Here is a 144,179-nt window from a genome sequence, read left to right as displayed (position 1 = left end):
TTGGTGTTTATCTTCTTCAGTGTTTTGAAGTTGTCCAACATCACAAGTATAAAAGTTAACACCATTGTTGTCTTCGGGTCCCCTATTTGCACTGTTTCAAAAAAGTTTGATTTCCAGGGCAGGTGCAGTTTCTGTAAAATCATGTTTCAAAAAATCATCTAAAATTAAGCACCCAAAAGAAATAAGTGTTAAAAAGAAAACCCAAACCAGATGATTTGCCTTTTGATGTGTTTGGTTTTTTATTTAAAACAATCAAAACAAAAGGGTTTTCTTTTACTCATCACAGATAAACTATTTGCAGGGAAAAATGCTACGCCCTTTGAAGGAAGATTGTAGGGAGTTGTTGTTGTCACTGGTTTGCTAAGTATTCTATGGAGAGCTTTCCATATAACAGCACAATATGCATCATACTTGGTTTTGTTCTAGAGTAGGAGGATATTTGTGTCTTTTCAAAAAAAGTGCCTGTCTTGCAGGAAAAAAAGAAATTTTTTAGAGGATTTGCTTATTCTGTAAAAAGATATTGATTCAATTATTGTTTAGATTTGTTTGGTGCTTTTTTTTTTTCCCAAATCACTAGTAGTTTATTTACTGTTTAATATGACTTGTAGGCACTGTCAGATTCTTAAAGATTTGGCAAAAATCCCAGAACTCCTAGAATCCTTTCTGAACTCAGGTTAACATAGAACAAAACTCATTCTCAGATTTTTTTCTCCTTTATTCCCTTTTTTTTTTTTTTTAAAGATGTAACAATAAAGATGTAACAATAACCAGAACAACAATGATCCGTGATGTGATTAGCCTGGCACTGAACCTGGGTGAGTCTATGCTACTGAGAGGCAGCATTAACTGCCCTGAGCATGGTGCCATGCTGACAATATTCACATAAATTTAAGTCAACTCTTGAGTTCCGGCAGGACTAGCAACACTACTTGGGAACAGATTTTCCTGGAGATGCCAATCAGCTCAGAGGGAGGACAGGACTTCCACCCTTCACATGACATCTGGGCAGGTTGGAGGGCAGAGACATCCATGTCTTATCATTGTGTTCCGTGTAGACATACTCCTATCCATGTAGCACATCCCAAAGAAGTTGTAAACATCTCTTATTCCACCTACATTATTCTCATTCTTTATGATCCTAGCTCCTTGCATCATTCCCAGGCGTCCAAAATGCTTCTGCACAGGCCTTCCCTCACCTATGGAATTGTCCATTTCACTCTTTCAACACTTACTTGCATGTCCAGAGTCAACGCCAGTCTTTAGGTAAAGACAACCCTATATAATGTCAGCTTTACAAAAGCTCACATCTTATAAGCAGTGATTTTGCTCCCAGGACTAGTCCTGTTGGGCTACCTGTTTTTTGTGTATTGCCTGTTTGATTAAATGTGTGTGGGTTTGGAGCTTTCTTAGGTGCTTCCTTTTCTGGAGTAACAAAAAAAAAAAAAAATAGAGCTTCCCAGAATGCCCAGGTCTGATGCAGGGTAAGAGCTGAAGTATTTGCTTGCAGCTAAGTCTGATAGAGAATCGAATGAATATAGCCTTATATAGCATCTCTGAAACACTCCACAGAACTATTCCTGTTGGCTTTCCAAAACTGTTTTTCAGGGACCAAATTCTTCTCCCTGATGGAAAATTCTCATTAATGTCCATGTAGACCTGAACTAAGATAATGCTGAGTGATTTTACTGAGATTATGTAACAACATTTAAGAATAATACATTTATAAAAAAGAGATGTGGTTTTTTAATGTATTTTAAGTGTATTTTTTTAATATTACTGCATTTTGCAAGCTCTGCTACAATGTGTCTGTCTTGTCTTGTTTGTTCATTAAGGCTGCAAACACAATGGACTCGAGGCTGTTTGTTCTGTCCAGTAGTCTGTAAATAACAATAGCCGAAAAGAAACTCTTCCCTTACCTCAGAAAATATTCCCTGCAGACACGCTGCTACTCTGAAGGAGTCTCTGAAGATTTTTCACGTCCTACTGTTTATCTTTATGGCCTGCAGCTGCACCACCTTCATCTGTGATCTTATCACACCCCACAAATAAAGCAGGATACAGTCAGTCCTGGGATGGATGATCTCCAGAACCACCCCAGGGCTGCTAGACCCTGGTGCTGATGATTCATTACATGTTTTTGTTCCCCATCAACCCATTCTGAAGCCAGTGCCCCACTGTGGGATCTAGAAGGAGATCTTTCAATATAGAAAGGGTAGAGCTTGACCAGCAAAAGCAACTTTAATCCTAAGGCTTTGCTTAAAAATGTGTGCAAGTTAACGTGACAACTCACTTTTCCAGGAGAAGGTTGGAGCACATTCCAGCAGAATCAGCTGTCAGGTTTGCATGGTCAAATTCATGTGAACACATTGCATTCGAAAACGCTGTCTTGTTATGATATTGCTATCAAAAATGAATTGACCTGAAGACATGAAGATAGAAGATGGACAGTTGCCACTTTGGTTCATACCAAAGATTGTTGTCAGTGGCAGCCTGGGCTGCTTCATGTTTTGGTGATTTGTGTCTACAGAAGCAGTCTGGTTTTATTTGTAAGAAACTGGAATAGGATGTAGGACATCTGGGTTCAAATTCCATGTGTGACCTTGGGCATACCCCTTCCCTCTGTGAAGCTCATTTTCTCCCATGAAAAGTACCGGTACTGATATTTCTTGCATCTGTCATATCCAATCTGACTGTAAGTTCTGGTTTTTAGAGTGAGTCAATCCACCACCTTGCTCTGTGGGGCCATCTTCACAGCTGGGATCTGTTGGTACTCCTATAACCCCTGGAATAATAATAGTTCTCATTAAGGACTCTTGTTAAAAATGTGCCTTATCATGGCTAAAGAAATCCTCTTTCAGATTATTAATTAAAATGAAATCCAATTGCCTTCACCTATGGACCATGACATTTGCAGTGGGAACGTTAAGGGCAGATAAATGTAAAACAGCTATCTTGAAAGTTTGCTATTTGAAGGCTTGAAGCTGCATTTGTCCCCTCCTCTCCCCTCCCCTTATGCACTATTTCAGATCCATTGCTTATTGACTGATAGACTTATTGATGAATTATACAGCAGTGATCCAGCCCTGGGAGGTCAGTAGGGTGCAATTACTAGCAGAGCAGGCTTGGGTGTGCTTCTGAACTACTCCTCCCTGCACAGCTCTTTCAGTATGCATATCACATCTCCCTGCTTGTAGCAGGCTGATGAGTGTGTGCAGTTAGTGCAGGCACACACATACTTCTGCGCTTTCCCTGAAAGTGGAGCATTAGCAACTGCAGTCAAAAAGCACCCTTGCTTCTTCAGCTCTGATCCTAGCAGCAACTGTCTAATTCTGTCTGGAGGAACTAGGAGACAGCACTGGAGGCAAGTTTAAAAAGGACCTAGTGACACCCTGCTGTCACATCTGGTTTCATGAATCTACTTATTAGTAGTCCATTTACAATTACTTTCCTAGTCCCATCAGCAGTGTACATCCTTGAGAACTGGCTGGCTGGGAAGGAAGGAGCACACTGCCGAAGGTATGTTGCAGTCTTCTTTACATTGCGTCTTGTGCTGAATGTTTCTATCTGTGCATCTCACTTGCAGACATTCCTGGTCTATGCAGTTTTCCACTGAGAACTGCTAGAGCAGGGCTTTGGCAAATCATAGCAATAGAAAGAAATGGACAGGTACCTTTCCCCCCCCCCCTCAGTTAGCCATGCAGATTGTTTGTTAAGGGGTAAAATTATATGACTGGATTAAACTTTCTGGGAAGATGACAACTCTGACTGCATTTTGTGTCACAAGCAAATAGACGGCTGTTATTCTATCAGGGCAAAATTTCTGTTCATCGGCTGTTTAACTGTGGACATGGAACATTGCTTTCAAATTGATGTGTTTATTAAATACGCTCTGTGCACGCGCTGCCAGCTGAAATTTGCATACACGTTTTGAAATTTGAAAAAAGACTCTTTCATTAACTTTCCAAATGCTCTGGACTGCAGCACACTTCTTTAGAAAAGAGGAGTGAGCCAGGCTTTTCATTTCACTTAAGTTCTTTTACTGGCATGTATTCATCTGGTAAAAAGTCTTTGCCAAATCCAGGAAGTTTGCTGTTATTGCATTTCCATAAATGTAACAGCTGTGAAGAGAATGAATATTCATAATGTTTGGATTTTTGCTGCAAAGATTTTTATGATAATTCTGACTTTTCAAGGGGATAGGATCTTAGATCAAAGAATTCTGCAGGTTGAGATATTGTGATAAGCAATGTATAAGTGTTTCCTCAAATAAACGTAATACAGATAAGCATGTGCTGCAGTAAATAGCTGACTGTACCTCTTATTTGCCCACAGCCAACTCGATCTGTTGCTTATACTTGTGGATTCTTTTGCTAACAGGTCATCAGCAATGAAAATGAAGTACAGTTCAGATACTGCTCTCTCATGGGACGTTATTTCCCTAATGCTATACATTTTCTTCTGAGCTTATCCAAGACATTGCTAATGTTACGATGATCAAATTTTAACTTGGTACACCCTGTATTTGCACTGACTGAAAACTTATTTTGGGATGTTGCTAAGGACAGAGAAGCCCACTGAAAGCTCAGTGTACGTTAAGGAGGCAAAGTGATTTGACTCATCTCCCCTAGGAAAATTCCCCTGTTTGTAATTTATCACAATTGTACAAGCAGCAGAGATGGTTCTCCCCTGCAGGTAAAAGTAGAATGCTCTTGAAAACAGAGAGGCAGCATGTGTGCATATGTATGTGTCTCTAGAGATAATTTATCTAAAAAACTTAAATAATCCTAGCTGCCTGTAGATCTCAATGACTTCTGTCTTACTAAAAAATAGCCTACTAATGGGTCATACTGCAGATGTGCATAACTACACAGCAGAATAAAGCTTCCAGACAGGAATTCTGTCGTATAAAAACACCTCCGAAACCCTCTTGAGGCTGGTTGTGATTTTTTTCTTTAAAAATCCTCCCAGTACCTGGGAAGTGCCAGGAGCTGTGAAGTACCTGCCCCTCAAAAGTGTGACAAGTGGAGCTATCCGTGTGTGCCCAAAGTGAATTTAAGCTTCCTACTGTCCAGGGGCACCTCTTTGGCAGTCTGTCCTCACTCGGACTGGACCCTGCTCCTCACCGGTGCCAAGGTCAGCCTGGCCGGTGAGCTGTGCCTCCCGGCTGCTCCAGCCCTCAGCCTGCGGTGGGCTGTCACTCCCTGTCTCCTCCTCGGGGGACGGGGAAAAAGGGTTTGTCCCTTTCATCTGTCCTCATTTTTAATGACATCGGAAGCAGCCTGGTGCTTAGGTGCAAACTTTCTCTTGTTCCCTGCCCTCCCCATAGTCATAGTGTGCTGTGGCTCGTGACATGCAGGGACTGCAGGCATAAAATACGTTTAAATACATATGAGAAAAACAATTTGGTGGGTCAGATTCCGTCTCCAGGGAGAGGAAATCAGTCTACCTGCCTGAAATCAGTAGGAAGCTGTTTACGTGAACAGAAGTTGTTTACACGGGTGCAAACTGGTGTAAAATCTCACTTTCCCTTGGTGCTGTTTGAATTTCTGTGACCCGAGGACGTGGCTCCGTTCCTTTAAAGCTTGGGTTCATTCCAGGAAAAGTAGCCAAAATGGAGAATTTGTCTTTTCACTCACTAGGAATGAAAACCTGCCTGTGTGCGGTGACAAATGCAGGTATCTGAGAGCAAACACCTTTTATCTTTCCCCTCACCAAAACCTACGAGAAAAAAAAAACGCACAAAAAACCCCCAACAAAAAACCCCACCCTTCCAAACCTCTCTGTTTAATTCCCTTTAAGACATATAAGGTCTCCTCTTCTGCTTTAATATGTGCCACGGCTCCTTCCCGACCTCCGCCACCGCGTCGGAGGAGGCGAGAGGTAATTCATTTAGCCCTCTCAGCCACCTCACCCGTGCGCCTCTTCAAAGCAGATTTGTCGATCATATAAAATGCAATTGCTGGTGCGTTTCTCTTCTGCCTTGCTAGTCGAAGCTGGCATCCGGAGCCTCAGACGCGTTACGTTAAGTTACAGTCTCTCAGCCTCAGCACTACGCTTACTAAGCCAACCGGCCCTCTAGTGTTTTGAGGTATTTTATGCAAAGACATCCCTTTAGCTGTTGCCTGTGATACCAGAGGTAAAGTGGGGGATTTAAAACAGCTCAGAAAAGCTTAGTGGGGTTATTCGAATCTGGAGTGATTGGCAAAGGCGACGCAGCACCCACCCCTCTGCCTGGGAAAAGCGCGAGCCTGTTTTTCCGTACTTTTGGAGAGCGCCGACACTTCTACGATTACCACTGCTCCACGGTTGTGAGGCTATCAGAGGCTACCGGCATACAAACAGCTGCGGAGTTGTTGTAGAAGACAGTTATCTCTTTACACACTTTAACAGGGATCTCTGAAAGCATCTTATATCACACACACGCTGCCGCGCTGGAGTGCTGCACAGGCTTTTCAGCTCTCTCATGAATGATAGTTGAAAATGAAGATGAAGGGAAGAAAATGCCATGAAGCTTCAATATTGTAGCAAGCTAGGATCCAGATGGCAAGCCTTTTTACAGCAATACGCTGGATTAATTTTAAGACTCCCCTGGCTACTACTCTCCTGTTTAATTTGTCTTTTCTTAATGCTATTTCAGTGTGATGCTTTTTTGCAAGGTAATGCCATAAAAATGTGTGGTTTCAGGCATAGTCTGCTTTCAGAAGAACTTTCCTCCACCTCCATTAACCCCTTCCGAGCTAATTAACTGATTGCATGATCAGTAGCATCAATTTGAACGCTAAGTTGAACAGGGAATATTCCACATGCATTCACAGTGCCACGCAAAGCATGAAACCAAGACGATTTACATACAAAGGAAGAGAATTAACCCACTGGGGGGAGAACAGGCTTTCACTGTTCTGGGATGTATCTCTAGTCAGCAATCATTTTTGGTAACGCAGCTGCAATAATGGCTGAAATTCTCCGCAGGGAAGTTTCATACCTCGGGTTGGTGTTGCCCACGTGAAGACCTTTTCTGAGGCTGGAGGTCGGGTAGTTGTGTTTCTCCCTGTAACTTGCAGATCCAGTCCTATCTCCTCGTAAGCTGCCACTGGTGCTTGAATTTGTTCTTCCATCCTTGTGCAGCCACAGCAAGGATCATCACTGTCCTCATCTTCTTCAAAAAGCTGGTGGGTGAGACACCCAGTGGTGACAGTGAGCGCCTGTCAGCCGGCCAGCGGGACCTCCTGGGTGCCTTCCTGCAAACTGGGGGGATAAATAAGAGTGCCATCCCGTGAACTTAATAATTTAGCAGGAACCTTCACCTCCTGTCTACCCTAGATAGCAAAAGCGCTGCCATCCTTTGGCAATGGGCGCACCTCCCAGTCTGCACTCATCCTTCTTGTGCCTCTGCGAGATGGAGACTTGTATTCATGGAGAAACACATCTACTGCAGTCTAAAGAAACACTCCAGCAGCCGCTAGCAGTATTAAGTTCATATCATATCCAGAGACTAGCCACATACTGTCCTTTGGCAAGTAAAGGTCTGCTTCTTTCTCGTCAGGTCTTGTCAGAAAGTCCACCTCAGACAACACGCTTATGACTCCTGCCTTTTACTCTCAAATTCTGTCGCTACCTGATACAGATCGAACGCAAATTATTAAAAAGAAATATTATTTAAGTAAAGTGTCTCCAGAACATCTCTTGATCATTTTGGCGTAGATTATACCACTTTGCAAGTGGGTTTATAACCTGTACACATATGGGAATGAACAGCGAGTCCCACTCAATCTTCTTTATCTCACCTGATGGGTATATCCAGAACCTGCTGAAATGGGAATTAAAAAACCACATCCAACTCCCAGACACAGTTCATCTGCCACATAGCACTGCCTAAGTTGACGACTAAACTCATGTCTCCCTGCTTAGCCTGAAAGTTCCTTTGGGCTACCTTTATGATAGTGTAACTTACAACCAGAAGCCAAAAGTGGGATTCAGCTCCAGATCAATCCTAAAAATAAACAGCTGCCTAGTCAGCTAAATAGTTTTCTAGCCTCTTCTGACTGTATTGACCGATTGTTATTGGCTAGAATGGAGCTTAGTCTTCTAGAGCAAGGTAGACATGGGGACAATATAATGCAGCACCTATGGGACATGTGGGTCCTTCTGCAGTGGAAACTTGAAGGCACAGAGAGCATCTTGCAGCATCTTAGATAACACTGAATTCTACATTAAGCAACAGAAATGAGCCCTAATGCTTGAACACATAAAAATAGAGAGAGTAGCTGCTGTCACGAGCTGCTTCTTGCTAAGATCCAGCCCTTCTCTGTTAGGCATGAAGGCCAGCTTAGGCTGAATGCATCTTCCCTTTGACCCTAAATAAATATACTGTTTATAAAACAATAAGCAGCCCCATATGACATAATAATGTGAAATTCTGTCTCCCATCAGCTGATAATTTGACACCGGGATGGTGAGTACTTTCCTCTTTGTCTCCTGTGCTCTGGACTATCAGCTTGTGCAAACCAATAATTAACTGTAGTGGATGTTGCTGGGGGTGAGGAGGAGTAATTCATTGCTGTAAAATACTGTTTTTCTCTGTAAAGTTACTAAGCAGAGCTATGGTAGTGTGAATAATGCATGAGGTGATTTCCTTTCAGGAAGGCTACTAGCAAACGTTTCCACTAGTTGGAGATTTGGACTTGGCAAGAGAGTGGTATTTACATTATTTTGGTAATACAGAAAGCAGTTAGGGAACAATTATGTGATTCTCTCATATTCTAAGACTCTGGAGAAATGCGAGTATCCAATTAAATAAAAAGAATTAAATAAATAATGAGAAAATGTAGAATTAATCTAGTTTCAGACGCATGGGTAAGTCATCGCATAAATTTAAAAGACCTAATATAAAATGTCGTTCAATTTTATTTTGCAGGATGAATGTTGCTATGGTTTCTTTAAATCCAGGTGATGATAAAAATTAATTTCTAAATGCTTTCAATTAAATATTTTAATTTACTGTTTATAAATAAGACTACAGTGCTGACTGTTTTTGTCTTTAATAGTACCCAAATCCTGGTGTCTGTAAAAGGGGATGGAAGATGTAGCTGGGCATATCAAAGATTAATAAAGAAAGTTCTGTAATGATTTTTTCATTGTATTAGATTTTTCTAAACAAAATCTCTTATCCCAGAAAACCATCGAGTTCTCACAAGTTGAGGAACATAAATCATAGCAGAATAGACAGCCTCCTGTTTCATTCACTGAGCTCCATATGCTTATCTACCTCATGCTCCCGCATCCCAGGCTCCTAAAACGCTTCAGTCAACATTCCTTCTGAATTGCGATACGTCATGTTAATCAGCTTCTACAGTGTCCCCAAAATGTATGTAAATTAGACTTTTGATGAACCAGAATATTTTGACAGATTTTTTGCATAAATCACACATGCAAGCATGCACACACACACACACACACAGACAACCTGTTTAGAGAGGAGGGTATTTTTGGACCTCATTTGTTTGTGAAGTAGGTTGTGGCCAGCATGCTGATGCTGCTTGTGAGCAGGAACATGTATGTGGCACTATGCCAGGTCCCATAGGAAGAAGCAACTCAAGTTTAAGTCCATTCTTGGCAAGAAAAAAAGTACCAAAGAGAATGAAATGTAACAGTTTCCTCTTTCTTTGTCCTCCTTTCCCCCCATTCCCTTTTCTGGTACCCTGTTGGTTCTCTGGGTTGTTTGGTGTTAGTAGTGATGTGAGCATTTTTAGGGTTATCATAGGAGAACACTGTCATGTTACAGCAGATTAATGTTTCTGCTTAATCTGCTCTTCTAGCAGGAACAAAATTCAAAAATCAAAATAATTTATTTGAGTTTAAAGTAAAATTTAAGTCAATTGACTGACTTTCACATTGCTTATCAACCAACCAGTTCCACTGAATATATAGAAAGCCGCTGTTGAGGCATGTTAGGATGAGTCTTGTAACTACTAGCACTGCCTGGCTGCAAATCTTTCAATTTTTGTTCTCGTCTTCTCACCTGTTTTGCTATATTTTATGTTCAAGCTTGTCCTTCAGGGCTGTATTCAGACTGCTTACAAGGGATGTCTGTCTCATCTGTTCCTCTTGCTGAAATGTGTGAGACTGAGAGAGCAACACAAGAATGAAGTAGGCAGGGCTTTCTGTCACCCTCAGTACAAAAACTTAGTCCAGCTCTTAGGCTGCAGATGTATAGGCAGGGACCATAAATTGCTATACGCTTGTACAACTGGGGCCCTGGCTGACATGCTCTGAGGTGTGTCCATGAATTCACTCCACCTTCTACATCTTAGGCCACCCAGGAGGAAAAACTGTTTCTGTGACTCTATTTTTGCATACTTAAAGTCCTTTCTGACATATCTCCCCATGAAGCTGCACACCCCTGAAAGCACGTCAGACCTCACCAAGAAAGCATCGGATCATTTCTACTTACCTTTTCCAGTGCATTGCAGCCTAAAGACCTTATCGCTCTAGCTTCTCCACAGATCATCACCTTTTTCTTTTTTTAAAAGTTACCAGGCTTTCATGAGGCGGATGTGGGCTACCTATATGGCATCAATTGCAGAGCAGGGGCTTGAAAAACTCCTCTGATGTATACAGTATATGCTTTATGCACACCGTATGTGCAGTGTGAATCCACTGTTTATAATATATGCTGTGCATCAACTAAAAAAAAGGTACTATAACTCTGTTGTCTATATATAGATATTGCAAGAGAGTATAGTATAATACTTCCACTGTGTCTGAGGGAATACACACACACACATAGAGTAACGTATATACATATATACAATTCATGATTCACAAAACACACATAACCCACAGTGAAAAGTCAGAAAAAGGGAGCGATTTGTCATCTAGGGCAAATCCCACAAAGCTTTTTGGGTATCAGGTTAAAATACCCCATGACTACAGAGACAGGCAGATTGGCTGCTGCCTTTTTAAAGAGGTATCAGAGCTTTTAAGTAAGTGCAATTTTATGGCTAAATATAAACAGAAGAATCCTTCAATAATCAAAAATACAGCTGTGGACCCAAATTCTCCTAATGATGCAACAGCAATATATATAGTTGCACATATATATTCTAACTCACAGTTTGAAATTCTTAATTTGCAACACCCAAGTCTTAGTTTCCTGACAATTTTATAGTTTTTCCTGTTGTCAATTGCTTTCTAAAATAAGTTTGAATGAGGTGGAATTAAGTTTTAACTTTTAAAAATTAGAAACAGGTGCAATGTCTATATCTGCTGCCATATCCTTTTCTTTGTGTCTTGTATCATTGCTTTCTGGAACAAGCTGTTGGATCTTGTTTATCGTTAATTTTGTACTGCCTGCTGATGGAAGCTGTGGGAGTGGGGGAAAGTTGCTAAATATTGGGACAGTGAGAGAGTTGAAGACATCAAAAAATAAGGAAGCTCTGCAAACTGAGTAGAAATAGAATAGTATTACTGGTGGGAGCTTTAATAACAGCCGTGCCATCACTGGCTGAAATGTGTGTTGGTTTTGGGTGCTTTTAATGGCAATAATTAGGTAATCAATATTGTTTCAGAAAGGAAAAATATCCTGCTTAACAACAGAATAACATTGATTAGCTAAGCTAGTACCATTTTAAGGAACATTAAGTAATCAAGACTGTTTCCATGATGACATCCCAAAGAGAGAGAAAAATCAGGCAAATCTGGTATTGGATGAAGCTGGAGCTGCTTTTAAACTGTTGCTGAGGAAATAACGGCTGCTGCATTTGCCTGTGCAGTGGTAGTACAAATGTCTGAGGGAGGCACTGGGCCCCTGTCTCTTCATTTCAAGGGACTTGGATCTTATCCCAGATATAAACTAGACGTTTTCTGAAGATACGGATTCCACTCCATTATTTTCATTACCCTTACCTTATACACATGTCAATTTAAATGGGAATGTTTACTTTTGTGTAGATAAAATAATTAATGAATATATAGAACTTCTGCTTTGATATTTACCGAGAGGTCTCAGGGTGCTTTGCAGGAGATGCTACTCTTTGATAGCTCCACTTTACATTAGACCAAGGTGAATGGTGGGGTGGGAGATTTTGCAAAGAAACCCTTTCTGCTTGCGGCACGAGGAGGAGGAGGGTCCGTAAGAGCTGGATGTTAATTAGCTGCTATATCTACTCAGGCACCTTGACCTTTTTTAATTAAGTATCCAGATTGATCCAAAAGTACCTAAAGTTTTATATATTTGAGCAACTACAGCAACAGCTGCAGCTTTTCAAACACTGGAAAGCAAGTGTATGTAGACGACCACATTTAATCATTCTGATCAGGATTCTCAGCAAGAGCAGCATTTCTCGGAGGTATGATGCTGAGTCCTTATCTGTGTGTTATTGCAGGAAATGACACTGCAGCACTGCTTTTGCTAAACCTGGGGGTGGCATGAGGAGCAAAGCTTAATTTGACCTATACATGACTTTGCACGAGTGGAAGACAGTGAGCTTTTGGTAAAGAGTAAAAAATCTGTGAGGACTGATCCTGGGCACTAAAAAATAACAATAATGTTCAGAAATAGCTAAAATGTGTGAGTGAAGAACTGGTGGGTGTTGAGAATTCTCCAAGCTGCTTGAAACCAAGTGGGGATGCCATTAAGCTCATTTCTAGGCATAAGAACAGTCAACATCCCTTCTCCCAAGAGCTAACTGATCAGACGCTCCATGTTTCATGATATATGAGCATGTACTTAAAGCAATCACTCCTGGAGGCAAGTCATTACACATGAATAACAAGTTTCATTGGGGAAAAATGCTTGCAGCCTTCAGAGCATTGAGGCCAAGCTCGAAAATATGATTCTTCTATAAGGTGAAAACTCAAAATTGGAAAGTAAAATATCAGATTCAGAATCCTCTTCCTCAAAAGAGACCACCAAGCAAATAAAAAATAGTTCCATTCAGAACTGGTCGTGTGATAATCAGAGCAAAATGATATATATATTTTTAAATGTTCAAGTTTAACCTTACTGTAATTAGAGAAGAATTTTTGGACAGTTAAGAATTCCTGTTAGTTTTGAGGGTATCAGGAAGTTTGCTGCCCCGAGGATAAGTTTGATAATCATTTTATATAGAGAGGAACAGACTTTTGTAGCAGCCAAGTTTAGTCAAGAGGTGGTACACAGCTTTTATTCATAAGGGCTTTGAATTTGTTTTTAGCTGTATGAGGCCATGAAATGAAATATAACATTAGTCCATTATAATCTGGAGGAGGAACAAAAGGGAGAAGCTCTGTATGCATGTGTAGAAAGACTAGGAAGAATCTCAAGAATCTCTGTCTTGATTTTCAAACTCTGATGCAGATTATTTTCATGGTGGTTTTGTTTTCTATCATATGCCATACATGCTGTAATAATTAAGTGAGATGCCATCTTTCTACCTGGTATCTTCTCAGCCAAGTGGTGTTTTGTGTGGGCTGACGGTATATATAGTTTCAGATTCACAAAGGTTGTAATAGATGCAGTAGATGATTACAGTATATTGCTGGTTCAAGTGGATGAATCTGACTGATAGGGCAACATGTAAGATGTTTCAGCATGTACCTGTTCTTACATTTTTTCTTGATAATATTTTATCCAAAAACGTTTTCCTGGATTCAGTACTCTAAAGGATTTGACTTGATGTTGCCCATCAGAGTCCTTCTGACAGGTGCTATATTCATCTTCCTTCTTTTGTAGATCAGGAAACTGAAATTAACTGGAAATGACTTTCTAATCTGCAGTTCTGCACTGCTGGGTTCACTTTCTAGAAGACTGAAAGCAAAATAATGACCAGAATAGACTTTGCCTTTTGCACAAGTGGAATACCCTACAAATTTAGTTTACCTTAAGTAAACATCAGAAAACAGGCCTTATTAGCCAAGTAGAAATTATCAATACTCACTTTCTGACATAGTCTGTCTGGTGGACTTGATAGTGTTAAATATTCTGATAAGTTACACGAAGTTGTATGAATTCAAATAGAAGATTTCTATTTTTTTCAATATATATAATTTTTTGCATGGACGGGTATGCCAAACTGTCTCACTCTATATATTATAGCACCTTGTAAAATCCTCAGAGTCAGTGAGTTGTGGGAATGACAATTTTCCTCAGAATTACTTTATTTTGATCATACTGATAAGTTCTGCAACAATCATAAGGGCAACAGATAGGAAAAGATGTCCTTGTTCAGGTCAGGTAAGTGTGGCTGGATAACTTTGTGTATTCATGATGAGACAAACTGTTTACATACAGAAGAGCATAAAAAGGATAAAATAGGGATCTACGTTAAAAACTCCTTTCATAAAGAATGGTAAGGGGCAGTTCCAGGAGTCTTTGCAGGCCCTGAAGTTTACAAATTGCTGTCACGCAGTGCATAAATTAATACTCCTGGAAGTTATGCTGTTCGGAGACTTTCATTTTCCAGGTACAGAGTGCTGTTAACAGTAACAGTCCCCATCTTTCTAGATGCAATGCCAGCAATGTTTTTATTAAAAAGTCACAGAATAAGCACTGCAATTGTAATTGGTTTTAATGACAATGAACACCCAATCTCTATGTCTTGTTAAAGTTTTTTAATTTATTTCTATTCTGAGTTTATCTATTTTCCAAGTGACCTTTTTATTATATTTACCTTCTAGACTGAAGATCTATTGTCATAGTTCTGTTTCTCTTATGGGTGCTTATGGCATGTGATCGAGTCTCTCCCTTGTGGTCTGTATGATAAGCTAACCGGATAGATCTCATCCATTTTTTCACTCTTACGCATATTTTCCAGTCCATCAGTCATTCAGTGGTTCTTTTCTGAATCCATTCCAAAGGTGTTAGTACCCTTCTTAACATATGGAGACCAGACCTGGGACCAGAATTACAACAGGAGTTATAACTTTCACAAACGTAGGGTTTGGGTTTTTTATCCAGCAGAATATTTCCAAGTTTATAATCCTAGGATCATATTAACCCTTTTGGTTACAAATTTGTATTGGGAAGTTACTCTTAATTTATTACCCTTTGTCAGCCTAAGACCATTTCAGAATCAGAGCGTTCAAGATAGAATCTTAGAATCCTAGAATAGTTTGGGTTGGAAGGGACCTTTAAAGGTCGTCTAGTCCAATGCCCCTGCAATGAGCAGGGAAATCTTCAACTAATCTGCCATTGCATTGCCATGGCCTATATTCTTGCCTTTGATGTGTGTTTTTAGATTTGAAACACATATTTTTGCCATCACGAGTGAAACATTTATTTGAACAGTTTAGAGTACCAATGAAGTGTGTGGCTTTTTTCTATTTTTATAACATTTAATAACAACGTATGACTGAAAGATTTGCTTTCCATTTTCTTCAATGCTAAACAAAGATATTTTTTCAGAATAAATGTTGTTATTCCTGAAAACCCCTGCCTGTCTTTCTCTCCTCTTCTCTTTAGAACATTTGCTTGGATCCTTCTTTAACATCTTGCTCCACTTTCCACAGGAAAAAAGAAGAACAAAAAAAGGAAGCTTAGCAATGTAAGAACATATAGTGCAAAACAGTTCATGAGACAATTAAAGATCCACTCTGGATCTTTAGACCCACTCTGGATCTGGACAATTAAAGATCTACTGATTTGAATTTTAATCTTTGCATAAACTCAAGAAGACATCTTAACATTTGAACATCTAGAAGTTTTTGTAGGAAAAATATCCAGTTTTACTGAGATTGACATCTGCTCTGTGCTTATGTAGTTCATATAATAATTTTCATCCCCCAAAAATTCTGAACGTATTCTAGGTGAGAAGCAAAAATTCATGGGGTTTTACTCCTGCATTTTATTGCAGTTTTGAAGTTTGAAAAAGAATTTGTGGCACTGCAAATAAAAACCCCTAACTTGTGGTACAGATACTAACTAGGCCCAGCAAATACTTGAAGCTAAATGACATAGTGTCAAAGAGCAGAGGAATTTTTCAGATAAAAGGCATGAGCTAGGGGAAGCAAAGGCACTATCTGGTGAAGTCCTACCATTGTGGCTTAATTCTCTATTTATGATGAGGAGAATCAGGCACACAGAAAGGGCTTTCTGGATGAGATCCTATTGACCTAAACTTGGGTATCTACAGTAGGCAGACAAGATCTTTCACGGATTTTCAAAGTTTCTGCACATCTGTTGGCAATTTGGATAACATAAGCATTTGCTTTAGACTTATTTACTAGATACCTCAAATGTAGGAGAAAGATATGTGTCTGAACTTGCTCTGAATCCTAGATAGGATTGCTGGGACTTCCATGGACACTGTAATAATGATACAGAACAACACTTAAGTTACGTTAAATAACAGAGAAGGCTGATACGTTGTTAGAGACAAATGTGATATACGGAGAGGCCTGACACTGTATCTGGAAACTTGCAATGCCTTAATATTTTCCTTTTGGCTTCCCTCCCTTACACATGCATATCTTATGCATAATCTTGGCTTGTTTGCTGACATTTTTTTCTTCCTAACGAATGGTATACCATGCCTCAGACTAATGGAAAAAGACAACTTAGCAATAAAAACTGTTCATTACTAGGAGGTACTTATTTTTACTTTATACTTTGTCCAAACAAGATGATTCTCTAAAGAACTACAGAAATTAATGACTATACTATGCCACTGCCTGCCAAATTCAAGCAGATACTGGGCCAAGTGTAAAGAGAAGAAACTTTTTTTATGCTTGTCCAGCTTAATCTGTGATTTCAAAAAATCCAGTGACATCCTTCTACAGTTTAGATAGATGTGTCTTGTTTTCATCTGAATAATCACTTCCCTTCCAGTTTTTCAAGAGAAATTCAGTCAGCCAGGGACATAGGGGAAGCAATTCTCTTGTGTGAGCTCAGGTCAGTTTGGGGTGGGAAATCCTTCGGAGGATGGCACTCAGAAACTTGCACAGGCACCCAGGTTGGGAGGTAAGCTGACAGGTTTTAAAGGCAGCCACAGGATTCTCCAAGGACACGTCTCCTCTCCTCACCTTTCCTCAACTCATCTCTTCTCCATACAGATCTAAAAATACTAAAATAAGACAAAATTTCTTTTAAGACTTGCCATCAGTCTTTGTATGTAAGGTCTCATGCTCTTATCATAAGGTCTTATGGTCTTACCAAATGACTCAAATAATTCAACCACTGCCTCGTCACCTTTGCCCCACTTATGGAAAACTATCCTACTCATTTCACATCTATCCAGCTTCCTTTACCATGCAGGTCTGTAGTATCCGAGGATCTTCCAGGAGAGCAGTGTTTCTATAACTAGAGGATATGACTTCAACTGAGGCAACATCAGCCTCAAGTGAGGGGTTTCAGACCACTAAAAATGCGTTTTCATATAATATATTAATATTTAAAGTGTGCATTGCAGATCATTACTGCAAAATATTTTGAGATAGCTACAATAACTGGGAGGCGGATTAATTTATTTCACAGAATCACAGAATCACTAAGGTTGGAAAAGACCTGTAAGATCATCAAGTCCAATCATCAACTAACACCACCATGCCCACTAAACCATGTCCCACAGTGCCTCGTCCACACGTTCCTTGAACACCTCCAGGGATGGTGACTCCACCACCTCCCTGGGCAGCTTATTCCAGTGTTTCACCACTCTCTCAGTAAAGACATTTTTCCTAATATCCAGCCTGAACCTCCCCTGGTGCAGCTTGACACCATTTCCTCTCTTGTCCTATGACTTGTCACTTGGGAGAAGAGACCAACACCCACCTCTCTGCAACCCGCTATGAGGTCTCCCCTCAGCCTCCTCTTCTCCAGACTGAACAACCCCAGCTCCCTCAGCCGCTCCTCATCAGACTTGTGCTCCAGACCCCTCACCAGCTTCGTCGCCCTTCTCTGGACACGCTCCAGCACCTCAAGGTCCTTCTTGTAGGGAGGGGCCCAAAACTGAACACAGCATTCGAGGTGCGGCCTCACCAGCGCCGAGTACAGGGGCACGATCCCCTCCCTGCTCCTGCTGGCCACACTGTTTCTGATACAAGCCAGGATGGCGTTGGCCTTCTTGGCCACCTGGGCACACTGCTGGCTCATCTTCAGCCGGCTGTCAACCAACACCCCCAGGTCCTTTTCTGCGGGGCAGTTTTCCAGCCACTCGTCCCCAAGCCTGTAACTTTGCATTCATCCCACCTCTATTTGGAAAATGTTCTGCATGCAGTATTTTGCCTTTGTAGGTATTTCTTGCCTCTTTTATCACACTCACAGGAGAACTTACAGGGTTTCCCTGAATTGCTGTGATTTTTTCTACTCATTTAAAACCACACCCAAAAAAAGGCATACCTATTTCACTGGCTGTTCAAAACCACTTCCTTTGTCTAGATTCCTGTTGCTGTTGGGTGAGGTGTGGCATTCTTGATTCCTTCACATCTCCTACATGTGCAAGGACACACACTCCAGTGCATGCATTTTACTCTAGCCTGTAACTCTGACCAGAACTACAACTTTGGCTTTCAATTTGCCTTAGGATATGTCCTTAGGAATCAGGAGACGAATTCCTGACTTTCCACTAGAAAAAGAGAATATGAGAATTAACCCAGTTTATCAGATCAATAGTCCATCTAGCCTAGCAGCCTGTCTTTGATAGTGGTAGTAGGAGACACCGTTTAGGAAAAGCAGATGAAGCCCATTATCTTCATCCTGGACCAATCACTGGTATAGTGATAGTAGAAGGGAAATCCCTTTAACAACTGTTTATGGACCTGCAGTTCATTAATGTCTCTATTTTATTTTTGAACCTGCTGACAGTGCCTGCCTCACAATCTTCTGTAGAAACAGATTCCAGAAGTTCACTAATTACTGTGTAAAAAAGGACTACTTTTATCTGTTTTAAGCCAGTTTCACCAAGTGCCCCCTAAGTGTATGCAGTACGATGTGGGTGGCAATTAACGGTTCTGCACTCATTTTATATTTTATATTTTATTTGTATTTAATATTTTATTTATTTTTTACATCACCTTCAGGACGTAAACCTTGAACACATCTCCCCCAGCTTTCTTCTTAAACTGAAGAGTCCAAACCTCTTTAGTCTCTCCTCATAGAGCCACGGTTCTGTCCCCTTTGCCATTTTAGAAGCTCTGCTCTGTACCGTCTTTAATATGCCACTCCTACTCTGCGTGGTAGCCAAGATTTTATGCAGTTGCAAATGGTACCTTCTTTGTTCTCAGTGCCCTTCCTGACGATGCTCACCTGTGTTGCCATTTTTAGCTGTTGCTTCACAGGGAGCCACAATACTTCCAAAGCAGCTTTATTTTCCTCTTTCACTCTTATAGCAAGAGACAGCAACAAGAGGACTTACAATCTTGATGGAAACTCATTGCTTGTAATTAAGAATGAAACCTTTTCCATGTTTCATATGCTTTATTGGACAAAAAAAAGAAAAAAATATTCTAAATTTAAAGTACACAACAAATTGTCCCTCTGTTTTTCCAAGAGTTTTGATGCACTACAACTTTTTCTCCTTACAAGTTTTAAAAGACCATTTACATAACTCATTCACCTCATAAACCCTTTTTATTTGAAAGATAATTTTCTTTTCTAGCTTAGATACTCTGTAATCCCAACCCACTGCTGTGCACCCAAATTTCTCCACCACTGTTAACTCCCAGAACTCACTGCCAGGGGCTAAAGCCATGCATTATATAGTACTGAAGTTGATCTTTGTCTTACTGAGAAGGTTTTATTTTATTTATTTGATGCAATAATACTTATTAACTTCAAAGTTCCTCACGGCACATATAATACTTGAAAAATTGCTCCTACAGCACAGGGGAAGGGGCTTTGTTTTGAAGGAGGTTGGACCAAATCCTGGCCTGATCTTTAGAAATCCACACTCTGTGCTTTTGTATCTCTAGCAAAGCTATCTGCTGTCTGAATATCAGTCAGGACATGCAAGAAAAATGGGTGTTGAGTTGTACAGAGGGATAAAACTGATTGCAACAGATACTTACAGGCTATGTTACTGGTAGTTGCTCTACACAATCTGGTTTTGGTTCTCATATGGCTAAATGATTTAGTGATCTTTAGAAACATTTCTAGACTTCTAAAACCAGCATTTCCCTTAGTTACAGACTGAATTTTAGTTCAGTTTTGAGATCTAACGAAGGAAATGGCTCTGTGGATGTCAGTTATGGGGGGGACGGGGTCAGTCCCAGGGGGACGGGGACAGGTGTGATATGATATTTTACTCAGACAAACCTTGATTTTTATTTTTTTCAATTTTATGTTTTAAAGCGGTTAGTTTCTTCATCAAGAGTTCCTAGCCATTACTTTACTGGAATGAAGAAAAAAGAATGATTGAGAGACTGAAGTAATTGTTTTCAAATTTGAGGGTCCTGGATTAAATACTTTATTGGCCAGATTCTTCCTACATGACCTTCACTTCACTGGAAGTCTATCTGGATTTCCATCTTTCTATGAAACAGAGATGACTGCTCTCCCCTACTTTACAGAGTTACTATAAAATGTTGTGGTGAATGGGGTAAGGTAATTTAAATAAGCAGAATACAGAAAAGTTTGGGCTGGAAAGGACAGCTGCTTTAAGAAACTGTGTAAATGAGATTTTGTAAAATGTTTCTGCACTTTCCATGCTTTCCCAGCAACATGTTCATCATCAATATTCCCAAAGTTAATTGGACTCTTAGAAGTTACAGTACTCTGCCAGAGTCATCAAACATTTTGTTTGCCCAAAATTTGCTGGAGCATATCCCATGACACATTCTGTTTTAAAATGCACCATTACCATCTCAAAGTACAATGTAAAAACAGCTTCATTGTGTTCTGTAATTTTGCAAGCACACACACACAAGAAACAACAAAAAAGCCCCCACAAACCTTTGCGTTTTTGCCATTATGCTCTTTGTAAAACATTTTCTATATGTCTTTTCATGTCTCATAATTAATATTTATTGAAGTGACTGGGCTAAAAAGGCATTTAATAAGACTTTAGCTAATTAAATTCCCATATGATTTCCAGCTAAGAAACCATTTTCCTTAGAGAGAAAAAGAAAACAAAAACTTTTAAATCAAATCCATATTGATTTTTTTCTTCATTTTACAAATATCTACTGCCATGTCTAGAAGCTTCTCACATGTTGCTATTCAAACACAGTGTATTAACATTTCTGTTTGGAAGTGGTCTCATTAAAACCCCACCACTTTCCTCAAGAAAAATTAAGGCAAACCTTTCCTGTTCTGTAAGGACAATACTCCAAGAAATCTAGGAAACAATTTCAGGAATAAGTAAGTACCTTTAGACAGGTGAAGAGAAGAAGTGGAGTTGATTAAAACAAAATAATTTTCTTCTATCTAATTTTTTTCAGTAGCTGTTATATAAAATACAGGGCATTCTGAACTGAAGGATTGGATTTCAAAATCACAGGCTGTAGCTTGGTGTTTCTCAGCAGATATAGCTCTATCAAAGGTGAGTGATACCTTTTTTCTTCTGACCTGTACTCAAAACTGAGTTAGGGCAAAAAAGTCTTAAGCTCTCCAAAAAATCTTTCTAGAGGCTGAGTCTGAGCCATTTGTTTGAGCTTAGAGGACAGAGGGATGTACAAACTGCCTGTTCACCAGAGCTAAAATGGGTTGTGGCAGTGGTATTAATCATCTTGGTCAGAGTTTCAACACTGATTTCATGGGCAGCAGGATTAAGTGGTACAGTCCACACTCTGCTACTTTTAATAGGATCAGCAGACAATTTTTCCTTTTTTAATGTAAACTCATTGAGAAGGACCTCTACTTCTCAAGGGAGCTCACTGTGGTGACCAGTAATAATCAGTTTTCTTAAGGGAACAAGACTAACATTTGAAATCCACATGTTCTCAGATTGTTCATGTATTTCACTGTTTTCCAGTAACTACAAGTGTGCAGAACCCCATAATGCCAGTCATTGTCCCATACAAGTAAGAAAGTCTACCCTAAAAAATTTACAGTCCTGATCCTGAAAATACTAGGGAATTTATTTAATTGTGTGTGTACATACGTGCAAACATGTTTATATCCAGGGCTTACAGGATAAGACAAAACTGTGGAAATAAGAGAAAAATAAAGCTGATGGTGGTGGCAAGCAGGGAATAAAAGTCGTAGGAAAAGATAGTGTACCAGATAGCTTAAGTATAATTTACAAATGTTTTGTCAAGTGCTGCTCAGATATAGATTTGGAGAGCCTAAAAAGTGTGTGAGCTTTAATTGGGGAACTTCATGTTTATGTGCCAAGAATAAAACATTTCTCAGAAAAATCTATTTTATTTTTATATGATAAGATATGAATACATATTTTTTATGTAAAACAACACAAAGCAAAATAGAGTAACAGCATTTCTCTCTCTGCAACTAATGAAGAGTGGCAACGTCTCTGATATTTTTAACAATGTAATTAGCATGAACCCAAATGCCAGTTGGTGCTCAGCACTCTGCAAGTTGTGGGCCTCTCAGGACTTGTCCCGAGAACAAAACCAAATTTATATTTTCAATGTATTACAGTGAATAATAAGTATCTGCCATATGGAAGCACCAGCTTTAGGAATGAGTTGTGATTTATAAAAAGTGCTAGATGATGCTCTAAATATTTGATAGTCACCTGGAGAATATTTTGTGGAACTATTGTACTCTATAAGAGCCTATTTTAAAATAAAAATTAAACTTAGACCTGTTCAGCAGAAGAGTTAATTTAATACACTCCTTGGTTGTACTGAATCAGAAATATTTATGTGGAGTTATTCTCCTCCTTTTAATTTAATCCCAGATACATGTTTATGTGGCAGAACAACACAGGCTAAAATATAGCTGAACTCCGTGTAATAGAAGACACTTTCAGGACTCATTCCTTGGTACCACTATGAGTACCATTATGGTACCACTAGATTCCACCTCCTGGTGCTTTTGAAAATGGAGGTGGAGGAGAAATTCAATAGTGTGTTATGTAATCTTACTAGTAGGCCACATTACATCTTTACCTATTTTGGGTTCCAGTTCAGTTTGGAGAGCAGAGCCTCTTCTCAGTTTACTCCAGTGACCAGAAAGTGGCAAGCCAAACAAGAGTGAAGGTGGGAGGATGTTTTCATGGATTTGCTTCCCTAATACTCAGGGTGATACTACATTCCCATTGAGGAAAGTAGCAATTCCCCAGTGCCAAGAAGATCAGGCACAGATTTTAACTTCAGAAGGTATTTCTTGGAGCTACAATACCTTTCAGGACTAATCCCAGGTTGGAGTAACTCCTACAGACTCTATTCCTATGATCAATCTAGTTCTTAGTCAGACAAGACTACACTGTGCCCTATACACCTACAGCATCTTCAGTTCAGCTTAACCCTTCCTTAAATGCCAGATGACTCCTGTAAATATAGTAGCATAGCAAACACAACAAATACTCCTACTATTCATGCAGCTTGACTGTTCTCTGAGTAGTGCATTTAACAGCTTAGCTTGTCAAAATGTGCACTATCTGTTCAACCTGACTACGGTTACCTACATATTTACTCCTCCCTGCTATTTGTTCCTACCTGCATGCCGTTTCAATCTCAGCTGCAGTCCTTGCGGCAGGACATATTCTGAATATGACAGTGTTTGGATCCTTGGTCCTATTGCAGGTTAGACAGGAATAGGAGAATCTGTGGTCTTTGGTTAATTACGGTAATTCTGTAAAATCAAATGAAAGTTGCTGATGGAGGCTGGAAATGTTCTTCATTCTCATTAGATGTCTTTTAAATCTCTCGAGAAAACAGCACTATTAACTGGAAATTGTTTATAAAAATTTGCCTGCGTACAACTGCATCTTGATCCCATGTGTCTTGCCAGGGAAATGAAAAAGCTGTCTCTGCAAAGTAAGAAGTGCACCACAGTGGTTGGTCCAGAGTGATCCTGAAACAGGAACAGCAGCATATGACAGGTCTCTAGTCACACTGAGTGACATGTCACATGACATCCTTAGCCAAATGATAGAGACATTTTTGATACTGCTCAATATGCATTGATCAGACTTTGCCAAATGTATGGTTTGTGATTGTGGCATCAGTTGCAAGTGATATTAAAGAATCTGAAACATATGAAATGATTAGATTTCTCACTGTAGAAACATGACTTTTTCAGAGCAGGAATACTGTAGATGTGTGTGGATAGGGTAAAATTCTGGTTTCGGTTTTAGTGAAGTAAAGTAGGTTATGACTGTTGTACGATCTATTGCCTTTGTTATGCCTGCATTAATACGAACAGGCTAACACATTTCACTTTCCATTTTTATGCTGTTACCTAACTGTCCAGCACCAGTCAGAGTTGATTATGTGCTCCAAGCCTATCTTTCTAATTCACCCACTGATTTGCAGATCGCCAAATCACCTTTAGACTGGCATACATGCTGCGTCAGAGCACTGGAGGGTATCTGCATGCTTCTAGTAGGCTCATAGCCATTGCTGAAAGATTAAGCTTGTGTTAGACACCTACCTTTGGTCAGCTGAACCCTTCCTTAGGTTCCTGTTGCTGTGTTGACCAGGGCTATGATTCAGTACAGAGGTGTCTGGTGTCAGAGATCCTTCGGACTGAGAGAGCTACTCAGTGCCTGACAGATAGGGCACACCACCTCCAGGAGGGAGAGGTTGGAACCTGGAGGCCCCAAGGGTATTGGGCACATCTCAGATGTCACTGGATACCTGTGCCGGTAAAAAAACCCCAATAAAGTCATAGATGTCTATTGAGGCACATCTCCTTGGACACCCACCTATACATTCAACTGTGTTTTTATATACCTGATATTTCTTTTAAAATGTTCTCCCCTGTCTCCACTTTTTTTTTAATTCATTTGGTTTGGGGTTGTAGATGATTTTCTTTAAAATAGTACAAGCTCTGATTTATTGCCAGGTGCTCTTTCCTTTATGTCTTGATTGCACAAGTGTGTGCACATAAATACTTGATTCATTTATTCTACCGTGTCTCCTACTGAGGTCTCTTTGTGGTTTGCAAAAAAAAACCCAATTCCCATAAATGCCAGAAATTGCAAACCAAAAACTATTTCTAAGTGGAAATTTTCAAACAAAACTGTTTGCTATTATTTTGGGAAATGGAAGTAGAAATTTAACAGGGATGAATTAAGACATATCAACAAGCTGTAGGTGAGTAAGACTGGCTCAGTACAATGGTTCCCATTGCCCCAGGTTACCTGGTTTTCCCTGTCTTAAATCACTTTCCTTAGGAAAAATGCTTACTAAGAATGAAAAGATCTGCAGATTTCTGCATCCAGGACACTTCAGAATATAATTTTAAGATGCTCAGATACCCAGAAGATTAATCTCTTGCTGTCAGTGTAAGTTATGCTCAGTCTTGTTTAGTGAAATATAAATGAAAAGCATTAATTTAATAAAAGCATGCGGTCATGTGGAAATATTATGTATTTGTCTTTCCAGTATGTCTTCCCCCTCAAAAAATGTAAAATCGTCTTTGCCCCAAAGTGTCCTTGTCTCACCTCTGGTATGAATTTCAATTTACAATATCAACACTAAAGGAAAATAGTCAACATGTGCCTTATGATAGGAGCAAAATGTATTAACATTGTTTCCGGATATGAACATATACTATGAAATTGGTTCCTTCATCAAAGACTTTTCATTGTACATTTAAGATAATGATAACAGGTGGATTCAAACAGATGGGAAGAGCATGAGTTACTAGTATTGGAACAGTACGCTAGAGAAAATGTGTTGTTGTTTAAGCACTGTCTAATTAACAACTCATTTAAATAGTCTTGGTGCATATGTTTCAAACACAATATCCTGCAAAAGCCAGAATACCTATGGATAAGGTTTACAGGTAGAGGAAAGATCCTGCCTAATGTAGACTTTGGATCAGGCATTTGGAAAGGAGTTTGGAGATATATTTCCCTTGAGAAAGTAGGAATAAAAACCTCTTTAAGAGAATGAAATGCTACTTAGTGCATATAGACTCCTGTTCTACATGAGACCTGTAATGACAATTCTTCCTTGTATGCCTGACAATTCCCATCAGTGTGCACCCAGATTAGATGCTACTCATTTTTGATTCCAACCTAGTAGTACTTCAATGTACTTAGATTCATCTCACCTACTTAGGTATCTAAAGATCTTAAATTAGGAGCCTGGTCACTGATGACAACATTTGTGGAAATGCTTAGGAAGATTTTAAGATCACTTTTTGCTCGGAAGGAAATTTAAACAACACTGTGTGCTAAAAGATCCATTCATAAATGAAACACTGGCCATGAGGATTAAAGCAAGCAGAAAGGGAGCAAGTTACAAGGGAATTTTCCCAGGTGCAATGACTAGCTCTTCCCTGTTACATAAATTAGCTACAGAGCATCACTGCTAAATATCACCCATGAGTGAAATCAATTAATATCCCCCCAAAATAAACTTATGTCACATAAGCTAGGAGAGTTAGCTGAATAGAAAAGATGACTTTTTAATAATGAATTTTGCAAGCTGGTGTTCTTTACTGCGTGAAAATAAGAGCAGCCTGACATGAATACACACTACAAGATCACACGGTCCTACCTTTTATCAGTCTCATGTATCACTCCTAGGAATATAAATACAATGACTCTTCTTCCTTAGATATTCCTGATGGTTCCCACAAGGCAAACCTTAATGAAATGCTATTTGTTCTTCATTCCCATTGCATTTAATATAATACTTAAGTGCACTTAAATGTTAGTTTATCTACTTTAGTGTTTTAAATTAGGTGTGGCCATTCTGGATAATATCAGATTCATCCCCGGACATGTTTAATTCCTTCATAAAACTTTAGAGGAGCTTTAAGGGGAAAACAGGAACTAAGTGTCCTTCTGCAGACATCTCAAGCTTTATCTTGGAAGAATCAGACCTTAACGCAATGAAGGAATACTAGCTTAGGTAGAAAATCTTACATAAACTGGGACATAAAACACAGCAAACTGTAGTTTTAGGAGTGTTGGATTATCCCCAGGCAATTTTGTATTCGTATATTTATACACACGTATGTTCTCTTCTTACTAATTGCTGTTGACAAATAGGAGTTCTGGCTCTGTTGTAGGAAATAGCTTTTTTCAGCAGGCTGGAGGGCAGAGATGACAACATGAGAAGCAGAACATGAGCTAATGTTCCCCGAAAGAGCAATGATGAGGCTATGTGGCAATGCTACTTCTATTGACGGCAGCGTTACCTTATTATGATGGTAGTATTTGTACAAGAAATTGATAACAAATGTTCCTGAATGATCGGACAATGCTACCAGCTCAATAGGATGCTAGAGAAGCATCACTCCTGTGAAACATGGTCATTCCAATACTTGTAGCAGAACTCTCATTTACTTGATTTCTCAAGGAGAAAATTAATTGTTGCTGGAGAAAATCTTAATTGCATTGCTTATAGCTAAGTTGGTCTATCACATCTCAATTTAAATGCATGTTTTTAGTGGTTATATGCAGCCTTTTAATTGTGGCTGATACTGTAACTGAGAGATTGATCCAGATTATTTTGTAGTGTTTTCTCAAAAATTGTACAGCCATTTCTCTAAACAAAATTATGAAGAACTACATATAGTTATTCAGCTTAAAGGTACATTTCTATTGCAAACTGTCTGATGAGACAGGAAAATGTAGACAATAATGTGTAACAGTAATTTCTTAAAATGTAGTCATACCACTCCATTTTACTGCACACAGTCCTTCACATCTGCCCCTCATCCCTTGCTGACCTAATCTATAAATTGCATTTACTCCCAGGCTTCTGAAGATTTGACGAGAAAGAGTTCTATGGAAGACTTACTCTCTAGTATTATCTAAGTTAACGGGTAATGAAAGGAGCTGTGTTACAGGACAGCCCAGAGCGATAGGTTTAGCTTACTCAAACACAATGCTTCTTTCTGAGGTGTGTGATAAAAGCTTCATTTCTCTTTTCATAGATGAGGAAAGATCACATTGTCAGCGTATCTTACACATCAACACAAAGCAAAAAATCAAATCAGCACGAAAATAAACAGCATATTTCCCCATCTGCTTCACTTGCAGCCCTGTCAAGTTCTCTCCCAGTATTAAAGACAGTTGAAAGCCAAGGAAAGTTTTTTTATCATTCTCTTACTGACTGGCCTTAGGCTGGAAACTGGTCTATACAGAACTGTGTCTTTCCTTCTGGCACTCCAGTAGATGTTGGATCAGTTAGGGTCTGTCTCTCTGGGCTAATTACTGATATGGTGTCCCCCCCCCAAAAAATATCTTGATGAACTCATCCTCCTTAATGGGAAAAGTCATACCTATCCCATTACAGCCCCAGAAGAAGATGCCTTGCAATTATCTCCATTCTTCTGTTGACTGATTTCTTCAACAATGAACTCTGGGAGATGATTTGTGGCAGGATGGATGCCCAACCCATTTACAATACTGGCAAATTCCTCATGTCTCAGCAAGGCATAAATAGGTAAAGAGAAATCAAGAATAGGTGTTCTCTTTCTTTACCACATTCCCTCCACACACATGCACTATATAAGCCATCTGATTCTATAGACACAAAATGGGATCAGTACTCACCACCCACCACCCTTGGGCAGAGTTTTGGCTCTTAAAGCTGGATATATTTAGGCTGCCATATTATGTTCATCACAAAGATCCTCTTTCACAAATACCTGTGGGGATAGTGTTACATAGCCACTTAGACATGCCAAAGCTCTGAGACTCTGTGTCCTTATTATATTTACTCTGAAGCCATAAACTAAGAGAGGACAATGTAAACAAGAAGGTGTCTCAGTGGCTGAAAGGGAATTTTATGTTCAAGGAAAGCCCTGGAAAGCTATCTTTGAAGTACAGAGCAGAGAGTTTTTGAAATAGATCCAACTAAGATGCAAGTATTGAAAAAACTGCACATATAAATTTTTATTGATGGTTTCTCTCTGGTTCCTTGAGAGTATCAGCCATTCCCTGGGCTGAGCAGTGTCTCTCTCTCTGCAGGAGATAGCTGTGCAGGGAAATTCAGGCTCAGAGAGGCATAGTTAGCTGAACAGATGAGAAACCCAAAAGCAGACAGCAATTTAGTTAAAAAGGAGCTCCTGGTCAATGCCAGACTGGAGGACCCACGAAATGGAGTCTCAATGGCTTCATACCAGTGAATTCAAGGTGAGGGAAGTGGGTTTTGCAAGTTGTACTAAGGTTAGAGATAGTCAAGTCAGCTCTAGAGAATATAGACACCACATAAGAAGCTGTTAGAGGAAGCGGAAGGAATGAGGAAGCGATTATTATTTTTATGGACAAATGAATTAAATCAGGCTGGTCCTGGCTCTGGAATCCTGGTGCTGATTCTGTTCCATTACTCCAATGGTCCCTTGGATGGCACTGAGCTATGCCAAATAGACCTTTTCCAAACAATCCTCAGGACAAGGATTTGGGATTTAGCAAGGACCAGGGAAACTTTTCAAATAGGCATCTTTTCTACAGCTCCTCTGTTCGAGTGGGAGGGTGAGAGGGTTAAATGCCATGGCTGCTCCATCCAAGAGGGGCTTTGCAGCAGACACTGGCCCCAGGCACACTGGATGAACTGTGGCGCAGCTGATATTTCCTCCCCGCTCGGGAGCGTGCAGAAGAGCCTGGCAGCTGTTATCAGCTCGGACAGATTGCTGCCTACAAGCTCTGGTCACTCTCCCAACTCAGATGTTTCACACAGCTGTTAAGGACAGAATGGTTGCTTGTGTTGTTTCTATACGCACTTGCTGAGAGAACTCCAGCTGGGAGGGTTGTGCTGGTTTTGGCTGGGGTAGAGTTAATTTTCTTCATAGTAGCTAGTATGGGGCTGTGTTTTGGGTCAGGTAGGCCTGTATTTGTGGTTTCTAAGGAAAATCTGCCTTTCAGTTTGCATACATCATCTGACATGTTTAAATACCTTCTTCACTTTGCAAGTGCATATGACAGCCTCTAAGGGCAGCTTCGGGATGTTGGTCCTAGAGGTAAATATGTGTTTAATATGTTTCAGCGGAGCTTTCCAAATTTCTTTTCTCTCCATTTCAGCTGTTTCTCCCCTTCCTTCTTGACATTGCCTGTAAAGACTTTGTGAAACTCTTAGAGCTAACTCTGAAAGGAGCACAGAATGAAATATTCCGGTACATCTCCGCTCAGGCAGAGGATGGCCTCTCCTGTGCTGCAGAATTTGCTTTGTGCTGCTCAGATGCCTAAAGTCCAAGAAAAGAGACACCATAAAAAATCTACCACACACAAGAACAGAATAAACCCCACAGAAGTACTTAATTTTTATCAAAGAGATAATGAAGCATTTCTTTCTCAATGTTTTTATTCTTACACAGTTTATCTCCCCCTCTCCCTGAAACCTTTTCTAGAGTCCTTTCAAAAAATGAGTCACACTCTCACAGGCATCAACTTTCAGATACTTTTAAAATAATGTGCCCTTTTTGGTTTTTTAAACTGGGAACTTCTTCAAATAAATGTTTTCTCCTTGAAGGATTTTAAATACCTAATAATCCCAAGATGGTTTTAAATATGAGGACTGTCTATTTTTTTAATTTTTTTAAAATTCCTCTGCCTTTCTCAAGGATTATAAAAAATATCCATTAACAATGCACTGAGGTGGAAAAGTCATCACAGCTGAAAGAGGCACTTCAGTGGAAAAGAGAAAGACTTTAAAATTTTTCTCCCCTTAATAATTTCCCATAGACAGTCTGATCACTCTGTGAAGCTGCTGTTTGACATTGAGGAATAGTGAAACACTGAGTGCTGAATGAATTACTATTACAATAAAAATGCTGGAGCTTGATGTTTAAATATCCTCACCCTGCATCTTGCTTAGTGGAAAGGTGTCACAGAGCATCTCAGAGCAGCACTTGTGGATTCCTCTTGGGTGGCTGTATTTTTACCAGTGCCAGGCATGTTGGTTTACCTGTGCTTATGGTTAAATATGGAGACGTTTATCATGTGATTATTCGCGTCCTGCTCTTTAACTCCAAAAATGCCTGTCCTCACTTCTTCCTGCTCCAGTTCAGCTTGAATTTCTGTTACATGCTTTGCTGATTACTCTGGGGTACTTTGGACGGTGCACAGGACACATCTGATAATCACAAACAGCACATTGTGTCAGCGCAGCGTTGCAGCTGGGGTAGTTAGGAAAGGGATACTGAACAACAGACCATAGGTTGAGTGGTCCGTGAAGTTATTTAACATCCCTTGCAGGCATCTCCAGATGATGCTAGTGTCAAATATGAAAATCCCTGTATTCCTTTGCTTCCCCTTCTTTCAAGCTAAAGCATCCTTCAAACTGTATGATTTCAACGTGCTTCTAGCTTGAAACTGTTTATCATTTCTGCACACACTGGAAGGTTCAACAGTTGCCTAAAAATGTAAAAACTTTTACTTATTCTGTCTTTCAACTTGCATAATACTCAGAATTCCTCTAACCTCCTTCGTCCCATGTGGAATTTGAAATGTTCTGGGAAAAAAGAAGGGAGAGAGGAAGGAAAGAGAGGGAGAGAGAAGGAAAGGAAGGAAGGAAGGAAAAGAAAGAAAGAAAGAGAAGGAAAACGAGGAGGACAAAGTGAAAGAAAAAGAAGTGAAAGTGAAAGCAAAAGTGAAGGAGCAAAAGCAAAAGTTAAAAAGAAAGCAAAAGTGAAAGAGAAGGAGAAGGAGAAGGAGACAGAGGAAGGTGGCTCTTAAACCTTTGTTAATACAACCTAAATTTGGCCTCCAAGACATCTTTTGTAGCAGAAAAGCCACTAGATTGTTCTCATGGTCTTCACAGGATCGGTCCTCGGTTAATGATCCACCAAAAAGCTTTGTTTATCCAACTGCATTCTGCTGGATGCAGTCCACATGTGGTAGTGCTGGCAAAAATAAATGTGTCTGTTTCCTGTCAGAATGGCCAATACGTTTTCATATAGTTTCTGGGGAACAAATTCTGAGATTTATAAGCCAGTTTTATATATAGAGAAATAGTTAAATAAGCTGCAATATGTCTAGACTTAATGCTTGAGCCTGGAAAACATACCCAGAATTGCAGGATTATTTTGAACATTGAATTATCAGGGTCAGAGCTACTTAAGCTTTTGAAAATATAAAATTATACTGAATATTATGAAAGTACAGGCTTTCATATCAGACTTCTGGTGCTTCATCCTTACAGTTGGGCAATAGTACAAGAACAGCCTTTCTTTCAAGACACAGAATTGCTTATCCAGTACCTACCAGAGTCCAGATAAGGAAATGTTTACAAGACTGGCATGATTATGTTTATATTGAACTTTCCAGTGTATCTCATGTAAAATTTGGAACAGGTTTGTACTATTTTCTATTTCTTGCAAATGCTTGGAATGAATCTTGTTTTGTATGGATTAGATCACTTATTGACATAAATAAAAAGATTAAATACATGAACAGCATTTGCAATTAAATGTCCATCATGCCAAGGTTCATTAAATCAATGCATTGGAAAGTATAACTAGTTATAGAAGTACAATAGAGAAATGGCAAATATACTCCACATCAAGTATGTGATTAAATACATGCTTAACGTCATCCTTCAATGCGTTGATGAATAGGGCCTTTCACGAGGGGCTGTAGAGGTTTGTAGAGGACAAGTTTGGCTTAGCATAGGTGATAAGGTGAAAAGGGTACTGATAAATCTGTATTGCACAAATCATCACCACAACCTGAGAGAAGACAAGAGGAAAGAAAAATTGGAGACAACAGACATGTCTGTATGTGCTGTCAGAATGAGGAAAGGGTGTAAAAATGCCATGTTCCATGCAATGAAGAGACAAGTTCAATAGTTCCTTATCATCTCTGTCATCCCTAGTAATCAAATAGGGACAAAAGGAAAGAAGAGGCTAAAAGGGCAATTGATGAGTCTTTAGGAACTGTAAATTAAGGAAAAAACCATGACTTTTGTCTAGGTAATTCTGAAGAAACTCTCTGAAATGCAGAGATGAAATCTATTGATTTGCCCAACAGGAAACTAGCTAAACCAGAAACAGCAACAGCATCAGTCAGTGGTAACTTTACTGCTTCACAACAGCACTGCAGAGGTAACATTCCCTGATTTTACATATAAAGAATTTGAAGTAGACAATGTCTACTGATTCAGCTGCTGGCACATTCCCACTGCCCTACATAAGAGCTGGATTAGTCCTAAATGACAAAGGTGTCCAGGTGTGAGATTTTGGCCTAAAGGCTCAAAATAGCAATTAATTCCTTGATCCATACTGCATGTTAATGAGCAGAACTATCATTTTCTACCTTTAGAATTCTTTCCCCATTAATAAGCTGTCCCATGCTGTTCATGTTTAGTACTCCAATGACAACAGTATCCCTTATATGCTTTCATGAATTATGGGTGTATTTCTAAATAGTTTAAAAGGTCATGAGAGATACCCAAACTTACCAATTTCGTTGAAAGTGGTCCATTGACATTGAAGTCCTTGGATGAAATTCATGTACTTTAGGCTACAGAACTTGTTGATGGAAGAGTGTGTGTACTTGTGGATATATTTGTTCAAAAACCACATCTTTGAGGTGGCTATATTTAATGCTCAGGGGATATATTTAGCAGTCACCTTCACATACAATAACTTGTCAACTCATTTTCTGTTGAAGTTTTGCTCTAATGAGTTGGTAAAGCCTCAGCTATAAATTGCAAGATGCATTCAAGTTAGCTTTTAAAATATTTTTTGGAGATAAAATTGGCATTATTTATGTGCTTCACTTAACATGAATAATGTATCAGTTTAGCTTAAGCTAAATAATTCAAATCAAATGTTGGTAAACTGTAAAAGCCTTTTTATATGGAGATTCAGAAAGACTCATACCTCCTTTGAGACTTATACTGAATGTGTTTATTGTGGATCTTTTAACATTTTTTAAAAGATCTTTGTTGATATTATGCATGTTTTTTTCTTTCTGCCGGGGGAAAAAACCACTTTTGTTGCTGCATGACAGATGGCAACCACAAAAGACATCATATTAGATACGTTTCAAACAGATCATATGAATTTAAATTTTATGTGCAGATGTTTCACAACAAGCAGTGTTTTCCAGAGAAATGTGGGGAGCAGACAGAACAAAGTATTTGAGTTTGCGCATGCACACGCGTACATATATATTTATATTTATATATATACATAAATATGTATGTGATGATGCATTAGACTTTCCATCAGAGTAGCAATAGGAGATTATAAAACACAGTAGTTGGAAAGCAAAAACTCTTCAGTTCATGTTTTGAAGTCTGTTTTATACACACAGCAGAGCAAGAAGACAGGAAGAATACATTTAATAGAAAACACTATTGATTTAGAACTTGAGTCTGACTTTGTTTTCATCAGTATGCATGTGGCTCACACCAGTGTGTCTGAAAGTAAAATGAAGCTTGAAATATAGCTGGTGGATTTTTCCAGCTAGAGACCTTTCTAAAGAAAAAAAAAAGCTAGTAAATAGGAAATACATCAGACAAAACTGCAAACTTTTTTGACTGGGCCAATATTGCCACAGAATTAAGAAGATCTCTTGATTTAACTTGATTTAACTTGATTTAAGCACAAGTGTGACATGTCTTGAGCAATAGAAAACTGAAATTAATAACAAAATATTCTGGATAGAGCAAATTAATAGAAGAAAATATTAAAAGAAACTATTATCCCCCTAAATTACACCCTTCCAAAATATAAATGAAGTATAATGATGTCTGCCATAGGTCTAATAATATTTTTAGGATTGCTTCACATCTTTTTAATATCAACAGACACAAAAGGACATGTAATTAACATCTTTCCTTTCTCTTTTGAATGAAACCAGAAGCATCCTGACACACTTCGGGAACACAAAACCAAATGATCTGTTCAGACTTGTTTGGGTTCAGCAAGGCGTATTTTGAAGCTCAGTTTCTAATTAATGTGACAGTTGCATATCACACTTCAAGGCACTGTCCCAGTGGGTTTCAGTTCTCTGTGGATCTGGATAAAGAAAAAAAAAAAAAAAGATTGATATTCAGGTGTTGAAAAGTGTTATATATTCTTTCATTACAACTGACTTATTTCTATCTACACCTGCTGAGGCTTTCATAATAATTTAAAATAGAGCTCATTAAACTATCAAGAACATGGACAATGAAGGTTAGATGGCCTTACAACATAATTAGCTAAAGTTATAGAGGTGGTTACATTGTGTGAAAACAAATAGTTAAGTCTACAGTTATGTTGTTACTATTGTCCATCAAAAAATACAGGTGGACAGAGCCCCAGAACATTCCTCCCATTCTGGACACATTGATTTATTACCGGACTGAACACAAAATAAAAAGCATATGTCACAGGCAGTATTGCTGGCCAAATCTCCAATCGTAAAGGAGGATTTCTGTAATTTTCAGCATGGTTCACCAGTCTTCATTTCCCATCTTGAGCAACCTGCTCTATTTGACCCTGCTTTGATCAAGTGTTTTGGACTAGATGATCACCACAGGTTCCTGTCAACCTCAAGTGTTCTATGATACTGTGGTACTTCTGCTCAATGCTTCTTTTAATGGGTTTTTACTTCCAAATTACAATAGCATTAACAGCCAGCTGACTCAATATAAATGTCTTTATCATGAAGGAGCTCAAGCAAAACTAAGTAAAAAAACTTATTTTTTAAAAAAAACTTTATTTAAAGTGATTATTTGTAACTCTGAAGCCTTCTCCCTTGTTAGTCATGTTATCACTCATGGTCTGGTTTCACATTAGATAGTTGCTCTTCGTTTACAGTATCTCAGCTACCGTAATTAGTGGACTGGTATGTTTTGTAATATCTTTGCATTGATGTTACATTGCTATTGTATGAAGTGGAAATATGATAAATGAAGAGGAAAAGCCTTTGGTATACAAATCTACATTTAATTTCAAGCTCCCTTCCTGAAATAGAGGTTGTATATATGTTTAAAAAGAACAAGCCAGTGTCATTCCTGCAACTTCAGCATTTTTCATGAAGAGTTGAATGCCATCTTGGAGATATCTGGAAACTTCAGCTACCACAGAAGTCCATAAAGGATATGGCATCCCATTAGTGTGAGCCAACAAGCTATTCGTTAATTTTGTAATTCAGAAAGTTAAGCTTCCAGTTGCCATTTGTAATTGAGAACTGGATACCTTGCTCCTATGAGCTGCTTTAAAACTCCTAAACTTCAAGTGGCCTTAGGTAACTGTCATTAGGCATTCATGCCATTTGGTTAGAATGTGCTGGATTACTGAGTTTCTCAAACCGTTGATTTTATATTGGACAAAAAAACCCAAAAAAATCCCCAAAACCCACAAACATTAGAAAATATAGGCAGACGAACTGGATACACTCTTTAGTGATGCTGATATCTAAGGGCTTCCACCATGACCTAGAGAAGTCATTTCTATTTCAGACTGATATATTACCTAAATAAGACTATCAAGCTGTGGTTATCTACTTTCTGGGTGTAAGACCAGTATCTTCTTTGTACTAAACCTGAGAAATAACCTGTGATTCAAAGAAAATTTCATCTCAATTTTTAATGTGATTTAATAAATTGTGATGGGATAGGTGCGAGGGCGGTGCAGGGCCACCCTGCAGCGGCAGCAGCAGGGGAGCTCTTGGCCCCAGCGCTCAGTGGGCAGACACCCTGTGTTGTCTTTTCTCGCTCCGGCTCAGGGGTGTGTGAGTAAATCTGCTGGCCAGAGCAACGGGGCACCTAACACCAACAGAGTCATAAAGCACTGATGAAACCATAAAGGCAGGAACAGGCATGATTTTGTCCCCCTTTCTTTGGGAAGTACAGTGTAAAAGGGGTCATTCCTGGCACAGGAGAGAGAATCCATACTGGTAGCAACTAGGGTATCACTTTGGCTCCTTCTCAGCAACTGTGATACCCTCAAAGCACTGCAAGTTTACAGAGATGTGTAGTGCCCCTTTACCAGGCTGTAGGGCTCAACAGGGAGCTCACGGGGAGCTGTGATGTAGTCCTTTCCAAAAGCCATGTAGCAGCATCCCTCCCTGTCCCTTGCTAATAACCCAGGCTTGCAGGCAGAACACACTCCCCTGGGCAGAGCCACTGAGCCGGCCAGGACTGCGCTGCGTCCAGGGCTCAGCCCCTTGTTCTGCAAAACACCATGCTGAGCTGTCCTGGGCCATCCTGGACTGCTTTGCTCTCTGGCAGGCAATGCAGGTGAAAAAATGTGAAGGCATCAGGCTAGATCCCTTCTGTGCAGGACCTAGATGGTTTTGTCCTTTTTTTTGTTCCATTGTGGGGGTTTTTTTTGTTTGTTTGTTTTCATTTTTTTCCTCAATTATCTCAGATGAAATACAAGCTTTTGAAGAAGTGCCAACGTCTTAGTGTCTAAAGCTACTCAGAACAAATCCTTGCTATGTATTTGGGATTCAGACAATGCCAGCCAGCATTACGATTGCCAGGATGTTTGCTTAGCCTTGCACAAACAGAACTTCAACAAGTGCAAAATGAAACCTGTCGACATTGGAGTGGTATTTTTCTCCTGACATACATGTTCTTCCAAAGGCAGGTGCATGCTTCCTGTTTGGGACCATCTCTGTGTACCATGGAAATGTTTCTTATACTCAGAGCAGTGTTTTGAAAGATGGACAGCAGTCTGCTACACACCTGGGCTCCTTCTTCTCACCCTGCTTGAGTTTTCTCAGTTGCCCATCCCTTACACCTCTGTTTCCAGCTTGCTCCTTTTCTTGCCTAGATGGCCTTCACTCCCCTCTTCACAGCTTGGTTTTCTCTTTCTGTTTGTTTGTTCTTCCTTTTCCTTTGAAGAGCCTGGAAGCCTTTCCATTCATTGTCCATTAATGGTTGGACTTGATGATCTTACAGGTCTTTTCCAACCTTAGTGATTCAGTGATTCTGTGATTCTGTGAGAAAGGTAAAGCCATGATAAACTTGAATCAATTATTCTCTTAATCAAAGCTAACTCATTTTATCTTCTTTCCTTGGCCAAGCTCTTCAGTTGTTCACTGTCTGGAGTGACTGGAGGCACCTATAATGGAAATGTAGAAGTTAACAGGTGGCAAGGGCCTGCCTGGAGCAGGAAGGGACGGTTTGCCCAATTGCTACCTTAGCTTTTAAAGACAGATCCCTCAGATGGGTTTGCTCAGCTCAGCTGAGCCAGGTCTGATGGGATGATCACACAAAGTGTGATGGCCAACCTGCATCAGCCTTACTCAGCACTTTTGCAGAGATGCAGGCTGGTGGATGACCTTGTTTATCTGTGCAGCAGCAGTCCCAACTTCTGAGGTGGGACACTTGTTGTCATGGTGTCTGTGGACCTTGCATACCTCTGCTGTTTCTGCTTCTGATAAATACCTTCCCAGTCACCTGCACCAGGACTTCCAGGGGGAGCATAGGCTCCACCATCTGGCTCAGAAGGTTTGGCCCCACACAGATGACCGGCTTGCCAGCAGTCATCCTGGTGCTGCCAATATTTTTGCTGATGTTGAGGAGCAAGGACAACGAGCACTTGAGCAGCAAGAGGTTGTTATTGGAGAACTTGTTGACCACCCTGAGGGAACAGGAACAAAATGTTAATAAAGTAGATGTTGTCAACAAAGTAGAGGTCACCCAGGCTGATCTCACCCAAGCCCACCAGAGGGAAGGCTCCCTGGCTACACCTGGTCTACAGCAGAAGGACTACCTTCGTTGAGATACTGCCACCTCCCTCCCTGCCCATCTAGCAAGACTCTGTTTGTGGAGCAACCTCCAGTGCCTTCAAGAAGTGCTCCAAGGAGAGAAATGCTTTTCTGTGCCACTTACCCCAAAATCCGACCCCACGGCAGCAAAAAACGGCTGGCAGAAAACAGAGCTTTTTCAAGGAGGCTGTGGCATTGCAGGCAAGTCCCTGGCCTCTGCCGGTCCCTGCAGAGCAGACAGGCTGATTGTCACACTTATTCTTTCAGTCCTGCCACCTCCTCCTGCCTGCTGGTCTTCTGCAGGGCGCTCATCCACTCCTCGTAGAGGTCAACACCGAGGAGCTTGGAGGGGATGTTTCAGAGGAAGTCCTGCAATGCCAAGGGCTCTGGGTGAGGCTTTGAACAGTCCCACCAGGAGCACAGGCAACATCCCTGGCACTCTGGCTTATGCTGAATTGGTTGGATTTTGGCTCCTTCTCTCACAGGTACCCATCAGCACTGACAGAACTGGGAGCTAAGGGCTTCAGGTCAGCAGGTTCACCTTCAAGATGATGGCCAGCAGGTGCACGGGAAGGCTTTCCAGGTGGACCTCCACTCTACTATCAAGGGCCTCCTGAAGATCTTGGGAGGCATGCTTACTGGCTGCAAGCCGGAATATCCCTGCAGTGGATGGTCCTTGCTCTTGCAGAAGGCCAGCAGGTCCTGCAGGGGACAGAGGAGGACAGTTGCTGTGCTGAAGACAGACCCTGGGGCAGGTGAACCTTCCTCATAGAAAGAAACAAGTGTGGACAGCTCTGTTTTCACTGGGGAAGGATGGAGGTGTGGCTGCAGGTGGGTGACGTGGGGAGGAGCTAGCTTTTTCTTTGAGCTCCATCCAGGATCCCTCTGCTGGAGACACCACCTCTCTGGAGAAACCAGAGGGATGGGGACCCCTTGGCCAGTCTTGCTCACCTGGATGAGCTGGGGCTACATGCTGTCCTCACTGCAGAGAGCTGCCAGGGGATGACTGAAGAGAGCCCCCCTGCTCCCAAAGCCTGACTGCCCAGGCAGCAGGAGCTTGTCGGAGGGCAGCTCGGTCACACGGGCTTTCTCTGCTCCTTCTGGTTGCCTGTGCACAGGGAAGGGGTAGAGAAAGAGCTGTGAGACCCAAGCCACATTTTTTTCTCTCCTGCCACCCCAGGGAGCACTTCCAAGTGGCCCTGAAATACTTGGATACTGCCCAGCAGTTGAGCAGAGAGCAGCAGCAGTGGTGAAGGAAGGGCTGGACACAGCTGGGTGAAGCTCCTCCGCCAGCTCTGCCCGAGAGCTGCCCACAGCTCTCCCCACCTCAGGAGCAGTGTTTCCTCATACAGTAGCATATAGAGCATGCCACCCAGCGTGAGCATGGGCCCCCCAGATTGAACTGCCAGGCAGGGCTTACCCAAGGAGTGTGCTGCCCCAGAGCTCCTTTACTGCCTGGGAGCAGCAGAAAGAGATGAGAAACAGCCTGAGTCCCCACTGCTCCCCAGCCTGCGGGCAGACACTGGTGCCAGCACAGCCCATATGTGGGATGGCCATAGAGGCAGGACAAAGCCCTGTGAGGCAGGACAGAAATGCTGCCCAGCCCTGCCATGAGAGGCGGCACCGAGCCTGACCACAAAGTGACAATGCAGGAGCCGCAGGGCCAGGCAAACACAAGGGAGTTGGTGTGCTTGCCTTCCTCCCCCTCCTCTCTCCATCCCTGGCTGCCCCCTTCCTGCTGCTCACCACCTGCAGCTGGCCCAGGGCAGGCAGAGCTGTGGGCACAGGCCAGTGCCACGTCTCCAGAAAGGAGTGGAAGGGAGTGACCTTGAGGTGGCCGAGCCCGGTGGCTCCCCTGTAGTGTACGCCTGCCATGAGCGTGGACATGAGTGCATCCAGCATCAGGATCCCAGGGGCCACAGGCTGCTCCTTGGGTGTCTCTGCCCCGGTGCCAGGGCCAGGACTTGGGAAGAAAGGCAGTTGGGGTCTGCGAGTCTTACTTGAGCTTGGTGAAGACCAAGGCATTGCTGAAGAGGAGGAAATCCCTCTTCCTCGTCGCGCTACCCTGGGTCACACACACATGCTCGTGGAGCAGCGGCTTAGGTGATGCTGGCACAGGTGTGCACTGCTGCACGAAGTCAGGGTCGTCCCTGCAGAGCAGACAGCATTGGGCATGCGAAAGGCAGCTGCAGGGCTGGGCTGTGCCGGTGTGACCCTGAGCCGTGGGGGGAGCCCACCTGGAGCCATGGCAGCAGTTCACCAGGCCCATCCCACCGAGGTCAGGAGAAGCGTTGCAGGGGACATGCTGGCAGGGTTCAGGGCAGTGCTCAGCCGGCCCAAGCGAGGCTGCGAAAAGGGGTCCCGGCAGCGGGCAGTGCTGCTCAGCCAGAGCCTGCCTCTCTCCATTGCCTCTCCGTCCCGGCACAGTGCCATCCTTGCAGGCGCTGGGGCCATTGCCGGGCCAGCACTGGGTCAACAGCGAATCCTGTTCTGACCGCAGCAGCCACACTGGAGGAGGCACTGGGGGGCTCTCTCCAGTATGACCTGGTCAACTTGGTGTCCAGCAGGACCCCCCGAGGCCTTTTCTGCCAAGCTGCTTGTCAGCAGCTATGCCAAGCTGCTTTTGGTCACGAGTATGTGTGGATGTTTCCCTGGATGCTTCGTGCCCATACTAGTGGCATCCACAGTCAGTCCCACCCTCTTTCTGCAGGTCTCCCTGTGCCACTGCTGTGAGAGTTAGAAGGGCATGTTTCCTCCAGCCAAAGCAGTGGTCCCAATGGAAAGGCCCTCTCTTGTTACGGGACAAGGAGAAAGAGGATGAACATTGGTGACAGAGTCCCGAGATGGAGTTTCTGCAGAACCTTCATCTTTATCTTTTTTTCTGAACTCCAACTTTTTAACACCAACTTTAGTCTTCTTTGACAATTCTCAGCACCTTTAGCTTGAAGTTGAACCAGAAACTGAAGGCCCTGCAGCTCAATAGTTATGACAGCATTCTTACAGCTCAGGGCTAAAGTATAGTTTCTCCATTTCTGCTTAACTGTTGCTGAAAGATGACACAAAGCTGTGGTCCATTGCTAAGTTTTCCTTATCAGAAAGCAAAAGTGGATGCTCCTCTAATCTGAGACACCTGAGAGTTTGGTGTCCAGCCTACATTCTGCATTTTTCCCACTCCATAGCTAGCGGACAGAGTTAGGCAACTTCAGAAGGTGCTTTATCATCAGATAAGTAATTAAGAAAAGTTGGAAGAATAACTTTAAAAAAAAATCTCTTTCCCTTTCTCCATTGACAATGAAATCCTAGACAACAAGCCTGGATTTTGGACAGTCAACCTTGGGTTAAAAAGGTGAAGTTTACCCAGCTAGGGGTGGATTCAATTCACCCAACTTTGTATATCTGTAGTATACATATTGGGCTAGTCATTCTGGACTGTCTTTCCGCTCAATGGAGGAAAAACTAGGAAATTTAGGTAGAAGCCATCTCATCTTAAAGTAGACAACTAAGATAACTCAAATGAGTCATTCCTATTTCACTCCAGTGGTTCAAATTAAGGTAAATAACTCTGTTGCAGATATCTACAGTGTAGATTTCTAAAGATAGAGGTTAAAGATAAATTTTGACCAGATGAATCTCACTCTGATGTTATAGAGCAAGGAGTCTTTGTAATTTCCGTAGATAAACCTGGCACAAACTATGCTTCATTTTTTTGAAGAACTATTGATTGCTAAACGGCTCTTTTCATTAGAAAAATAAAAAAACCCTTACATTTTCTCTGCGTCACAACTGGTTTTGATTTTTCTGTTTGAGTTTGTGGCTCTTTCACATGCATAGTGGCTGCCTTGGTTTGTTTTCTTTGATCAATCTAAATAAATACTTATAGACTTTCCCATTTCTTTCTTTTTTTTTTCCCCTTGATACTTACCGCAAAACAGAACTCTTACAACTCAGCAGCATCCTTTTACTCCAGGAACACAATGAGTGGAATACAGTGGGAGCTGTGTATGACATCAGAGTTGATCCCATGGTGATAAGGCCAATATCAATCCCCAACTGTGATCCATCTGAATGAGTTTTGTAGAGAGAGCATGTTCAGAAAGAAAGTTTTTATTTACACATTTATCTTGCTAATCAAGTTTGATAGGAATTAGGGGGAAGAAAAGCACATGACAGTGTAAGGGGAACAGTGATGAAATATTACGTTCGTTTGGTTGGTTTTTATCTGGTGCAATGTAGTGGTGATTCTATCAGGAACAGAACTGCTCTGCTGCAAGGTGTTTCTGAGTGGGATCTGGCTTTTTTCCCAGACCTCTGGATTGCCCAGAGTAGAGAACACAGTATTACTTCCATGAACCAAACTGAGAAGTTTTGGTTGTTTTTCTTTTGTCTTGACAGAAGTATTTATGGCATCTAACCCACAGGACACATTTCTATTGGTACAATACGCAGTATATTGTAGGAATGGACTATTTGCGTGTGGATGTGGCATTGTGGGATGTAGCTTGATGGACATGGTGCTGTGTGGTGTTGGGTGGGTTGTGGCTTGTTATTGTTGTTGTGTGGCGTGGGTTTTGTGGTTGTGGTTTTTTTTTTGTTTTTTTTTTTTTTTGTGGGTTCCCCCCCCCCAGGTTGGACTCGATGATCTTACAGGTCTTTTCCAACCGTACTGATTCTGTGATTCTGTGATTCTGTGATTTTGCTGAGCAGCACATTTATTGTCTATACCATACTTATCTGTAAACTGATCAGATAGTGTTTGAATCAAGCTACAACTGGAAGAAAAAAAATAGCTTTTCTGATACTAATTGTTCTGGTTCCACCATTTATAATGTGTGCTCATTTTTATTTTTATGTGCATTTACAGATATTGAACCAAATTTACTTTTGGTGTAATTTTACAAAACCCAGGGAAACTGAGAGCACAAAAGCTAACACAGAATTTGTCTCAGAAGTCACGTAAGTGGGTAATTGTCAGTTTTAACTTTCTGGCAATAGGGGATATATTAAGCAACAGCTTAGGAACTCACGGAAGATACGTGACATTAGAAGGATTAAAAATCAGAAGTGCGTAGTGAGTAACCCTCTAAACAATCCATTTTAACACATGATTTTTGTTCTGAAATTTTAAACATATTAACAACTGATTATAATCCCATATTATATAGAAGCCTCTAATCAACCAGCACATATTTTTCCAAAGCAGAATCTGCCATAGGTGATGTTTGTGACTCTCTCACCTTTTCTCAACATATGCTTTTCTGTTAATTTTTTTTTTTCCTTTTTCAGTTTTGAAGAAACCTGAAACAGATGGTTGTAGCTAACTCCATAATCATGATGCAGAATCTGTGTGTGTGGCTAGTGAGTCTCTGTGGAATGTTACTATAGATACTGTATTTCCATGCATATAACCTACAGGTCATCTTTAAAAACAAAACAAAAATGAGATGTAGCAGAGGCATGAGCTACACCCAAAGGAAAATTGTATACACTAGCCCCAGATCCCACAGCATCTTTTCTACTACTAACTCCCTATAGATTGCTCCACTTCTCTCAGTAACCCTCTTTTGCTGTTCCTCCCTCCTCTTTATTGTATGTCTGCTTTTGTACAGGTTTTCAGACAACGTTTTTTCAAGGTAGAGTGCCTTTACAGGATTATGAGCTACCAAAGTGGAACTTAAATAGATTAAAACATGAGCAACACCTGATAAAATACTCAAGGACATTTTATAGTTGTGGAATGTCGTTCTTTTCACTCTTCTCCCCTCCTCATACCAATCTCTAAAAACTGCTCCACAATAGTATTATATTAAGAAGTTTCTTCAGTTGGAAAAATGGATATTTAATCAGTCTTTTAAATTCACATTTAGACACACAGAAAGAATAGGAAGAAAATCAAGCTGTGAATGTGTCTAAGTTTGATTATGAAAAACCCTACTGTTGGATCTATTGCCCCTCCGTTTTTTTTAAATCCTGACTACGATACATTTTTCAAACAAAATTAGCTTTCACCTACAGTCTTCAAAGCATGGAAATACAAAGGTAAGGGGAAGATATGTTCCTTTTTTGCCTTCGGATTAACTACAACACTCTGTAAAATATGCCAATACACACCTTTCCCTTCTGTGTTCAACAGATCCAAATATATACTTTTTAATATAGCTGTGATGGACTTGGTGAATTGAATTGTGAGTAAATGGCATTCATATCTTTACCTTTAACTCTCACACCATTACCAAATCTTCTGAATGACATAATATTCTGTATCAGTTCTACACCTATACGAAAAGCCTGGAGACATGAAAATCTAATATTCTCATATATTTAGGATGATTTCTGCATTAGTATGGCTGAAATAATTGTAAAGTTCATGTTTGTCATTATAAAATTTATGTTTTAGAGTCTGCCATCAAGCCAAAAAAGCTAAATCACAGAGTCACAGAATAGTTGAGGTTGGAGGGGACTGCTGGAGATCATCTAGTCCAACCCTCCTGCTCAGAGCAGTGTCAGCTACAGAAGGTTGCCCAGCATTGTGTACTGTTCTACAAACACATTCTATAATATTTTAAAATCAGAAATTTAATGCTACTCTTGAAATCTTATGCTGAAGATAACATTGTTCCCCCCCCAAAACCAACAACAAACCATGAAGCTATAGCAGGATCTGAAAATTAAACTTCTCAGTGCAACAGATGTTGTATTTTTACATCATGCTTGAAAAGCTGCCTTTAGTCTTTAACATCTCATTTTGCAAGTTCAGCTTGATATCTAAAAATTTAGTTAACACTCCTTCCAATTTCTGGCCTGGTCTCATATTGGCCACTCACAGGGACTGTCCAATGTGCTGACGACCAAGTGAGCTCGAGTCATTCTATCGTCTTCTCCCATCTTCTGTTAATTACGCTATGTGGGTGAGGTTGTTTTGATCAGGTACAACAGATGAAAATGCACTTGAACCAGCAAAATTCTGAGGTTTTGGTAGCTTCCCCCCCCCCCCCCCCCCCCGTTGTTACCCACAGGTTCTGAGGTTTCTGTTGATATTTTTGTTATTAATGCTTGATTGCAAAACAACAGTCCACAAATTAGCTTTTCATAAAGAGTATTATGATCATTTTGTCTATACACAATATGCCTGAGGTACCTGCCTCCTTCCTGGCATTTCCTTTTAGCTCCCTGCCACAGAATTGTTGATGAAGAAGCTGAAGCATAATGTTTATGAGACATGAAATTTCCACAATAAAAGATTCCCTCTCCTCTTTATTGCAAAGCAGTAGAAGTTCTATGCTATTTCTCTCAATTTACACAGCAAAAGCTGGTATCACTGTATGTTGAGTGCAGCACATGTTCCTGTTCAGGTCCTTTGACAAACCAGCCAATACTGTTTTATTTACCTTGAGAGTTGATATATTTCATTAAATATATTGTGCATCATTCTCTTCCATGAAGAATCTGTATTTCATTTCCATGAGCATGAACTAAAAATACAGTAAATCTATCAAAAGACTTTGATATCAGCATAGTTACATCATAATATTGTCAGATAAGGCAAGAAATGTAGTCTAAAAATGTGGCAGAGAAGAGTCTTAACAGTTTAAGCAGAGTACTTTTGAAAACAATCAACACATGCTTGCTGTTGAGTTTGCCTATTACAATGGCTTTAGTGGTGTTTTGCTGGGGGACCTCAAATTGTGGAAGTATTTAAGGTCAGATTTCCAAAAGTACGACTCAGCTTCTGAGCTAAAAAGGAGATCAGTTATCAGAGCTGATCTCTCTCTCTCCCATATTCTTCAAATTTCTGAAAATTTGGCCTTGGATTTCTTATGGCAGCTTATGATTTAATTTAGAACAACCTCTGAATAGCTGCGCACAAAGACGCAAGAGCGAGGGATTCCCTATTGAGAACTGCTGGAGTACAGAAAACTCTGTTACTATTCTTACTCTTCTGCAATATATATATATTTTTTTTTTTGAGGTGTGTCCAGAGGATGCTACAAATTAAGCTGTATTTACTGCTATGTGGGAAATGCCAGGAGAACCTCAGATTGGTGCTTACAGAAGCTTGCAAATATTTGTGGCCTGTTAAATACCTATCAGTACAGACAGATAAATTGCACCAAAATCTCCAAGCTGTTGAATGGGAAAGCATAAAGACTTTAGACAATGAGCGGGAAGCTATACTAAGCACCTGTCCATAAGAAAAATTGAGTACAGGAGTTTAAAAGGAAGTTTAGGCCATTGGTACATGTCCCTTTTCAGTCATAGAAGAAGACAGGGTCTAATTCAATATTGGCTATGTTTTATTAATGACAAATTTTGAATGAGCATTTTCCAAATAAGGTCAAACAAAAATTCTGGATCAAGTGATTCTTTTGATTTGAAAGAGGTTCATGATGGGCTATATGTGCAAGGACTTTTATTTGTAAAGCAGAGTGAAGTAAAATTGAATGCTAAACAGTGCCAAAGAGATAATACACTGGTATAGATCTAGAACATCAGCACTTTTAGAGCAATAAAATCATACCTATCCACAAAGCGGAAACATCTGTTGCCTTTGAAAGTTGTCAGACACTAACTGTGCTCTCAAACTTTCTCTCCCTGAGGACAGATTAGCCAATTCATAACTTTTTACCATTAATTCTTCTTGACAGAGAACAACCAGGTGCATAGAATAATTGCAGATATTCACCACACTGTCGTTACCCAGCAGTTTACTCTGCAATAATACTCACTTCCTATACAGTACCATTCATCAGCATCTGTAGATCATAAAATAGCTGAAAAGGAAGACAAACGTTACCAAAGCTATTATAAAGCTGGAGAAAAGAGGTGTGGTAGATTAGAAGCTACCTCATAACTGGGAAATACAACTGTAGTCGTCTGAATTCTGCCTGCTAGAAAACACTATGAAGTAAAAGCCAATCAACCGTCCAAACAAACAAACAAACCAAAACAGTGACAGAAAAGCTTCTTTTAGTTGCTAAAGAAATTTTCTGCACTAGGCCTTATCTCATCTGACATAAAGATCACCCCTTGTGCTGGAGGATCTGGTTATGTATTTCATGAAACTGCCAGAAAGAGATTATTAACTCAAGATAATAAAAAATAAATTACATTGCAGGTTTAGTAACACATCTGTCTGATAAATCCATAGAAATTTTGCTGTCAGACAAAGAAAATGGGTGCTACTTTTAAAATAAGTTCAGGAGAACTTTACCTGTCATATGATATTTTAGATATCTGATTTGGAAAAAAGTCTTTGTTTTGTTCAATGAATTAAATTAGAGCTTCCACCTCCCACTTCTCAGAGAAAGTTCCTTTTCATCAAGCCTGCTCCATTGTGTTGCCACCTACATGAAATGTATTCGGAGAGTTTAATATAAGACTGCATGCCTGCTGGCAAATACATATACTGCATGCAATATTCTTTTGCGTTTCATTATGTTTTTTCACAAGTCCAATAAAATATCTTCAAGCTATTTTCTCTAATTGTAATCTTTTCTTTTCAAAATTTAGAAGTGCCTATTTTTGATCGGAAAACAGAAGGTACAAAACTTACCAGTAGACTGTGCTTCATATGAGAAATTTGATACATAGAGTCCAAAATGTACCATAGGTTTTTGCTCCTTGGCAAAAAAAAAAAAAAAAAAGGAGACACTGCATTTCTTTTTGGGGGGAGCAATCACTACTGATTTAATTTGCCTTTTGTTTAAATTAATAAGAAACATCCTGCTGACACTGAATCACAGAATCACAGAATCACTAAGGTTGGAAAAGACCTGTAAGATCAAGTCCAACCACCAACAAACACCACCATGCCCATTAAACCATGTCCCACAATGCCACATCCACACGTTCCTTGAACACCTCCAGTGATGGTGACTCCACCACCTCCCTGGGCAGCCTGTTCCAGTGTCTCACCACTCTCTCAGGAAAGACATTTTTCCTAATATCCAGCCTGAACCTCCCCTGGCACAACTTGAGACCATTTCCTCTTTGTCTTGTCACTTGGGAGAAGAGACCAACACCCACCTCTCTGCAACCCCCTTTCAGGTAATTGTAGAAAGCGATAAGGTCTCCCCTCAGCCTCCTCTTCTCCAGACTGAACAACCCCAGTTCCCTCAGCCGCTCCTCATCAGACTTGTGCTCCAGACTCCTCACCAGCTTCGTTGCCCTTCTCTGGACATGCTCCAGCACCTCAACGTCCTTCTTGTCGTGAGGGGCCCAAAACTGAACTAGACTAGTTCTTGGCTCTTTTGAAAATCACAGCTTCTGGTATTTACTCTCTTACTCATATTTTCAATACCAAAAATGTGAACATAAAGACAAGACTTTCAATGAAGATAAATTTATATGAATTTCAAATATAGTGTTGGCCAAAATACAGTGCTATGATGTTCCACTGAAGTGTGTAGTATGTATATAAAAAGCATGAGTGATGCTTTTTCTGTGTGTGCTATACTTGGACCATGAAAGCAATAAAAGGTGATTTTACACCATACTTTGAGGTCTTCCGGGGGTTAGAGGTTTAAATAAGAAAGAAATAATCCAAGAACATGCCCAACCTTACTAGAAATTACTGATTATTACTCAGTTGTTAATAAAATAAATTGAAATAAATTTCTGCTGGTGCGTAACTATACCAAAACAAGGGCAATCGAAAGGATAAAACTTGTCTGTTTTCCAAGTCTCACTTAGTCAGATAAACAGTAGTTATTACAACATGTTAGTTGGTTTTGTTTGAAATCTGTAGACAAATTCTGTAAGTTCCAGTAAGGTCACACTGTTTTGACTAGCAAAATAAAAAAAATAAAAAAAAATAAATTTGACATCTGCAGAAATCAATAAGAGACATGCAGCAATTGCTGCCTTAGTAAGTGTTTCCATGTTAAGTGACACTGAATACGGTGGGGGGAAACAGAACTCGGTAGTAACAGTATATCCCAGTTCTGGATAGGAAACAGTTTGGGGGAATTTTATAAATTATTTTTAAGAAGAAAGCAATTCATTTTTTGTAGAGCTCTGTGTGCAGTTGCATTTTTTTAGCCAAAACTGTCTTGACTGATTTTAGAAGCTAAGTAGGAACTAGTTGTGTTCCATATTTCAGTGGGACTACCAGAAATTCACAGATTTGGTAGGCATAGCACAAACAGTAGTCATAGCATGGCAAAACCATTGGTGAGTTTAGTGAGTGATCTAGAAAACTTCATTAATTCTTGTTTTCATCACTAAGCTGATTGATTAGAAATAAAGCATGGATTTATGCTTAAGTATGTAAATGGCCTGATTTTGCACATTAAAAGAATCCCAGTTAAACATGTCATAAGAACTGTATGTTCATCTGTAAAATGTCAAATATAAGTCAAGAAGGTGAGGTACATTGGGAGAAGAAGGGAAAAGGGTCTGCTGGACTTCAGACGGTATCATTGCATAGTGATACATCTTTCAGAAATCATGGCATCAAAGGTGCTAGAAGTTAGAAAAAGCTGATCCTTTTTCTAAAATACGTGGCACAAAATGGCACAAAATCCATTATGACATTTCCATGGGAAGTTATGGAATTGTGGGCTATGATCATACAAAACTCAAATCTGCTTATCGCTAGTACTTTTCAAAATACAAGGTCCTATTACTTTATGTAAAGACAACAAAGTAATAATATATAATGACACATAACCTCCTCAGTGATGACTTCAATCTTAAAACATTGGTTTATCAAAAGTGGATTTTGAAAACATTCAAGCATAGTTCTAACACAAAGCCATTGCTGAATTCTTGCATATGTTACTTTACCATTTCTTAATCTTAAGAATTTTTACAGTGACGTAAACAAACAGCCCTCCGTAAAAGTCTTTGTAAAATGTGCTATACACCTGTAATTTGTTCTTCATGAAAGAATACACGTTATCATCTTTTTATATTATTATATTTTCCTTTAATCTTGAAGAATGAGTAGAGTAACTGGCTGGATTCATCTGCCTAACAGCACAAATGGGAAGCGGTCCTTGTTTCATGTCTCTTTTGATAATAAGTGCTGTGTTACTGCAGAGAAAAGAAATCTTTGATATGCCATCCACTCTTCAGAAACCTCCTGCCTGCTCATGCATCACTCATAGGAACACTGTCAAGCCCTCCAGGCAAGGATTGCTCATTCTCCTTGCTGTTTTCACTCTCTAAATGATTTGCAATGTAAAAAAAGCAGAACAGATTAGTAGATTGTGAGGGACAGAGAGGAGTAAGAGGAGGGAAGAGAGATATTTGGACTTGGTATGTAATTTTGCATTTACAGCAAAGATTTTTACATCCTAGATTATTGAGTAATAACTGGAAAGAAATCCAGAAGACAAAGACAAAGCTCCCTACCTGCATTCACAGATTTGTGAAGCTCTGCATTCATGAATCGGAATTGTGCAGCATATGATGATTTGCATTGGCTACTTCTTTTAGTCATAGTTTAAATGCATCACAATTAATAAATATGTTGTGTAATCACCAACAGAATATAGAGTAGAAGGGATCATTTTGTTCTTCCTGGCACTTTTTTGCTCTGTAGATAGAATAAAAATGGGCAATTTGCAAATTTTGAGACAATGTTGTGAACACTCCTTATTCATGACATCACAGGTAGTGATACTTCACATACAATGAAATGGAAACACTCCAAAATATTTCACTAATGATGGGTTTGGGGTTCAGTTCTGATTAAGCTCTGTTAAACAAAACATGACCTCACTAGGAACAGAGCCTTACTATTGAGTAAGGTCTGATTCTAGAGGATTTTGCTATCTCGGTGTTGGTTTCCTCATAAACCCTCATTTTCTTTATTTGTTTGCTAGGAAAACTAAAATATATATATATATATATATTTATAAAGAGTACGAGATTATGGGTAAGGTCAAGGGAGCAAAGAAACGTGAAGTTGAAACTGTTTCAGATGCAGCTGGAGAAGAGAAACAGTAGCATTTATCCGTGTGAATGGTGCAGGATCATGATACCATTCCGATTTGAAGGCACCTCAGGAGGTATTTAGCCAAGCCTCCTGGTCAAAGAAGGGTCATCTAGACCAGGATGCTCAAAGCTTTGCCTGACTGGGACTTGAAAATATCCAAGGGTAGAGATCACAAAACTTCTCTAGGCAACTATTCCACTGCTTAATTATCCTTATAGTAAAAATTCTTTTCCTTATATCCCACTAGAACTCCCCATTTTAATGTAGGGTTATTATTTCTCTTCTCCTGGAACTTAGTGCAGAGGTTGGCTTTGCCTTTTCAGTAACCTTCTCTTTGGTACTGGAGGATTGTTATTAGGTTCCCTCTAACCCTGTCTTCTCCAGGTTAAACAAGTCCAGTATATTGGGCCCAGATGTGTTAGTGCTAAAGCCTGATGCTTCTGGTAAAGGATTTCCTCCTCACTATGAATGCTGGGTAGTTTCAGAAAATTTGTCATTTGAAGAATTCCACCATTCCAAGAAATCAGTAAGGAAGTAGTCAAGACAAATATATAGGTAAAGGATTCATCACCCAGATTATGTCCACTAATGGGTACTAATGGCCCTTACTGGCCTTGATCAGCTTCACTGGGGGCCTCCACCCACACATGTTGTCCATGGTCCCAGAAGCCCCATAACAGCTCTGCCAGTCCCTGCCAGAAATGTGTTGTAGGTATGCCTGTGTCCAGATCCCTCACAGCGTGCCCATGCCTAGCCATGGACCCAGCTGATCTGGTCTCTGACTCATGGATTGACTTCATGGCCTGATCTTGGACATGCCTCATCAGCATGAACTTGCCTGGGCTCTTGGTTGGACCTGGTAGCATCTGCCCTACTCACTTGCTGGGTGCTGGGATGGGCCCTGGCTGGTGAGATCCATGCCCTGCCAGCCCTTGGTAAACCCTGACATGGACAAACGAACTTATTTCGCATAGCATCATTAATCTAGGTGGAAGTAAGGTCTAGTGTAAAAGGAAGTACAATTGAAAGCAGAATTTGAAAAATAATTACAATTCAGTAAAGCTGAATCTCTTGTTTGACCCATCGATAAAAATGAATTTCCCTTTTCTTGGAGGCCAGCAGAAATCTGCCCATTTTCTCTGAGGAAGTCAAAGAATTTCCAGTAGAGGAGACTGTGACAGCACATGTCCATGGTTTAGGGTGTCTTGTGCAACAGCTCTTACACTGACTCAACATGCGTGGGAGTCAACCAGGTGACAACACAAAATTAGTAATTGGTTGTCTGGGTAACAGATAAAAGCTGGAATAATGAGATGTTAGGTATGTGACACTTGACAGGATATTGTCTATAGAAACTGGCCTGGCCTAACCATTTATGGCCAATGAGATTTGTGCAGACCCTTGATTATAACCATGAAGCTTTAAAAAAATTGAACAAAGTTGTTCAGGGGCCTATCTCAACTGCACAAGGCATGGTGAAAGTTTGTATAGCAGGGACAAAGTGACCAGACAGCAAAGAGAATTCCTGTTTTCATGGCATTAACGAGCCACCACATCAGTTATGTCAGAATCTGCATAAAGATTTGGAAACAGAACTAAATTATGGAGAGGAAGACAGCCACAAGTGTGAGACACGAGTAGGAAAAATGTCAGTGCTCCAGCAGTTGAACGATCTGCTGTTTTGATATAAATAGTTGTGACTATTTTGTGGGAAAGGAATCCATTAGTTGTATTTTTTCCAAGGAGTACAACTTTCTACTACTTCAAGAGCATTAACCTTATATTTGGTGACTAGTAGAAAGCTCACAAAGGACCTTCTTTAAATTGAGTGTTATTATTTATACATACAGCAAGCAAGCATAAGTGGCTTTTGAGGCTTTGGTCTGGTGGAAACAGCAGCTATTATCCATTGTTCTGACTGGGAACATGAAGAGAAGCAGTTTCTAAAAAAGCTATCTTTTACTTTCAAATGCAACCAGCTGGAATGAAATCAACTTGCATTAGAGGACATGGAGACTGCTGGTTTTAAGCAGCAGAGGAAAATGCCAAAGCAGCTTAAATCAAGAAAGAAACCGCCTTTATTGCCAATGAATTCAGTACATTGAGACTAATGGGGGAGGGCAGACATTTTCAGAGAAAACCGCCTCCTTGAGTTTTGTTGAAAAGGACAAATTTTTGACCTCTATTAAAGGAGAAATTCAGTAGTGAAGAACGAAAGTGAAAAAACCCCACTTCATCTAACTAATTTATTTTAGAAACGTATCATCTTCAGAGATCTTATTTATGATTCTTTGCTCCACCAGTCTAGTCTATAAGCAGTTGAGGATAAAATTGTCTGACACAGGAAAAGAGTTCTTTAAAGACCTGGTTAAAAATAATTTTAATTTATAAGCTAATTAAGATTTGTATTTTTAAATTCTCAGGAGGCCCATCCAGTGTTCAGAGAACACACACTGTGATTTTAGTGTGGATATTCTCTATATTTGTGTGTAGTGAAGTAGGTGAATCTTTGTGTGAAGAACTAAATCCACGTATGTTATCATGATCACAGCTGACACTAGGTTCTGCCAGCTCATACACAAGAACACATCTAATCCAATGTCTTCCCTACTAATCACTAATGGTCTCTTAAGTGACCTTTTATCTGTTTTTATCTGTTTAATGGCATTGTGGTCATACAAAAAGATATGTTACTTAAATCCAGCAGAGAAATCTGAATATATTATATCACTACGATTATGTTTATCAATCTCATTGCCAAAAGCCCTGTGAAGTTTGCTTGATGACTTATTTTCCAGCATATTATGCAGACTGACATTGACTAGACAAGATTTCTGTTCCAGTGACTTCTTTTTTTAGAAAGCATTTTAGGCTAGTCAGCCTGTAATTGCTCAAATCAACTCACCTGATCTTTTAAAAATATATAGAAAGTCGCTTTTCTTTCAATTCACCTTAATAAATTAGCATTACAGTTCCAAACACTTTAAAAAAATTATTGGTTTCTAGCTACCTGCAAAGCCAGTTTTACAATGTATGAGAGTAGTAGGTATCTTTTAGCATTTTCTTTAGCTAATGCTGGAACAAAATTAAGTCATTCAGCTTGCATGAAATCCTTATCCACCCTCCCGCTGAATAGGTTAAGTGTCAAACACACAATGAAAAGAATGTTTTTACCTTCTCATTGTCTTATCCCCCTCAATGAATGTAATGAATGTAAGCCATTGCTAGGATTAATTTTGCTCCTGTTATGGTTAAAAGATAGACATTTTATTCTTTATCACATGATTCATCATGGACCTTTTCAGAGATATTATTCATATTCTGTATAACTTCCTTGGATTGCTTAACTTTTCATATATAATTGGGTGTGATCAACTCCCATCTTTTCCCCCTATTTCAACATGATTTCAGTAATTCCCTCTGAAGGGTAGGTAACACCTCAAACAGCATAGCCTTTTCTGTAACGGTTTCATTAGAGCATTTATTAAAGCATTTTTTAGTGCCTACATTCACATAAATTAGTCTATTAAAAGAGAGTAGGACCCTCTTAGAGTGGGATAGCCACGCATAAATACATCTTTACTTCGATTCTTACCAAGAGACTGTTTAACAAGGACATCCTACATCCCCTTGCTTTTATATGCTTCTTAGATGGAAACTGCATTTAGAACAAGAAGAAAAGTAACATTTCCACTTCCACGTGCTGCAGTTTGAAAGTTTATGAATGGCATTCATTTTGCCAAACACAGACTCAACCAGAAGATCTAGAGATACCAGGCTGTGTAGCAGTCGTTTCCGCTAGGTCACGATTCATCTCATCCTGATGTTGGCTTCTGAATTAGGCCACATGAATGGTGTCTTAATTTGCTTATTTATTCTGCATTGATTGTAAAGGGAGACCAAGATGGCTGACAACATTGTATTTCATGTGAATCTTATGCTTTTTGTACATTCATCTACCACAAATCATCAGAGGAAAAAAATTAGCTTATTTTAAAATCTAAAAATTTAGTGCAGATAGATATTCTAATCTCTAGGAGGCCATGACTGATCATGGTAAGGTGCACTTAAAACATGAGTAGAATGAATATGCATATACTTAATATAATCACTTTCATTGTACTCTGCAAAGTCAGTGTTTAAACACGAAGTATTGGTAGGCTGATTTGTGCAAAGTTGGCAATAAGAAAGAAAAATAATTACTTATTTACACTGAGAGAAGTGAATTTACTGCTGGTGCAAGTAGGCAGAGTTTTGTTTGAGTCAGTGAACAGGATTGTTCTAAAAAAAGAAAACCTCTGGAAAGCTCTAATAATTTTTGTCCTGTAGTTCTCAGGGAAGGATTAAGCTATAAATTCAATTTAATTTTAATTGCTTTAGGTCTCTAAGGAACCAGTACATAACAAATGGAGTCCCAGAGGTGAAAGTACTGAATTGGTCCTAGCATTATGTTTAAATGAAACACACAAAAAACTCGCTAATTAGCAGGGGCAGAAACTGAAATTATTTAGGATTTTATTTAATCTGAGGCAAATAGCTTTGAATATAACAATTATCTAATGATACTGTTTTAATATTGGGGAGATTTTCATACTCTTATATGAAGAGGAGCTGAATGCTTAGAACAAGGAGTAAATTCTTTTTTTCCACTAGAGCAAATACATTATCATCTGCTTGACCTATGGCACAGCAATTAAGGATGCAGAGCTCAATTGTCTAGAGACATTATACAGAATTCATTCACTGAGCTGGAAATGTTTAATTAACACACGAATCATAAAAAGAAAATACATTGTTATGGTTTTGTGGAGTCCTATAGAACCTTAAGAGAATATACTCATTCAAAACAACTAAATAATAGCTCACACTTGGAGAGGTTGCCTTGGCAAATCCATCTGCCGCCTGGGCAATCTTCAAAGCTCTCCTGTATATGGGATTGGGTGAAGTTTACCAGTGAGCAGAAATTTAGGAATTCTCCTTTGAGATCCAGATTTTCAGTGATTTGTGATTTTATTGGGGGTTAAGTATTACTGAGCATCTGATCCCACAATCAGTACTAGGAAATAAGAAAGGGAGGAGACTGAAGAATCATGTAAGAAGTGGAATTATGTATGTTCATGTTAATGGATCACTTTAAGTATCACCTTGTAGTACCCTTCCTGCCAAGCAGAAGTAATTTGATGGCTACTTACCAACACTCACTCTCATGCTGTATGCAGCTACCTTTCCTTCCCATCCTTTGGTTCTTCACATTGACTTCAGGTTCACATGTGGAGGCCTGTTACACATTTACAGTGCACTTTGACAATTACAAGCCAAAGTATTTTTAGTGGTAAATATTGAAAGAGGACATGGTCGATGATAGAGAAATTACAGGCTGAAAGACATACTGAACCAGGTCAGGTTTTTAGCATAAATCTATAGGCACATGATGTTGTCAGTTCTCACAATTCTATCACAGATTTCATGGCTGAAAATGCTCAAGGACTAACAGTTGGAACATAGGCATTTTTAAAAAGTGGGAAGGGGGGAGAAAAACATGACAGCATCAGTGTAGGGAGGAGAGAGAGAGGTATCAGAAATGACACCAGAACTGTGTGTCTGTTGAAAGAGAGAGGTGGATGGAGTTATAGAAACAGTGGAAATGGAAAAAAAAAAAGGAACTCACTTTGAAAGACTGTCAAGAAAAGAAGCGTGAGAAGTTGAAGAGATTTAGCCAGAAAGAATAGTACTTAAAACTGTGTTATCAGAAGAGAGTGCCAGTGCACCTGTGGACAGTATTTCAGAAAACAAGGTGTTTGAGCAAGGGATGAGTCCTGAGGGCTAGTGATAAAAATCAAAAGGTGATATAGGCAGAAAGAAGGTCTAACAAGCCTGGCACGCAAGTGAAGAATCACAGTTTTGGGCTAATCTGGCCAGTGGCTGAGGAACATCTGGTTTCACTGTTTTGCTTTGCCTCTCCCTTTCCCCTGCCACCTCAGCTGAGATTATTTATACTCCTAGGGAAGTACATAGACATGTAAAGTGATTTTCAAAGTCTTATAGACTATAATTTTTATTGACTGTTTGACCATCCCATTTTCCCAATCATAAGCAATGTAAAAGTGACACCAGAGTCACAAAGAAGTACATTCCGCGAGGAGGTCACTCAGCGTGACTGTAGGAGATCCCATCAGTTTACTTCAGGAGAAAATCTGACCAGAATATTAAGGGCTTTAAATCAACTGAGGGAAGACAGAAAGAGTCAAGTATGTGTTTTGATCCAGATCTTCTCTGTGTAAGCCACAGTTCTTTAAGGCCATCAATTACTTGACTCACTTTTATTTCAGTAGCAGTTAGGCCTTGAGATGTTTAAGAAAATACTATTAAACCCATTGTAATTAATGTGAATTTTTTGTTTAGGTCTCTCAAGGGGGTGAAAAGGCAGATAAATCTGGAGAGCTTGCCAACAGAAGGCAGGATGTTGGATAACAACGAGGCAGTAGAAAGGAGACTCCAGAATGCTGGGTCCAAGAATACTTTCATTTAAAAGACAAAAATGTTTTGGGAAACGTTAGCATGACTAAACAGTACTGCAGACTGAGACAGGAGGTACAGGTTGGAGGCATTAAAAATTTACTGTTGGCTACCCTCCAGAGGAGTTTCATGACTGTCGCTAAGGGTAGAATTTGGCTTAGTGTCTGTACAATGTGAACTTTTCCTAATTACACTGCATATGCCACTTGCTACTTTTTCTTTTATCTTTTCTATGTTTCATAGTGATTTGTCACTGTGTAAAGGACTTTTTTTTCCCTCCTGTTAAAAAGCATAAGCAAAGATAGCATGTCTGCTACACCTACTTAGTCACAGGAGCGACTGACTTGCTTCAGTAGCATGAATATGTTTTCATCTCTCTTAAGTAATTACTTGCCAATAAAGCTGTTCCTTCATTACTTTGGAAACCTTTCTGGTGTCTTCTGAGCATTGCCTGCGTCTCAGGCATATGGCCTTTTCTCTGTAGATGCCCCAGCTTCATCCATTATTGTTACTTTAGGAGACATTGGTTCTTAATCAAGAGAATGCTGGGTAAGGCCGTGTGGGTTTGTACTTTTTCAGTCAATCCCAACAGCTGCATGCACAAACATAAATTAAATTATTAAGAATCTAAGGAGATTATAATGACTGCAATTAACTTCCAACTTATTTAATAAAATGTGTGTTTCCAAAAAAGGGTCATTTAAAAGGAACAGATTGCATGCAGTTAAAAAAAAGAAAGTACTTTATATATATCCAAAGGGTGGCAAAAGAAAAGTTTGCTTTGACATGATTCCAAGGAGACCACAGGAAAAGTAGAGAGCAGTTTGGTTTATCTTGGGCTATGTTTTCACTCTGTGTCAAAACTGGTAAATAATCTGGTGGAATTGATACAAAGACACCCTCGGATTTCTGTTTACTGCATGGAAGCAACCTTAATCAGGTGAAATATTCTTTGATATCATTAGCATATTCTATCTTATCTTAAAGCTTTTTGAAATGCATAATCTCATCCCAGTTCTTTCTCTCTTCTCACAAAGATTTCTGGTCTTAAACTTATGAAGAAAGAATTTTGCATTTATATTTCTCTAATGGTTTCAATCATCTCTTACGCATACAGGTAATTCTGCATTTATAGACCACGTTCCAGCATGAATGTAAATCCACACCTTTATTGGGCAATTGACTGGTGAAATCTGTTTGAATACTGACTTATTTGATCTCACACTATTGAGTTCATAATATTTGTAGAGATGCTAAGCATAAAATACTGTACCTATCACAGTCCAGGAGTCAGATAATTAAAGCTTGGAGAAACCAGCAGAGGTTTTAAGGGGATAAACTGTAAATGCTTAACTGTGCTAATGCCAGAGACCTACATAAAATGAGCTGGAGTCAATGAAAACCAGACTGCCTAGCCAGACTCAGTGAGAGCTAAATGCATAGCCAGATTCTCTGATGGCAGGATTTGATGGAATTCCAATAAACTCAGTGAAACTATACTCATATATATAGGAAGAGGCTAGCTGACCCAAAACAGAGAAACTTGGAAAGAAAGAAAACGCAGAAGTATTTTATAGAAAAAGACATAATGGGATTTATGGTTACAGAGTCATGTGGTTAGTTAGGAGGGTTACAGACATCATTAATACTTAGCAATAAAACAGTGCTTTGACAGTGTCAGTTCTATACAGCATCAGCACTACTGTTCTTTAGCTAGTGGGGGTAGCACCAAAGAGAGCAGTATAGGTTATCTATTGCAAAGATAGCAAGAACTAAACGTTCTCACCTTGCTAGTATGTGTTGGAAAATACAGACACACACAAAAAATCATAACCTTATAAAAGAGTTTGTAACATCCCTTTTTATGTTCAGCCAAGCTGCCGCCCAGCCACCTCTGTGTGCTTGAGGATAGCAAGTGAAATCCTCACTGACCACCACTGCATAGGTACATTAATGCACAAGACCTCTGCAACACATTCACTGAACATGTTTTTCCAGCACAGAAATCTGTTTCAAACAACTCCAATGTAAAAAGAAGAGTTGGAGCACATAGTTTCACAGTAATTTCTCACCACTCATCTCCTGAATGAAATCACAGAGAAGCTGAATGTCAGGACTCCTGTGTGCTGCTTTTTGTGTTCAGCTTGAATTGCTGCATGCCTCTCTCCAACTTTGGAGATAACTGGGGAAACCCCTGTTGAGGACTGCTCTGCAAATGCAGCTTAAGTTCTTCTGCTCTAGTGTATTCTTCCTGCACTGGTATGTTGTGGTGCTGGGCTTGATGCTAGTAGTCGTGCTGCTTCTGCTTAGTGCAGGAGGGGAATAAGACTCATAAAGATTTTACCAAGGGCTGTAAAGTTCTGGTGGGAATGAACAGGGCACCAAGAAGTTAAAGCCAATGTTTTCAATGGTATTCACTAGACTCTGATGCTTGAGTTTTCTTAAGTTCTATATTTCATAAATCGGCTCTCAGACTAAGACCCCAGCTCCTCCGAAAATAATTAACTCCCAACAATGAGTGTAAAATCTGAGCTACAGTTTGCCATATTTTGTTTGCTGGTAACTGAGATGTGATTTAACTATTTGTTGGACTTTCCTTTTGCTTCAGCTTTCTTGTGGTTGGGTGGGTTACAACCATTCTGCTGTTTCTGCATCCTCCCCTTGTAAAAGGAAAAAGGAGTACACAACTTTCTGTGTCCTGGGTCCTACTACTATCCATAAACACAATGCTTTCCAACTCAATAACAATTCATATTTATTTCCATGCATTGATTTTCTTATATTGTTTTACCAAGAACTACTGCTGTGACAGAATTCTCCAGGATTAATGCCATCTCTCCATCATCTTAGTACAGTATCTCAACACTAAATCTTGCATGTTTTACTGAAAAATCCCCTGATGTTTGACCAAGGGATGTTTACCATAGGAATCAGTGTGTGGAATAGCTCTAACTTTGATCATTCACCAGGTAGCTGAGCAAAAACGTATTTTGACCTCAGTGTGCAAAGGAAAAGAAGAATTATTTTATCAAATTAGAATACTTCTTTGAAGAGCTTGGTTGGCAAAGTTTCCTTTGATATTACTGATTCCTACAATAAAACATCTTTGTGTCACATCCTGTTCATATTTCCAAGAAATGCATTAGCCCTGATTGTTACAGCAGTGCAGAAGGAAACCATATTAGTTTCTTAGATACCAGTCATTGCCTTCCACAACATAATTACATTTTTGGCAAAGATGGCTTGTGTATCTTCTTAGCACTAGGACTTTCTTCAATTCAGATAGATTAAAATAGTGGCATTTGATTTAGCAAATCATCCCAATTCCTCCACACAGTTGTTCTGGGTTTAATATTTGAAAATTCTGATTAAAATTATTCTCTAGTTCTTTTCCAGATCACCACTAAAAATATTGATCATTATTCTGAACATGCTGTCTATCTTCTCTGTCCTTAAATAAAAATAGACCTGGGTACATGCAATAATGTATCAGTGCTTAGGTCTGTGCCCTGATTTTGTTTAATGTACCAGTGCAGACAGCCTGTGAGTGCCCTACAAAAATGGTCTCCCTGAAAGATTTCTCTTTAGCTATTCACATTTTAAACTGCAGTTATCTCTGGTCCCTGGAGCTGCTTGTTTCCATTCTGATTTACACATTTCCTAATCCCTGACAGCACTTTATTCTCTGCTGCGGTAACTCAGCTACAAATACCGTCTATTGGTGTCTGAAAGACTGTCTCTTTGCTTCAGACAACTTCTCTTGATCTTGATATTCTTCAGAAGAACCTGCCCTTTCTCTCTTCCCTACCCCACTGTATTTCTTTCTATGAACACTCCCGTACTATTTAAAATTGCTCAGGCTATGGGACAGACAGGTTTCAGTTCTCTCCCTTGGAAGGTACAGTCATACATTTTGTTCTGATTCTGACCAATTTCCTTGAAACACTTTGTTCAACCCCATCCTAATGACTGCAAGAGGGCTATGAATAGTCTCACAGGTTCCAGGCTGCGGGTGCACTAACCCGCCAGCATACTTTATCCCATTCTTGATTTCTTTCCTCTTACCTACAGCTACGGTCAAACAGCAATGATGAAAAAGACTAAAGCTGCTGACATTTGGTTACAAATTTAGTTTTTCCTCAGCTTCCAACTCCCCAAACACTTCAGGCGAATATCTCCAGGGTCCAAGTGCAAAACATGAAATACACGAATAGCTTTAAATGATTAAAAACTTAAGAGAGGTTCACAAAGCTTTAACTGTCATGTTAGTTTTCTACAATGACACATGTAAGTATGGCAGTTATCAATCTGAGCACTCTCTAAAGAACAAATAAAAACAATAGTTAACCACCCCTTGAGGCTTTTGAGATTTTAAAGAGAAAATAAAATTGAAATATATGTGCTCTTTTCAGTTGTCATTTGAATTATCATGCTGCCAGTAGTCTCACAGAAGTATCACCCAAACATGCATAATGGAAGGGCTATAAAGGACTACAGCCTGCCGAAAAGGATTTACAGTGTAAATGGAGTGCAAGCAAAAATTTTGAGAATTGAGGCACCTTCCCTGAGGTTACGTGATGTTCCAGTGGCAAGAGAGGAACCCAGGTTTTGTGAAGCTTGGTCCTGCTCTGTTTCTCCCAAACCAAACTTCCTTCTGGAGACTTGAGCATGGGGACCTCTTCCTCCACACGGGTCATTGCTAATATGTAGCTCAGGTCAGACTAGGCAGCTGGACTTCTGACTGTAAAGAAATCAGCCTTGGGACAAATGTCTCTCCTCTCAGTGGTGTCAGAATGATATCTTACTAAAGCTTTTCCTTCTTTGCATTTTTATAAGGGGAAAGAGACGGGGCATGAAAGAGAAGGAGAGAATTCTTTAAACTGTATCATCAGCAATATTAATCTGTCACATATTTCATTACACATGGCTTCCTAAAGAACTAGAAATGCGTATAATTGAACGACAGTACATCTTTACATAAGCTGTTAATGCACACCTGTAATCCAGCTCTTTATAAAGGTCAGCGGTGCAATCATGAGCAAACATAGAAATGGAGAAGCATCTGAAAAGGTAGGGGGGAACAGTTGTCATGTCATGGAAAAACTTGACAAAATTATTAAAGGTTAAAAGTTAGTAACAAAAAGAGGCTTATTTAGAACCTTGAACCTGTTCAGTCACATTTACAATGCTCTTTAAAAACCTTATTTTAGTTAATGGCCTAGAAAATAGGCAAGAGACCTAGGGGTTTTTTCAGCTTCCCACTCTCCCCTGCAACAGACACACTGATATGATTTTTTTTTTTTTTTTTTTTTTGCTGCCAGTCTCTACGCCTCTGTTTTCCTGGTATGTGTGTAACTTCTGTAGAATACTATATTTTACAAGCTCTATATTGCACCAGCACAACACAGCCTTCTTCTAATCAGTGGATTCTGATAGAAGCTCTTGTCCCCAAGTGCTTCACCCAGCAGAACGAGACAGACGGCAGCATGAAACAAAACAGTGTGTAAACACAATGTACCCAGAATTAATTAAGTATTTAGTCATAAGGTAAATAATAGAGAAAAATTAAGAGGGAGAAGCAAGGGGGGAAAAGCATATGGTTTTGGATGACATTTTAATAGAGATGAGGAAAAGTGACATCAGAAGCTGTTTTATTATTTTGGCATTTGTCTTAGAATAAGGCCTGGGGAACTAACCATACCTGAAGCTGCACCCTATTAATGCTACAGGAAGAAAATGATCAAAGAAGACATGGCAAGTCATTCAACTCCTTACAAGAGACTCTGGCTACAGAAGAGACTTTTGATCCGGGAGGCTGCACAAAACTTACCTGCCGCCAGAACAAAGTATCCTGTAACAGCAAAACTGAGTAAAGAAACATAGGACCCTTGTTAAAGTAAACTCAAGAAATAGTAATTATAAACAAAAATATATACTATTCCCCAAGACATGGCCAGATTAAGGGCACTGAAGTTGTTATTAGTTGAAAATTCAGAGGAACAGAGACCCCCACATTGAGCAAAAATGGTGCTACAAATTACAGGGCAGAAAGTTTGGAGGGGAAATACAGGGGCAAAGCAACTTGCTAAAGGGAAAACTAAGAAAATATGGTAGGTTTGGGATTTATATTACAAAGTTGTGACTATATCTGAGTTAGCCTCTGTTGCCTGTTCTTATAGGTTTCCACGGTCAATGAAGAGATTTTTAAAAATCTGCTTTAGAGAGATAAGGTTGATTTTACCACAGAATTGCCCACTTCTCTCTGGGGACTATAAAGAGGTGGTAACCCAGATGTATAATTCCCTACCTGATTAGCTAAATCCCATCAGATATCTCCTGAATATTGGGCTGATGTTATGCCAGATGGCCAAACAGCCTTTCAAAGCATCTGGAGCAAAATCAAAACCACTCCAGCATGAGAATTTTCCTGCAAGACCACGAGGAAGAGTAGGGTCTTGTACTTAAATCCTTTACAACCATCATGATGAATATCTTTGTACTTTTCCTTTGGAAGAGATAAGTATTAGGGATGGTGAATAGGAGGATCCTTGACTTCCAGATATAAGAGCAATAACTTAGGCTCATCATTTGGTCAGAAAAAAAATTAATTCTGAGCAAGGATATGTGAAACAAATACAGAAGAAAAAGAAATCATCAATAATTCTTTGAGCTGTAGTTGCCTCCTGGGAAAGCTACTAAGAAATGGTGAAGTAGGAGGTAGATCTACAAGACAGTCTCGCTCCTAGAACTGCAGAAAGCAGTTCAGCTACAACTGGAGATTTAGTTATTCGGTACATGCCTTTAGGGAAGGCATGTTCTATATAACTGTATCTGTTTTCTCAGCTAAGTGCAAAAGAAATAAAATATTCAGAAGGAGTATGTTCATAAACAAAACATGGTTATACTGTTGAACAGATAGTTGCCTTTCAAATTAGCATTGGTCCTTACTGCACAGCAAAAGGTTTTCTTGCTGAGCAGGTCCTAAGAATCAGAAAAAAATAATCTTAGCATGCTGTAAAATGACTCTAGTGCAACACAGATCTTCAAACACTAAGTTTACTTTTAAATGCATTTCCACAATGTGTCTGTGGCATGAGTTGATTGAAGTGAGGGAACAGATTTGTGGGAGAGTGGAAGAGCTAAGAGGGAACAATATATGCAAGTTTTGATTGATGTGTGGCAGGCTGCCTGTTAATTTGGTATGTATGTACACGTCAGCTGAACGCGCTATGATTGCTCTGAGAGAAATGAACAAATGATGCCAATGTGTATCAGTACCTGTTTGCAACACTCATGTGCTTTACAGAGCGTTCTGCAAGGCTTACAGGCTGAAATTCATTCATAAGCGTGCATATTGACAGGAATAGAATAGGAACATAACACAGACAAAAAATAATACCATCTGTTATACCCATCTTGGAAGGTAACAAACAGAGATAAAACTGGGTGCCCAATGAGTGGCAACATGGGTAGTAAATGTAGAGGCTACTGTTGCAGACTTCTCTACCTGAGCTAGAGACCTTGATACTTTTCATTCTGAGTGGAAAAATACAATTTACTCATAAGCACTGTGCCTTAGATGTCCTCATTATCTAATGGAAGAAAAATAGTAGGCAAGTACCCATGGTGAGATGAGTGTCATCCCTGCATAAATATTCTGTTAGGAGCAAGAGTAAGGTTGGTCTCAAAACTTCTGAGTGGACAGGAAAGAGCAGCCAACCAATTTTAGTAGTAGATAATGTTATTTTCAAAGAGCGAAAGGACCCTTCCCTGAGCAGAAACCCGTCCTAAACTGCCGAACTGTGACTGTAGATGTAATTGTTACATTTATACAGACATGCACTGATGTCGCCCCATTTCCTTTAGTACCACTGAATGAAAGGTGCAGATAAACACCTTACAGCGGTGCTATTGTCAGAGAGCACATCATGTAGCATGGACCACTCAGTAAGCTTGATGACATGGACTCATTTTAAAAACAAAAAATATCATCTCTTAGAATTGTGTGAGCACAACCCTGCACTGCAAGTTCTGAACCCAGCCTTCAGTAATTACTTTGCTCAATGTGATTGCTCCCAACCACGTGAGTGTAGAGCAGCCATCAGGTTAGGTCTGTAGTGTTGTGGGGTTCATGCTCTGAACAGCCAAATATGATAACCACTTGTAACTGTCAAAGCAGCCTGGATGCTCCTACTCAATGGAATTTGTAGCATCCATGTACAGTAACATCCCTCAGAGTGTACCATCATTGTGATTTGAGGGAAAATGTCGAGAGACAGAGAAGACAAAAAAAACCCTGAAATTCAGTATGTGTTTCAAAGTCATGTCAGTGAGAGGTTCCCAAATGAAACCAAAACCAACAAAACCATGGTAAGTCCAACAAAGTGTAACAACTGTGGTAACAACTACAATTTGAAATAACAATTTCTATTTCCTTTAGATCATTCAAAAAAAAAAAAAAGGCTAAAAATTTTGAAATAGGATCTTCCTAACTATTCTTGGATATTCCAAAATAGCTTATGTTGATATATCTTTTCCTGGTTTTAATCAGACTCTTCTAGGCTCTTACACCAAGCACTGTGTGCATACATATTACTTTCTCATTGAAATAGTTTTCCTTGCAACAGCCAGAAGGAAGTTGTCATCATCAGTAGCCCAGAAAAAAAGAGAACGGTTTAATCAGAAAAAACCTCACAAATCTTGAAGCCATTTAACCACATGAAAGTGGTGTCAGTCTTTGCCGTGTTGGATTTTTAACACCAGATGGTACTCTCTGAAGGTATAAATTGCAGTACCACATGACTTAGTTTGTTGTTTCAAAGTAATCAAGATATATTTGTTTTTAAAAAAACCTATAATGAAATGATTGCCTAAGGTTCAGTTTCTTTTCTTAGAATAAGAGAGTATTTGGAAGAAAGAAAACAGATCTCATTTTTTAATGTTTTGACTGTGTTCAGATTTATTAATGTCTTATTAAGAAACATACTTGACTAATGCTTTTCAGCGTTTGAGCATTCAGAGGTGAAGAAAGCAATTTTGTACGTGTTTTTAACCTCTGGGTTTAGTTGTCTATGCATAATTGTGAACTGGTGGATGTTAGCTGATGGTTCTTTGGCATTAGTGTGATTCATCAGAATTTCCAGCAAAGAAAATGGGCACTTAATAGTAAAGGTGTAAGGCCAAAATGATGTTGGTCTGCCATTACCTTTCTTTAAGTTACTTTACCAAACATGACTTTGCTGACTTTATAAAGTTTGAGATTCAGCACTTAACCCTGCACTTAAATTTTGAAATTCGTCTAACACAAAAGAGTGAGTTTCCAAATAGTGATAGTGTAATTAAAAGAATATGTTTGTAAGTAGTAGCATGCACAGTTTTATGGGACTGCTACTCCAATCGCAATTAAGGACTGCTCATGAGTAAACAACTGAAAATTATTAGATGAATTAAGCTAAATTAGTCTTTGTATTGTGTTAGGAGTCTAAGGGGAGAAAAAAGATAAAGCAGGCAAAGCGGAAAGAATCTGAGAGGATCTAGTAAACAAGGAAATCACTGACAGTTATTAAGTGCTCAGTTGAAACTTTGATGAATTGCAAATATAGTTTTCATTTTCTGAATTGAAAAAGATGATAGCCATTTTGTCAAAATAAAGCAACAAAAATATGTGGAGTAGGATTTAGAGAAATTCTCTGCAAGGTCCCTTACATTTTTTCCCCTTTTTTTTATTAGGCCAAATCCACAGCATCAGAGATTCAGCAAGACTCTTTTCAGTGTCTTCACTGGTTTTGTTTCATACCCTGAATTGTAATAAGTTGCTAAAGAACATACAGCATTTGTTGGCTTTGTTGCTGACAGTTGTAGTGCCTCTGTTAAGGAGTTTGCTCATTTAATACACCTTCATGCAAGGTCTTCATTTACATCATATGATTAAGTTCTCAACTTCCTTTTTTTCACATAAAGATCATGTTTTTCCACCTCTTTACATATAATTGTCTGTATATTTTCAGCCTGAAAGTTATCAATCTATAGAAGAAGTTGCTTAGGAGTACATTTCTGAGGCAAAAGAGTATTAGAAATACATCAGGGTAAAGGTACAAGTCAATGTACCCATCCTTTTTGGAACGATCAGTCACTCTGCACCTCTCCATAGCACATCAACAGCATGATACTGCTAGAAAAATGTGAGCTGCATAGAACAGTAACCATCTTTCTTGTCTTTGGTTGATTATCTTGATCAAAGTGTGAATACCCCATCATTACCTGTAAAGTACTCTTTGTTTTGTTTCTAAGATATTGATGATAATATTACGAACAACAGGTAACATCTGACTTTCCCATCTGCATTTGCCAGTTGATACATCTATCACTAAAATATGGAAATGGAGGAGAAAAAAGGGGACTTGTAACAGCAATTCCTAAGTGAAATATTAATTTATCTTGAAAAAATGTCTCGTCTCCTCCAAAATTAGAGTTCATAGTGTAAGATATCACCCCATCAAATGCTAGAAAGTGACTGAAAAGTCCTGATTTCCTCCTCCCTTTCTCTTGGTAGTACATATTAAGCATTTGGTTTATGTTTCTATCAGTTACCTAAAGGAAGCACTTCAGAGTTGTAAGCATATATGAGCATGTACATTTTAGTAGTTTAGTAATTAAGCTGGCATTATAATGCATGTCAACAATCACAGCAGGCTTCAATGGAGAGCTTTATTACAATAGGTATTGAAAGAACACTAGGGTGGCTGTCACAGATTAGCAGTACTGGCATTAGCAAATGGACATTGTGGGCTCAGGTAGGAAAATGTAGTTTATTAATTAGAGGAATGATAATGCCGTTAGCTCCCTGTGGTAGCTAATTATAGGTGCCAGATAATGTTGATGCATTTAAAGATCTGTTGCTGTTTTCTATTACAGTCCTAGAGTATACAGATGCACTGTACAAAAAATGTTTAAAATGAGAAAGCAGGTCTTTAAAACAGATCTGCATAACCTGAAACAGAATTTAACAAAAATATTCTAAACAATAGTATAAGAGCTTCATAAATTAGCATAACTGTTCCCAAGAGGGCTGCAAATCTGTAAAACTAAGTATTACTGGAACACAAATTAGCCACAAATCCTTGACATAGAGAAAATAGGACAGGGACTGGTTAATATTGAAGGGAAAACATTTAGCCTTAGTTTGTTGTGCTAATCACAGAATCACAGAATAGCTGAGGGTGGAGGGCACCTCTGGAGATCATCCAGTCCAAACTGATGCTCAAAGCACGCTCAGCTTTGAGCAGGTTGCCCAGGCCCATGTGCAGTCAGGCTTTGTTTGTCTCCGAGGATGGAGACCCCACAACCTTGCTGGGAAATCTGTTCCAATGGTCAATCATCCTTACAATAAAAAAAAAAGTTTTTTCGTGTGTTTAAACATTTTTTTGTGTTTCAATTTGTGCCTATGCACAAATGATGAAAAGTGAGTTCTTCTCTTCAAGCTTGTTCTCAAACCAACAGCTTTCTGGGGCTCAAACTCTTGCAATAAAATCTTAACAATTCCCTCTGCAACCTTAGGAAGAACCTTTTACTTTTTAGCCCACCTGAAGCCTAGTCCTCTCAGGAACTCCTGATCTCTGTTCATACTATCACCTTCCTCCTTACTATATTTTCCTAAACTCTACCTTCCAGAGATCATCCCCCACCTGGGCATCTTCCATTGCCTTTATGAAGAGGAGGAAGGTTCCTCTCTTTAGTCCTTTGATCTGGCCCAGAGTGAAGCAGCTGAGAGAAAGCAGACAGTTCTTTGCTGCACCATCACAGTCTGATGGCAAGGCCTCCTTCTTAACACAATATGTTACGCTGTTTGCAGCAAAGAGCAAATGAACATAAACCTTTCAGGATGGTAGATGAGAAAGAAGTAATGCCTTTGACACCTCTTACTTAGCATGCTGAATACTTTGAGTGTATACTTGGACAATTTGTGAAGTTGAAGTATAACACTTATCATCTAATCATCTCTGGGTCCTTGGAGTACAAACTTTAAATCTTCTCGATTTTGCTGTGAAAAAAGTGAGTTGTCATTATTTCTGAGAGTGTTTTTGTTTAAATTGAATTGTACCACGCCATTCCTCTGTTGACAGTTTACAAGAAACAAATGAAAGTGGATTGAGTTATTAGAGTATTGAAAAGAAAAACAAATTTCTAAGATAGCATACGAATTTATGAGCAAATTAAAAAGATAACTTATGCACATATGAGCACCAAGATCCTTTGGCACAATAGACAATAGTGTTCCAAAGAAGCTCTTATTGTCTGCTTCATTAGTCATGTGCATGGTGAAGAGTTTCTAAGTACTCATTGACTTGATAGCAGCTTCAAAAGAGTCTATTTGGTCAACAATTCGTGTTCCTGTAGATTTGCATAATAACACATAAAAGCTTCCCAGGAAACACTAGAATCTATTAGGTCAACCATCATATAATTCTGCCACATGGGATTCATTTCACTTTAAACTTTCCTGAATTCCTTTTTGAACCAATTTATGAGAGAAAGGAGAGAAGACATTAAAGCACCACAAAACATGAAAGTACTGCCCTTTTTCTTTATAACAATTCTCATAAAGCACTAGTTGTTTTCAGGTGTGCAAGTACTAGGACTGATGTTCATGGGGCAGGAACAGGAAGAAAAAACATTTTAAACAATAACTGAAAAGGATTATGTTACTTGCAGATGAATAGATGAATATGAATTTCATAAAAAATGAATTGCATTCAAACTTTCTCTGTGTAACATGAAGTTAAATGCAAATAACAGGAGAAGGTAAAGGAGATAATTTGAGCTCTTTAGGGTGGGCAGTGGAAAATGGCTGAAGAAACACAAATGCACAAAGATATGGCAAAAATGTTGAACAGAGTGTAGTTGGAGGTCTGTAACCAGTGGTGTTCCCCAGGGGTCACGACTGGGTCCAGTCCTGTTCAATATATTCATCAATGACCTGGATGAAGGGACAGAGCATGCCCTCAGTAAGTTTGCTGATGACACAAAACTGGGAGGAGTGGCAGGCACACAGGAAGGCTGCGCTGCCATTCAGCGTGACCTGGACAGGCTGGAGAGCTGGGCAGAGAGGAACCTTATGAAATTCAACCAAGGCAAGTGTAGGGAACTGCACCTGGGGAGGAATAACCCCAGGCATCAGCACAGGTGAGGGGCTGACCTGCTGGAGAGCAGCTCTGTGGAAAGGGACCTGGGAGTCCTGGGGGACAACAGGGTGACCATGAGCCAGCAAGGTGCCCTTGGGGCCAAGAGGGCCAATGGCATCCTGGGGTGCATCCAGAAGAGTGTGGCTAGCAGGGCGAGAGAGGTTATCCTCCCCCTCTGCTCTGCCCTGGTGAGGCCGCATCTGGAGGACTGTGTCCAGTTCTGGGCTCCCCGGTTCAAGAAGGACAGGGAGCTGCTGGAGAGGGTACAGCAAAGGGCTACGCAGATGGTTAGGGGCCTGGAACATCTTTCTTATGAGGAAAGGCTGAGGGACTTGGGTCTTTTGAGTCTGGAGAAGAGAAGACTGAGGGGGGGATCTTACCGATGTTTATAAATACTTGAGGGATGGGTGCCAGGAGGATGGGGCCAGTCTTTTTTCAGTGGTGCCCAGTGACAGGACAAGAGGTAACGGGCACAAACTTGGTCATAGGAAGTTCTGTCTAAACATGAGGAGGAACTTCTTTCCTTCTGAGGGTGGCAGAGTACTGGAACGGGCTGCCCAGAGAGGTTGTGGAGCCTCCTTCTCTGGAGATATTCCAAACTCGCCTGGATGCATTCCTGTGCAATCTGCTCTAGGTTTCCCTGCTCTGCTGGGGGGGTTGGACTAGATGATCTCCAGAGGTCCCTTCCAACCCCTGTCATTCTGTAATTCTGTGATTCTGTAATATTTGGTATCTAGGGCTAGGATGGAGAAATTCTGAGAACAACCCAACACCACAGCAGAAAGAAGATATATCGTGTTTGGTGAAAATGAATAAATCTTATCAATGGCAGAAGCCTTTAGACTAGTTAGAGTAGTGAGACTTGTCATAGAATAGTAGAATCATAGAATGGTTTGGGTTGGAAAGGACCTTTAAAGATCATCTAGTCTAACCACCCTCCCACAGGCAGGGACATCTTCAACTAGATCAGGTTGTTCAAAGCCCCATCCAACCTGACCTTGAAAACTTCCAGGGATGGGGCATCCGCAACTTCTCTGGGCAACCTGTTCCCGTGTCTGAGCACCCTTATCATAAAAAATTTCTTCCTTATGTCCAATCTAAACCTACCCTCTTCCAGTTTAAAACTGGTGCCCCTTGTCCTGTCACTACAAGCCTTGGTAAAAAGTTTCTCTCTATCTTAGAAGCCCCCTTTATATATTGAAAGGCAGCAACAAGGTCTCCCCACTATCTTCTCTTCTCCAGGCTGAACAACCCCAATTCTCTCAGCCTTTCCTCATAGGAGAGGTGTTCCATTCCTCTGATCATTTTCAGGGCCCTCTTCTGGACCTACTCTGACAGGTCAATGTCTTTCTTGTACTGGGGACCTCAGAATTGGATGCAGTACTCCATGTGGGGTCTCATGAGAGAAGAGTAGAAGGGTAGAATCACCTCCCTCGACCTGCTGGCCACAATTCTTTTCATGCAGCCCAGGATACGACCAGCTTGCTGGGCTGCAAGAGCACATTGCCAGCTCCTGTTCAAATTTTATCCACCAGTACCTCCAAGTCCTTCTCCACAAGGCTTTTTTTGATCAACTCGCCCCCCAGTCTGTACTGATATTGGGGATTACTCTGACCCAGGTGCAGGACCTTGCACTTGGCATTATTGAACTTCATGAGCTTTGCATAGGCCCAGTCCTCAAGCCTGTCAAAGACCCTTGGGATAGTCCCCTTCCTATCCAGTACCAACTTTTATAAGTGCCTCTGAGAGGATCGAATGTTGGCCAGAAGTTGTCCTTTTGCCAGGATGCATGCTGAGCATAGGGCACAACTTCATAAGCAAGGCCTGGCTGTGTCTCGGTATGACTGGCATATCTCCATGAAGGAGAGTCAGTCTCTAGTGATCTACAGTTTGTGTTGTATTGTTAAATTAATCCAACTGAAAGTTAGTCATTAGTTACGTATAAAGATATCCTTATTAAATAAGCTGAGAAAGGGAAAATTAGAAATTTGTGAGGCTTGACCAAATACCTAACTCCCAAAAAATTTTATGTGATTCCAATTTGAACAAGAATTAAAATGCTATTAAGGCTCTCCAGAGGCTTCTACATCCCTCCTGGTATAGCCAACGTTTTTCCCTCAGTAATGTTTAAATAGAAAATGCTCACCTGAAGCATGTCCCAGGTAGGCTATGCATGGAAGAGCTGCCTTTATGAAGCGCACAAAAGAATTGGGTAGGAAACAGTGGGAATTGGAAGTGCTCCTTACCAGCAAAATATAAGCTCTGTATTTGCCAGAAGGATCTAGAAAAAAAAATAAGAAGCAAACAAACATAATATATTAAAGAAAAAAATCTTACTAAAGTATTGAAGTGAGAAATAAAACTATTTTCCAAACAGTATTTTCCTTTCAAAACTATCAGTCAGCTGTAGCATCTACAACAACTGGACATGCCTACCTGTAAACCTAGGAAGTATGGCTTTGATGCAACAGCTACTCAGCTTCTCTTTACTCAGTCAAGTGATTAGCAAGACACAGAACTTTAGACCTGTTTTACATACTTTCTGGTGACATAGCTAGGGGTTAAGTGCCTATGTGGGGACATATTATGTGTTATTAATGGAGTCATGGTCAAGAAATTCTTGTCACAGAAAGCAGAGGCAGTGGTTATGGAATCAGCTGTGAACATCTATATGAATGGAATAAAAGGTGTTTAGAAACAAGAGAAGAGGTGGTGGGACACCTGGCATGCCTTCCAGGCCACCTAGAAGTAAGAATGTTAAAGTGACAAAAAGAGTTCCAATGGAGGTTAAGGTGACAGAGAAAAGAGGAAACATCGATGGCAGGGAGAATGGGAAAAAAAATGCATCTCATTTTTCATTAACGAAATATAATAGGGCGGGGGAGAGTACTGTTGATTTAACTGGTTCAGACTAGAAAAAGAAAACCTTGAGATCATAGACCAGAGAGAACAATTCAGTGTTGTCTGGGGAATACAGTACATGTTCTTTTTTTTTTTTTTTTTGTCTTTTCTTTCAGTCCTGTGATCCTAGATCATTCAGAGCTTTGTAAGTTTAGCCTTTTTTACAAACTGTTGACTATACGGGAAAACCAGGGATTACCCCAAATTGCTTTAGGCAATTTCAACCTGAGGTTAAAACAGGCAGTTCTGAGACAGTCAGGTGTGGGACAGAAGAAACCACTGTGCAGTAAAGGCATTACCCCGGAGACCCGGCCTCAATGCTGCTTGGATAAATAGTTCTGTTTCTCTGGACACGTGCAGTAGCAGCCATTTCAACATGTCTGTGACTTTACGGATGGAGAGTTAGGCGCTTGATTATGTAAAACTCTCAGATATAAGGATGACTTTCACATAGGCAGGTGAAGGTAGGAGCAGAGTGGAGTTTTGTGTAGGTAGTTGGACGTTAGTTTTCAGACGTGTTACTTGTGTGGGACTCCAAGCAAAACTACTTGAAAAATTTTGGGTTTGGGAATGAGATTTAATTGACACCTTAAAAAGAACACAAGTTCACTTCTTAAGAAAGGATGCAAAATACCCCACCTTGGTTGCATATCCAATGAGACAGCAATTCTTTGTACTGCTGAGAGAAAAACACATCCCTTATCAAGTCCAGATTTAGCAAAGGTATCTTGAATTTTGTCCAATTCTGTCCTAAACTGCTACCCAGTTATTAAGGCAAATGAAACTCTCTTGCATTTTCCCAGTGACAAAAATGTTTTTTGCACTTTCACATCTATAGTTTTCCTCCTTTTTAAGGCTAACAAAATGTAAGTGGCAGAGAAGGACAAATATGCAGCAGACATGAGATTTGCATGGAAAATACTGCAATGGAAGGAAAGCAGATCTGACTTTTATTTAATGCAGCTGCCGAGTTATTCAAGGACATCACCCTCTGGCTGCACGGTCATCAGATACCTTTGAAAGATCCCCAGGGTCAATGACAGAATGGGTCAAGAATGACCCAGCTCAATTTCCTTTTTATTGTTTTTCATTGTAATCTGATTATCTGGTGCTACCATGTGTCAAAGTGACATTGTTTGACAACTGCATCAAATTCACAGGAGGACAGGAGTGTGTAAGGAAAAATATGTGCTTCATTCAATCCTTTCAACCTGCCTTGGGGATTGGATGGATTCTTTTTTGTTTTTTTTAATCTTCCTCTTTCTGTACCAGTGCAAGTAACTAATAGCTTGAATAGCTCTAATTAAACATCACACTGTGGAATGTCTGATTTGTCAAGTAACTGGGTAACCAGTACAAGTCATAGCCTGAAATCAGGAATTCACAAGGCTATGATGACTGAAAAAATCCACCTTAATTTTTATATTTAACTACTTGATTGTCAGCAGATGTGGAATCTACTGGAAGACTGGGAATATGGATTATCTATTGATTAAAGACAGCTTTGAAATGAGTGATTACATTCTAACGAGATCATGCAAATTTGGCAATATTTTATGACTGCGGAATAATTTATAAAATGTCTTTGCATGGCAGGAGTTCATTTAAGGTTCTTTGTAATGATCAGATTCCTATTTTCCTTCCGTGTGGGACAGAGAACTCACAGAGCAGAGGGAATGGGTTTAAGGAAGAGGTGCTATTTTAAGAGAACAGTTAGAAGCTGCTGCAGAGACAGGCCCAGAAATCCAATACAGAACATAAATTATTTACCTGCAGCCACATAATCAGGGTCATGCTGGAAGAGGCACCCAACAAACAGCAAGGTGCTATGAAAGGTACTGTCAACATTTCCATTAATAGACTGTCTCTCAATTTGTGCCCCAGCATGTGAGTTGGCTATTGTACTGCTGGAGGTGATGTCTTTCAGATGAGATGGAAAATGAGGTTCTGACTACATGTGGTCACTAATGATCCCACGCCAGCCTCTGTAAGAGCAGGAGATAACCCAGGTGTCCTGGAAGAGCTTCGGTTCAGATAATTACATTTTGCTGATCTGCATTTCACCTGTGGTTTCAATTAGATATGATATTCTTAACTTGCTGCACTAACCTCTTGTGTAGGTTCACTGTTTACAGATAAGGTACTGCCATTTCAGGGAGACATGAGCCTTTATGTTTGGGATAAAAGTTCTTAACATGAAAACAGTCCTATTTTTACTGTTATAAGGACATCTTCATTGACATTTTGAAGAATGGGATGGGCAGGACAGTGGGCCACCAATGCAAAATGAAAAGAGGACAATTCGAGTAAATTCGGATTGGCTTCCTTTCCAACAAGCTAATAAAATAAAATATGACATGAATTAAGAAATGCCATGAGACCATGAAAAACAGAATGTGTGCCAGTGAGGAAAAAAGAGCTTAAGCAGGTCCTAAGCCTCCAGGTGTAATTCTGGCTTGTATTTCTAACTTAAATCATCTGAACCCTGGGCAGAAAATGTGGTAACACCATGGCAAAAAAAATAAGTAAATAAAAATAATAAATTGGGTATTTGCCTTCCTTGCAAACACATGACAGAATCTTAAATGCAATTTAGCCCAGCCTGAAAAGTGGCCAGAAAGGCTGAATCATGGCAAATTTTATTAAACTTTAATCAGCGTGTGTGAACAGTAAGGTGTTCAACTCCTTAGCTGTCTCGTAAATTGGTGTCTTTAGTTTGGAGAAACAGATAATAATAGGTCTGTCAAAAAAACCCCTAAGGTATATAAGAGACAAAAAGAAATCTAGGTGCCACAGTACTGCCAAGGGAGACCGAAAGGCATCAGCAGTAAATTAGATTGAGCAGTAGCTTGTAGTGTGACACTACAGAAAACATGATTGAGAGCTGTTTATACAGAGATGTCATGTCCTTGATCACGTTTCTTTGAGTTTTTCTGGGCAGTACTTTGCATCTGAAATACTGTGTATAGACTGTTCCTGTCAATAACCAGTGGGGGAACCAAACGACAAAAAAAAAAACCTTAATCAAGTTAGCAGCTGTTCATGGAAGGGGCTGGAAATAGTTCATGATTAAGGGGCTGAAATGACTGAATAATGAGGAATAATTAAAAGGCTAATTTATGACTAAACATTTAATTTTGATGATGGAGGTCAATGGGAGTTTCATCATTAACTGTGAAGGAAGATGCATCAACCCTCAGGAGAAGGATATTTACCATTATTTTTACCATCACCTTACCAGATAGTATTTTGACATTTATGAACTATAAGCAAAAAAAGAGATTTTTTTAGATGACGGCTGTAGTTGGAAGAAAAGAGGGAGGACCTTTGTTCAAAAGAAAATCTTCCCAATGGTATTTCCTAAGGAAAGCAGTGGAAACCCAGGTGGTCAACATGTGGGTAAACTGCAGCAGTCAGGGCACTGAGAAATGGGTAGCAAAGGTGAAATCTGCAGCGACTAGGTGGTCGAACATGATTGGACATCCTCCATGATTATTTTATATGAGTTTATGTGATTAATTCAGTATCAAAGTTGATTGTTGGCCCAGAGACAACACAATATAACTGTGACCTTTATGTTCTTTAAAGCAGCTGGAGTAAGTTTGGGAATTACCTCTTTTATTAGCGTATCAGTGAAAATGTTTCTTCCAGATCTAGTAATTGACAGTAATTTCAGCAAGGTGATTTTTTTTAAAACTGTGCTTTTGCATTCCTAGAAAACTCTAGAGATACTTACTTGTATTTTCTTCTATTTGCATAAGACTCATCCTACCTGACTTTAGATTCTTATGGTATAGCCACTCCACCTGAACCAGCAGCCTGGGATGGCTTTATGGTCAGTGAAGAGAGGGCAAATCCAGAGCATGATTCATCAGATATACACTGCAGATTTTTTTCTTAAAAGAAGAAGAATAAAATGCTGGAGTTATTAATCCACTGTACTGATTATAGACTCCCAGTAACTAGCCCACATGTATGTGAGATGAAGGGAATCCCACCCTTCAGACCCAAAAATATTAACTCATATGACTAAGGCTATGGCATCTCCTTCCTTGAAGATATCCTGAATTAAAGTGGACAAGGTCCTGAGCAACCCTAAATGGACTTACTTTGGGCATGAATTTGAACTAGATGACCTCTGGGGATCTCTCTCAACCCACGTGATTCTGTGAAATAAATCACACTAACTGGAAGCAAAGGTCCTGAGAACAGGTACAGCATGTTAGCACATCAATACTTTCATTATTCAGCAAAACCAATGCAAAGGACATATTTGACTGTTTCTCTTGTCATGACTTCCTCTAGTTTCATCAAAAGAAAACACGAGACTGACCCTGTTTATATATTAAGCACATGCTGTTTGTTTCCTCTGAGAGATAAAATTCAACCTTCTCTGCTTTCATGCAAAATTTCATGCTCTCTTTCTTAACTACTGAATTTATTTTGTCATAAAGCCATGCTTAAGATCCTTATTATTCACATGTTCCAAGTTGAGCACCAATTAAGAGACTTTGTTGAACCACATCCTTGGTTTGGCAAACAGCTGAGTCTTTTATTATTTTGATTCGTTGACAAAATTAGAAAAGAATAATTAGTTAGTCAGCAGGAGAAAAATAGGCTTCAAATTTCACCAAGAGCAAAAGGTGTATTTCAAATAAATAAATCTGAGTTCCTATTCAAAACATTAACAACTATGCTCTGTTCAACAGACCCTGAACTAGTCTCTAGTGGTTCATAGAGTTTGTCTATTTAAATGCACAATAAATCATACATTGCTGAAAAGCAGGCATTTAGTTCTGGAAAAGATAGTAGACGAATCATATGAGCGATTTTCAGTTTTGTAAAGAAGCGAAACCAACTGGGCTGCATTTTTGCAACCAGCTGGACTACATTTTGATGATATTAATTTTATCTCTACAGCCATTCATTTCACCCTCTTTCTAGCACACATTTTACTACTGAAATTTGTTTTTACACAATATGAATTATCTTTGACCTCTAACAATACATGTAGCTTTCAGCTGGAGATCACTCATTACGCTAAGTATTGCCCACCTCATGTAACAAAAAGAACACCACAGTCTCCAAGATTTTTCACCCCAACAGACCTGAAGACTTAAAACCAATAAAATTTCATTTCTGATATGCATAAGGATTTTCTGAGTGAAAATTTTTGCATGATAAAAGACTACAAGACTATTCTAGGCAAAGTAGCTAAGGTCATGTGAGTTTTATAATCTCTGCATTTAGCAAAGAAACCTGACTGCTGCAGCTGTCGATTGTTTCTTTTATTATTATGCAGAAATGTAAGGTTTTCTTTTGACCAAGCATTTATGCTTATTTTATTTTTCAAGTTGTGTGTGAACTAATGGTATGATAATCAGGGTAATGATTTCAAAAAGACACTTTAGTAATCCTTTAAATTCTTATTCATATTAATTGAGCTAAGAGGAAGCACATTATTATTTGTCATTAGAGTTAGAAGGCATACTTATTGCTGTCCCTCCTCTAATTCAAATTATTAAGGAATCTGTGCTATAATGAGCCCAGCATCAGCTGTGACAATTTAAGCTAATAATTCTTTCTTTCTTTCTTTCTTTTTTTTTTTTAAAGTAAATCCAACATTTTCGTTTTCAAGTGCATGGAACATATCACTGATACAAAAACACTTTTGCTGTTTGATTCAAATCAATGATAATATCAAAAAGACAATACAGCTCCAAACAGGTTTATCTTGTAGTTCATGCAGGCTTTTGGTTTTTTCTCAACAAAAATTGATAATCATGATTAAGACTCTTTTGAAGTTACTGTTATGAATATATTTGAGGTAGATCTGCTCAAAGAACCTTGAAGTCCCAAGTGAATTGCTGTAAACAATAGGAATCTTCCCATTAAATTTGATAGCTGTGATATTCATTTCAAGGTGAACAGGTGTCCAGCCTTTTGCAACTAATTCGAGTTGTTTCGGGGAAGATAGGGAATGGGTTTGAAAATTCTCAGTTCAGAGCTTTCATTCTTAGTGCTGTGAGCAGCTACATGAAAATTATTGGAACTCCTCATATAGCCATGGACTCATACAGTTTCATATGTAGTTTTGTGTATAATTAAGGGAGGAAACATCAGTTGAACATCTCTACTTCATGGTCACAGTCCTCAGAAGAAGACCACGGACTTGGCTGACCCATGCCAAACATAGCATCTCATGGTGCTCAGAGTCTGCTCAGACTCCGCTATTAGCTACAGAACTGAGGTTTGTTATCACCACGAGACAACAGTTGGCAACGTCTTGCCTACCTGTACCCATGGATGACAAAGCCAAAATTTTGGTCCTCTCCATTCCCATACTCTAACACTGGAAGCAGGTAGTGTCTCCACAGAGATATATCTTTACCGGTCAGTCTCCTTGGCTTCCTATGGGTCTGTTTTGGGCATGCCCTGAGATGTCTAATACTTACACCAACACTGAGAAGCCTAGTTGGTGTTCTCTGGGCATTTGTACAGTAGATGTTTCTTCATCTGTTGTACTTGGAGGATGCAAACCAGCTGGCATCACGGTGCATCTTCTGGATTGAACCCTGGTAAACCACAAGCAGAGCCTTTCTTATACTCATCATCCTGTGTCCTAGAGATTGGTAATTCACCTAAGACACTGGAGAACCAGTTCTTGGCTCCACCCGAGGTATTTGTGTTTGCATCTGCTATCAGCCAGGTAAATGCTTTAATCAGTAGTCTACTGAGTATTCTGATACCTGGATTGCTCATTCCTTTCAAATGAAAATATTGCCTGGGATAAGCAGTAAATATTCACTTCTAGGAAGAGAGAAAATGTGGCAGCGTAGATAATACTATAGACTTTTAGTTACAGCACATATGAAAGAAGAGATCTAGATCAGTTCAGGTTCAGTAAATACTTAATATAAAACTACAAATATCCAATGTTTCCTGGATTCCTCTAGTCTTCTGTCTCTCATGGAATATTTACTTCTTCCAAAGCAAAAAAACTGTAGAGGGTGGCTAGGGCAAGAAGTATTTTAGAATAATCTAGCCCATAGACATGCATTAGACAGGCAACCTAGGTGACCTGCTGACTACCAGTTTAGGTGAAATGGCTACTTTCCTATCTTCCAGATACGATCTGTAAGGAAGGACTGGTTTATATTCCTATCTCCAAGGGAAACCTTATGATTGTGAATCCAGAGATGACAGAGCACATAGGAGAGACTGTCATCTCCTAAGCATTTTGAGTTGCTTCATCCTCTCTCAGCTTGCCAGTGGATTGCACAAGGCAGCAGACAGTAATTGCCGGAGGTTTTGGCATTGTTTTAGCTCTCCTTCTGTGAGTCTGAACATTTATTACATCAGTCACACTGAAGAGGTTCCTGCCTTCTGCTTTGGAGATCTTAGTCCAACATTTGGTCGTGATAAAGGTGCTCTGTGCACTTACATGAGCAAAAGCTTGTAGAATCAAAGCTTTCTGTAGTTGTGGGAGTGAGAACTACAAGAGGTCTTTCCAACATTTTGAGTTTAACATAAACAGCAATTCTATCTGCATCTTAAAAATTTGGCATAAACTAAGAAAGGATGGTCAAAAAGCATTGTAAGAATAATAACTGTAGTTAGGATGGGATGGAAAAATTGTGTCTGCTATGTTCAGACTTTTTCTGTATTAAGGGGAATTTACATCTTATCTCTATGTAATGGATGAGACATGAAAAACTCCTTTACATTTTTCTGCCTTCTGTAACTTTTTTCCCATTTCTTTGCTGTAAAAATCAAATAAATACTACCTAGTACACACTTAGAGTTCGTATGATTATTGGCCCCATTATAGTGCATTTCACAGAAATTCATTGGACTGCATTTTTATGAAACTGTATAGCTAGCTATTAAGGAACATAGCAATGAAATTGCACGGCCACAGAAAATGCAGTCCTGTCATTCCAGATTGGTAGATTGATAGGTCAATAGGCTTCTGTGCCAAGGCAGTGATTAGCTTTTTTAACATACTTATGCATCAAGTTTTCTTGTTACATTTAGAGGCCACAAGAAGAGTGGTAAAATAATTAAAAAAAAAGACAGTAGTCGTGCAAACAGGAAAGAATCACAGAGGAGAAAGACTTGTAATGAGGAGCACGTTTAAGGTTTTGGCCAAGAATGATCACCATTAAATCTACACATGGTGTGGAGCCGCAGATATCGAGGGGCTAGAATAATTTTCAGGGTCAATAACAGAGCAGAGAATAGTTCTCAAACCGTTACAAAACTGTTACTATATATGAGATGTTATGGGACCCTGTAGCAGCAACCTCAATGAAAACTGGTTTAGGCTTCAGTGCTGTGAGTGTTTTGTTTATTTAACTGAACTCCTGTGAATAATACTATTTATGTGATCATGTGAAAAAAGAGAGGAACATTTGGAGTAGTGACTGGAAGCGTCAGAGCTTATCTGTGGAAGTGAAAATGAGCTGAATGAGCCATGCATGGAGCTTGGCAGGGCTGACTGTAGCACAGCTCTAACCCGCTGAGTTCCTCTCTTAGGTTTTTACATTGCTTGCTTTGACTGTAAGATCTGAACAGCTCCTATGGAGATAGACTGCCAAGTTCCTACAGAGACTTTTCTCTCTTTTAGGATATAAACTCTGTTTGAATTAGGAGTCTTGGTTTGTATTTATATTTGTTTTTCAGACTTTCATTAATGAATTCTTTAATCAACCTCTACATCTTCCTTTGCCTTTGACAAAGAGCCATGCCATAATTTGGGTTTGGTTCGTTGTTGGGTTTGGGTTTTTTTTGGTGGGGAGGGGTGGAATTTTGTCATGTATGCATATGGTCAGTTCTGTTTTCTTCTGTATGATCCTGGAAAGGAGCATCGCACCTTCTGAACAAAAGAATGCAGCTTTATTACTGGTGCTGTTGCCATGTGGAACTATTGGTGGTCTTTGTATAGCCAGTAGTTAATCGTGCACCAGAATGGTTGGATCTTTAAAATACGGTATGAACATGTGAAAAATGTGGGTTTTTTCTTTGTGTTGTTACTTTTATGTTGTTTTTATTGCTGCCATAAATTCAAAACTTTTTTTTTTTTAATATGCAACACAAACTCTTTATTTTGATATTTTCATAGTATCCACCAAAAGTTAATTTTAAGTCTTGGTGCTGAAGGGAAATAAATATCACATACCATAAGGTGTTTGCTTCTTCCAGACTTCTTTCAGTATGTAATGTCATGAACCTCAAAAGACTGGGGGTGAGGGACAGGACATAAGTTTGTGGGAGTGGACATAAGTTCTTCAGGTACTTTCACACATTTTAAAACAGTCATGTCAAATTTTCAACAGAGAAAAAACATTACATTTGAAATGTCTGAACTTTCAGAAGTAGCCAGAACCCAAGTGTCTCCAAGCCATTACTTTTCAGTAGGTTTTTGTCTGAAAAGGAGCATCACTGACCCTAACATCATATGAACTTACTCCCAAATTTTATCTCAATTGATAAGATGTAAGAATATGCTTAAAGTCAAGGGTGGTCATTTTTTCTGTCTTTTTACAGATAGATTTAAAAGCAGAGTATGCTGGAGATCTGTGAAATGGAACTTGAATTCAGTCTTGTAATTGAGCTCAAACTTAAAACCTTTGCTAAATTGAAGTAATAGTAGCCAGACAAGCTCATTCAACATGAAAAAGAAATACCTGACCGAGTAAGCGTTTGTGTCATTGCCTCACTTACACATCCTTATACTTCAACCATATTCCAGAACAGAAGCAGCGAAGAACATGTGGGCTTCACACTGCAAAATCAGAGTCCTTTGCTCTCTTGGAAACAAATTCCAGTAGAACTACGTGTTTTCATATTCTCACAGTTTTCTGAAAGCTCTATGCTTGTATGATATTAATCTTATAATTAAACTGTGCTTGCAAAAATATTAAGAAAAATCACTTAACAGCTTCTGAACTATGGAAAGATGTTTGGGGGAAGTGAAGACTTTTCACATGATGAGCTAGTCCTTTTTCAGTGAGCAGAGAGGATAAGCCATCCAAATTCTTCCTGACTGAAATGATATTAACCCCGGAAACGCCAAAAGAAAAATAAAAAATGTTGCTGGTGAGGATCTTGTGTGACATACACAATTAATTGATATGCCTTGGCTTTATCCTTTTCAGTAGGAGCTTCTCCTCTGGGGTTGGATCCACCTTCTATACTGCACTAAAACCTTTTCAGTGTCTACAGATGCTACTGCAACATCAGTCATTCTCCTCCACAGAGAAACAATCTGTATTAATGAATACAGTCATAGCTAATAATACAGACAAAAGGACAATGTGGGTGGATAGTTTACAATTCATTTACTCTCACAGATTCACTAAAGTATTTTTGACTAAATAATTCATATTAAAATATCAAGAGGGAAAGAAGAAGAGGGGGAGAAACAAATAACACATTAAAGTCTCATAAAGAAACAAATATAACAATCACAATGCTAATTACCCTTACGATCACTGCAATTCTCAACAGACTGATTTGGTTCGAGTGGACTAGAAATAGATGAGTTCTCAAATTGCATTTGATTTGCTTTGCTCCACATACGTGTTGCCATTTGATCAGCAGTAATAGAATGAGTATGTGTATATACAATGTATATTTTTGTCAATTCAGAAAACCACCAAGATCTTCAAAGCAAAGATGTGCAATACTTAAGATTTCTTGTACAACCAGCTTAGACACATGCTTAAGTACGGGTGCCCTAATCATCTTCATGGGTTACCATATATCTGCTTACCTGTTGCTACAGTCTGCACATATGACATTAGCCCCTGCCAACTGTGAAGTAATTCAGTTTAGCCCAGTCTGTGATGAAAAAGGTTTAAGGATAGTCATGTTACATCTCATCTGGGAAGATTTCACAGGCACAGAGCTGGTATATGAGGATTTGATAACTCTTTTTAACTTGGATGTGTAACTGAGTGCTCTTTTCAGACCCCCTGGGTATTTGCATGGTGAGATAATAATTTCTTCCCTTTCTTCTTCCCTGTCCTAGCACTGTTTGGTTTACAGGCTATGTCTGCTCTGTACATGATTTGAGGTGATCAGACAAGCCTATTCTTTACAAAATCCCGGCTTCATTTATCCAGAGGTTAAAAGACATATAGTAAATGAAGAAAAGAAGAATAGAAGGAGAGATTACAACCTCAAAAGGCAGCTTCTGTTGCTAACTGAAGTAAATTTTCCATGGGTTGCTGACAAAATTTTTAAATCAATCTAAATTTGCTATTACAAGAACAGTTTTCCTTTTCCAGGCACCCAGTCTGATATTCTGGGTCTACGTTAGTGGTGTACTCACAGCTGCATCTAGAGGTGGTTGGAATAGTTCTCTGAACAGAAGTCATACTGCAAAAAGGCTACTGCAGAAAAAATAAATATGTAAATGTCAGTTGGTAACCCAAGAAGGTTGGTATGTTTGGTCATTTTCCATTAAAACCTCTAAACTCTAATGTTAATCTGTAGAAAGAGAGGGATAAAAGTACCTCATTGACCATGCAGTAAGACTAGCTAGAGCCGGCAGCACAATAATTTCTAGGGCTTTGAAATGCGAAACATAAAGGCAGCCAACATTAGCCAAACAACACACATTTTCTGAGTGGAGCGTACCGGAGGGACTGTGAAGTAAATTTACCCCAATATTAGAAAAAACTAAAGTTTTGCATGGTCTCTGTGTTCTTCTGTGTGGGACATGGAAACTAGCCAGATTTCTAAGGGCTAAATAAGCCAGAGCTGATAGCATGTGCGCTTTTTTTCTTTGAGAAAAGGGTCACACTGTGACAGACACTATACAAATTATCTGTGTATTATCTAATGACTAATTGCTAAAGATTAAGATAATATCCTGCAGTGTTTGTGATGGGAGAGCTGCTTCCAGGCTTACGACTAGCAGAAGTTGACCTTCTGATTTCACTTCGTGCTAACTATCCTAATCGCAGCTGGAAGAAAATGAAAATAAATGATTGGCATTGTGCATTCAAACAAAAGAGTTTGAGGCCTGCCATGCAGGCATGCCTCCCTGTTAACTATCTTCTGCACTCATTCATTGCTTTTGAGTATTGGGCATAGCCAAATATCAATGCCAAAGTTGTGTTTGGATAAGCACAGCTCAATAGTAAAATCTTATATAAATATGAAAAGCAAATAAACCAACACCCCATCACTCCAGTGTGAAAGCAAACATCCCTAAATCTTCCTACCTCTACCCAGATGGAAAAGCCATGATTTTACTTGCAGTTCACAAATCACAGAGAAACCAACTAATAAGGCATGAACCTAAGGTACTGAATTACAAATGAACTGGGTTTGCCAATGATTATGTTATCAGTCAAGTGAACTTTACACAGAAAAGGAACATGAGCAGAATCTCTTTGGAAAGTTCCATTTGGATGGGCAAGTTAAATTAGTCTTTTAGAGATGCCACAGGCTTTATTCTTCATTACTTTGGCTGTTGTGTCATCATTTGTACCTGTACAGTTCCATTTTATTTTATTTATTTCTCGGTAGTCCTTGTAAAAATAGAAATAATTACAGCAAATGTTTCTAAACAATAAAGAATGGTCCCACAAAAAAAAAGAACAGAGTATTGTTCTGAATTCCAAATTGCAGGTCATAGCTAGTGTTAAACAAGAATGATTATTTCTATTAAACACACTGTTAGTTTCTAAGATTTAAATTTGTTTACATGATGCTGTTGACTCCCTAAGGTAAAAATGCTGTTAATATTTAATTTGCAATTATATGAAAAGAGGTTATGTATGTGCATAAATGGAAAGCAATACATCTAACTGGTCATTTCTCTGGATCAATACACAGTATGAACATGCAGTTGAAAATCTCTTCCAAAAAATTAGGATTGCATCAAGAGTAAAAATGTTGTGTTGGGTGTAAACTAAACTCTGGGGACAAATGCACCGTTCAAGACCGAGTCATCACTTTTCTAAACTATCCTAAACTATTGTTAGGATAAAGTTTTCTCATACTTTAAGAATTTTCATGGTTTCCGTCTTAAAAATGACCATGAATCTAAACATGAAGGAAAAAAAAAGGATCAAATAAAAATATTGTATTTCAAAAATTGACTCTTTATTATATTTTTAACAACTGCATAAAATAGAATAACAGAAATTTCAGGTAAATGGTATTTGAAGCCAACTTTGGAACTTTTTAGATTTAGGAAGTGTTGAAGTGGTAAATTTCTCTTGGAAGAAGCTTGAAATGTGAGACTTTGCTCATAACAGTGGTCTCTGTAATGGAGTGAATGAATGAAAAAAAATTCAGGAAGAAACTTTATTTGAAGTGGGACTCCCATTTTCCAGTCAAGTCTAATTATATTTTCTCCTGAAAGTTACTTCTTTCTTCTAGTCGCTTCCTGCTATACCTGAACAGAGCTGCATTCAAACCTCCTCTGTGTGCTCAGGAATTCCAAATGCGGCCATATGTTTGTAATATTTTCTGAGGCAGGAAAGGTAGAGAGGTTGTACTATTAAACCTCACTCAATTGCTGTTAAGAGCTAGAAGTATATTCTGAAAAAATTTTTAGCAGAGACTCTGGCATAGAAGGGGATACACGTAGCACACTTTTAACAGCTTTTCAGTGGCATATCTACCCTGAGGTGGTTCAACTCTGCTTCATCTGGAACCTCAAGGGCAGAAGCACATGTATTAAAAATATCCAAATCAACTGCATGCAGCTCAGTCATTCAGTGCTGCACCGAGCTAGACCTAAATCATGTTAGTATAAATCACTGCAACTGAGATATCAGCTTTTGGCAGTGGCAGTTGGCTCTTATCTATCTGTGAAGACTCGTTGAGGAACACGAGGCAGGAGAAGAAAGGAGTAGGAGTACTCATGAAAGACACTCTTCCTGAATCCCTTGGGAGTCAGTTTGTGCCTGAATTTTCATCTAGTGAATCTATAAAATATAAAAATCTTGTTCACACCTCTTCAGCTATCCACAATTTCAATCCATGTGCAGCATTTTTTTCTGACCAGTATAAATGTCAAAGTCTCCAAGGTGACTAAATTCTCAGTTTATCAATAAATATTTCCTCTGATTTACCATAAATTTACCACCACAATGAATAATAATACCAAATTATCTTGTTTACTAGACTGTAAAAAGTGGATAAGATGATCCCTTTTAATTCTTCTCTGTGTGATCTTAAACACTCCAATCAGGTCTTCTAGATCTTCTTTTCAAATTTAGTCAACTGAGTAAAGATTAAATTTCTTCACTGAACTGCTTTGGTTCCTTGCAATCCCAGACAGCTATTTCTTAGAATTTTCTTAGCTATTTCTTGGAATTTTCTTAGCTATTTCTTAGAATGAGACAGCTAGGAGAAGGCAAGTCTTTGGATGATGAGGTTGTGTGCATACTGTTATTGTTCTCCATGATTCCATAGAATTTAATTTAATAAAATTCTAAATTCTAGTTAAATAAAACAGAACTAAAGCATGAAAAACATTAGGCATGCTGCTGTCTTGGAAACCTGCTATATTTAGTCAGTGCAAGATACCTTTTTCATCACGCTTTTCAAAGGTAAGCAATTCCTTGCCATAATTTTTTTTTTCCTTTTTGGGAATTAGGTTTTTGTTCTGGTAGGCATTGATGGGTATACAACATGGCTTTGTGAATAAAAATATTTTGAATAAACAGTTTACAAGGGTTCCAAGTCTCAAGCTGAATTTTCCTGAACATTAAACAGGGCTTTGTTCTGGGTAAGAATGAACCAAACTAGATCACCATAGTAAATCCCGTTTCCTTACACTGGTGGTTTATGAATCACTGAAATTTCCAAACCAATTCCAAATAACCTTTCAGTTCCCCTTTCCAAATTGTAATACAGAAAATATATTCTAAACCATCTGACTGTGGAACCTTATTGACTATTGCCCATCTTCTGAAATAATATGTGGAAAAAGAAGAGCTGGTCCAGCAACTTGGCAATACATAGCTACCCATTCAAATGATGACACTTCATCACTTGTTTCAAGGCTTTGCCTTTCCTCAACTTTCTTTTCTAACATTGAGCCAAACATTTTATCCCAGATTGACAAGGAGTTCTAGGCACTGAAGTCTTGCATCCTAGACAGATACTTGTCTCCAAGGTAGCCTAAAATCTCTACATTATTAATGAAGCATATAGGCTGCCTAAGGACAGGATCCATAGAAGCTAACTTGCTGCTTCAGGGATGTCTTCTGCTTTTTGCCTTAGAGCTAGTATATAATACGAGGATGGCATTTTGGATTCTACCCCTTCTTTGGCATTCTTTCTTTGACTAGGTGTGCCTCCACTCAGCCTCTGGGCACTGAACTCTCCCCTTTCAAAATCTAGAGGAACAGTGTTCTGTGCTAATAATAGCTTCTTATCCCTTGTCTCTTAAGTAGTACACACCAATGCCACACAGGCAAAGTGAAAACTTCAGGATTTTCTTGTTGTCCAAAAATTGTATTTATTGATTGGTCATTGCTGCAAATACTTTAAAATACCATATGCTATGTGTAAATCTGTACTGTCAAATTTTATCAGTATTGACAAATGTGACTTTTTTGTGCAAAATGTTGTGTGCCTTTAGGGGAAAAACTCTTATTAAGCTTGGCCCTTTCATTCTGGGAGACAGAGATGACTGTAGGGTTGGGTTGGGTTGGAAAGTCTGTTCTCCATTCCTAGCACCATTGCAAGCCTTCAGGAGTAACCAGGACAAGGAACTTTGCTTTGATTTGCTTTCTTTTCCAGTATGGGATAACCAATGTCTCCTCTTAAAAAACATTTGAATTTTACTGGTAAAATATGCTAAAACCTGATACGCAGAATCATAGAATCATAGAATCATAGAATAGTTTGGGTTGGAAGGGACCTTTAATGGTCATCTAGTCCAAGCCCCCTGCAATGAGCAGGGACATCTTCAGCTAGATCAGGTTGCTCAGAGCCCCGTCCAACCCGATTTGAATGTTCCCAGGGATGGGGCATCTACCACCTCTCTGGGCAACCTGTGCCAGTGTTTCACCACCCTCATTGTAAAAAATTTCTTCCTTAGATCTAGTCTAAATCTACCTTCTTTTAGTTTAAAACCATTACCCCTTATCCTATCGCAACAGGCCCTACTAAAAAGTCTGCCCCCATCTTTCTTATAAGCCACCTTTTAGTACTGAAAGGCTGCTATAAGGTCTCCCCAGAGCCTTCTCTTCTCCAGGCTGAACAACCCCAACTCTCTCAGCCTTTCTTCATAGGAGAGGTGTTCCAGCCCTCTGATCATTTTTGTGGCCCTCCTCTGGATATGCTCCAACAGATCCATGTCATTCTTATGTTGCTGGTCCCAGAGCCGAACGCAGTACTCGAGGGAGTGTCTTACCAGCATGGAGTAGAGGCACAGAATGCCCTCCCTCGACCTGCTGGCCACACTTGATGCAGCCCAGGATACAGTTGGCCTTCTGGGCCACACATTACTGGCTCCTGTCCAGATTTTCACCCACCAGTACCCCCAAGTCCTTCTCGGCAGGGCTGCTCTCAATCCCTTCATCCCCCAGCCTGTATTGATACCTGGGGTTGCCCTGACCCAGGTACAGGACCTTGCACTTGGCCTTGTTGAACCTCATGCGGTTCACATGGGCCCACTTCTCGAGCTTGTCCAGGTCCCTCTGGATGGCATCCCGTCCCTCAGGTGTGTCAATCTCACCACTCAGCTTGGTGTTGTCTGCACACTTGCTGAGGGTGCACTTGATCCCGCTGTCCATGTCATTGATGGAGATACTAAACATTACGGACACCTGAGGGACACCACTTTTCAGCGATCTCCATCTGGACATTGAGCCGTTGACGACTACCCTCTGGATGTGATCATCCAACCCATTCTTCATCCACTGAACAGTCCACCCGTCAAATCCATATCTCCCCAATTTAGAGAGAAGGATGTTATGGGGGACCGGGTCAAAGGCCTTACAGAACTCCAGATAGATAGACAACATCCGTAGCTCTTCCCTTGTCTACTGATGTAGTCACTCCATCATAGAAGGCCACTAGGTTGGTCAGGCAGCACTTGCCCTTGGCAAAGCTACAGTGGCTGTCTCAAATCACCTCCCTGTCCTCCATGTGCCTTAGCATAGCTTCTAGGAGGACCTGTTCCATGATCTTCCCAGACACAGAAATGAGGCTGACAGGTTGTTAGTTCCCAGGGTCTTCCTTTCTACCCTTTTTAAAAATGGGTGCAACGTTTCCCTTTTTCCAGTCCCCAGGGACTTCACCTGACTGCCATGACTTTTAAAATATCATGGAGAGTGGCTTGGCAACTACATATTTCAGTTCTAAAATATTGATTTATTAAATCCTTTCTGTTAGAAATAAATATATGCAAAATATAAAATATTTACTGTGTGGTGCCAGATTATATGTAGAAATCAGAGTCCCATTTGCAATTCCATGGCCTAACTGCTGGGCAGAAAGACACATATACTGAGAAGGTGTGTGTTTGAGAAAGGGAAAGACAGAGTAAGAGATAGTGACTCAAACCTTGAATCTGTGCTCATTCAGTGATGCTTAGGATGTTCACTTTATTTCTTCTTCCTTGAGGTTTTCTGTTGGGCAAACAATTAAATCATAAGCCTTTACATTAAGATTGCTTTTCTCACAGATTAAATCTTGCCCTGAGTGAAAACTTTATTGAGAGTCAATAGCATTGCGTGCCCAGTTACTCCTAAATTCAATAGTCCAGGTCTGTCAATATCTTCTTATCCTGCTTTTCACTTTGGATAATTGCACACTCTCCCTGAGGAATCCCCCAGCCAGTATCTCTCCATGGCTGTATTTTGTATTTCAGCGCTCAGAATATCTAAGATGCAGTTTTATGCATTTTAGAACTGGCTTTGAAAGAACATCCTGGGGGATGAGGTAATGTTGAATAACAGACATAAAACTAGGTGTAGAAGTAGCCAGCTTTGTAATGTTACTATCTTCACTATAGAGGATTCACACAACAGCTTCATCATTCTGAATTTGTACTGGAAAGTCTTCATTTAAGTGTTACTTCTAACTGGGTGTGGGTATGTTGGTATCCTTTTCTAAATAAAATGTGGCGTGTCCATTTGAATAACTGATTCAGGGCTTGTGAAATTTGGAATATGCCATGATTCATAATAAATAATCTCTTTTGTGTTGCAGCAAGAATATGCGATACACAACACGTACATACCAGATCCAATAACAGAGCTGCTCTTTTTAGGAAAAAAACCTTACAAGTCAACAAACTCGGTTCCCTCCTATCACAGGCCACCACACCCTATATTGCTAATCATAAATGAAAATAATTTCATGTTATAAATGGAGGATTTTTTCCTGCCTTCACTACTGCAAAAATGGATCCTCACTGCTCTGATGGCTAAGCCTTCTATTTTTTTGAGTCATATATTGAAGCTGTTGCTTGCTCCAGGAGAGGCAAACATTTCATATGTCTTAAAACATATGATATATATATAATCCACCCACTGATTAATTAGGATTTCTATAGCATCTGACAAACAGAGGTTTTCTTCCTCCTACTCTGAATAGGAGAGACTGGCACAAAACCCCAGGAACAATAGCATTGCAAAGCCACTTGGTTCTGGTTGGAATATGGAAAAACATCTGCAAATTCAAAGGGGTTTGTGTTTGCAGAAAGGACCAACCACATTGAGAAATTTATTTTTTTTTCTTTTTTCCTTCCAGTTTTTATCATAATAAATTTAAAAAGTCATTGCTTCTCCCTGGCAGTCCCCACCAGGAGAAGTGAAGCCGGAGAGCACCTTGGGATCGGTTGTAGCACGCTTTATTTCAATGAGACGTGGCATTTATATGGGGCAAGCTGGAAGGTGTTTGGGGAAATGAATTGCATGCAGGTAGACTGGTTTAGTCACCTAGTATCTGCCTCCAGCTAAGAGGAGAATATACTACTCTGAATTAGAGCTGGCCCTGTTTTTTGAGGCCACTTGGGATGTTTTAGGAGCCTCTGTTTAAAGTTGAGATTAATTGTGATAGACCTACAGGTGAGTAAATGTTGCATTAGGAGCACGTATTTGCACTGTAAAGCGCTGTGCATATGGAACGAATGTTAAATGCTTTATTGCATTGCCTATTGTAAATTCATATACCTGGCACATATTTGGTGCCTATTTTTCTAAGTGAAGCTATTACTTTTAGTACCCATCACAATAGATTGTAAAACACTGATACAATTTTGTTTGGGGAGGCAATTGTTATTTATGCCATGCTGATTTTAATATCATGAAGGTCTTGAGACTGTTTCAAAAGGAGGAATATAAAACTGCGTGCATTCTTGCTTTAAGATGAATTTGAATTTATTTTAGATCAGGCTTGATGGAGTAGGTTCTGAGTATTTTAAACAACGAAAAGCTAGATTCTGCTTGGCGACTTGTTTGATGCTCGAAATGTGGAACTACACTTGCAAAAATAGTTTCCAAAAATAGTTTCCAAAACCCACTTATAGCAAACTTTTCTTATAGCAGTTTGTATAAATAGCATCTCATCCAGTTAATCTATCAAATATCCCAGCTAATTCTTTCCATAAAGCTAGGTAACTTCTTTTAAAGAAAACTACTCTTATTAAAACAATTCATTATCAGTTTTTTTCAAACTAGGCATACATGCTTTTAAATACTGTCCTTGATTGAAAACTACATGAATTATAATCACAAGAGAAAATGGTTGCTTATATGATTCTTTTGACCTTTCTGGAAAGTTAATGTGAGATCTTTATAGTTTAAATCATTAATCTTATTTTAAATGACTGACACCTCTATCCACTCCTATCCATAGCCAGTGTCATTTTGATAGGCAAGTGTTTCCCCAGCAATCCAGGTACATAATTATGTACTATAGTTGTGGCATAGAGGTTAATTTGAGAGTGGTTATATGAAACATTTCTTTTTAATGCACCATCACTGTCTAGAAATGTTATCTATTTTATGCTGGTCTTCCTACTTGTTCATCAAGTTTTTATTCAAAAGGAGGAAATATTCAGATGTATAGCATGTATAAGCATACTGAGTATGAAGGATTACTTCCTGCAGCTTATATTTCATTCTTTGTGAACATACAATATATGTTAATCTTATCAGGAACGTTGAATGAAACATCAGCATGGAAGTTTTAACAAATTAAAATGAAGGGACAAGATTTTAAGCTAACCAACATATTGTATCCTTTGCCAGCTTTATTTCTGTGAACAACATGTCCTGTTCTGGACATCTCTGCTTCAGGGCTGGATATCCCAGAAGCAGTCCTAGTCAGAAAATGCCTTGAGAATGAAACATTCCTGAGATTTGGGGTGAAGTGAAGACACTTGATAGATGAGTTAAGCCTCCACTTAACCCACGGGGGATGTATTCTCATACAGAAGAGAGAGTTATGGTTATGGGGACAGTCCTCATTGCTCCATTGTGAGAGAAAACGTGGCTGAGTAGGGAAAACAGTGCCCTTAAATTTGCCTAGAAAAGGGGAAGAGCTGACAAAATCTCTCCCCCTCCTTTCCAGGGCATATGTTGTTTTCTTTCCTCAGTCGCTGGTCAGCTGGGCTTTGGGCCAAAGTATTTCTTGTCTGTAAGATGCTGTTATTCAACGTGCTTTTAACATTGTCATGGCTTACTGCATGAAGAAGACAGTGTTTTCAGCATTTTGTGATCGAACTTTTCTTTTTTTGGAGTGCATCCAGTTGGAATGTGGAAGAGGGAAAGAGAGCTGAATAATTTATTAAGGCAATAGTGCCTGGTTAGATTTTAATCATTATTATTGAAGGAGAGATCAATAAATCTGTGCTTTTACCCAGGATTTTGTTCTTTCCCTTAGGGAACCTGTCCTTCATTCAAAAACTATTGTGTCATATGCTTTATGAGTTAAAATGGAGACATAATAAGAAATGACTTTTATTGCAATCTACCTATGAAATAATGCTGAAAGAGATCAATAGAACAATGAATAAAAAGTAAAGATCCATAAGGATGATTGATGTCAGCTCACTCCTGTCTTTTCTTCTGCTATATAACTTAGGCTAAGAGAAGTGGTTCAGTGTGAAGGTGAGTATTATCCCCAGCCTTTCTCCTCTTTTCACTCGCCCTCCGTCCCCGCCCCCATTTCTGTATATCTAAAATGAAAGTCAAACTGCAAGCCATTTTCAAGCTTTACCGGTTGTATAACGGAGGTTTTAGGGTGAAAAGCCTGATTCTTGTTCCAGTACCCAGTTTCATCTCTGTCTTCCAATACCATTGCAAAAAAACTACTTAGCTGTTAAGTATAAATAAAAATGCGAGTGTTGATGGCAGGATAAGATTATTTCTGTAACCATTAATAAACAGATCAATAACTATTCCTCCTCCTGTACTCCAGTTTTCCTTTCCTAAATAGGTAGTGAAAATGGCTGCGCTTTTCTACTAGCTGCTATTTGTTTGGTTCATTCAGAGCTTCCAAACTGGCTTTCTCTGTTTATTATTTATCTTCCTGGGCAATGCACGTGTCAATGAGGTTCTTTCCCCATTGGAAGACCTCAAGATACTACCATAAAATGAGGTATTAATAATAAGTTTCATCTTTTGGGGATCTGAATGCTTCTGGGGCAATAGGTTTACAATCATAAGGCTCTTGATGAAGTCCACAGTCATCTTCCTTTGACCTATTTTGTACAGGCCTTCTTTCTTTCCCCTCCTCCACTTTCTTATTACAGAATTATAGGCAAATACCCGTTATTGCAGAAATTTGAAAATTCTCACCAGCAAATGATAAGGTTGAAAAGATTGCAGTTTGAAAACATAAAATGTTTTAAGGTGCTTATCCAGAATCTCAACACTCCTTTTAAGTGATGATTCTTTTAATTTTCCTTCTCATTATGGGTGGAACCCTATCATTGTTCTTGGGTGATGAGGTTTCCACCAAATTACTGAACGGCATGTTAAGAGCCACTGAGAGGCAGCCAGAACGTAGAACCGCAGTAAGATAGATAGGCTTGTTGATGCATTACTGTCATAGCTCCTCAATAATTACCCATATGTTCGGAAAGGTTTAGAATGTGCCTGTCATTCCTCTGCTAATTACAGGCTGTTGCAAAGCTCATTTTTCATTACTGGGATCATGCCATGTTTATGGGGTTTGATGAGTTGTTTGTTCTGGGTTGATGCACTGCAGTTTTGTTGGAAGTTTCACATTTGAATTGCAAATGGTTAGGGGGATGTACTTTTTTTTTTTTTTCCCCTAGAATGCATTTCAGGTAACATAACGGGCAAAGTCTTGACTCAAATAAACTGAGCTCAATAGGTAGAAGCATAACCCTTTATTTGAAAATATTAGTCTCTGAATGAAAGAAGGAGAATTCTCATACATTTGCACATCACCACTGTAGTTAAATTGAAAATAAAAGTTCTTTCATTCCCCCATTCCAATCTCCACCCTTTCTCTCCCTCAAGGCTGAGATCCTCATTGCTATCAGAATCAACTTTCCCATTAATTATCCTAAATGTTTAAGGGAATTGGAAACTCTGATCTCACTAAAATTAGTTTGACTGGATCTTCATATCTTAGAAATGATTTATATAATTATGTTCATAATATTTTATAGCACCTTTCAAGTACTATGCCTATGTCTCACATCTTATATAACAACTTACAATTCAATTATCCAGTGATCCTCTGCGTTATTGACGCTCATGTTAAAACCCAAAAGTTTATTCTGAACATTGTATACACGTACATAGAAGATAATGCCTGTATGCATGCACACACAGCTATACAAGGCTACCACTGAAGGAGAATGATGGATCAGATTTCAGGTTCTACATTTACAGTTAGTTTCCTAATTTTCATACCTTGAAAGAGGAAAGAAGTGTGAGGTGATGTCACCTGCAGTTTTCCTCAAAGCTACGAGGGTGCTGCATGCTCTAGGGACCCAAAGATGTAGTATTTTATTTGTTGCATGCACGGCAGTTTCTGTCCTGTTGCATGTTGTGGTAGACCTTGCATGGGGGAGTCCATGGGTGATAACAACAGACCTCTGCATTGAATCCGGTGTCCTGTAGTGAGACCCACACACCTTCCAATAACAGAAGGTACTTTCTCCTGGGTGCCTGCCCCAGGCACCTTCATATGAGGAGAGAGCTGCCACATCTCCATTGTGTGCCCCAGTGCCTCCTTGCTTGTCTTGTGATGTGGCATCTCCTGCACTGGATTGGAGAAATAGGAAATCTAGATTCCTGTGTAAGATTTCCCTGCATTTCCTGCCCTTGGAACATCTCCTCCACCCCTATGGTGTTAAAAGTTTGTTTCTATTGGCTTGTTTAAATAAATTAAAATGAACCCAAAGAAAAAAATATCAAAAGTTTGTCCGGCTTTAGAATTGTCTTTAAAACAAAGCTTTTAAGCTGATACTGAAATGCATTATCTTTTTTTTTATTTCAGTATCTGGGCAGGACAACACATGAAAATAACTTGGTAGGAGATGCTGTTCTTATTAAGCTTCCAGCTGTGACTAAAAACAGGAATGCAAGAAATTTTATCAGTGATTCATTTCTTACAAGATTGCCAGGTTGAGGATTGCAGATTCAAAAGACTTGATAATTCATATGAGCATCTTTTAAATGTTAATTCAAAACTTGAACTTCAGATGTGAGCCTTGCAGTTAACTCTTGCCCTAAGCCCATTGTAGTCTAATTTATCATCAGGGAAGTGGTGCAGAATCACATAGTCCAGGGGTGTGAGGAGATGGGCTTTTTTACTCCTTTATCTGGTAGAGGTTATATTCAAGTGTTTGGTATTTTTCTGTATACTTTACATGGCTGAGCAACAGGAAGGGGTGTAAAGATCATGAGAAACCAAGTATTCTGAGATAAAAAAGAGAGGAAATGGCTATGAAAGGTTGTTATGCTTTTGCCTTTCATGTTATTTCACTGAGATTGGTAATGAGAAAATGAGAGGAGCAGCGCAAGAAATATGAAGTCAGAGAACAGTGCAATGCAGTAACTGAAGGGCTGATAAATATTAACTCTTTTCCAAGGACCTGAAGTTGCTAGAACAATCCAGACAGTGCTGAATATATAGATTTTCATTCTTTTTTTTTCTTTTTTTTTTTTTCCCACCTGTAAATTATCTACAAATGGAAACAAGATTACTTTTGGGGTTTTTTGTTTGTTTGTTTAATCCCACCAGGACACATTCCACACCTCATCGTTTCAAAGCTGGTTAGTAAACATGTTTAGTAGCATGACAGATTTTTAGATTGCCTGTCATTTTTCTCTCCAAGATCAATTAATATTAAGTATTTAATATTATTTTTAAAAATTAATCAGACTGTTTACAAGAACATGATTAGGGGAGAATGGACTATAAATTTTCAAGTATTTGTATTTTTTCCCTTTCTTCTTTTAAGTGCTTTAGTGCAAGTATTTTTAATCTGGGAGGATAAAAGGAAATTGTTTGTACCCAAGAATATCTGAGCAAAATTGGCTAAATGTAAAACCAGATTAAAACCATTTTCAGAGATACCTGGTAAAGCTTTATGGCTAATTCCATGAAAATTCATCCAGATGTCATGTCTAGGCACTTGGGGCACTGCCTAGTCTGTATTAAAGAAACAGAGGATGGAACAAGGAAACTATAGGACCTAATTTATCATTAACTGTCTGGACGTCTCATTTGAATGAAGAAGGGGTAAGACCTGGGTAGAGATGTTGTCCCATCTGACTATGTCTAGCCAGACAATAAAAGCAGAAAATCTCAGAGTTAGAAATACATTATTAGAAATTTTAAAAGAAATTAAAAATTAAAAGGAAGAGGAAAAGAAGAATTGAAACTGAAACTGGGAACTAGGAACAGAATGTGGACCAAAAGCCAGAGGAGAAAGTAGACTGGAGACAAGACTGGCAAAGCAAAGACACTAGGATGTGAGGAAAAACTGGGAAACAATGCCTATAAAACAATATTTAACATCATTAAGAATACAACATGAACAAAAAACTTGGGGAACACCACAATGAAAGTTTCCCACACAATTTATATCCTGACATGCACTTTGGGAGAGATTTCATTTTATGTAGTCACCTACTATCTTATTTGAAAACTCCAAGGAAGTTATGGTCTGTATAAACAAGACAAGCCCAGGAAAATAAATAACTGGACAGTTTCATAAAGCAGGTAGATGAACTCTGTTACCCACAACTTCTGGAGCAGCAGTGTTTTAACACACAGGGCTGTCTTCTAAGAACCGTGATAGAGCTCAGGCAGAATAACAGACATCTGAGGATGGATCCAGTTGTCCAAACAAAGTTCTCTGTTATTATTAAGGATGCTCTGGCCTATCTCATCTCACCCACAAGTGCCAGTCCTTCAGAGCAGGGTTCATTTGTAGGTCCTGGATTGTGTGGATTGTATGCCTCAGCCTGTGGAATAGATGTTCCACACAACAAAGTGTGTCTCACTAATACGAAATTAATATACATAGATAATAAAATTATAATGTTCTTGCAGAGTTAGGGTAGGGGTTCCATGGCTTATGGGATGATCCAGGGAGGTGGATTAGGCCATTGAATCTCATGATATTGTATACTCTTCTTCCCTTTCAGAGATCTTTATGTTATTGTGATGATCCTTGTAGATGAGTAAGTATTTTCTTTCTCTCTTGTGAGCTGTGTTTACATTTAAGTGGGGGGAAAAAAAAAGAAAACAGTCTTTGAAATCATGGCAGAGTATAACACGAAGCAAAGCAACTTTCTTTAATCCATTGTGTAATTTCATGCAAGTGTACTAGTTCAAAATTATGAACTTAATGTGAACTATGCAAGCACAGGTGCTTCCTAATCACAGCCCAATGGAGAAACATCTCTTACATTCTGCAGGCTCTTAATGACCCAAGTGGTTTAATCACTGGTTGGCAGTTTCAGAGGCTGATATTTAGTGCTAATGATGCGTTATTGTGAGGGGTGAAGTTTTGAAAATTTTAAATACAACTGCTACTTTTTTCCCCCTCCTCTGACGTGTGACGGGCTTGGCCAGTTCTGTACACTGTGGAAAGAGGCAATCTGTTTCAGTTTTATGTTCCACTGGATGTAAATCTCTCTTTCATTTCCATCTTAAATTTGCTTAAATCAGTTGTCATGCCAGATGAATCCTTAAGCTTTGATACTTCCTCTAGCATTTGCCATTTTTTCCCTTATAGAGAAATACTGATACACAGTTTGGCATCATCTGCAAATTTTATTGTAACTCTGGCATTTTGTACCCATATCACCAGAAAGAACTGAGCCTTGAAGAGCTTCTCTGGTAATCACCTTTTTACCAATGTTACCATTTCAGCATAATTTTTCTGGTCTTCTTTGCAATCATCTCTTTGTATGACTAAGAGTCCCATTTTGTTCTGGTTTAATAAATGGCTTTTTCTTTTCTGTTAACTGCTTTCAAAGAGTCTAGATCTACTGTACTTCCTTTGTCAAAATATTATACAAAATATATTTCAAAAATATCGTATTTATCCATGATATTGATTAAGTCTGTACAATCTGCTTTTGGCGAGCCTATTTCTCAGCCATTACCTTGTCTGTAATCATTATCTCTTCAGAAAGTATTCTGCTATTTTGCATGTTACTGAGGTCAAATGCATAGGTTTGTGGTAGTTGAGATCACTGCCTTTCCTTTCTTGAGGCACAGAGATAAGAGCTGTGCACCCTGTTGCTAAGCAGCTTTCTAATCTGCTTATTCAAAAAAAAAAGAAATAATAAGTTAGTCATGACACAGAACTCAGTACAGATTAAAAGAAGTGTGAGCTTAAAATAGAGAAACTGCAGTGCAAATATTCCAGGTTGTGGTATTTTTCTTCAGAAGAAAAGTGCATTTTTCTGATGGAGTTTAATCCCCTTTACTATTTTTCATCCTTTCTTCCTTCCATCCTCTCTTCAGCTGGTACTTGCACTGGTTTGCAATGAACTCTAGAAACACTTGCAAGCTTCAGTGAACCCGGTGCAGCTCCTGCTGGTTCCAGTTGAGGCTGTCCTTTCCTTGACCTTCTTAGAAGAGCTGCTGCCAAGAAAGGGACAGCTTCTACACTGTATTTTGCAGAAGATATAACAGAAGGTACAGCTTGATGCAATCAAGAAAGAAGATCCAAATCAATTCTGCATCCTCTGAATTCTGGTCTATTCAGTGACTAGTTCATAGTGGTCCTGACTGATCAACATTAAGCTGCTCGGGACGGGGTGCAGGGACCCACATGCTTGGGGCATACACAGAAAAAGCAGGACAGAAATTCTCTCCAGCATTAGCAGCCCCCAGATCTGTGCACCAGATTTAGCCCCTTTTGCCTCTCACCACCACCATTAGTCATTACACTCAAAAATTTTATTGTGGCAAAAGGGAATGTACCATGTATATGTGGAGCCAAGAGTTTATTGTTAGTTTAATTTGTCAGTCTAATTCAAATCCAGCAAAGAGTTGTTGTTAGTCCAGCCATAATAATGCTTACATTCATAGTCCAAAATATTACAGAAAAGCCTCAATAATACAAGCGAAACAGTTATACAGCAAAACCTTCCTAGTACGCACCCCTTTTCTCTGGTGTTATTCACACTCTCGCAGTGTCCCTCCGAGACCCAAGGATGATGGAGCCAGAGGTGGGACGGGGTTTGAGCAAGCTGCTTGCAACCCAAGCTATTTGTTGGGAGGATTTTGGTGACTGCAGTGGGGTGTCCCTTCATCTTCCATCTTGAGGGCCACTTGAGTTTGTTTTTATCATTTTCCTAACACATTCTGCATATGCGAGCTTTCTCTTAATTTAATCTCAGTTATTCAGTTTTTTTGTTCTCTTTGTTATATCTAAGCCGGTTTAATAAGACTGTGCTCTTGTAGGGGCTACTGGTTGACCATTGTGATTTGTATTAACAGTCTGAGACCTTTGGTAACAGCTTGAGTTTACAGTCTTGAAAACCACATTTTATTCTAGGATCATAGATAATTTAATCTACACAGAATAACTACTTGTTATCACTGTGAACTAAAGCCAACCATGCCTAAACCTTATAGCTGAACAATTACTGCCACAGCTAAAACAAGTTAAAAATAGTCAAGACTAAGACAAGCCCAGAAAGTCCTGAGAACCTGCACTGTCAGGTCAATACAAACTGTGTGGCCTTTTGCTAGTAATTAAAAAAAAATAAATCTCATTTACTAGACTACACAGTGGACCACCCCAGCAGCCTAAAATTGCAGAATGGTTTGGGGGAACGTAAACCAGCCACCTATACCTCTTTCCTTCACACTTACGGCTGTGACAACCAATTTATTTTGTCAGCAAACATCATGTCAAAAGACACTTTGGGTGCCAAGAAACAGCAGGTTGTGCAGTTACAGGGGAACGTCAACCAAGACCAGCTATGCCTCACTACAGAGCAGCTCCAGATCTGGGGTGAAAAAAGGCCATCCATGAAAGGAGAGAATGGATGCCTCTTCAGGGGATATGACTCCAGAACGGGCTCAACTTCACAACTTGCGATGCATAATGTATTTATTTATAATAATTTGCAGTTGAAGTTGCTCCAAAGAGTATGGCATGATGTTAACACAAAATGTTCAATTTTTCAAAACAACTTGTACATTGTATTAAGGCCATCATGATTCTCTAAATCTTAACACTTCCACAATGTGTCAAGAATTAATGTTAAATATGGAAACAGATCATGCTTCTAGAGTATCCATTAATCTTTTTTCCCCAAGTTAATATATTCCTTAGCTAGATCACAGATAAAATTGCTCATGCATGGAAATAATTTTTTTTTTAAAGTTTGTTGGATAATTACTGTAATGGCACAATAATAAAAACTATGAAAATAAGAAATATGAACACATACACTAGTTATATGATAAATTTAAAATGTTTGGAAACTGTGGGCAACAGAAATCTTTCAACCCTCATTCTGTAGTGCCTTATGTTTCATTTTTACAAAGGCGACAGGCACATGCTTAATTGTATTCTGTAATGTAGCCTTGCTGAATATATTACATGTTAACTGTTATCAGTTCCAGTAAGAAGATAATGAAGCAGTTGTGAGACTGATGTACACTACTGTCTTCACAATTCCCTGACACATGGCTTCTTCACAGACAGTTCAGTTCAGGTCACCAAGTTTTTTGCTGCTTTAATAGTTCGAGTTTGTTAACACTGGAAAAAAACACAGAGAATGGCAAGGGAAGCTCCAATCTCAGAGATTCATAAGTGTGCGAAAATGTTCATATTTTAGTTCTAATTCTGGCAGTGCGGCTAAATTGTTATTAACTCAGAGATTTGCTATTAGACCAATGATGATGTACAATGAAGCAACTGAACAAAAAAAGAACACGAGAAATAATATTGCGATCAGAGCATTAGATTCATTGAAGGATATTAAGGTTTTATTAATTCAGAGGCTTTACCAAATAGTGTCAGTTCTCTGTGCATCAACCCTTTGACCGCTTGCTCTGTTCCGCGAGAAGTGCTGAGTGCAGTAGATCTGGTGCAGAGAATGAAAACTGCTGTCAGAAGACTGCCATTTCTTTGTGCACAAATCTACATCTTCTTTATATTTTGCTTACAGAAAAATGGTGTGGTGCCAGAAAAATAGACTATCAGTTGGGCCCAAGCCAACAGATTAAACAGACACACAGACTCCAGTATCAACCTTTTTAAAAAGAGCTACCCCTTTGATCTGTAGCAGATAGAAAATTATAGCCAATACTTTTAATGAACTTGAGTAGCTTAAATTAATATCCTTAAGAAGAGTCCTCTCTCTGTAATACTGAGCTCCCACAGATCCTTTGAAACAGATGCAGGTGCTCAGCAGCTCTGCAGATAAGTGTGCTTATTCTTGACTGGTGTCAACATTGCTGGAAGTGGAACCTCATTCAGGTTCTGAAAGAGCAGATGGTGGAAACTATGTGAAGAATAATTTCCAGATGAGAAACGTATGTTACGTTGCCTGCTGAAGTGGTCTTGCTCTTCTTGTAAGGTTACGGTAAACTGCACACTACTTGTACAGCGGTCTGAATTTCCCAAAGTGTCTTGCGTTGCACCATTGGAAGGGAAGAAAAAGACCGAACCAGGTCTGGTTTAGCATGTTATGACTTTCAAAAAGGGCTGAAATACCTTTTTTTGAAATAAAGGTCCTTGCCAGAGGACTTAAGACAGGCAAGTAAACCAGCAGTCATTTGCTAACAACAAAGATAAGTACATTCAACCTCCTGAAACTGCAGCTGTGGGGGAAGCAGATTGTTAAGGCTGTCATGGCACTGATTGCTCTGTGCACTTGGAAGACTGGTGATGCAGTCAAAACTGCTCAACTCATATGGTTTGTATTAAATCAGGATCAAAGTGCTGTATCAATATATTAGCAACACGTAATTAACTGGCAATCAGTGAGCTATGCATTCAGGATCAATATCAACAATACAATAGATAAACCATGTTACCAGATGCTTACAAAATGTTAATAAGCACTTACGTATTTCAAAACATTTTTCTATAACTAATCCCCATAAATTGTGATCACACACACGCACAGTTCCATGCACGCTACCCCACCAAAAGCACAGGTTGCAAGCACGCACTAGAAGCACGTGTCCTACTTGCTCACCTCTCCTTTCGGTGTCATGGGTGCTCCATCTTCACATGCACCTGTGAAACTCCAACAATCTACCTGCCGATAAGAAAGCCCCCCTCGTGCACTGACACCCTCACACCCCAGGTGTGGGTCCCTGCTTGTTCTCCCTGGACTGTCAGCCCATCAGCAGGGTGCAGGCTCTTCGTAGCATTTGGCAGGGAAGATGTCCATCAGGCCTTGGGTGGAGGTCATGATGCCAATGGGATAACTTCTGGAAGTATCAATCTAGGCTTGACTGCCACTCTGTTCCTACTCCAATATATCTCCCCACAGTCACAAATTTTCACGCTTCTTTTACACTTTTTCTCTCTTTACTTGGAGAGTCCTTTGGTAATCCGGTTTAATATGGTTAGCGATTGATTAATGCAAACTTTGTCATTTTAATTTCCTCTCGGTGTTATCAGTTTTGGGGAAAACACCACGTCAGGCAGTTTCAGATATTACATTCATATATGTTGTGTACACTCACAGTCTTATCACATCATCTGTTGTTATCCAAGCCATTTTGCCAAGAGAGGATTGTTCAGACTCCCCCACAGATACGAGAAAAAGAATTTTGTTGGACTCAACACTTTGTGACTGTGTGTTTGTTCAGGTAACTTTTTCCATTCTGAAATCAGGGGCAGAATATCTGCCCGGTGGAATAAAAAAACCATAGGCAGATCCACCACCAAAACATATCCCAGATTACAGAGTTTGCATGGGATTTTGCGTGTTTCCAAGACCAACTCCTGCTCTGGATCAGGCAGTAAAGAAACTGTACCTTGGGGCTCTGCTGCTCAATATGGTCCGTATTGACAGGGGCCTCCCTGTCTCTCTCTTTCTTGTTGTCTAAAGGCTTGTTTTCTTGCAAATGTGAATAAAGCCTTCTCAAATTTCAAACCTCAATATGTTTTATGAATCAGAAGTATTGGTTTTGGGTCAATCCAACAAAGCAGCCACCATTTCTCTCAGTGACCTGCTCTCAGTAAATCAGCATTTCTGAGCTGTATGCTTAGCTGGCAATACAGTGTGGGAGACATTTGGATTTTTCAGCCCTGTTTGACAATGATGAAGTAGCATCCTCTTCACAGATACGTTATTCTCTAGACTAAAGCCTTTTGGACTCATTACTATGATAGTTTTGCAGCTCTCCAATAGCAAATCTCTTCAGTTTTCTTTCTTAAAGATCCATGCCTGCATGTGCGTTTCTTTTAAAATAATCTATAAATGATTAAATGCTGTCTTTTTTCCCAAAAGCACAGTATGCCATAACTTCAAAATGAAGGTATAGCTATTTTCTATCCCTTATACACAGAACTTTGAGCTTTACTCTTTAAAGGCTAAACCCTGATTCACATTACCTGTCTCAAACATAAACATTTCTTTAGTTTTAAACCTGGTCATCACCTCAGTAAAGATCCATCCATCTTCCATTTCTCTCACAAAAACTCCTCTTCCAAATTCTCTGAGCTAATAGAAGGACTTCAGTATTTTATCAGCTGATGTGAGCTAAAACATTTTTGTTCTCATATAACAGATTTATGGACTATAAAAGCCAGAAGTACCCATTAAGGTGATCTAGTTTTGAGTTCCTCAGTAAAAGAGACTGTAGTACTTCATCAACTACTTCTTCCATGAAGTTTAACAACTTGATCGGATTATGGCTCCAGAAAAATGGTATTTAGGACTTGTTAATTTTTTTCAACTTTTCCCGATTGAATAGCTGTAAATTTTAGCTGCCCAATGAGTAAGTTGGTTTTGAGTACCTTGAGTATTCTAGGGGCTGTGAACTCTGTTATGGGGAATTTCATATCTCTAATGCATTGTTTAGGGAGTTTGAGTGACTGATACTCCAGAGACAGGGCACTTGAAGAAAAATTTTGCATTTGCTGACTGTTTTGCTGTTTTTGGAACTTCAAATCTCCAGCTAAAAATCAGGAATAACAAGGCTTTTACTCTTATTAGGGAATTTTGATGTAATCCCATTAGAAATTATGTAGCAGGGCAATAGATGCCCTAAAAACACCCACCATTGTGATCTGGCACTGCGTTTCAAAAACTGATATTCCATTTAAAGAAATGTTGGTAAAATGTGTAAACACAAAAGGCTTGTTGTTCAGAGTAAGCATTTCAAAATGATATCCTGTGTTGAAAGAATGAGTCTATGCCTTTCCAAGATGTAGGGCTTGTTTTGAAACTTGAAGTCCATCTTGAGCCCTATAAAACTTTTAGACAAAATGCAATGATGTGGTGTGAATTTTCCATTTTTTCTTGAGATTCAGCATAACCCTGTGAGCTGTTGTAGTCTTTACATTGTGTTGTGCTCTGACAGGAGAAGACAGAGTCTCTCTATCACATACACCATTATTTATAGCTCTGGTTTGGTTAGTAGAATTTGTGGGTATGAATTGACCATTTATTGCCCTTCAACTGTTTTTACTCTGCTGTAAATGCAATTGATACAGGTATTGTATTTTTAACAAAATAATAACTCTCTACCTTTTCTGTTGCAAAGCATTTGATTGATTGATTGATTGATGTAATTTTCTTTTTATTGTGTAGACATAAGAGATGGAATGAAGATGGACATGATTTTTTTATTATTCTTTTGGTAGGATGTTCATTTCTGGATTCACAACAAAACTGATACAAATATTGTTATATCAAAATAAAGACCAGAGTTTCTTAAGGCATTCTGAGATTAGCTGACACATGTAAGATGCTGATATGTAGACGCCTTTCCCTGCTGCTGAGCAGAAGGGAAGAACTGCTAATAAGCTGCTAGGTCCCTTTCTTACAAAGCTCCAAGCAGAGAACACAGAGAAAAAAGTAGGTGTTACCTTCCCAAAGTCATGTGTAGAAATAGGATAATATCCCAGATCTTATTTACAAACAGGCTAGCTATTTTATTGAGGTATATATAGCCAGATATGCTTCCCTTAGGACATAAGCCTGGGAATGCAATTGAAACTTGTTGATTAATTTGCATAGCTGGGCTTTCTGATTTGTCTTGAAGTGGGCTTAATCCTTGGCTTCCATTCAAGACCTCATCAAAACAAAGTGTGAATTCTCTTTGTGCAAATAATTTATGTGACTTGAAGGTAAGCTGTGAGTTTTGCATTTTTGCTGACTTTTCCTATTTTCTGCCCTTTTTGAATCTAGGGATCATGCTTACCCGTTTCCAGTACTGCAGTGCTTATCCCAGCTTTGCGAAATTTTCAAAAGCTCTGACATGTCATCAGCTAAGATCATTAAATATACCAGGAATAATTGTTCTGAAATCACCCAACATATTCAACCGCACCAAAACCTGATCCTTTCAGGTTCAGGGCCCTGGCTCTTTCTCATTACTATTAATTACGACAGCTTCTGGATTGTAGCTGACTTGAGAAAAGAAATGGAAATAAAAGTACAAAAAACTGTATAATCATTGGTTCAGATCGTTTCATCCATTGGTACTATAGAAGAGATTACCTCTCCCTAGAGATCTTGACTTGATCAAACATCTTAGCCTTTCAAACATCTCCTGTCAGAAGTTGTTTTTCTCCCTTGGATAGGTCAACTCTTTATTTAGCCTTTCTCTTCGCAAAATGTTTGTAGACTGTTTTCTTGTTACTCTTGAAGAATAGAGAAGGAAGATAGATGGAAGACCCCAATTTCAAGGTTGGGGGATGCATTTTATAAAGTTTTTTAGCAAAGAAATGTCTTTTAAGGGTGAACTGTGGAAGGGGAATAGCAGACTGGCCACCTTTTTTTAAGATTTTTTTTTAACATATTGCGATGAAAAATATGAGGCAGAATGTGAAATAGGGCTACACCATAAACACAAATTAGAGCATGGTCCTCACCCAAGAAGTCTCTAATTTGCCCAGGTGAAGTGACTCCCCAGGAACTTCGATCACTTTCTGCTTTACAGATCTTTTCTCCTCCTTCTTTTCCAAATGTCCACCCATTGAACACACTTGAAAGATGGGATAAACTGTTATGCATCAACCACAAGCTGCGTTCCTTTGCTTCCTTCAGAGACTGGACATGCTGCCAATATTTAAGCACTGATGTTTTATCTAAAAATGGTTGCAATTGCATGTACATTTCTGTCACTACTTTAAAGAAGTTGTACCCTAAGATCTGTCCCAAAGACAGAGACAGATTCTGCTCAAATGTGTAAATCAGGAAATACCCCGGATGGCAAAAAAAGGTAGCGAACCACAGGTATTTGGCTGATGAACAAGTTTCATTGCCATGCAATTTCTGTGCAGATTATAGCTCTATTTTGGGCTTAAGTTTTCTTTTATCACACCTTAGGAGTAACATAAAGTGTGCTGAAAAACAAATAGAATTTTTTAGTAACACAAAGGAGGTAAATTATTTTAATGCCTTAAATATTTTTCTTTTCGACGTGTGCGTGACTTGGCAGGTGTATCTAGTATCTTGTGTTGGCTCAAAGCTCATCATGTAAATGAAGCTGAGAGTTGGATAAACCATTCTAATACTGCATCTTTTTTGCCTTACTGCTATGTTGAAAATGTTATTTCTCCAGCTACTGTCCATGTGTGGTACTGCCACCAATATGGGGCAACTGGAAAGCAGCTCGCTGGAGAAATAGCCAGGAAGCCAAGAAGATGATAAACACTGTGGTAGGGAAGTGCATGACGGAGTTAAAAAAATCTCTAGTGATAGCTGTATGTTTATGAAACTAGCAGGAAAAGGAATGTCCCTTTCCTACATTCCAGTGCAAATGCCTTTTTGAGAAACAAGCAATGGGAGGAGAGAGCGGCTGGAGTAATAACAGCTGGAGAAAAAGCCCAGAAGATGGGAAGATGGACACTTGTGACTTCAGCATCAGTCCCGTCTAGGTTTTTTGGCAAAGGCAGGTTGTCAGAGATGTGGGTCACAATGTACAGCAGCTGAGCAGGGTCATCTACAGCAGATATACAATCCGGCATCTCAGAGTAGCTGCAAACTCTGCAAATGTTTACCTATTATTGGCTGCCCAACTTTTTTTTTTTTGTTTCCTGTAGCCACTGGAGCTTTGGCTGAACCCCTCCCCCTTGCCTTGCTCAGGGAGTCCCACATACATGCAAACACTGGAGCGACAGAAATTTATTGGGCTGATTCACAGTCCTCTTCCCAGAGGGCAGCGAGTCCACAGCATCAGCACAGGACCGTGCTGAACACGAGGCATGACTGCCCGGTAATCAGAAACATATGGCACAAGCATGCAGTCGCCCCGTGAACCAGCGAAAGGCTGAATGCCAGGGTTGAAATAGGTGACAGGCAGTCAGGATGGCCCTACATAGTAGAGGACCCACAAATAAAAAGAAAGGAAAAGCAAGGTGGTTGGCAAAACGGTGGGGTGACTCTGAAAGAAGCGCGGAGAGATTTTAGTCTTTAACTCTGCTGTTGGTGAATAGAGTCAGCACTTCAGTAAACAGTCCCAAGGAGGGCTTTGTTCCATGCATTAAAGCAATAGTGATTCACAGCAGGAAAAAGCCGTGGATGCGAGCCATTTTAAGATGAAAGCTTATACCCCATGATGGATTTTAAGACGAGGCACGCTGCAAGGGCTTTAGTGGTAAAGTAGACCAAAGCTTCTCTCTTGCAGGCAGCATTAGCCACTCAGCTGCTGTAAACCAGTCAAATTCCACTGACTTTAAAGAAAATTGTATTGATTTTTACTAGCTGAAAAGTTGTTCCAGATCTTCCAAAGCAAACTCTGTTGCTTCTTATTTTTATTCAAATGACTATACTTTAAAAACTGACTCTGCAACCAGTAGGTGACAGCATAATGTCACCAGGAAAATGGAAATTATTAAAACTAACAAGGTGAAAATGCAGGGGTTGGTTGTTTGGGTTTTGGTGCTTTTTAAAATTTTTTTTATTATACAGTGAGACCTTAATATCATTACTTAGCCATGGTTTTTCTCTTTGTTAAGCAGTTCTTTCTTTTTTTTTTTTTTTAAATTCCTAAGAAAAGTTAACCCATGGGCTTTTGTTGGCAACGTATCTCAGGGGATATTTTCCTGCCAAGAAAGAAAGAACTGATAGCATTTTCCCATAAAAGGAAACCACATTACACTGGAATACATGGCAACAAAACTTTAAAATTTATTAAAAAGGACCCTATATTATTTATAAAATTCTTGCTAAATGTGTCAGGACATAACCTAAAAAAAAAAAAAAAAAAAAAAATAGAGTGTGTATATATGTATACATATTATGTTAAAGCACTAATGAGAACCAAAAGTCAATTTTTGGAAAGTTGCTTGGCATCTTATTTGTTTCCCAAAGCGGATGTTTGCCTTTGTTTTGTTTGGGGGATTTCTGAGACAGCATAAAAGGCTATTTAACAAAACTTGTTTAGCAGGATTCACACTAGGTAAGATGCACAAAAAAGCAGCAGACAAAACACTAAGCTCTCTGAATAATAACAAACATTCTGCAAAAAATGACAAATTTCATTCCTTGGTGCAAATTCCCACTTTACCTCTTTTTTCCTTTACGCTGTCTGGTGTAATAATCCTTCTGAATACCTGTTTAGCATCCGCTGAGGTATGTGATTTTCTATGACAAGTGAATTGTTTCAGGCTGGGTGGAGGCAATACCTAGGGACTTGGAAATTCTGAAGCTGCCTGACTTTGTTATGTACCAAGCAACCTTATGCTGCAGCATGGTTAATTAAATGCATTTAAAGGCATTTCACACTTGAATTATGCATGCAATAGGATGGTAATATAGTGCTAATACAATTTCTCTACCTAAGGACCAAATTGTATGGCTGTGTTTAGGTTGGTTTGTTTGTGGTTTTTTTCTTTCTTTTTTTTTGGGGGGGGTAGGGTGGTAAATGGGCTTTGCTGCAGTCTGCATGAGGGAAAAGGGGAGTGCTTAGACACCTTCTATAGCCATATTTCCACTAACTTTTTAACTGGAGCATCTTCTGTGCTGTACTAAGTAGCTCTGGAGGCTGCAATAAAGAACTGTCCAGTTGTACAGGGACCATCATTCTGCCCTTTTGAGTAACTAAGGAGCAGAGGCTGATTTCTTGACAAAATGCTTTTTTGAGTGTGTTGCATTTCTCAACCTGCTAGCTCCACTCTATGTTTAGTCACTCTGGAGTTCCTCTGTAGAGTGAATTATGATGGAAAAGAATCTCTAAGAGAAAACAAAACAAAATTCCCAACCCCCCACCCCTCTTTTCTGCAGTGGGTATATTTTTAAGAAAATACCTCTATGCAAAGCTGTACGTCTGTATGTGTGGGTGAAAACTGGACTGTTCTGTCGTAATCAAGATGAAGACCTTGAAGGTCACCTCATTACCTCTTGGCAGGTTTCTCTGCATACTGAATAACTGCAATGTGGACAATGGAAAAGGGATATAATGATTTTATTGCAGTTGTGTGCACCAAAACCCTTTTCACACTGATAATAATGTTCCTTGCAATGAGCACTAGAGTGATCTTTCCTCTTTTCCCCTTCTAACTGAAAAGAAAGCATAAGACAAAGCATAATGGCAAGGTGAAAATCAAAGGAGAGAAAACAGGAAATAGTTTACAAGAAGCTACAAAGGGCTAAATTGCAGTTTTAAGAGCTGCCTCAGTTAGTGGTAGGAGGTAACTGCATGGCTGCAGACATTGACTTTTGGCTCAAAAAACCCCAACCTTCTCTGTACTCTCCTCTTTCATAGGGGGCTCAGTTTTCTGTGTAGGTCAGAGAGGAATGAATAAGTGACCTCCATGTGATCAGATCCATGCAAAGTCTCAGAGGTGAGAGACAGAGTGGTATTTGCTTGCTTCCAGTCTTCAGGAACCTCCCTACAATTACCTGAAAGGGGGTTGCAGAGAGGTGGGTGTCAGCCTCTTCTCCCAAGTGATGAGTGACAGAACAAGAGGAAGTGGCCTCAAATTGCGCCAGGGGAGATACAGACTCGATATTAGGAAAAATTTCTTTACTGAGAGAGTGGTAACACACTGGAATAGACTGCCCAGGGAAGTGGTGGAGTCACCCTCCCTGGAGGTATTCAAGGAGCGTGTGGACGTGGCATTGTGGGACGTGGCTTGATGGGCATGGTGCTGTGTGGTGTGGTTTTTTTTTTTGTGTGTGGTGTTGTGTGGTGTGGTTTGTTTTTTTTTTTGTAATGGTTAGACTTGATGATCTTACAGGTCTTTTCCAACCTTAGTGATCAGCACTTGTGGGTGCATCCCATCAGGTGCCATGGTCTTATGCATGTTCTGTTAATTTAAATGTTCCTTAACCTGATCCTTCTCCAGCAAAAGTAGGTCTTCCTTGTTCCAGACTTTCCCTCCTGAAGGCTGGTCTTACCAGTCCAGACCAAGGCCAAGGAGGCATGGCCTTTTCTTTGGCCTTTTCAGTGTCCTTTGTCAGCAGGTTAGAGGAGAGGAAGGGCTGGAGAGCAGCCCTGCAGAAAGGGATCTGGAGGTGCTGGTTGACTGCAGGCTCAACAGGAGTCAGCAGGGTGCCCTGGCAGCAACTGCATCCTGGGGTGCATTAAACACGGTGTAACCAGCTGGTCAAAAGAGGTGATTGTCCCACTGCATTCAGTATTATTGTGGCCTCACCTTGAGTGCTGTGTGCAGTTCTGGGCCCCACAATTTAAGAAGAATGTTAAGGTCCTCCTCCAGAGGAGGGCAACAAAGCTGGTGAAAGGACTTGAAGGCACTTCCTGTGCTGAGCAGCTAAGGACTTTGGGCTTGTCTAGTTTGGAGAACAGGAGGCTGAGGGGTGACCTCATTGCTCCCTACAACTTCCTGAGGAGGGGAAGAGGACAGGGAGGTGCTGAGCTCTTCTCCCTGGCATCCAGTGATAGGATGCATGGGAATGGTTCAAAGCTGCGTCAGGGGAGGTTCAGAGTGGACATTGGGAACCATTTCTTTACCAAGAGGGTGGTCAAACACTGAAACAGGCTTCCTAGAAAGGTGGTCGATGCCCCAAGCCTATCAGTGTTTCAGAGGTATTTGAAGAAAGCCCTTAATAACATGCTTTAACTTTTGGTCAGCCCTGCATTGGTCAGCCAGTTGGACTAGAGGATTGTTGCAGGTCCCTTCTAACTGAAAATATTCTAATCTAGTCTAGTCTAGTCTAGTCTATATAAGGTGCCTTTCCCCATACAGAAGCTGGCCCACATTTTCCCTACTCTTCCTTTTGCTGCTACTATAGCTGTAGAAGTCATTTTTGTTGCCATTCATGTCTCTCACCAGATTCAACTCCAGGTGAGCTCTGGCTTTCCCGGCCACATTCCTGTATGCTCAGACAGTGTTTCCATATTCCTCCTGGGTCACCTGCCCCTGTTTCCAACTCTTGTAAACTTCCCTTTTATGCAGAAGTTTAGTCCTTGAGTCCAGGAGCAACTTGTTCATTCAGGAAGGCCTCCTGCTCCATTTGCTTGACCTCCTGCTCATTGGGATGGACTGCTCTTGAGCTTGGAGTGGATCCTTGAATATCAACCAACTCTCCTGGATCCTTCTTCTCTCCAGGACTGCATCCCATGGGATTCTTTGAAGGAATTCTCTGAATAGTCCATTTTCCTGAAGCCCAGGGCCATGATCCTACTATTTGCCTTATTCCCTCTTCTCAGGGTCCTGAACACCACCATCTCACAGTCACTGCAGCCAGAGCTGCCCCAGCCTTCACATTCCCAACCAGTTCTTCCTGGCTGTAGGTATGAGGTCTTGTAGAGCACCTCTCCTCATCAGCTCCTTCATCACCTGTGTTAGGAACTTTTCATCAATGTACTCCAGAAACCTCTCAGATTTTTTTCCATGTGTTGTCCTTTCAGCAGGTACTGGGCTAGTTAGTCTCCAGTTAAGTTTGAAATGTAACTTTCTTTCTTACATGCATGCATATCTGAGAACTGAGGCAGCCACGCCTTCTTCCAGAACATTTGATTTACAGTCATAAGGGATTGTCTCAACATAATGGAGTTAACAAAGCACACTACTATCTTCCACAGCCTCTTTCCAAACTTCTGTGTATATGTTAACAACAAAAGGCACATCTTTTTTATATGAAGAAGGTAAACATTTCCCCATCTACTTAAAATACAAATTAAAAACTAAACACTGTAGTATCACCTCCTGTGACTGTATCAATACATTTCAGTAAGTAGGTTCAAACTCATTAACTTTTGGTAGCAGGTATTCTACTACAAATAGAATATCTGTCTGTAAGTAAGAGCAGATCAGCGCTTTGGTAGCAAAGATTATGGCATCACTAATTTGGTGTGTGATCACCACTAATTTGGTGTCTGTCAGTGTTTGTGAGTTAACAACACAGTGGGCATGTATATGGATTGTACTGTATTCTGACTTGTGAGATCCCTAAGTAATAACTTTCAATGCTGCTTGGGAAAGTATAGCATAGAAAACACAGCATTGCCTTCCTCCGCTCAGAAATATCTTTCAGCCTGTGTCTCAAAGGTCAGTACATACGAGGACACTATACCAGATGAACAAGGTAGACTGGATGAATTGCTGAACTCTGTAGGAGAAAGCAAGCAATCCCTTGCTATACCAGTGGGTGATTAAAACTTCCATAATGTCATCCTACAGGTAAGACAAGTCTAGGAGAATTCACAGTTATGAAGAAACTTGCTTATGAAATTGTATACATGTAAAAAAATTAACAAGGGCATACCTGAGTTTAAAGTTTTGTGGGAAGAGAGGCCTGAAACGATACTTGAAACTGAAAAAACCCTCATTTGTTTCCGTAAGAAGAATTCTGTGAACATTTTAAATCTATAAATAGGATTTCATAAAAGAGCTACTCTGTTAGCACTGTTTTTTTTTTTTTATGCTGTTTTTTTTTTTTAAAAAACCCAAATAAACCATCTAATTTTTCTCTGTCTGCCTTTTTGTCTTCCTTTCCTTCTCACCCCAGTACTTTCTGCACTCTTTTATTTTAAAATAAATTTAATAGAAAATTAGAGTTCATTAAGATATTGATTTTTGCCAGTTTCATGAAAATCACCAGTCTAATAGGAGACTGTCTCATGGCCGCATTGAGCAAAAAGTAGTGAGAAATCAACCATATACACACACATATACATATTTGGCAAGGTCAGTATTAATGCAGTTCTGTACTGGGATGGGGCCCAGGTGAGGACTGAAGCTACTAGATGTGCTGGACTCCAGAATAAGCTTGAAGGTATTGGAGTACATGGGTTCTTGAGAAAATGTGGGAAGTTTAAGAAGTCTCGGAAGGAATATAGGAATATAGGAGACAAGTTTTGAAGAAGGCAAGCATCATTAGTTTTAACAGTCATTGAAGTGTGTTTTCTTGCTAACAGAAGCAACTTGTAAGACCTTCAATATTGACTCGGGCTGCAAGTGATGTCATTCAGGTGACTTGTTAACAGGACAACCGTACTGATTCTGTGACAAAGACAAGTTGCTGTTGCCACAGTAGACCACACTGTGAAAACATCAGGTCTCATCAGAGATGTAGGCAAGACTACCAGAATGAATATACATAGGATGTATGCTACTGCTTTTAAAAGGCTGCATAATTTTCTATCAGAAGTTTGTATTAGTAAAAAAAAAAGGGTCTTCCTTCTGTTTCCTAGTACTGTTGCTAAGGGAAGGCAAATCTGAGGACTTCTGAGGACTTCTAAGACCCAAGGGATTTCTCCACCTCAGTCTTTGTGCTACTGCATCTGTTTGCAGGTTTGGACACAAGCAAGGCTGAGCCTGTACTCTAGAGATGCTGAGACATGCAATACACACACATCCAGTCACACAGACCACAGGGAGCGGTGCCTTTATTGTCACCCACATAAACACCTACGACACTTGCACAGACATGGACAAGACAGACAGCTGACCCTATTACTCCTCTCTGGCTGATCAGGATTTCTGACATGCACACATCCTCTGTCTCCTGATTCACAGCCACATGTCCGTTGAAAGTAGACCACATTACAAGTCCTTTCTGAATCCATGCCCAGACTCTTTGTCCCTTTTCCAGCCCTCAGCTCCGGTCTTTCAAGTTTCCTAAGACTGCTCTCCACCTACCTGCTAACTAATACTGCTTAATTTCACTGGTGAGTCATCCCATACCCACAAATTGAATAGAGAGCAAGGTCACCCAGAAAATATGATAATTCAGGCGGCAGTAATCAGGTGTGGGGCTTGGCCTGATATGCAGCTTTTTTACATACAGCTGACTCCTTTAATCCCCTTTTCCTCCATTTTTTCGACGTTTGTTCCTACCCAATTGTCTTTGATCTGATCCTTCACCCCCATTTGGCCTTTTCCCTAAACATCCCAGAATTTTTGCACATTCCCACAGTCCCAAAACATCCTATAATAAATTTTACTCTATCCTATCAGCCTCCTCAAACATCCAATAATAGTTTGGGATTATATCCCAATAAAGCTTGCTTTTTCCCACAAGACTCATGGTAGTCAAACTACACTTGAGTGGTTCCTTTACTGGCCCATCCATCCATGACCCAAGAGCTCTTGTCCTTCATACCATCTCCATTGTCTCAATGTTGTCAAGGTACATATACTTGAGTGTTTAATTTATTATTCTTCTTGTCTCTTCTTTTTGATTTTGTTTCATGTTGAATGGTTGTCAGCCTCACTGACTGGATGTCCTTACATTCAGGATATCCACATATCTGTCCATTCCACACACCCTTACAACTACAGCTACCATCTTCACTGTCATCCTCTGTGCTCTTTTCCTTTATTCTTCCATCTTGGTGCGTGTGGGTGTGTCTTGCTTCTCTCTTTTTAAAAAAATTCTTCATGGATCTCCTTTGCCTTTAGAGGATGTTAGAAACATGATCCTCAATTACAGTTATTTTTAATTCATTTGTTTTATTACAAAGTGTTAAGAAGTATTGAACCTGACTGCCCGAGGGATTATCATAGAATAATTTAGGATGGAAGGAATCTCTGGAAAACACTCTGCCCCAGCTCCTTTTCAAAGCAGTGCAACTTTCAGAGTTAAATCAGGTTTCTCAGGGACCCATCTAGTCAAATATGGAAATCTCCAAGGATGTAGCTTCCACAACCTCTCCGGGAACTGTTCCAGAGTTTATCCAGTCTCATTTTGAAACCAAAGCTGATTTCAACAGAGATGTTTTTGGTTTTGTTTCTCCCCCCCCCCCCCCCCCCCCCCCCCCCATTTTAGTAATATTTACAAAAGTGGGAGAAAACACTGGCATTTCATCAAAAAACCAAACAAATTCAGTATTTGTGATGACATATTGTGACATGTCCTGTAAAGAGAAAGAAAACTCTGAAACACAATTCCAATACGAGTTTTTCATCTGTTTTGCCATTTAATTTTTTTTTTTTTTTAATTTCTAAGCTACACACATGTCTATCTAGTTAATGTTTTATTTTTAAAGTCAGACTTTTCAGGAAAAAATGTCAATGAAAACACTTTTCATCTTGAAAATTTTTTAAGAGGGATAGACAATTTCTGGGGGTGGCTGAAGGATTTTAATTAGCCAAATAACAGTTTCCAATGGTTGCATTATGCCCACGTTTATATCTTTTGAATTTGAGTTGATTTTGTCATGCAACGATTTAAAAATCCTTTCCCTTTTCTTCAATACTTTGTGTTAGGGATTTTTTGCAAGCAGGTTTCTTTGAACTACATAAAAATGACGTATTTAATTCTTTGAAGGAATGGATTAAAGTAGCTGCTGCTAAATATAAGTACAGTTTTTACTTAGAAAACATTTAGTATTTATTTTAGATATTTATACTGCCTCCATTATCACAGTTCGTAAGTGCATCTAACCCTCCAGGTTCATTTTGACAATAACTTTTGGATACTCAGGTACTATCCTTTTACAAGCAGTCTGGAGAGCTGAAGTGAAGAAAGTCAAATGGCATTTCTAGGACAAATGAACAGTGCAGACACTGTTGAACGAGTGCCAGTGAGACTGCCTTAGGTCTAAGACCAAGATGGCTATTTCAGCTTGTGTATGATGTCTGCTAATATGATTAGAGTGATTCAAGAAGTCTGTTCTCTGCTAAGGACGTACAGTGTCCTGATAAATCTTGCTAAGAGAAACCACGTGTTAGAATGTGAGACTAAGGTAAAAAATAGTATCATCTGGGTTTCTCTTTAGTAGTATAAAGATGCGGTTTGCATTGTTCTCTATCATATAGTGTTGATGCAACCTTAACACCTTCCTAAAGCATCAGACACATGATTGCAGTGGACCTGGGAGTTAGATGCAAGCCTGCTAAGATCCAGGCTCAAACCCTGTTTAACTGGTCCATCAGATACAGGCCACCTGTGCTTTCTAGATTAATATTCACATTCTTGAACCATTGAATGTATTTATTATGTAGACTTCAGCAGATATATTGGGTCTTGCCATCATTGTTTTCCCCCCCATCCTGGCATTAAGTATAAAACTACTCTAGTGTATTAACGGTAAATATGGAGCTCTATCACTCCATGCACAGAAACTAAAGTTCAGTGCAGAAATTCACAGTTACTGACTTCTCAACCTTCCTTTGAGAAATGGATAAGTCTTTTTCTTCCCTTATTTTGTCATCCTGGTCAACTACTTTGGCCATTGATTTTGGACAATTAGATAAATTAGGGTTCTTTCATTCTTCACTTCAAGCCATCACTACATGAACCTGGTAATAGTATAATTACCAAGTTCTGTAGTTGAAGTGAAAATCTGAGCAGAAAATTAAGCAAGGACCTTCAACTTACTGTATTTCAAATAGGGCTGTAGAGAGAGAAAAAGCTGTTTACTGTGGGAGGAGTCAAGTCTTCGGTTCATCTTGTGGCAACGATAGTGATATTAACCTGGGACTTAGGACTCAGTTTTCTGTTCTGTCTCAAAGTTCCTTTCTGACCTTACACATTCCTATAAATAAAACTATAAACCTACTGCCAAAGTAGATGAAAGTCTGGTGTGCTTTTTAGAAACCTTTAAGTACTTGTGGAAAACCCTTGAGATTGCACCTTTGTCTGAGGTTCTCACCCCTACTTTTGGATTTATACAGTAGAGATTTCTACATTTTCACCTTAAGCTTTCTTTGTGTTCAGCCTGGAGAAATAGGTCCTTTTGCGCGTCTATCCCTCTGAGTGATTTTAGGATGGGACACACTGTGCCGTAGAATACTATTCCTCCTCCATGAAATGCAAAAGAAGTCTAGCGTGAGCAGAGAAGTTAGAGAGATTTACATTTCCTCCACTGAATTTCTAGGACACCAGAGTTTTTTGTGTTTTTTTTTTTTTTTTTCCTAAGTAACTTAATTGTCTTCTGTAAAAACTAAATAACTATGTATTTCAAAAATGATAACACTATTTCTCTATCTCACTGGGATTTTGAGAGTCTAGACAGTTATAAAGGATAGGATAATAAAAGCAAGAAATCTGTTTTAACTAGATCTTCAGTCCATTCAGGTTTCCTATAGCCTTACTGAGATACTGATGAAATCTGTCATAGTTTAGGGATTATATTTAATATACAGAATCACGAATCAGAAATTATATTTCTACATGTAGTAGACAACGTATGGTTACATCTGGTGTATATTCTTGCCCTTAGCTGAAATATTCTTCTCACAATGTCGTAATCTACCAAAAAAAGTAATTTTAGGATAAAATAAGAGATGTGTAGTGCTGCTTTTGTTATAACATTGTTAAGCATCATGGCCCACTGGGTAGACAACTGACCTGGGCTTTATGCATTGGTCTAACATTCTTCCATAATTCTACTAGTGGTCTAGAAATAACCTTGGCCAAATCACTTTGTCTCTTTGTGTGAATTTTCTCATCTGTAGCAGTCATAATTGTACTTTTCTCTTTTGCAAAGTGGCTAGAGATTATCAATAAAAAATCAGAGATTATCAATAAAAAATCTACTGTACAAGCTACGCAATCTATTATTACCCATTTCAGGACAGGCTTTAGTTAATACTTAAACTTGATTAGATTGGTTCTTGCTATGTAGTCAGTGGGACTACTCTTGCTTAAAGTTATGTATATGCTTAAGTCCTTTACTAAACTGAGACTTAAATTCTAGTTTATGGGAAAAGCTGACATTTAGTAACACATAGGGGTGTACTTTCATATTGATTCTGCAGATATTCATAATAAAGCTGCTGTAATTAGAGTGAAGTAGGTAGACCCTAGTGCTTCAGCAAATGGTTTTAGTTTAATTCTTTCGTGCCATCAGATAGTGTTTAACTCTTCATCAAACTAATACTTACATAAAGGTCACAAAGAAATTCAGTACTAGAAGAAGTATCAGGCATTCTTGTCTTTCACTTTTGTGTCTCATGCTGTCTCTTTTTCACAGTATTCAGATGTGTTTGCAAAAACAATGAAAAGCATCACTATTTTGTGAAATCTCCATAATAATTGGCAAGTATCCTTAAGAAAGCAATGTTAGTATTTTTTAATATTTTGGTTTTACACTAATTTATCTTAAATCTTGTCTAAAAGCTCAGATTAATTTTTGATGCTATCACAAAGTGTAATGCTCCCTAAATTACAGCCTCTTACAGCAATAATTGGAAGGTATGTGGCTGTCCATGAATTCATTTTGGGCTCTCAGGAGATGGAGGTCATGCTGTATCTCATCAGAAAGGCAATTTACACCAGATTCGTAATAAAGTTTCAGATTAAACATGTGATAGTTTGATAGCTTGAACACGTGTTGTTCACCCTTCCTTAAAAGACTAGCTCACTTGCATGCTGATAGGTATGATGGCTAGGAAATATCTTCCCCTTATTAAGCTTTATTTTACAACTCTGCTTAGTGGAAAACTATTCTTTATTCACATTATGGTCCTCCTAGAATATGCAAATGTATTCTCACATTCCCAAGGCAAATATCAAACAGAGACATGAGCAAAGCATTTCCATCATCATTATATTCCTATCCTGAACAGATGTGGATTAGTAATGCCTTATTGCCAAGATCACAATCTGTAGTGGAATAAACTGATGTTACTCTGAAACTCACCATGTCCTTTAATTTGTTATTTTCCTCAGTTCTTCCAGGAACTGAGGAAGAATAAAAACAAGATAATAAAGTCTACACCTGATAGTGAATACTTTCAGATTCTGTTCCAAAGTCTTTGACCTGTCTAACATCCACCAGTTGTTGCTTGAGTCAGTGCACTTTATAATATAAACTTTATAATATAAATTTTACCATGACACCTAAGATGATTATAGAGTTATTTTAATTAGTAACTTTCAAACCACTTTTACTAGTAGACAATAAGTCCCGTCATCACCAGATTATCAAAGTAGGTTTTGGAAGCTTTTAACCCTGTAGGATGAAGAACAGTTTAGGTAAATATCTCTTGGAGACTTCCTAAGTATAATTGAAGTTTTCTCAAAATGGAAAGATGAACAAGGTGATCTCTTGAGGCCGTTTCTCTACTTACTTGGCTATATTCTCATTTTACTGATAAAAATTGAAAATTTGGAGGTGAGACAATTGGTTTAAGGTCATCAGCAGGCAAAGAGCAGAGCTGGGAACGCCATCCAAATCTCCCCCTACTCTTTTTTTTCATGGATGTCTATTTAAACTATGATTGCATCTGAATTTAGATTTAAAGACAGCAGAAGAATTAGTTCTGTGGAATGTAAATCAGTCATATAAAAGGAACATTAAATCCATCAGTCAGTTTCCTTTACTCTGTCAGTTCTTAGTATAGAATGACTGCAAAATACTGGCTAAAACTGAGTGTTCAATTTGAGAAGAACAAGGACACCAGCAATCATTGAGTTAATTATATCATTAAGTTAAGAAATAAGTTATGTGTGAGATTCACAATATTATTTTACTGTCCTTTCATGATTCTTTAGCTTAACAAGTATGAGGATATCAGTAAACAAAATCTCTATTGTAGATAGGGGAAATTCCCAGAAGGAGGATAGTGTTAGAAGTAGATTGTTTTCTATTGACATCTGGGGTATCTTTCTACCCTCATTAGCCCTTCCAGTCGATTTCATGTTTGCATAATGAAAGTTTGTGCTAGCTTTGAGTCTGACATTAGATTTTAATGAGTGGTTCTTACACCTATAGTCAAATTAGGGCAGTCACCAGAGCTTTTTTTGGCATAACAAAACAGCAGTAATGTGCCTCGAGTTTTAGTTTGCTAAGTATTGTGCATAACTACAAATAATATGAATAATACAATCTTTAAGCCCCATTGCAACATATCTCTGAATATTGGAAGTTTATTGAACTATAAAAAATATCTTGGCATAATCTGAATACATAAACATGAGCAGGGATTCTGGAAGGAAAATGGGGAAATTTTTGAGGACTTGCCTTTAAAATATATAGTTTAAGACAAAATATGTGGACCCTGGTGAGTTTTTCTTCTCCAGAGACACTGACACGAATGTACCAACGTTAATTACTTGAATCCATATATTAAGGATATATTTAAGCCTGTTTCCTATTTGAAGATATGGAAACTGTACTTATGCTAATTAAGAGACAGGCTAGGAAATTTAAATATTAGATTTGCTACAAAGACAACAAAAATTAAATCTAATAAATCTATATAGTAATTTGAAAACTATAGAGCTGTTTTGTTTCTGCTTTTATCAGAATATATTGAAATAATCTTTCTAATTTCTCTCCTGCTATTTCTGTTCTTCATCAATGTAGCAAGAGACATGAGTGGCATGTTCCACTTGATTTATGGTGTTTTATGTTCTTGCAAGATACAAAGATCTTCAATGCTTTTGTAGAATTTGAATGAACTAAACTGAATTAACTTGTAAATGGAAGCAGGATTTCTTGAAATCTAGGTAGAAAATCTGCAGATGTTTAATTTAAAATTACAGAACGTTCATTTCACATCCTGTGTCATAAAAATGGTCCCAGGATACATGGCTTTTCAGGGACATCTGTGAGTAATGCAAATGAGGATGCCGACTGACAGCCCTGAAAATTATCCATGGAGCAGCAGGGAGGTGGCAGCAGGCAGTTTCTGCAGAGCTGCTCTCAGCAAGCCTGCAGCACAGCTCCGTTGAACATCTCACCTCCAGATCTGGCCAGTGCTCTTTCGTAACGCAGGCTGAAACTTTGGATGGCGACTTTGAATTTGAGCACTCTGCTCAGTCATCAGAAGACCACAGAAGCTTATACATTCCTGCTTGTCTGCAATTCAAACCGGGAGACATTTCAGGCGCAGAGGCTGCTATTCAGATAATCTCTTGTACTCACAGGTAAAGAGACCTGCCTGTAGCTGACATGTTGTAGTAATACAATCTGAAAAGACACCTACCAATACGCAGATATTAAAAATTTTAGTTGGAGGATTTCTCCCTTTGTTAGTACACAAAAACTCAAAAAAATAAAGAAATTTTTTTGGGATTGCTGCAAACCCTGTATTAAGAAATTATTAAAAGGGTAGTCATCCTTAGCAGTTAGTATGAACTATTAAAGAGATAAAGTCAAAAGCATTCTTTACTGCTTTCTTATCATTTATGTATTGTTATGTCTCAAATCCTTGTGCCTGTTCCATGCCACACATTTGAAAGAGCAAGCAAAAAAGGTGCTTAAAACTCCAATGACGAGGTCTTCTGGAGTTACAGCATGTAAAATCCCAGGGTCTCACTCTTGTTAAGCATCCTACATACTTCATCATATCTTCATCAGAAGCTTGATTTTCATCAGTGTTACAGGCTTGTTTCAGTTCTAGAAGTACCTCAGTTTGGGTGCAACCTCTTTTCTTTTGCATTGATGGATTATCTTGTTCCATAACTGAATGAAAATATTTTTCTTTCTTTGGTAGTCCAAACCAACCCTTTCCAGTTTCAATGTCCAAAGAGCCTGCAGAGAAAAAGTTACTGTTTTTAGAGGACTAGTAAAGCAATTAGGATAGCATATTAAAGAGAAGAAAGATAGTCTTTACCGAAAGTTTTAACCACTTGTGCTGGAGATCCAGCCCAAAGTCGGATGAATGGTTACATGAGAGAGTACAAGGCCGCGTCTGACAATGGGGACGATAAGGCATGTGACTATTTAAATCTCATTATTGGGCTTGCAATGCTGTGTTCATGGAGTAAGGCTGTCATCAATCGTTTCAAGTCCCTTCCAACTGAAATATTCTATGTAGAGTGAAATAACCAGAATGAAGTGAATACAGTGGTTACTTGGTGTTCAGGAGGAAATACTTTTTCAAACACAGAAGATAGCATGATGGAGATGTGCTCTGTGGTGTGTGTTTGGTGGTGGCCTCACCTGCCCAGCCTGGGGAGACCTCTTCGGTGCATGGCAGGACCTCAACTCCTGCATGTCTCATGTGCCCAAGCCGCATACTGGTGGAAAGCTGGTGGGACAGAGGAGGACAGAGAGAGGAGAGATTGGCCAGGATCCTCCTCGTACCCACCATGCCAGCTGAAGGTCACAGAATCACAGAATCACAGAATCATTAAGGTTGGAAAAGACCTGTAAGATCATCAAGTCCAACCATCAACCTAACACCACCATGCCCACTAAACCATGTCCCCAAGTGCCACGTCTACATGTTTTTTGAAGACCTCCAGTGATGGTGACTCCACCACCTCCTTGGGCAGCCTGTTCCAGTGTTTCACCACTCTCAGTAAAGAAATTTTTCCTAATATCCAGTCTAAACCTCCCCTGGAGCAACCTGAGGCCATTTCTTCTTGTTCTATCGCTAGTTACATGGGAAAAGAGACCAACACCCACCTCACCACAACCCCCTTTCAGGTAATTGTAGAGAGCGATTAAGGTCTCCCCCTCAGCCTCCTCTTCTCCAGACTGAACAACCCCAGCTCCCTCAGCCGCTCCTCATCAGACTTGTGCTCCAGACCCCTCACCAGCTTTGTTGCTCTTCTCTGGACACGCTGCAGCACCTCAATGTCCTTCTTGTAGTGAAGGGACCAAAACTGAACACAGCATTCGAGGTGCGGCCTCACCAGCGCCGAGTACCGGGGCACGATCCCCTCCCTGCTCCTGCTGCCACACTGTTTCTGATACAGGCCAGGATGCCGTTGGCCTTCTTGGCCACCTGGGCACACTGCTGGCTCATCTTCAGCCGGCTGTCGACCAACACCTCCAGGTCCTTTTCTGCGGGGGAGCTTTCCAGCCACTCGTCCCCAAGCCTGTAGCGTTGCATGGGGTTGTTGTGACCCAAGTGCAGGACCCGGCACTTGGCCTTGTTGAACCTCATCCAATTGGCCTGGGCCCATCGATCCAGCCTCTCCAGATCCCCCTGCAGAGCCTTCTGACCCTCCAGCAGATCAACACTCCCACCCAACTTGGTGTTGTCTGCGAACTTATTGAGGGGGCACTCAATCCCCTCAGCCAGAGTTGGGGAGCACTTCTGGGTCTCACAGTTCAGACCAAGGCTTTTTGCATCCCTTCTCTCCTTCCCAATGAAGTTTTCTGCCTCAGCAGAACAAATGCAACTGTTAAGATACGTTTTGTGACAGGTCAGCCCTGTTGTACAGGAAAATCTTCTGTGATATTTTATTACCCACATTGATATAAACCAGTGCTGCTCAGCAAGAATATAACGCACCTGGATATACTCAGCTCTCCTACTGAACACTAATTTTGTTGAGATCTTCAAACATCCATCAACTAATTGCTTTTGGTCACTTCGTATATTTCTTCCTATAATTTCAGCATTTAATTCTATAACTACATTTTAAAAGGAAGGAAAGAAGGGAGGGGAAAGGGTGGAGATTGGTATTCCAGAAACTAATCTGTGCAGAATTACTATCATCATTATTTTCAGACATGGAGATGGAAGAGACGATGCAGTACATCATGCCTATGTTTTGTTTTATTTTGTTTCTGATGTTCATTATCTTTTTTTTAATTTTCAGTTTCTTGCAGAGACAATGAAGCAATTGCTGGATTTTACTTTAGGATGACTACTGTCTAACACGATAGAAATCAACTCTTAAAGTCTGATTTTACACTAATAGTAAAAAGTTCATGGGAATTGCCTAAATCCATTTTTTCCTGTTTACACAAAAACATTACCAAAGAAAACTTAAATTGAGAAATATGATGGATGAAAAGTGATGGGGCCTGTGGGAGTACTGGAGAGCAGGCAACTCTTTCAGAAATTACTGCATCAAATAAATTTAAGAATCCATTTTGTGCAGACCAAACAAATCTGCACAGTTTTTATGATAAGTAAGCTAACTAAAATAATATATCTGTTTCTGATGCTGTTGCTGGAGATATGACCAGCTGAGGCATGTGCTGAACTCCTTTTATATAAAGGAGTTGTCAGTGCATATAAATGCTATCCTTTGTTGTCCTGCAACTTTGAAACTCCATCTTTTCCCACTTCTTCAGTCTATAAACCACCAATGTTCTAACCCTCAGCAAGCGCTATAAAAAGAGATTTTCTTTTCCTTATTCTCTGTGATGAGCATGAGTGTGATGGGTGAATATGAGAAGACAGTGATTGTTATATTGGGATGACCTTTTAGGCCTTTGGTATGAGTATGTTACTTACAGAATATGTTATTTTGGAGATGTCATTAAAATATGCCCTCTTAGAGTGCCATAGGGCTGAGCTAGGTGTTAGGCATAATACAAATTTTTATGAAGATGTAATACAGCCTGGGTAGCATTTCCAGCTATACAGGTGCCTGCAAGATATCATCTTGTTTTTTTCCTAATCAAATTGAGCAATGAACATTAAGACAACGCTGGTTATTGCCTTCAGTAAAGCTTCCATTGCAGAAAGTCCTGGCGAGGTCTCTTCCTTTTCCTGGCTACCGTGCTTTACAGACCATACATCTTCTAACCACCTCCCTCTGTATGACAGGAGCACCCCTATAATGGAAGATTGATTCACCTTTTAGGATGAAAGATGGTCTGACTATATCTACGGCAGTAAATTAAACAGCACTAGAGAACATTGCTGGGCACTGAAACGTGACTGCATGGACTGCAAAATTGCTCAAGCAGTTCCTCGCAGCCTTCTTGCCCTTGCCAGCTTGTGCTCCCTTAAATAGCTCCTGAGCTCAGTTTGGAAGCAGGATTCTTCCAAGGACCTCACCAAGGAGGCATTTTCCATGCAGACTCTCTGCCTGCAGGCTGAGATTTTACTAGCACAGTAAAATCTGGGCTCTTCTGGGTCAGTTGGCCTCAGTGCCAGGTATGTTCCCAGGTGTTTCTGCCATACCTGAAGAGGTAGACATAAAAGGTGCCCGTTGGTTTCTTTGCAGGTAGAATCGAATAGTCTTCAGTCTTGACATGTGAGGCCATCCTTGTCTTGTGACCTGTTTGGCTAAAATAGGAAATTTGTATTACACATGCCAATATTTGACAGAAACCTAAACATACATGTTACAGCTAGATTTCTCAGTGATGCACAGCTAAAGAGTATGTTTAAAGACGAACTGGATTTCTTTTTCATCCTGTCAGTGTATATGATTACAGGGATGTTTTTGTGTGTGTGAAGATTTTAGTTTCTTTACCTAGGTAGCATTGCTTACCCGTGTCTGAAGTCTGCTTACACAAGACGTGTTCTTGAAGCAATATTTGTGGGAGTGGGTATTGCCTTCATACCTTGCTTTTGTCCAGGGATGTTTTCAAGAGATTTCAAAATGGTCGATGTACAACAAGGCACGTGATTGGGGCCTATAAACGAGAAAGTGTGCTTTCTCTCTCTCTCTGCCCTGACCCCCCTCCAGCTCCTTCATGTGTTTCATCCAACAATTGCAATGTTTTGGAACAACGAATGAATGGTGTCTTCAGTAAATACCCTGGGGGTGGTCTTTGGTGACGTGGCTTACAAAAAAAACAGAAAACTCTCCAGAAGAGCACCTTCAGGGAGCTGCCCCTTTCTTCCCCACAGGACGATCTCACTTCTCTGTAGTATCAAACAGTTGTTTTTGAAAAGAACCAGGACATCAGGCAGCTCCCTTATGAAATGTTGTATATCAGTAGCTCCACAAACCGAAGGAAGTCCAGCTGGCTCTAAATTTGCATGAGGTTACTGAATTATCAAACTGAATGGTTTGCTATCACAAGGTTCATATCTGTTATCAATACTAGAGCCAGAGGCTTTAAGGGAATGTCTAATGGTTAGTGTAGCTTTCTGTAGATCCAGATGCCCAGTACTGCCTTTTAAATATAGGTTGTTCTATCAATCTATCCAAAATGCTCCTGTGCATACTGACAGGTGGTTCATTTGTAATTCATGCCTGGCTTGCACCTGAAAATTAGAAGTTACACTGGAAAATTTCCCAAGTGCCTGTACTTGGGAAACTCAGTGTTTTGTTTTGTTGTTGTTTTTTTGTTGTTTTTTTTTTTTTAATTAGGTGTTTTTTTAATTTAGAGACAAGAAATCTTAAAGACCCAAAAGAACTCTAGAGGCGCTGGGTGGAATTCATCTTATCTAACCATAATGCAGATGTCTACATCTCAGGCAGTCTTCCAGGAATCTGGAATCTTCTGTGGAGGGAAGCAGGCTCTGTAAGACGTGCTTCAGGGCATCCTAATGTAGCTGTCTGCAGAAGACAGGTGAAACATGCTCTACAAGTGCCTGTTTCACTGCCCTGACGAAGAAGGAAGGCTTCAAGAAGTATGTTGTAGGTGTCTAAAACTGAGGTGAATCCCACCCACCGTGCTTATAAACTGTTTGGCCAGACTAATCATCAGCTCCAAGTCAACAGAGATTTGTTTACAAAGCTGTGGAATCCCATATCTTATATACCCCTCTCAAATAATATTTTCTTGATTTTTGGGTAAATATCAAAGTTATGAAACACTTCTGTTTCAATACAAATTGCATTGACTTGATGTATATCAAAGAATGTACTATAGAAAGACACTGGGGAAAAAAACCCACTAAAATACTACCTCTAAGGACTAGCTAAATAAATGAAAAAACAAGCAAACACACACCAAAATCCCAAACATGTTAACTAAGATCCCTAAATAGTTGTAAAACCTTAGGAAAGGGACAGCAAGAGAAAAGATGAAAACTGTATTACCCTAATTTTGGAATATAACATTTCGGGGGGGAAAAAAAAAAGATAATTTAATTCCTCATGTAATTAAGTAATAAAATATTAAAAGGTCTCTAAAAAGTATTTTACTTGAGATTATAAATTATAGGTATAAACTCACATTTTACTTAATTTAAATATGTTCAGCTGTACTTGACATAACTATTTTGGTTGGTATTAATGTGCCTTAAATATTTGAGAACAGTGGTGTTTAAGTGAACATACGATTTTTGTGCCAGGCACTCTGGTCACGGGCAATTCCAGTGCTACAGAAACCACTGATGTGAATTTGTCATCCGAACTGACGTGAGCAGCAAGCACATACCTCGCAGCAAATAACCTCCATGTATTCAAAAATCATGAGTCAGGTCTGCAAAAACCACGAGTTCTGAAAACTCACCCTAAAACAAACACATAGAATGTATTTTGCAACTTTGTGTGAGTATCCGTTTGTGTGTATGTGTGTTTAAAACTGCTTAAAGGGAAAATGTCTTCACTGAAGTGTGTATGAACTTTAAAAGGGTCCAAAGCCGTCTTCAAACACAGAGGAAGCAATACATCTCTCCATCCAGATCCTTTTAGGAGCTGTTTTTCCTGTTCCTCTCTGCTTCAGCCAGGATCTGCTCTGAGGGGCGACCTCATTGCTCCCTGAGGAGGGGAAAGGAGAGGGAGGTGCTGAGCTCTTCTCCCTGGTATCCAGCGATAGGACATGTGGGAATGGTTCAAAGCTGTGCCAGGGGAGATTTAGACTGGACATTAGGAACCATTTCTTTACCAAGAGGGTGGTCAACAGGCTTCCTAGAGAGGTGGTCGATGCCCCAAGCCTGCCAGTGTTTCAGAGGCATTTGGTCAAAACCCTTAACAACATGCTTTAACTTTTGGTCAGCCCTGAAGTGGTCAGGCAGTTGGACTAGAGGATTGTTGTAGGTCCCTTCCAACTACAAATATTCTCTTCTCTCTTCTCTTCTCTTCTCTTCTCTTCTCTTCTCTTCTCTTCTCTTCTCTTCTCTTCTCTTCTCTTCTCTTCTCTTCTCTTCTCTTCTCTTCTCTTCTCTTCTCTTCTCTCCTCTCCTCTCCTCTCCTCTCCTCTCCTCTCCTCTCCTCTCCTCTCCTCTCCTCTCCTCTCCTCTCCTCTCCTCTCCTCTCCTCTCCTCTCCTCTCCTCTCCTCTCCTCTTCTCTCTTCCACTCCATTCCATTCACATGAAGCCCCTCATGCTCCTGTCAGTGATCTTCTGTCTCTCCATCACTTTGACCCCACTAGCATCACCCTGCCTATACCACTCCTTTCTCCTGCTGTCTGTCATCCGTCCCTTCACCCATTAAGAAACTAATGATGCTGAACTGTTGCAAGATTTAAATTGTTGTGTTAAATAATGCCTGGCACATACACAAAATGATATGCACAGAGAAACTTGGAATAACTGGTTGTTATTTAAATAAGGCAGAGTCCTGTGGGTAATAAATCTCTGAATGTGTAACTTGAGATCATGCAAATGCACACACTTATGAAAGCTGAGCTGAAGTTTATGTTATACTTTATTTCTGTGATTTGACTTTGCAATTTAAACATCTTACTACATCTTTAATTGTGGTGGCTTGACCCTCGCTGGATGCTGGGTGCCCACCAAAGCAAGTCTATCACTCCTTAGCTGGACAGGGGAGAGAAAATATCTCACGGGCTGAGATAAGGACAGGGAGATCCCTCACCAATTACTGTCACGAGCAAAACAGACTTGACTTGGGGAAAATAGTTTAATTTATTACCAATCAAATCAGAGTAGGATAATGAGAAATAAAACTAAATCTTAAAACACCTTCCCCCCACCACTCCCTCCATCCCAGGCTCAACTTCACTCCCAGTTTTCTCGACTTCCTCCCCTGAGCGGCACAGGGGGATGGGGAATGGGGTTGTGGTCAGTTCATCACACGTTGTCTCTGCTGCTCCTTCCTCCTCAGGGGGAGGACTCCTCACACTCTTCCCCTGCTCCAGCATGGTGTCCCTCCCATGGGAGACAGTCCTCCATGAACTTCTCCAACGTGGGTTCTTCCCACGGGCTGCAGTTCTTCACAAACTGCTCCAGCGTGGGTCCTTTCCACGGGGTGCAGTCCTTCAGGAACAGACTGCTCCAGTGTGGGTGTCCCATGGGGTCACAAGTCCTGCCAGCAAACCTGCTCCTGGATGGGATCCTCTCTCCACAGGTCCACAGGTCCTGCCAGGAATCTGCTCCAGTGTGGGCTTCCCACAGGGTCACAGCCTCCTTTGGGTACATCCACCTGCTCCAGCGTGGGGTCCTCCATGGGCTGCAGGTGGATATCTGCTCCACCGTGGACCTCCATGGGTGCAGGGGCACAGCCTGCCTCACCATGGTCTTCACCGGGGGCTGCAGGAAGCAATATGAAGAGCGTGTAGTGATGTAGATATGTAGATGTATGCATATGAATATACAATTAACATAATAGTTACCTAAACATCAGTCTCACCTGACTGCATCTGAGGTTAATTGTAGGCCCTTGAAGCATCTTTAGAAGATACTTAAAGCTGTGAAATGGCACACTTTGGACCTGCTTTTCTTCACAATTAGGGATTGATTGCACTACAACTTTCAGTAGAGATGTGTCATGTCAAAAGCATTTTAAGTTCCAGTGACGACAGAACATAAGTGGTTGCCCCAGGCTGGCTGCAACCTGCAAAAAGCTTGGCACGTTTTTATGGTTTTTTAATAGTGCACATTGTGCAGCGAGAGATCTAAGCTGGAGTTTAATACAGTTAGGAGCAAATACCAATTCCATTTAAGAATTTAAATAGCTTAGCCAAAACATAATTGTAAGATTCAGTATAGCCCGTCTCGTGACATTAGCTTGCTTGTATTGGGTTAAATCATGACCATTCCTTCACATTGCCAAACATCTGTGGAAGGTAACAGAACCATGCTTTTACTTTTTCCTGCTTTCCCAGCAGTGTGTGAAGTGGGGTACCCTTTGACACAGTGTCACAAGAAAAAGTGAGAGGAGGTTTACTACACTTGAGAAAACTGTTCTTTCCGTGCTCTGTCCTGTAAAAAATAGAAGCATTTATGTGAAAATGGCCCAATAATTTTCAGTGAGTAGAGTTTTTATTCTCATAGGATTCTTTAAAGTCAAAGAGCTTTCATATTTCTTTCTTCCTTTTCTCCGGTGGCAATTCTTAGCTTTTCCCCATGTTCCTCTGCTGCAGCTGTTGCATTATTTCACACCAACTTGTATTAATTTAGGACTAGAAGTTCTGGCACAAATAATGAGTGCTTTATATGTCTGTCTTATTCTTTCTTTTCCTTTACATTAAATTTTCCCAATTTTCACTGAGGTACTGCATGTTAAATCTGTCCATATGACAGTCAAGCCTGAATAATCTCCCAGTCTATTAGGTACTGCTACATTTTTTATTTTTCTTTTAAATTCTTAGAAAAAGGCAGCTTTGTACCAACAAACACAGCAATATTATGTACTTCACAAGTGAAGTAAAGAATCTGATTTACTTCCTTCCCAACTGTTTACTGCCATCACTGAAATCAGAGTTAAAACATGGTGGATAAATATAGAAAAAAACACAATGAAAGGGCTGTGGCAAATAAAGACAACACAAGGTCCTCCCTCTGAATTTTTACGTGAAAAAATATAGTTCTGTTTATCTGGATAATACTAAGATATGCTTTGGTGTCACTATGCGATGATAGGATGTTGAAGGGGTTAATATTGTTTTATAAAGATGCCTCTATGGCAGTTATATTTGCATTTGGTTTTGGAGGTGTTTTGTGCTGTGTTGGGTTTTCCCCCCCGCCCTCTTTTTAGGAATAATTTATTCCTCATTACACTTACCTAGTGAAAACAACTGAGTTGCAACAGTAATTGCATAGATTTGATGGTTAAAATATATCATTAGATGTCTGACTCCATGTAACGTAAGATTGAAATTTTTATGATCCATGGAATTGGTCTTTCCGAGCAATAGAAGTAAAAAAATATCAGCTCTGAAAGTTCATGGCTGAATTAGAGTATTTGATATATGTTCAGAAATTAGGCTTGAATGTAAGTATTTAGTGCAATTTTTCTTTTCTTCCTTTCTTTACACCACACAATGTATAGCAAGTGCAAGCAAACAACTTCTCATGAGGATACTTTAGCTCCAATCTCATAACACAGGTTTCAGTTGTAGTCTCCGCTGAGGGAAGCTGAAGTTGGCGCACTAGAGCATCCAGGCCATTCCTCCTGGTCCTCTACAGACCTTGGCTCTTCCTTTTGCACCAGTCCCCTAAAGCCCAGCTGGTGCTGTGTCCCCACGTCCAGCCAGCAGCCAGGCTGTGCAGATGTCCCCCGTACACGCACATGCGCACACGCTGACACATTATACAGCCACAACCAGCCACGCAGACCACGACAAACTAAAACCAGTACTTTATTGGCACCACATCTGCACCAGCAGAACGGTATACTCACTAGTGGACACACACTGATGGATGTCCTCTGCTGATGGCCCCAGACCTAAGGGCACAGTCCATGGTCACCAGGCGCAAGGCTTGGCCAGAGAAGCCAATGGACCTGCAGCCTCCTTACCCTTCTCCACCCACTTCATTCTCCCTTTCTCTGTTGTAATTCATGCCCAAAATGAGATCTAAACTGAATATACACCTGAATATATATGACTTCTGAAAGCCTGTATCTTTCAAATATTGCCTCTTTTAACTTATAAACTCAGACGTGACTGGTACAATAATTCCATTTAAAACATCTGGATTTGCATTAGATTTTCTCTGGTTTAGGAAAGGGCAGATATTTTCATTTTATAGTATGCCAAACATCCAATGACATGTGGAAAAGGTTTTGAGCTTCTGGCAGATAAAAATCAGAAACAAATCTGATGCAATGGAATTTTTAAAATATATTTTGGCTATTCATTATCCAAATACCTTGAAACTTTGTCAGGATGTACTTCATAATTACATGGGATGTAGTAAACAGTGTTTTACCAAAGCCATTTGTTAATTCTTATGTCATTTCTTTTTAAGACCCCATGAAAGCTAGGTAAAATATTTTACAGTCTGTGGTCATTAGTGTTATATGGAGAATCTGAATGTTCTTTCCTCACTCTAATTCTTTCATATTTTAAAGTAGACAAATCAAGTACATATTTTAACAAAATAATGATCATCTTAATTATAAAAGGGTTTTTAAAATACATCTCAACCGTTAAAGTTGATACTTTCAAAATGATTTATATTTCTGCCATTAAAAGGCTATACAAGGCAACACAGCATTAAAATAAGTTCCTTTATGACCAGTCACTAAATCCTTGATATACACATCATTAAAATAAAGTATGGGAGGAAATATGTGACTCCATCAGAAATTGAGGTCAATTAGTGACTCGTTATGAAAGAGCAGTGAAATTGATTTGTAACTGTATCTCTTCAGGCTGCTGCCATTCTGTAGAGTTAATAACAAAATCTGAATTCTGACAAGGAGAGTCATTAAAGCACTTCATAGGCAAGAGTTATTCATTACTTTAAAACTTATTATCTTGAATTTATTCCCTTCTGCTAAAAAGATTTGTCATGTCCAAGAGATTAATGATTCTGAATACAAAAGAGATGGCTGACATCAGTTGTAGTGCTCTGTGTTTTCAGGTGATTTACATGCAATCTGAGTTCTTTGTACAGTTTTTAAAAATCACTGCTCCTGAATCTCACACCTTTATTTATTAATTTTCCTTCAAGAGTGGGGAACCACAGGGCCTATTTTACAGACTGAAAATGTCTTGCTTATACTTCATAAAAAACTTGGAATATACCATACTGCAATCAGTTTTATTTCGCCTGAATGTATATTTTAAGATATTCCATCTGTTTAATTTATTATTAGCTTAAATGTATCAGGAAAGCTATCTTTTTATCTTTCTGTCTATCTGTCTGCCTAGGAAAGCATTTGCTAGGTAGGAGTAGTAAGAATTTAGTGAGGTTTTTATCCCTGACTTGTAAAAATCATGGATAACATCCTTACAGAGAATCAGAAAATTACTGGTCAAAAGTACTCAAAGAGTTTTTCATTTAGCACTATTACAGTGTATCGCACTGCAATGCTTGTTTCTCCTGGTAAAATAATATCTCACATTGAGAGTTTGGGTTTGTGTTTCTGTTAGGAGGCGCATCCATGTAGGATGTTTACGAGCTGCTTAATACTCCCAACTAATGAACTGTAGCTTGTTCAGGAAAGGTGAGCAGCTTTAGCACTCAAAGTCTGATTTAAATTTTGCTGTGAACTCAAGCAGATTGATTTCAACAAGATCACACTTCTAGCGTGATCACGTATGCAACAGAGCAGGAGATGAAGGTTTCTTCTCTTAAAATTCCCCCAAATGCACCACATGTGTGTGATGATAAGGTTGAATTCACTGTTTCAACCAGTTACACTGCGTGGTGTCAGTCATTTGAGGAGTTCTTTGGGGTTGCTTTCAAGACCCACTTGGTTGTATTAATGGGCGATGAACCTGGAAGAACATGACCTGCAATTTCCAAGTGGCCAGCACTACAGCTGCAAGATTGGGAAGAAAGCTGGGAAACACCACTCATTAGACATAAACATCAGCTCTGCCAACATCTTCAAAAATCTCATGCTGGAGAACACCAACAGAAGTATAAACCATACCAAAAAGCAGAATAAAAGGCCAGAAGAAACAGTCAGCTGAGGGCCAGAGTTCAGTAGACTCAATAGACCTGAGTGACACAGCTCTCATGAACAAGGACCTATTTCTAGAAGCAAGGCTTGGTAACGTGGCAAGGTAGGAGATTTTAGCCCTTGCTAAAGGGCTCAGTTTGCTCATAGATAATAACCCCTGAAAACCTATCCTGCTATAGCAATGGACCATATTTCTTCATCATTGTCTATGCACAGTAACACCGTCTCTGTGTGTGCATGCACGCATGTAGGTTTGCATTTCTACATGTGCATCTGACGGCTGAGGCGTCCAAACATGATGTTTAGAGTCTTTTATCTGGTCTGTTTAGCTCCATGCCAGGGATGTGGGCAGACCTTTTTATGGGCAGCTTCCTTAGAAACAGGAAATCGTGTATGCTTGGCCACTTCCATTAGCCGTCTGTAAATATTCCGTATCCTTTTGTGAAAGCTGTCACAGAGGATAAACAAGGTTTTGAGAGAAATGGTCTCCTTGTGCTATTGTGCTGAGTACAGCTTCCTCTTACATCTTTCATGAAGAGTGACTGCAGTTACTGATTTCCCTTTTTTTTTATTACTCTCTGTTTCAGCTCAGCACTATTTTAGTAACTTTTTACATACTATTTTACTAACTTTTTACATGTAATTAGGGATACATATCCCAAGTGACACCTAGAAAGGGCAAAGCTGGTTACCTATAATGAACACAGGAAAATTATGAAAGCCCATTCAGCTAGGGCTGAATTTTAGTACAACATATCTTGATTATAACCCACTGGTTTTTTTAAAACAGTCCTGGGCATCAAGAATGAGCTTTTTTCTTTCTTTTCATAGATGATTAGTTCTGTTTGAATGAAAACTTACACGAGGTGATCCAAGTACAGCAACATATTTTTCTTTTGCTTTTCACAGTGTGGTGGATTTAGGATGTATGTATGTGAGTTTTCTCTTTTGTGAATGTGATTTCTGTATAATTTCTGAATCTTGTGTGAAGAGATTGTGAAGCAATCTCTGTGAAAGTATAGTAAATCTGTTCATGTCACATAGGATTGCTGTTTCATTATTCTTCTGCAGCAACTTTTCCTCTTACCCTGATCACCCAGACAAAATGACACTTCAGACTGAGAAAATACACTCTACAGTGTTGTATATATGAGAGGCAAACGGAATACTTAAAAAGCCCACCAGCTTTTCAGTTTCAATAAGACAGAATAGTTTTTGTACACCTCTACATGGGCAGTCCTAGCATGGAAGATTTCTTTTCAATTTTTCACATCCAGAGTGTCTTCTTTCTTTGAAGAAGAGAAACCTTATTCTTAAAATATTATTCCCTGTACTTTTTGTACACCTCTACATGGGCAGTCCTAGCATGGAAGATTTCTTTTCAATTTTTCACATCCAGAGTGTCTTCTTTCTTTGAAGAAGAGAAACCTTATTCTTAAAATATTATTCCCTGTACTATCCTGAACTTTACTTTTTCAAAAATGTGACGATACTCAAAAGCAGTAAATTCCCTATGCTGCCAGTAAATCTGCACACCACAGATTTACTCAGAACAGCTTGAAAACAACGTGACCCGGAGGTATTAACTCTCAAAGGAAGTTAAAGCAGAATAAGAAGTGTATACTGAAAGTCCACTGCCTGTTCCATATAAACATCTTGTGTGGATATTGCTATCTATCATTGAAGAAGTCTTTGGATGAATTTTCCTTATAGGTATAAAACAATCATTTTAAATTGCATATAGGTGTAAGAATGCAATGATTTTGTAAAGAATAGTGGTTGCACTGTAAGCATCCCCCACATCCTTTTTTGTGCAGTCTTACCTCTGTCCTTTTTCTTGTGCTAATAATTCTGATGCAAAAGTTGGTGTTAAGTTCATAATAAACTGAAATTGTTGACTAGAACTGGGATGAAAGTCCGGTAACCTTCACTTGTTATGATTGTCTATGGAGAATAGATGTGCACTAAGGAGAAACTAATTCTTTTTTAAATGTTTATATGGGATTCATATAGCTGGGGTTTGAAAATAGATCATTCTTTAGGTCAGATCTGTGCAGGGAAGAGAACAGAGAACCTATTTATTATACATTGGCCTGTAACTATTACATGGATGAAGTTAAAGTGAAAAAAGTCTAACAGAAGTCAATTATTTGCTTCTTGGTTTAGTTTTGTGGTAAATAAGGTGCTTAACAAATGGGAGTTTCTCTGTTCACTTGTACCATTTTATTCATAGCTATCAAATCCAACTGCTTACCTTGTTGTATTGTTTCAATTGAATAATTTCCTTTAATTGGTTGGACTTCTTATGATCATCTTCCTTAACGTTTTAGTTAATCAATTTCCAAATATCTGGGAAAGTAGCAAAAAGGAGAAAGAGAAGAAGAAAAAAAATAACACAATTAATTTTGTTTAGCTTCTGTATCCTCTAGAAGTATTAAATGGAGAAAGCGTCCTTCAGTAGCCCATTCACCTTCAGAAAAGGGCTATCATATCCATATTCTGATATGGTGCTGATTCTAATCAGTGGATTCTATTATAGGCCTTTAAGCAAAAAAGAAAGTGCTGATGAAGGCCATAAAAATAAATGAGGCTTATTGCTTCTTGACATCTTTAGCACTTTCTGAGGTTTCCTGAGTGAGCAGGGGTGGCAGACAATAGCTGGGAGATTGTGTGTAAGATAATGAGAAAAATAAATGCGTCCTCAGAAGCAGCCAGCAGGAACTATGGCTAACATTCATTACTCAGGGTCTAGGCTGCTCCTGGTATGATGTTATTAATTTGTGGAATGAGCTAAGAGGTGTGAAAGAAAGCTGATGTTTGCTCCTAACCTTCCTGACCAGCATTTTGAATATTAACAGAGAGGTCAAATGCATTATCTCCTTGAAATTGTCTCTCCCTCTATCCCTTTTTCCTTTGGTGAGAAGTGAAGCAAAACATACTACTTTAGAAGAGAGGGATGTGGGAAGCACCTGCTGCCTTTGCTTTGGTCGAAGATAAAGAATAATTAGGACTGAGTGGAAAATAGATGATGAAGATGAGAGTGTGTTTAGGGATAACATGGGGAGGGAAAGTTCTTCAAGTTCAAAAGACAATCTTAGTTCCCTTCCCAGGACTGTTCTGGGCATGAGAGTTTAACAGTGGGATACATGAGACAGTGAGTACAGTATTTGAATGTTCAAATGGAAAATTCCAGTTTTTGTATTCACAGCCTCTCAGGCGTAATCTGTACCATATCACTTCAGCGTGTGGGTCAGTCGGTATTCAGTTCTCGGGATATAGGTCAGCCTTACGAGTTGGTGGGATTTGCGCTTCATGTACTTTCATTGTATTAAAGGCCAGATTCCCTGCAGGGTGTATACATGCTATATATATGCATGACAGTTTCTGCCTACTGTGGAGTTTATGTAGTTATCTAGTTATTTGTATGAGTTAAGTAACCAGAAACACATTCAGACTGTGATTACTTACACAGCAAATGAGCACCGTCTTAATCACAAATTGGAGTATTTTGGAGGAAAATATGTGATTTGCAATTAAAGCGACACTGGCTATGCATGTAGGTCATTTGGTGTAACATGAGCTATGTTGTTGAATTTAGTAGTCAATTTAGTGAACAGAAATTCTACGCCAAAGACATTTTAACTCCTTCCTATAACAGATCTCACAGAGAAATTTTTTTTTTAATAAACTTATAATCTCATCATGGCAATTTCACAATCAGAATAAAAGACATTAATTAGATGATTTACTTTCTCTTGCTTATTGACTTCACTGTACTTGAATATATAAAACAGAGATGTAGATGTGGCAAGACAAAGTGCTTCCTTTCCTTTTACATTTGTACCTCTTGATCTTGGAGATTCAGCAGGGAATGTTAACAACGCGTACAAAATCTGGGGCAAAACGTTAGCATGTCAACCTTACAAAGTAATGGGCCTGAGAATGTAAAAGAAACCCAGTCCTTTTGTTCACCCACCTAACAGTGATTCTGTTCAACTGACATGAATCTGTTTTCTGAAACCGAGGAAGTGCACCAGGAAGGTATTTCGTCTTTGTTCAAATATTTTGTGACAGGTTTATTTCGCTGAGCTGTGGCAGAACTGTAGATGTGCTCTGAAGCTGGAATACAGAATGATTAGGAAGCAGTGAAAACTAAGACCAACGAGAACATTTGAGAAAGAAACCCAGTCTTCTCTTGAAGTTTTCTTAAACATTTTTTTTTTTTCCTTAAAATGCATTCAGATACCAATACCTGCTAATTTGCAAGTAAAGTTTTCAGGAGGCACAAAAGCTCTTCTCCTGGTTTTTTTTGTGTAAGAAGGCTTAACCATGTCTTCAGCATCTTTCCAAATTCTTTCTTGGCTTTTCTTTCACACTTTCACAGAATTTAGGCTGGAAGCCACTACTGAATCAGTAGTTTTATTTCTGATATAACAAATATCTGCATATTGAGTCCATGGACTTTTTTTAATTATAGCTTTTCCATAATAAAAAAAAAAAAAAGCCAGTGAGCCACCAATTCAATCATTTTGAAGGAAAAATGACTTACATTGCATAGAAAAAAAAGAGAGGTAATGCAATATGAGCTTATTGGAGGTAGATTATATCACCCTAGGTGGCTTTTACTGAAAATTAATTAATAAGAAATACACTGCTAAATACAGGAAAGAATTTGGCATGGAAGCACGTTTGAAAGTATCATTTAAGATCAAGGTAATAGTGCAGAGTGCAGAAACCATAAAAGTGGGGAGTTGACAGCAAGCTCAACTGAAGGGGAAGCATTCACCTAGAAGGAGGCTGCTACTGAAATTTCACAAATATCAATTTTGGGAACAGCCGTTTTTAATGCTTTTATTTATGATCTTGGCATAGAAGCAAAAATTGGGAAGCATAATTTGGAGGACAGAAAAGTATTGCTTCATCATAGTGAAAGAACTACATGACCTTGAAAGCAGAAGTAGTAGGAACAGGATGAAATTCATAAAGTGCAAGGGGATAGTATAAAATAAACTTGGAAGCCTAGTTTCAAACCTGTACACTATCATCTAGGAATACATTAGAAAGAGCTGGAAGAGAAGGGCCTTGGTCATAGGAGTTCATCAATGAAAGACTGTTTTCAATATGATTCAGCTGTGAAAAATCAAACATGCCCCTAGAACATACAAGTAATTTTTAACACAGATTACACAAGACTAATTGTACAACACTCTAAGGACATTTCATCTCAAGTACAGAGTACAATTCTGGTGATATGTGTTCAAGAAACATGTATTAAACTATATAAAGATTTTGGGATTTCATCATTACAATGTTCAAACATTTGAACAGTGGCTGAGAGAGCCTGTGGGATCTTCATCCTTGTGATATTCAAAGCCTGACTAGACAAAGGTCTGAGCAACCTGATCTTATTGTCCCTGATCAGGAGTTGGATTAAATGACCTCCAGATATCCTCTGCAACCTTAAATTTTCTATTATTCAATGATTCTAACTATGGCTTCTTCAGAAAAAAATTTTTTGACAGTCTAGGGATGCTACCAGGGGCACAAAACACAACAGTTTTGCAGATAAAGCCTGATAAGTGTATGAAAGGTATTGCATGGTTTCTGGCTGTAGGAGCAGGGGACTTGTTTGGGAATGTTCCCATCAGTTCCTGCTCTGAAGTTTCCATAATGGTTGAGGAATTCATAATGTCAAAGAAATCAGCAGGTCCTAGCAAACAAACTGCTCTGCAACAAAAATGTTTAGGATCTTGGACATTTTGATCAAGAAGAAGATCCTTCGTGATCCCAAATCAGGCTGTTACTTCGACTGAAGACATCTGCATAAGACATAGTCATCAATGAAAGAAATTGTTGGGGTTTTTCTGTTAAAATAAACAGAACTAAATGAAAGCCCATTCCATTCCATCAGCTACAACCAATACTGGATGCTTCTATTCCACTCAACCACTCTTCACCACAAAGCCCTGAAAGTGTGGAGTAAATCTAACCAACTGCAGTGTGATCTGGTGAAGAGTCTGGACTTTGCATGTGACACGAGGAGCAGGCAGTATAAAGGGAATTAGTGTTTTCATAAAGACAATGTGAGAACTAAGAAGTGAGAAAGGCAGCTGCTATCTTAGCAAGCCCATATAGAATTTAACAGATCTCTGAAAGAACCGCCATGAACGAGCCAAGTTAAAGCATGTGTTACGCAAAGACACATCATTTCAATGTAAGGTTGCTGACTAAAAATAAGATCAGCATCTACCCATAGTAACCATTTTCACACATTGATAAGAAATTGTCCTTAATCACAAGAACAAAGTTTTTTAGCTTAAGCTTCCTACCTTTGTGCACTGTATGTCTTAGATAGGACTTCTATGAATACATTTATTCCACAACTCCCCAGCTTTTTTTTTTCAGTTCCTATTCACTTACGTAAATTACACCGTGTTTCACTGAACTAGGAATATATCAGTTAACTTTCTGAAACAGTCATCTTCCCTCTTTCCATTGTTTTACAAAGATGTACAACCGTTGCATATGTCATCAGTAAAGTTTACCTTTTCTGTCGATGGGCTGTTGACACAAAATATTCCACATGGTTGGACTAAATCCTAACTATTTGAAAGATCTGCTAAAACTGTCCTGGTACACCTTACAGAAAGTCTGTTCTGTCAAAGTTGCACTTGACAAGTGGAAGTGGGAATCAATGTAACGGTTGGAAAAACAATGTTGATCTATTATGTGGTGAGTAATTTCCTAAAATATACTACAGTTTGGGTTCTTTTTTAGTTTTTAAATACAATTGTCATGTGATATTTTCTGAGACCTGGAGAGAAACTCAAGTACAGAATATTAAAATGGTTTATTTACTCAACCAGCTTTCCAAAAGATTGATGCAACAAAACCTCTCCTCCATGAAAGATGCTGTTCATAATGCTCAGAAGCATTAAGAATTTTTTAAACCTTTAGTTCTTTACTGGTAGAATCATGAATTAAACACAACTTTATTTACTGTATTGATACCAGTTATACAAGTTCATAGTTCCCTGATCTATTTCTCTTCAGACAGGGTAAAGAGCAAAGATGCTAGCTCAAACATTGAACCCCTGATAAGCCCTAGAACTTAATTGTTAGCTCTGTCTGGCACAGAGATGCCTACCAGCCTGTTCAAGACAATGCTAAGACGTTATTCATGGAATAAGATGCACCAACAATCATTTCCAAAGGCAATCTGGAAAAAAACCACAAAACAAACCTGCACTAAATTTGTCTCCCTTCATCCTATCAAGTCTTGCTTTGTACTTTCAAATAACCGAAGGTCACCCTGGCACACCTCATGAGATCACAGGACAATTCAGGTTGGAATTATCTTCAGGTAGTCTAGTCCAACCTCCTCCTCAGAGCACACAATGCATGGCCCCAGACACCTATTATGAAAATCCCACCCGTATGGGCTCCAGCAGCACTCTCAGATTATTTCAACCACTTTGAACAATCCTACAAAAAGAGCTCAGAGGAGATCCAGAGCCAAATGTGATGTACTATGGATGTGGCTAGTCTACGCAACAGATCTTACGGGAAGAAGAGTCCTTGCCCTAAACAGTTTATCAGTGTAAAAGTATCCTATACTTTTAT

The sequence above is a fragment of the Gavia stellata genome, chromosome 1 (assembly GCF_030936135.1).
Source record: "Gavia stellata isolate bGavSte3 chromosome 1, bGavSte3.hap2, whole genome shotgun sequence".
In the NCBI taxonomy this organism is placed as follows: Eukaryota; Metazoa; Chordata; class Aves; order Gaviiformes; family Gaviidae; genus Gavia; species Gavia stellata.
Note: the sequence above shows the minus strand (reverse complement) of the source record.